This window comes from Callorhinchus milii, unplaced genomic scaffold (genome assembly GCF_018977255.1).
Source record: "Callorhinchus milii isolate IMCB2004 unplaced genomic scaffold, IMCB_Cmil_1.0 Scaffold11, whole genome shotgun sequence".
NCBI classification, from domain to species: domain Eukaryota; kingdom Metazoa; phylum Chordata; class Chondrichthyes; order Chimaeriformes; family Callorhinchidae; genus Callorhinchus; species Callorhinchus milii.
In genome coordinates, this window is record NW_024704752.1 from 18,483,485 (window position 1) to 18,627,663 (window position 144,179).

The window sequence follows — 144,179 nt, forward strand, 5'->3', positions numbered from 1 at the left end:
ATTTTGTGTTTGCTTCACGGAGCAAGCTCAGACCCTAAACTGGAGCCAGAAGTTCCGTGACCCATTGAAAATAAGAATAAAATAGTAACTAGAGATATTTTTAATTGGCAGTGTCCGATTGGCTGGCTGTGTGAACAATTTTAACTCCTGGGTTCACAAAAGCGCTTATTTCTGTCTTAAGCATTCAAATCTATTGAACGCGTAATTGCTTAAAGATTATTTTATGAATGTGCTCTGTGTTAAAAATGTTTTGTAATCATTTTCAGGTGGAGCGATATCAGCTATTGACAGATGAATATTAAGTGACTTGGCTTGGCTTGGCTTCATTTCTTAAATGCTCCAGACTGAATTGGGAAGCCAGATACGAGTGATTGTCAGTTAGCCTGGACACTGGATGCTGGGACCCGTGTACATCATGCATCAGCTTTTCAGTGCGGTGCTGGGACAAAGGGATCTATCTCGTGCGGGAGATCTTTTCTCTCTGGAGGACACTGAAATTGAAGACAGTCTATCGCACGCTCTTGAGCAAATCAAACTGATTTCCTCTTCACCAGTAAGTACCAATCGTACGATCATAGAAGCTTACAGCACAGAAGGAGGCCATTCGGCCCATCATGCCTGTGCAAAAGCTACCAACTAATCCCACTACCCCACTCTTGCCACATAACCTGCATCTTTTCCTTTTCAAGTACCGATCCCATTCCCTTGTGAACTGTGTGCGATGTATCTGAAGGGGCAAATGAGAACACGGCTGTACATGGCTCTGCCAAATAACCATTAAATGTGTGGAGAGGTAATAGCTGACAATATTTAAACTCAAGTCCCTGCTTAGATGATTTACATTAATATAGTGGCCGAAGGGTGATGAGATCTAATTGTAGTATTCTGAAATTGCTAGCTGTTAAGGAGAGTTTGATTATATTTTGTGGCATTAGAAGATTGAAGACCGCACAATTAATTGAATAACCCGTTCTGTTTTGTTCCTTACCAGGATTATCTGACCAATAGCAATGATCAGGCGGTGGTGGAAATCTGCATTACCCGAATTACGACTGCTATTAGAGAGACCAAATCAATTGAGAAGCATGGAAAGGCTTTAGTAGCATTATGGGAATCGTGCTTAGAACATAATCTGAAACCTGTCAGCAAGGATGAAGATACTCCACATGCCAAAATCGCTTCCGATATAATGAGTTGCATCTTTCAGGTAAGTTAAAAACGGAAACAGTGACTATGTGTGCGTGTGTTTGTGTGTGTGCGCGTGTGTGTGTGTGCATGTGTGTGTGTACATGTGTGTGTGTGTGTGTGCATGTGTGTGCGCGTGTATGTGTGTGTTCATATGGTATGTGTGCGCGCGCGTGTGTGTGTGCATGTGTGTGTTTGCATGCGTGTGTGTGTGTGTGTGTGTGTGCGTATGTGCATCCAATTTCTTTTACCTTTTTGTAGGTGTGTGTTCACTGTGCAGTATTGCGGATTGATTTCCAAATGGCACATGGAGTCTGAAGGAGGTGTATTTGGACTGTGACCCATAATGCCAAGAGATTTTCTTTGTTGTGATCACTTCTAAGCTTCATTGGGAGGTTTCCCCAACTTTCTCATAAAGAGTGAATCAACTGGTTATCACTTAGCATTGGTTCCCACTTCACCACCATTTTGCCCACAAAATATACAGTCACTACACTTTACAGTATATTCTGTGAAGTGCTTTGAGATGTTTCGAAGATGTGATGAGACGCTACATCAAATCCAAGGGTTTATTATTATTCTGCGTTGCTCTGCAATGCTGGCCTGTATCAAACAAGCTTTGTGGACAGTATATTTTGTCCTGGAGCTCCTCTGCAGAATAATTTTAAGTTTATTTTTTGCATAAATCCACGTTCTGGATGAATCTTTGAACAAATCTCTGGCACCGTTGCCTGGAGTGGGAAGTCCCTTTGAAAGGGAACCCTCATTGTCAGTTTCCTTACATGAGATAGGGAAGAGCATCCATACAGTACATCTCTGTGGAAATGCAAAGTTATTTAGCACAGAAGTTGGAGAATGGATTGTCAGAGAATATATTAAAAATGGAAATTTCTCAGAATAATAAAGCATCTGCTAGAAAGAAGTACGTCCGACATTAGGATATTAAGAAAACCCCAACAAAGGCCACTCGTGTTAATAGTTTTATGCAAAAGGACCTTTCATCCAAATATGAATATTTTCCTATTACAAACATACAATCTGCTAAATCATATTTCCTGCCTCAGCAAAGCTGACAATCAGCCCCACTTTGCAGAAGAGCTCTGGATAACTGAGTCGCTATGTCAGGCACGAGCACAGAATCAGATAATGCCTCTCGCCTTTGATGTAGGGCCTTATCAATTGGCCCAAAACCTTTCAAAGGGCTTCAAGGATTTCACTGCAAAGTGCAGTGACTGGTGGGGGTGCATTTTGTAGGCAGACAATTTGCGTACAGCAGTGTCCCGCAAACAGCCAGGAAATTAATTAACGGTTTTATCGGGGTGACTGTTGGCCAGGAAACCCCGAGGGAAATTCCCTTCTCTTTTCGAAACGTGCCAAGTAATGTTAGCGCCAACTAAACTTCTAAGCTTGTGCTTTCTAACATGCGCATGACTCACATTTGTCTGAGCCCAAACACTGCTCTAAGATCCCCTCTTGAGGGCACTGCAGCCCGTTTTATACTGTGAGCTGCTGCGTTGAGGCTGGTGGACCAAAAATAAATTAAGCACCAGGTTTCGACCCTCGTTTCATTTCTCCTCTATTATTTCTGTGATTGTAGTTTTTTTTTCAAAAAGATAAATCAGCTCAATGTGCGTAAAACTGAGGCCCTCCTGATTGGTTTGCGTCAGCGCCTCCGCACCTCAGGCGCTGACAGCATCAGCATCCAAGGCTGCACTCTCCACCTCTCAAAGCCATCAGGAACCTCGGGGTTCTGTTCGACCCTGAGCTGTCCTTTCTCCCTCATATCCGCACCACAACCGGCACCGCCTTCCATCACCTCCGGAACATGACCAGACTACGGCACTACCTCACCCCTCACGCTGCTGAAACCCTGGTCCACGCCTTTGTCACCTCAAGGCTGGACTATGGGAACTCTCTCCTCGTCGGCCTTCCCGCCACCTCCCTCCACACTGCAGGTCATTCAGAACTCTGGAGCTCATGTACTGTCCTGCACCAGACACCGCGACCACATCACTCCCACCCTCACCCTCGCCCTCGCCCTCACCCTCGCCCTCACCCTCACCCTCGCCCTCACCCTCGCCCTCGCTCGCCTCCACTGGCTCCCCATCCCCCAGAGGATCAAATTCAAGATCCTCATCCTCACCTACAAGGCCATTCACGGCCTCGCTCCCTCCTACCTCCCTGACCTACTATCCCCCTCCCTACCTGCCAGTACCCTCCGTTCCTCTGGCTCCGGTCTGCTCCACATCCCCCGCCCCAACCGCCCTACCATCGGTGCGGCCTTCAGCCTCTCAGCCCCGAGGCTCTGGAACTCTATCCCCAGTGCCTTCGCCGCCTCCTCCCTTTCCTCCTTCAAGGCCGGTCTCAAGACCTTTCTCTTTGACCGAGCCTTCAGCTCCCCTCTCGACTCTCTACCCCCTCCTCACTCCCTCCCTTCCCTCCCCTCACCCTGACCATTTCCTCCCAATGCTCGGGTCCTGACCCAACTGTACAGCACCTTGGGACGTCCTCCCGACGTGAAAGGCGCTCTATAACTGGAATCTTGTTGTTGTTGTTGTTCTTGCTGCTGGCAGTCAGGAATAGCATTGATCGTTTCTGGCACTTTTGTTATTTATGCATTCATTGATCAAAGAGAAAATCCTGCTGTTCCTCACATCTCTCTCTGGGGGTAACAATCTCTTAAAAATAAAATTTGAAAGAATGATAATATGTCACGCCATCCACCACTGTTTGTGGGGACGCTGCCGTGCGCAATTGGCTGCCGCGTTTCGCCCACAAAATACAGTCAATTCATTTTACAGTATGTTCTGTGAGGCGCTTTCGAGAATATATCAAATGCAAGGATTATTATAGGAGTGTTGGAGTGTTAGCCTAGACTCAGCTCAAAGTCCTGCGGTGGCGTTTGAACCCACAAACTTCTGACTCCAAGGCAAGAGTGCTACCAACTGAGCCAAGCCAACACCACTTTACTTCATTTGTCTATTGCAAATGTCTTCCATAATTGACTTGTTCTAATAGTTGGGAAACCCTACAGCTCCTTATCTACTTCATGGAGACCCAACACTTTCATCGGTTAAATCCACCATGAAGATTTCTACTGTAGTGAGAATTAAAGTGCTCGATTGACTCATTAAGGCTCTCAAAAATATATATAATCTCTTTGCACTCACCTTCTGCCATCAAGCTTCAAATGGTTTGCAAAGTAAATTTATACCATTATATAAGTGGCCAAATTAGTGCTGTAAAGCATTATCACAAAACCACTCGCAGTAAAATTGAATGGAAGTGCCCAGAGATTAGTGTGGTGTTTGGTAATTTAATGAAATATTTAAAGCAAGTCACTGCCTCGAGTTCACTTTTCAACCTGGAATAAATCGCGTTCTGAACAGGGAGTGCATTCCGTGTTGTCTTAATGAATTGCTGTAAAGTTTCGCCCACAAAATGCACAGTCACTGCACTTCACAGTATATTCTGTGAAGAGCCTTGAGATGTCTCGAAGACATGATAAGGCGCTGTATCAAATGCAAAGATTATTATTATTTATTATAAGTATCGGTCTTGTTACTGAAAGAGGCAAATCTCACATTTCTTCCTATTCCTCGTGTGTATTTTTTTAAATAAGACCCTTCATGGCTCATTATTAAATCACGGCTGATATTCTGGGTTAGATTAGGTTTTTAGTTGTGTCAGATCATTTGCATCTGGTTAATGTTATTGCAGTGAACGCTAGAACTGTGGAATTCTTTTTACTTTTATAAGATCAATAAAGGCAGCAAAATTCAATTAACTGCAGGCGGAGGAAAGCATTTTGGGGATCTTTGGTGTGTGTGTGTGTCAGAGGGTCTTATTTTCTTTATTCAGCCACAAAATATCTGGTCCATTCAATTTACAGTGTATCCTGTGAAGCGCTTTGAGACGTCTCAAAGACGTGATAAGATGCTATATCAAACGCAAGGATTATTATTACTAATAATATTATTATCATTAATAAGGAAGGCTTCTAACACAACACCTCTCCTAGTGAATCTGTGCGTGTTTTCTGTTCTACGACGCTACGCGTTTTTTTGTTTGTCTCGGCAGAATTACAATAATCCAACTGTAATGGCTCTTGGCGTTCCAGTAGCGGTGAAGTTCTTGCAGATGGGGAACAAGGAGCTGTGTCACAACATGTCGAGCTACCTGTCGCTGGCTGCCATTGGCAAACCAGACCTCTTGGCAAGACACACGCAGACCATTGTAAACAGCGTGCTTCAGGGTAAGGACAGACAATTTACATTCATTTACATTAATCTCAGCTAAAGAACTTTCTTTTCGACTGCGCCTTTGGTCACCTCCTTCCCCCTCTCCCCGGTTCAGCCCCGGGATCCGTTACTGTAAAGAGCTCTGACACACCATCCGGCGTGGAGGGCGCTATATAAATCCAAGTTGTTGTCGTTGTTGTCGTAATAATAATCCTTGCATTTGATGCAGTGCCTTATCACGTCTTCGAGACGCTTCAAAGCGCTTCACGGGATACAGTGTAACGTGATTCTGACTGTATGAATTGTGGGAAAACTGTAATTGTAAAATTGTTCTGTTCTGGCGATCGTTGGATTAGGAGGAAGGTGTAGGTAGTTGACTCGTGTCTGGGCCATACACACTCTACCCCAGGCCACACACACATGCACACACAAGTGCGCACGCACGCACACGCACACACATCCACATCCACACACATGTGCGTACACAGACGTAGAGTGGGATGTTCCAGGGCTCTGACACACACCCACACACACACCCACACACCCACACCCACACACCCACACACCCACACAACCACACACCCACACACCCACACACCCACACACGCACACACACACACACAAAGAAAAAAAATGAAGTGAAAGGAGAAAACGCTGGTGATGTATCGGTTCAGTCGTCCCCCGAAAGAGTGAGATGTGCGTTCAGGTTCTGACAAAAGAATCGGTCTTGAAATATTAAACTGTGGTCTCTTTTGATTGTGGACGGTTTCGCTGTTCTCTGCTGCCATTTTCTAGGGCTTTTTTGTGGTTGTGGTGTTCCAGCATTCCCGAGTGTGCGTTGGGGTATGACTGGAATGTAACCACTCCTGTGTGTTGTACTGTAATCAATCCCATATCTTAGTTTCTATGTAATCTACACTCTGCTCTTAATTCAACTGTAAAATTCCTCTCATGCGGATCACGTGTCTAGTATTTTACAGCGATAATATTATAACAGCCTCTCGCAGTGTTTAATCAATGTAATTCGAGCTTTACCTTTACTTGTCAGTATTAATTTTACGGAGGCCACAGCAAAAATTCCGGGATAGGAATTAAAGTGGGGCTTAGAGAGCAGAAAGGTCGTCATTTAATCTGTGAGTTTGGACGGTTTCTATAAATCACTCCAGCCTCTCTCCTGCAGTTTCTGACGTCATTTTGAACCTACAGATTAAATTTGAGCCCTGCTTCTCAAAACACCGTCTAAGTTTCCTTCCATCCATTCAGCATTCAAACCATTATGGCATTGTTAGCCTAGTAAAACAACAACAACAACTTGCATTCATGTAGCCCCCTTCATGCCGGGCAGCTTCTCAGAGCTCTGTATCACATACTCTGCATGTTGCAATAGGAAATGCTTTATGGAAACTGCACTGATGAGCATTATTGAATCAGATCTTAATATAAATGGCTATGAGATCTGTCCGCTGCTTATCCACTGTGTCTTCTGTTCTGTAAGGAAACCCAGGCTCTGTATTTAGGAATGATTTAACTTGGATGTGTGTTTGCATCCCATTCATGTTTGGCAGCTGCTTTATGTGAAATAATTTCAAGATCAAATCTTGTACCAAACATGGCCAGCGTTACGGACGTCTTAGTTGAGGATCAGGATATGTTAAAGGAAAGGAAAGTCTCGGGGGAACGTACTTTCTGTTCACATTGCCTTCCCCAAATATACGGAGATCTCTAAAATTCTTACCTGCCAAAGACAATCAAGTCACTTAAAGTTAACTGAAAGGGTCATTGTTCTAATTCTTTCCTTGTGTTTTTTTTACACACGAGTTATTCACATTGTGGGTGAATTGAATTGAGTTCAGCCACAGTTCTGTTGAGTTGGACTTGAGAACTCTTTGCATTTGAGCAAGAGAGCTAACATTAAAAACAAAAGTTGTGTTCAGTTCGAGAAGTTGACGCCGTTGACCATTGCTAACCCTCTATTGAGTGTTCCTGGGCTATATGGCATGGCTAAGACAAGTTGCTCTCCAAGTCTCTCCTGTTCAAAAGCAGAGACCGGCAGATGAATCTGCCTTCTGCTCATGCTGGAGAGCATTGGTTGTCTATGTGTCCTGTTTCTCCCCTGCGTGAGGGACGCTATATAAATGCATGTTGTTGTTGTTGTTGTTTACGTCACCGCACACCTGGTTACAGTTCCTATTCCGGTCACCACATGATGAGTTCAGGAAGCAGCTGATTCTGTTCGAAACCTTTGTGTATCATTGAAACATTTTCAGGTTTATTGATCTGTACCAAAAACACAGGCGTGATGACAATTTTCTTCGTTTTTTTTAATTACAAAATTCAAGAGATTTGCATGATATGGTTGACAATATATTGTTCATAACAGCACTATAATATAAAATTAGACTCTTTAAGATATAAAAATTTAAGGGCGTTTGCAAAGGAACTGAACCGTATAATACAGACACAATGCACAGAGTAAAGAATGTGTTTTACTTGCATCTTAAATGTCTCTATCAACATGATCTTTAGTTTTAGAATGGAGAAGCTAAACCTTCAATTATTTTTGCTAGTTTACCTATTAAATAATCATAATAGTGTTTTATTCTCATTGTACTAAAAAAAAACGCAGAAATTCCGAAGTCAAACTGTAATAGTATTTGGGAATATAAATTGTTTTCAAATATAGATTTCCATTTACAATTTTGTAACTAAAGCCGCATTTGTCTTCGATCCTGAAGAACTGGACGTTAGTACAGATGCTCCAGCAACAAAAGATACGAAGTCCAAAAAGCTTACAGCATTTAATGTATTGCAGATATTGGGGTCATGAAATCCAAGCACAAAATGGACCATCAAAGATGGGTGGTAGTGGGTTTTTACTTTCTCTATTGTTTCTCATCAACATGGATCAACTGAAAGAGTTCAGACACCATTTTGGGCACACTGACCCCAGTATAAAAGTTGTTACCAAGTTTGGTGAAGTTCGATACCGCTACAAATTTGCATCATGACTTTCCCTCCGTGGTTGAATCCGAGTGATTCATCCGCGGAAAGAAAAGTCTTTTTATTAAAAAAAAGTGTAAATAGTAATTTCTCATTGAATAGAATTGGATGTCATGTTACGACTGGATTGTTATGTTACCATGCTGAGACCCATGTTTATTCAGCAATCAGTTAGTAATAACTAAACGCAGCTCCTCCATGTGGCAGGATCTCTGTGACACCCCAACCCACTACATTCCCTCTGGCTTTGCAGAAATCGTAAGTAGCCAGACTCAGTATTGCTTCTTCCTCGAGGACTGTGTCCCATATATTGAAGTCAGTCAACTTCCCTGAAAAGGCTAAGCTCTCGTCGAAGCCACCTCCAACACAACAGCCGTTCTTTTCTTGACCCAGTTGCAAAATCCCTCCGTCTGGGATATTGTAATTTTCGGCCACCCCCAGAGCGAAGCCTGCAAGTTTTCCGTCCACCCAGAGAGTGGCATTTCCATTCTCCGCACTCCATATCCCGCAGATGTGTTTCCATTGACCGGGGAAGACCACATTCTTGGCCACTACCTGGCTCGTCTCATTGCCAACAGACAACACCACTGCGAAGTGATCGAAGAAGAGCTGGATTTGGTATGGGTTTCTCTTCGTTCCGTAGGAGAACACAATGGTCTTTTCCAGCACCTCAGTGACTTTCACCCACACGCAAGCCGTAAATGAGCTCAGGGTCATATCGCTGGGATGAACGCTTGCATATATCTTCTTCGACCGCATGGGAAACACCATGGCCATTTCGCAACCTGAGAAGCAGTAGGAAAGAAATATTGCACGTGTCCAAGTTAGTTTTTATCCACAATTATACGATACCAGTTTTCTTTTGCACACATTTTGCCCGAGGAAGAGATCACGCGATTAAGCTGCAATTCGGACTCGGTGTGCTCTGAAACAATGTACAGTGGGGAGAAAAAAATGTGAGTTAGTGAGTTTTACAGTTTTGTTCAATAACACAGCATTTCGACTACTTTTTCTCCTCGGATGCTGAAGCAAAGTAGAGCATCACTGACTATGACTCTTCATCATAGATGTGCAATGATACCCACAGCTCATATTCCTGGCTCTGAGAGCAGAAGGAAGGAAGAATTCTGAGAGTCAGTCTAAGAACAGCAGAAGGTTAGACCTTGCAGTTTATCAGTACCATAAGAACATAAGAATTTGGCGGGCGAAAGAAGACCAAGGTCCATCTAGTTCGCCTTCCACCATCCTGGCAGTCGCTTGATATTTCAGGCACAGACAAATGTCATGGAACTTGCCCATCCAAGGCCAGCCATGGTTTGTGAGGGCTTTGTCTTTACCTGTCAGTCTCGGTGAATGAATCAGATAGGCAGGTCCACTTTGGGTTTCATTGCATCTTGGCAACCAGCCTCAGTTTAAAAATTCAGCTGATTGAAGCAAACTTTTTCTGCTTTATTTCCAAACTTTAAAAAGTAGTTGTGTGTCGTGCTACACCTTTGTGGACCAAGTTGCATCCTACTTTTGGAAGTGTTGTGATTTTTATTTTGTCAAGCCTGTAGATGCCACAATACTAGCCAGAGTTAATAGATTTTTACGACGGATGTTCTCCCAAAGAACCAGAGCCTTCATACAAGTGGCTTCCCTCCTGCCAACGCAGGTCCCTCCTGACATCAGGAATACTGTAGAAAGTTTTATCTTCTCATTGGTATTCCAGGGCAAATATCACACTTGCCTCTCAATATTCCCAGTTCTGAGTCCTAATTGTAACCCATCAAGCTTAACTTTCTCTCTCTCTCAGCCACCTTCCCCCATTGGATTTCTGCAGTTCGAATTTAATTGTGAATGCGTTTAAAAATTGAAGAGAAGCCACTCCCCAGCTTTTATGTGCAATATGAAGCCCGTCAATCAAAGGATTTAACATCATTCCAACTTTCAGAAATATGAGCATGGTCTTTGGATTTTTGGTGTATTTGAGATGGTTTAATACCTTTGAAGTATTTGCTATTTTTCACCTTGTTCGCCCACAAAATAAACAGTCACTGCACTTGACAGGATATTCTATGAAGTGCTTTGAGACGTCGCGAATGAGGCGTGAGACCAAATGCGAGGATTATTATCATTATTATTATTGTACAATTTGAGCAACTCTGCAGTGAGCACAGTCACCTGTGTTGCCATGCAAACAGAAATGACGTGGTAATTATGGGTATCAGTCGGTAGTAACACTGCAGAGTTAGTAACTTTTCACTATGTTTTTAGTATCTTCGTTTCAGGCAATATATTGAAGCTCTTTTTTGTCATGACACGAGCAAGACACTAGATGGTGTTTTGTACCTTTGAGAAAAAACACTGTTATTTCTTACTAAACAGTTCGAACACCTTCTTTTGTCTACCGCACATAATAGTGGCACATGCGAAGCACATCTGGCTCCGAAAACCTGTCTGCTTAGACATGTTTGTGGAAAGAGAATGTACCTTAGCGAGCGGATTTTGGATAGGCTAAAAAAGAGGAGAATAAATTTTAAATTTTTTTAAAAAATCCTCTTACGCGAAGGCCAAGTGAGTTTACCTGTCGGCAAAGTGTGTCTTTCCACCCGCGCCCGAGAAGCTCTCAGTTCAGCCTTGATTTGCTGCAACTCGAAGGTCAAGGAATTCAGGGTGGTTTCCAAGTAGTGAGAAGATGTCTTTCCTACTTCGATGGGTGGCTGGTGATCCTTTGCGTCCGCCGAAGTCTGCCAAGCCGTCTCGAGTGTGCCGAGTCTGCTCGACACGTCGCGGCTGGCCAAAAGGAGCTGCTGACAGACGCTCTTCACTTCCGATTCATTCTGCACTCTGACCCTGCGCACCTCCTCCAGTTTGTGTGTCAGTTTCTTGTCTAATTGCGACGTGATTCGTATCGTGGCGGAGTCCATGGCGTTGGTGCAAGTGCCTGCAAAGTTAGCTACAAAGTGAAGCATTTCGGAGCGCATGCTTTGTAGTTCTACCTTAAGGACTTCGTCCACCGACTGCATTACCATATTCTCTCGCATCTGGGAATCTTCCAGCATCACAAATAGCTTGTCCCATTTACTCAGCTCTTTCTGGCATCTGCAGGAACCATCTGAAGTGGAGGATTGTGGATTGAAAAGAGCATTCGGTAGATAAGTACAGATGGTTATAGACGTGGCTTATACGATTACAACAGAGCCGGGGGGGGGGGGGGGGTTTCCCCACACAAATGCACTTTTTCCTTTCGAAACGTTAAGCACTTTGAGACATCTCAATGACGTGATAAAGCACTATATCAAATGCAAGGTTTATTATTGTTATTATTATTATAACATGTTTTGATGTGTGCTTCAGCATCAAATAACCCAAATCATACTCATCTACAATAAAAATAAAGTTTTTTTTAAAAGCAAAACACTTTCATGTTGAGTATTCTGAATTACATTTTTCACGTGATGGATCATTTGCTGATTGGTTGCAGAATTAGTTTTAAAATCTCCCACCTAAATGTTACTGCACTGTGCATTTGAAATGAATCCCTTTATAAGTTTAACTTATGTTGTTATCAGTGAACTGATTTTTTTCTTTTTCAAAAGTATTATCTCGGTAAAATTTCACATGACTAGTTATCACATTACTGAGAATTATTTGAGTTTTTTCATAGTCTATATATATGGTAAACATAATAATAATCCTTGCACTTGATAAAGCGCCTTATCACATCCTCAAAACATAATGTTTCAAAGCGATTCACAGGATTTTCCTGTAAAATGTAATGACTGTGTATTTTTGTAGGCAGATGTTACAACAATAATAATAATAATCCTTGTATTTGATAGAGTTCCTTATCAAGTCATCTCAAAGCGCTTCACAGTATATACAATACAAAATTACATTTGTATAGTGCCTTTCACGTCGGGAGAACGTCCCAAGGCTCTGTAAAGTAATATACTGTAAAGTGAATTGACTGTATATTTTGTGGGAGAAACGCGGCAGCCAATTGCGCACAGCAGTGTCCCACAGACAGTCGTGGATTGAATGACCAATTTTTTTTATTATTATTATAAATTAATACATTAACATTTTCTAGAAGTTGGGAGGGAACTTATTAATGTTCTGGTCTTAACCATGTAAGAATTAATACAAATAATAATGGTGACTTGTATTTTAAATGTTATTTACTAATATTTCAGCATTGTTCCTTTCATTCTGTTAAATTGTATTTATTTGTGAATGCCCAGTGCCATTAAATACAATGGGCAGAACTAACTTTTAATGTCTCGGTTAGTCTGAAGAGATCATGCTGAAGAATTTTGCAGAGAAGTTTCCAAAATTGAAACTATGACATTCAGGGCACAAACTTACATACAAGTACTGTGTTTGTCTGATATGCAAACTAGTTTATGTCATCCATCGGATTTTATAATGAGAAAATAAACACACTTATTCTATTGAAATTAATCCATATTCAGTTAACTAACCCCAAAACACACCCAAAATCAACAACTTGAAATCTTACCTGGTAAAACTGAGATTTGGTTTTCTACACCATTTACATACTGGATCTCTCCATAATCTTGTGTCAAAATATACGACAGATTGAGCAGAATCCACAATACTATTGCAAACGCAGCCATTTCTCTGGATCCCTGATGCTTTCAATGCCTTGAGTAGTGCAGCCTTGTGTTAGGTAAGATTTAGCTCCTAGACATAGGTTCAGTGTGAGCTCCAGAGAGGTCTGAACACACAAGCTCTCCAAATCCCTTAATAAACCGAGTGAGCAATGATCCAAGTACTTTGTTGGTGGTAGAACGTACGTGCAGGAGTGAGCTAAAGATCTGCTTTCGTAACAAAGAGGTTGAGTTACACAATCTCTAAATTTAACAGATTCCAGGGCACATGTGGGGTAGGTATTATGAGGAGAGAGTCTAGGATTGGGGTAAGATTTTCGACTGAAAGCCAGATGTAATGATCTCTCTCTGGGGAATTGCATTGGTAGCAATAAGCGATGAGTGTGTAGAAAGCCAAACTGGGGCAGCTCCCACAGGATTATAAAATATGCAAGAGTATTTATCCTTGTATTTCAAGTCTTTTTTTTTCGCAGTTTTCATCTGAAAGTAGTTAGCTGTGTCTAAATGTAATGGTAGCTTTGAAAGGTTTAATGAGGTTTAAACTTGAGCACGTTTCAGATTTATCTCATCTTTTTTGTTTTAACACTTTGTTCTAAATTTGTGAGCCGGTGAAAATAATGAATAATAACAACAATAAATGATAATAATAATCCTTGCATTTGATATAGCCCCGCGGCACATCTTCGAGAGGTCTCAACAGATTATTTGTTCATGTGTTGTGGGTTTCGCCTTAGATTCACCACAAAGCATAGCCCTGGCTATGCATTATCCGTCATGACATTGGAAAATCAGTGTGTTTATCCCTTTGCTGTGAGAGAGAGAGTACTTACTATACCTGGGCGGGATGTGGGGTGGTGGTGTGGGGGGGAGAATATAAGAGAATATAACATTTTGGTGGAGCCAAAATTTTTTGTCAGCTGAAATAAAACACATATTGGATCGGAGAAAGCTGCTCCTGATTTACACCCCTACTTTTTTTTAAAAAAAGTAACATTAAATCGGCTCTCCTGGATCTCGCTGTGATGATAACTCTTTTACAGGATGGACCACTTTCAGCGCGATTGTTTCAACGGTTTTTGCTTATTTAAAATGACTAAATAATACACTTTTTCACCTCTTTGAAACCATGTGAGTTACCTGCACTGCATCCATCAGTGAAGGGGTTAAATAGTGCTGTAACAAGCCTCGCTGTTCAGCTCACTAATAGCTTCCTTATGTTGCGGTTTTCATCCGCGGCGATTTTTTTTTTGAATGGCATTTTGCGATATTTCTATTGCTTTCTGCCCTGCACCATTCAAGCCACTTCTTTACACTAAATGAAGTGCCGCTCACACCAAGGACCACTCACCTAAAGACCTGGATGTGAGCAACTAATGCTCAGTTCGCCCAATACGTGACGTTGAGCTTGGACCTCGAGAACATTAGGGTGGCTGGCACCTCACAGGCTGTCCTGCTGGAGGCAGATGCCTGCCAGATAGCTGATGGGGAAACTCTGAGGCTTGGGGTGACAGCTATTGGCAGGTGCTATCTGGAGTCCGAGTTTGTGAACACGTGTTCGTACATCCAGCACCTGGAATCCACCTTGATTGGCCTGCGGAGAGGTCAGCATCTGCTGCTTAAACTCCGCACCTCCAACTGGTGGAACCATCGCTCAATGGGAAGGGACGTGTGCCTGAGCTGCGGACAGGAAGACGGTGGCAAAGCTCTCACGTATTTTCACACTCTGGGATCCTCCCAAGCCTTGGCTCTCGCCAACCTGCACCTCATACTTTCCGGAATCAGGTAAGCAGGGAGAGAGAACGCATTCCATTCCAGCAGTCTATCTCTGGCATTCCCACATGGAGGTGGGATGCATGGAAATCTCAGCATGGTTTGGAGACTCTTAAGGGTTTCCTCATGTGTCAGACATATTCTGACCCCCAAAAAATGAAATGCTGCTAATTGTCTTGGTTATGATTGCAACAGCCTTCACCTGTGTGTGCGTGTGGGTGTGGGTGTGTGTGTTTGTTTGTTTGTTTTGGTTGTTCGCTCTGGATTCCTTTCAAGCCCAATAAGAAGTGGTTTCCAGTTGGCTATCAAGTCCACGTCCTTTACCTTTGCATCTGTTTTCTTGCTGTGCTCACAGGCAATTCCATGTTGCTACGTGTTCTGCCTTCTGTGTACGAGACGCAGCCTGAACCCATTAACCGCTACATGACGGAACTGGTCAGCCTGATGTCCCAACTGGAAGCGCCTGGGAGGCAACATCTTCTCCGTCTTCTTCAACTGGTCACTAAGCACCACCCTGGGGTAATCTGCAAGTTAAACATTCGTTGATATTTTTGACGGGTTTGCAAGCTTGCCTGAAATAAGCCAGAGATAGCTGAACTGTTGCGGTTGTTTACTACATTGCTGAGCAAATCCAGACTTACTCTCCCCCCAGCCCCAATCCCCACCCCCACCCACCTCCTTGTTTCTTTTGTTGCCTTTTGTGTGTTCAAATCTCAGCAAGAAATGAAAAGTTTCTTTGTCTGCCCGACTCGCTGGTTTGAGGATCTCAAACACTGAGCGTAATCTCTCCGGCACATGGTCAGGTCTCCTCACCACGTCCTTTTGAGTCACTTTTTGTATGAATAAATACACAGTTGAAATGTAAACAATCCGAGTCACGAAAGCGAGGCCAAAAATTGCTCTGCTGTCCAACGAGCATCCGTGCATTACACACTGAGAGATTGCAATTTCCTGGTTGGCTGATGGGTGTAAATTATAATTGTGCCGCGCTGAATTTTCTACTTTCAGGCTTGTCTGCATAACCGTGGCTTTGCTCAGGCTTCGATAATCTCGATGAAATAATGATCCTTGCAACTGATTTAGCGCTTTTCTTGTCGGGAGGATGTCTCAGAGGATTTACACCAACAACAACTTGCATTTATATAGTGACCCTCGCGCAGGGTAGAGTCCCGGAGCGCTGTCTGCAAAAGTGTAGAAACTCACTGTGTGTAAGTGAACATGTTTTCCCTGCTTTTCTGCCCCAGGTTGTAAACATGGTCATTCTGTTCTGTCTGTTCACTCAGAGTTGGAAAGAAAGTCCTGTCTTATGATTTATGATAAGATCGAGCTACTAAGTTGTGTAAATCCAGATGAGATTTCCAATTATGTGGAATGCTGCTTTAATTCACGTGTGACTTATCCACAATTTGCCTGTGTGAATTTTATTCACGTGAAACAATGTGAGTTTTAGCTATAAGCTTTTCTAAGAACGGGTTCCAACGAGATAATATTTTTCCATCCATACTGTACCTTGCCTCGCTACATTTAACCCTAAATATTTGAAGGATTGATTGACGGAACATGTAATCTATCTGTAGGTATTGAAATATAATGTGTTTTCTCATTATAAAATATAATGAATGCCATAAACTAGTTTGCATATCAGACAAGTCCTTGTTCGTTTGTCTGTGGTCCCCAATGATGCAGTTTATATTTTGGCCAGGTTAGTTATTCAGCGAGCTTGCTTTTGCCCATATTCCATCATATGTGTGATTTTAATAACCAAGAAAACTCCTAAATGATATTTAATTCTTTAACGGCACAGATTCATCATTTCACCCGCACTTGGCAAATAAGTGTGAAAGCGAGCATTTTCTACGCACCCAGAGCATACATTTGTCACCACTTACTTATCTCGCTTCCTGCTACTGTTGGCTAAATAGCGTACTTCTGTATAACATCTGCTGTTTAAGTCACACTTCTGGACATTTTTATGCCGCCTGAAACACAAGGAAATATCAATGAACTTTCTGGAAATTTTAATAAAATGCAGGAGCTACGTATAAATTAGAGTTTGTCGCGTGTTCATATTTATAGTTTCTCAGACAGGACCCCACCCCCCTCTTCTTCGCACATATATTAATCCCAACCCCACCCCCCCTCCACCCATAAAGAAAGGCTCGGATGCTTAGACAAGTTGCAGTGCCCCCAATGCGACATTAGTTAACATTGAGGTACAGAACCAAAGCTGTATTTTTTGTTGGGAGATTTATGAATGAATACTGTTGCTGAGATTAAACAGAAGGCTGTGTGTTTGTGGTAATTTGCGCTCTGGTGAAAAAGAAACCCTGAAGGTTCAAGTTCAAGTTTAATCAACTGCAAGGACTGATCGTGCTGTTATCACTTGGTAACAAAAGTAGGTTCAGTCATATATCTATCTCGAGGAATCTGGTGTAAGTGAAAAAATGTGTTTTTGATTAATTCTAATGAATGATTTAATTTGAAAAAGAGTCGTGCTAGAGAACTGGAGTGTTGAATGCAGTAAATAAATATTTGGAGCCTGTATTGTGGTTTTAAACTAGACCTACATAATTTGGTCACTCAATCTACGACTGTTTGTGGGACACTGCTGTGCGCAATTGGCTGCCACCTTTCGCCCACAGAATATACAATCAATTCACTTGACAGTATATTCTGTGAAGCGCTTTGAGACATCTCGAAGACGTGATAAGGCGCTATATCAAACTGCGAGGATTATAAGTAGCATCTAAGAGAAGCACGGATTAAGAAGGCTGGGAGTGATCTCTGAGGAGGATTTGCATTAGTAGCTATGCAAGATGTTCTCTTTAAAAAGTCGTGACCCTTAAAGAGCAGCTCATTTCTCAAATGGCTGGGTAACAGAGGATGCAAAGGGCTCTAAGAAGCCATTTCATCAGCTGGTGTGTTTGGTTGAGCTTCAGCCCCTGGCACCTACAAACACAATCGCTTGTGGATATTCTCAAATCAACAGTTGCTGAGGTTACTCTAACTGAGACTCCAGATGTCCATTCCAATAAAGAGACTATTGTGCAGAGGAGAAAAGTTGAACAAAATGATGATTGAACCAAATGACCTGCTGTTTCTTGGGTCTATGGCAGAAATAACTCTTGCTTGTTTAATCTGGAGGGCGAAAAAAAATGCGGGTCGTGTCAAAAAAAAAGCCTCACTTGGCTTGACAAGTTTAATTTATTTTATCAAGACACAAACCATTTTCAAACTAGCCATGTGCAAGCTATTGGTCAGAGTTTGAAGCAACATAGCTGTTGTTCCATAGGAAAACAGGCCGCACCACATGACGTTAGTCCTTGCAGCACTTTGCACAATGGACATGATGGACAACATAGAGAATTTAAAGGGGCAAATGGTTGTCATATATTTTACTCTCTGTAGCGAGATCTTAACAATTCTGTCCCAGGATTGAACCTAGGAGCCTCTGACTCACTCAAAGACGAGAGTGCTACCAACTGAACAGAGGTGGCACCTGGATTTGTGATCCAGTGAAGTATTAAACACAATAAAAATGGAAAATAAATCGGTTTGGTCGCTAACCTGTAATCTCATTGTAAATGGACAATTGAGGGGAATGGCAAGTGAATGTGGAATATAGGAATAGTGATCCAACTCTTTGCTGGGAGTGAATTCAGTTCCATTTGATTGTCATGAAACCAACCCTAGACTGGACCTTGCAGATGTAATCTTGTTGTTGTTGTTGAAGAGAGTGGTATATAATCGCTGCTTCCTAGTTGTTCCTCTCTGAAATGAACCGGGTAATCAGGAATTACCATATCTGTAAAATGTTGAAATACACCAACAAAGTCGATTCCCCTTTTAGAGGAGCTGATGCCTTTGATGGTTCAAAAATCTATTACGTTTGGCACCACTCAACATCTATTTGACTAGTTAATGCTCGCATTCGCATTTCACTGTCCCTACAAGACATGAGTTGCACCGGGGGATAATGAAAGAAAAAATGTTGATGACGTGTACTTGAAGGTTGCCCGAAGGTCACAAAGTTTGCCTAAAATTGCAGCCTATTTGTGCAATCTTGTTCGGCCAGTTTGAAAACGGTATTGGACACGGACACAATAGTGATCGAGAGCAGTGTTTCGCAAGCTCTGTCTGTTTCAAATGTAAAACCATTTGCCATTTTATTTCACAAAAATTCTTTCATTTCAACGGGACAAGAGCCCAGGTCCATTTTCAAGAAAAAAAACACACACACATCATTTGGATCAGCAGTGTGTTTGATGCCTGTGGAAACCCATCCCTGTGTTCAATAAGAATCTCCAAACCAGACTGAGAGTGCTGCACGTGTCTGCTGACTACACACAGACATGTCCGTGATTGGAATGGAATGCGCACTCTCTCTCTCTCTCTCTCTCTCCCTAGAGGAACACACCCCGGCTTATATAATCCTTTTTTGGGGCTTGCTCACCCCAGAGTGTGCATTGGGGGTAGTGCTGGAATGTAACCGGCTTACGCCGTGTAGCTTGCCATTGAGAGCACCATCTGGCAAGCTTCCTGTCACTTGTCCAGCCAGGACCACCCTTTATGGCTCACAGGGTTGAAAAAAATGACTGCTGAGCTTTTTTTTATGCATATATTTAGTATTCATATACTTGTTACGTAATATATTACGTAATATATATTCATAATATATTTATTACATTTATTCATATATTATATACAGCCAATTTACTTTACAGTGTGTTCTGTGAAGTGCTTTGGGACGTCCTCCAGACGTGAAAAGCGCTATATCAAATGCAAGGATTATTATTTTTATTATTATTATTCTCAGCGGAACAATTTCATACCAAGGGGAAATTTGTTTCTTATTGAGCACGTTGCCGTTGAAACAGAATTCCTTCTGCCCAGTTTGATGGCAACGGCCTAGCATTTGAACTCCAAGGTTAAAAAGGGCCCAATTTGCTTTCTGCTTGCAGACCAGGAAAATAAATGTAGCACTTAAACTACAAGAAGCCATCTCAGTAATCAGTCTTTCAGTCCACATCCAGGGGAGGAATGTGCATTCCTCTAATTATAGAATTATTGTTGCCAGTGCTTGAGAAGCCCCAATAATGCTTTCTGTCTCAGCTGTATTGATAGCTTAGAGCACGATGCTGGCAATTGTTCTCTTGGATTGTGTTCAGCGTAACTCTGGTTACGTTGTGGTCTGACACTAGCCGCTTCTCAGTAGCACCAGGGCAATACAGTGTGGCACCTGTAGCAGATGATAAATGAGACACTATTTGTCTGTTGAGTTTTAATGGACAATGCAATCTCTGTGTGTTATATCGGCTGGTAATTTGTTGCGTCTGTCCAGATGCATCTTGAAAACTCCAATTACTAGGGATAAGAATTCACTCCATAAAGTCCTATTGTCTCGCAGGATGCCAACATCACCAGCAAACTCTAAAATCAATAGGAGTTGCAGCAGATTGCGATTTTTCTTACCTCAATATTTAAAATACCTGGCATGTTCACGTCTTGCTCAGGTCATTTGGTCTTTTGGTTATATTCAAATTAAATTCCTTTATTGTAGAAACANTTTTTTAATGTAATCACCTTAATGTAGTCTTAAATATTACTTGAATAGCTGTTTCCCACTTAACTATTATTATACGTGCAGGCATCTACATATTGTACTGTACTGCCGATGCTGTGCTTACCCTGAATCGTATAAACACAAAAAGTTGACCCCTTGGGTAATCTGATTGGTGGTCTGTGTTCTAAATGTTGATCATGCTAAATGGTATTTACTGAATTTGTTGAAAGATTTTATTGAACTCCTGTCCACAGGATTAATTCTAGCATTTAATAATCCTTGCATTTGAAACAGTGCTTTATCACGTCTTCGAGATGTCTCAAAGCGCTTCACAGGATATACTGTAAAGTGAATTGACTGTATTTGATGGGCGAAGCGCGGCAGCCAATTACACACAGCAGCGTCCCACAAACAGTTTGCTGATTGAATGACCAAATTATTATTTATTATTTTCCCCCTTCAGGCACTAGACAAATCCATCCTGTCTTTGATTAGCCAACTGAGAGAGCCCAGCCAAACTGACTTCATCCGAAATGTATTGGTGGATCTGGTGACCTCCAATCCATGCATTCTGGACAATTCCTTTGAAAACCTGAAGGAAATCGCTCAAGGCTGCCCCACTCTCCTGGGACAAATTGCAAAGATTTTTGGAGCTGTAGGATGTATTAATGAGGTGAGTCATGAGCAGTGCAACAAAATTACACACACGTTATTTTACTCTTGTGGCGTGCACTTCGAATCAGGAGATGTCGTAACTGAAGGTTTGTATACTTTTTTGTTATCGTGCCATGCTTGTGTTGGGAAGGGAAGAATAGAGGTAAGGAGGGGAAATATGTCCACGTTTCATGACCCACAAATGTGAAGGGCCTTGCATGTTGCGGGATGTTAAGACATTTATTGCTGTGAAAGATTGAACTGTCTGGAAAAATAAAGCAAACAAAAACGGTCACCGCTCAAGCTCTAGGCAACAGTTTCCATCTTGGTTTCATCAAGGCTGCCAGACTTTGTTATTGGTGCACTTCCAGCCGGGGTCAGTGACTGTGGTAGGGCAGTGCGCTACATCACTTTCATTCTTCAGCAGGAAAAAGCATCGAGGCGGACTTCTGTCCCTCAGGACACACAACCCAACGTAAATAGGTTTGACGTCTTACTGTGCTCAGTAGGGGCTGCTTCAGGAGGCTACATTGGCCCCTTGGCTCCCCAGGGTGAGGGAGGGTAAAATCAATCAGGGTTCCTGCTTCTTACCCTTCACTATCGCCATCTATTGGTAGTGCAAGGGTACTGCACCTGGTGAGGTGAGATCAGGCTGGGCTGAAGAGTAACATCCATTACATTTGAGTGCCTCACTGTCAAGGCTCACACATGAACAATAGTCACTTGAGTAAGGTATCAGAGCAATGTCCCACCAACAGCCAAGAAGTGAATGACCGACAAAATCTTTAATAGTAATAATAATAATCCTTTCATTTGATATAGCGGTTTATATATAGCGCCTTGAGACATCGCAAAGCTCTTCACAGAATAAGTATATTATAAAGTGAATTGACTGTATATTTTGTGGGCAAAACAGTTTCTGGGGGATTGTTGGCGAGATAACAACACTAGCAGATAACATTTACACAGCGCTTTTCACGTCGGGGACCGTCAGGGATTTGGTGCAGATTTTACATTTTTCAAAAATAACAAATTTTCATCTTTCATGTCAATGTCGCTGAGAAAAACTCCCTTCTCTTTCATGCTAGTGCCCTGGGATATTTCACCCACAAAAATATACAGTCAATTCACTTTACAGTACATTCTGTGAACCTCTTTGAGACGTCCCAAAGACATGATTAGGCGCTATATCAAATGTAAGGTTTTTTTTGCATTTTTTGCATTATTATAACATCCACATCAACAGGTAGACAGACACCTCTAATATTTTTGGGAAAGATACTGAAAGAAAGACCATTGTGTAGAAGATCGGTCCTTGAGGGTGAATGTTTTGATCAAACAGAATCTGAGAAAATATCAATTATCAAGTTAGTTATTGGTTGGGTTTTAAAATGTCACAAAAATTCAGTGCTTTTATTCTAAGTCTTTGTTGTTGATCATTTAAAAAAAAACTAAATCCTGTATCTGTTCAAGATACATGTGTGGAGTTTGAATGCTTTCCACGTTAACATAATGCTAATGGAACTTTTGGCAGTAATTTAGAATAAAGGATTTTTTATATGGTACCAAAGGTTAAAATCATTGGCAGTAGTTTATTTCACATTTCCTGGGAAATTCCCTCAATAAATACACCAACGTTTGCACAAGAAGTATACAACAAGCAAAGTACTTCTTGGAATTTTGTCGATGAAATTACATTGTTGTCAAATGAAACACAACCTCGTGGTTTAGGGTTGTTGGCCTCTCTCCACTGTGTAGTTCTCTACAGTTTGCCTCTGTTCTAAACAAACAAACAGAATTGCACATGTATAGCACCTTTCATGTTGGGAGAACGTCCCAAGACGCTGGAAGATCAGTGTTTTGGACCTGAGCTGAGGGTTGGGATCGGGGAGGGTGGAGGGCAGAGCGGGAAGGAGAGTGGCCGAAGGCACGGTCGCAGAGGATGGTCTTGAGACGGGTCTTGAAGGAGGCGAGGGAGAGGGCGAGGGCGAGGTGGAGGGACTGCGGGTGGGAGAGGTCAGATTTGAACTAGGCAAGGGCAGGTCCGCGAAGATTGAGCTGAGAGGAGAGGTGGTGACGGTTTTGAAGGCAGCAGAGAGGGCGAGGACGACAAGGAGGCAGAGAGAGCCCGGGTTGCAGCTGTTCAGAATGTCATTAGTGACTGACCGGGACTGGTTGTGTGTTGTGGGCAGCGCGGAAACCTGACTGGAGGAGTTCAGAGAGGGAATGGCAGGAGAGGAAAGAGCAAAATTGGAATGCAACAACTTATCTCAGGGCCTTGGAGAGTAAATGGGAGGTTGGAGATGGGGCAATAGCTGGAGAGTAGGGATGGGTCCATGGAAGGTTTTTTTGAGTATGGGGTTGATAACAGCTGCTTTTAGGGGTTGGGAACAGTGCCAGTGGATAAATAGAGGTTGATAATGTCGGTTAAAAGAGGGGCCAGGAGGTGGGGCTGGGAGGAGAGGAGAGTGGTGGGGATGGGCTCGAGGGAGCAGGTGATGGGCTTCAGGAAGTATGGGAAGAGGGGGAGACAGAGTTCTATAGGGAGGGTTGGAGGAAAGGCAGGGCATGAGGGGGAGGTGGCGAGTGGGCAGTAACGACACAGAGCGCTTATCTAAGCAGGAGTGAGATCTCCTTTTTAGGAGATTTGGTCAAATGGTTTTGGCTGGTTCACTTCTCCAGTCTCCTGTTGCACATTGGTATCTAATTTATGGTCCTGTGTCGGAAGTGTCTTTGGCGAAGAGGTTAATGTTTCCAAACATCAACATTCGTCATACGTCTAAGATTCCTGACTGAGCAATGTTCTAATTGGAGCCACAGTGTGTCTCTTCATTGTGTATGTTTTACGACTGGGGGAAATGAAACCCAATCTGTTGGTTGAAGGCAAGGATGAAATGCTTGCTCCTATTGGGGGTGTGTGTGTGTGTGTGGGTGGGGGGGTAAGGGTGGGAGGGAGAGAGGGGAATAGCCGCTAAGGTTTGTCACTCCTATAATAGAAGAAATCTAAGTATTGCTGCCATCATGCGCAACGATTCCTTTTTTTAAAAAGCTTCACATTTATTTGTGTAACCCCATACAGCCATTATATAAATCAGGAATACAGGGGAAAGCCAGTTCAAAAGTCCAAATGACTAAAAGGAAAGGAGTTGAGTTAATCATTTAACTCCAAATGATTTCTGAAAATTGCCTAACAAATACTTAACATACTAGAAATGGAATTATCACAGATGGGAACATTTGATTTTTATTTCGAGTCACATCTTTGGCGCTGTCTTGTGTGCAGATCCCAATCGATCCACATCTCGAAAACGTAGGGCAGAGAAAGATTGGATGGTCGAGTGAATTAGGGACAGTTCCTACCGCACACCCAACATGAACACAAGTCTCAATGAGACTGGAAAGAATTATTTTTTCCACGGGCTAGGAGATGTATAGAATAGAATGCATTCCAGGCATGAACTTACTCCTTAAATAAGGAATCTGTAATAATATCTGGCTAAGAATGAGACTATAGGTTATAAGGATAATTATTGATGAGGAGATTAATTTGCTGTGACGTTCTTATGGCGCCAGTTCTGACAGAACTTTGGAAACTTCATCTGAAAGAATGCAGTCAATTTGGGGTTGAATAATACAGAATGTAATGCTCCATTTATACTGAAGACCCTTCATTTAATTTCCCTTTGGTTAGGGAAGAATATCGGTTTCATTCTCTAAACTAATAATTTATGGTTATCGGGAGATTAAATTGACGAGGCAGATTACACACGCAGTGATCCATTGCAGAGAAACAAAGGCATATTACCTTTTCTCATTTCGCCCCAAAACATACAGTCGCTAGACTTTACAGTATATTCTGTGAAGTGCTTTGAGACGTCTTGAAGACATGATAAGGCGCTAACTCAATTGCAAAGATTAAATGCAAGAATTATTATTATCACTTCTTCAATCTGTATTTTTCTTATGCTTAAAATCAGGACCCTGACATTTGTGGACAATGCTGTTCAACAAAGATCCGGTGAAAGATGTTTTGTCCTAGAGAGACCCCAAGTTATTTATTTTAAGTCTATTTATTTTTGCTCGTGGGTGACTTTTGAGTTTTATTTTAACAGTTGCCAATGCACCTTACTAAAACAAACAGGTTAAATCTTCCCGATAATTACTCTGTACGGGTTTATATTTGTGGAAGTTGCACTCAGATAGGATTTCAAGAAACAAAGGCATCTGTTAACCTAAATGTCTCTTTCCAAATAAGTATGCTTGTTCTGAAATTGTTTTTACAATTTTTTTTTAAACATGTTTCATTCAATTCTTGAACCACATTGAACGTTTTGTTTCCAGGAAACTCATATGAAATATAATTCTCTTTGGATTAATTTGGGCTCTGCATGTTTCCCATAATTTGTGATCTTACCCAATATCTGTCATCATCGTTCCACCCCCCCCCCCACCACCACCACCCCCCACCCCAGCCCCTCTTTCTTAGAAGAGCAAAAGTGGTGTCTAATGCAAAATGTTCCTTGCAAATTAACTGTGCTGTTTAGCAGCGCTTGGGATCTTCCCGACTTCAGTCGAGGTTTGATTCTCCAGTAAGAGCTTTCCATTGTTCCATACTCCTAATGGAAATGTACAACTGGTAACAACAACGACTTGCATTTACACAGCGCCCCTCACGTCCCAGAGCGCTTGACATTGGCGGAGCACAAGGCCGAGCCGGGGTCGGGGGCTGGGGGGTGACCGTAGGCACGGTCAAAAAGGAAGGTCTTCAGGCACAACCTGAAAATGGGGAAAGAAGGGGCAAGCAGAGGAATAGAGGAAGAGTATTCCAGAGTTTCGGGGCACAGTGGCTGAAAGTGCAGCCACCAATAGTGGAAAGGAGGGCACGGAGGACAGTAACAACAGAACAGTGACAGTGTTTATAATAATGTCCGTGGGATGTCTCAAGGTGCTTCACAGGATCTTCTGTGAAGACAGTGCATCTCATGGGTACCTGAATGTGGCAGCCAGTTTGCACACAGGACTGCCCCACAAATAGAAAATGAAATGAATCCCGGATTGTTGGTCAGGATACCAGGAAAAGCTCCCCTCTCTTTTCGAGCACTGTTTTAGGGATCTTTAATGTCCACTTGAATAAGTACAGCCGGGACTTCAGTTTAACATCTTATCTGAAGAGACAGAACCTCTAACAGACGCAGCCCCTCCCCCCAGCACTGTATTAGAATGTAAACCTGGACTGCAAGTTCAAAATCCTGATGTGGGGCTTAAACCCACATCCATCTGCCTCAGGAATGAGAGTGTTACCAATAATTTGACACTTAATAAGTTCCTCTCAATTGATAGCTGCTGTTTCCATGGCAGTACATCATTATCCTGTCTGGCACAGGGGCAAAAAACAGTCTCTTGCCAACAAATGTTGAATAACATTTGGATTGAAATAAATCAAGAGGCTGGTATGTGGATTTCGCAAAAGAATGAGCTGTATGTATAACAGTCCACAATCCTTTTGTCTCTCGTCTTTCAATGGTCTTGTGTGGGGTTGAGTGAGATCAAGCCTCGTGGGTAAACCAAACTGAAAGATCAATGGTGGTATGTACCTGATGCCTTGCCTGAACAAAACATAATTGTTATTGAAGGAAAATGTGATGTTTTGCAACCTCCCCCCATCCCCCCACTCCCCAGCCTTCACAAACTTGTAAATCATCATCCATTAATAAATCTGATGATGGTTTCTGCTGACCTGTGAATCAACTGACCTGCAATGATAGCCAACATGTGGGCTGACTTCCTGTGGCCCTGCACAAGTCTACCCAGCATAGTCTTTCCATGGTAGTTTGCCAATTATACCACAAGGGTCTAATTGCACATGCCTTGCCAGTATTACTCATGTAATTCGTCCCTTCCAAATCAGGATATCGCAACAATCCATGCTGTCAATCCATTCCAGAGCTTTGTGCCAGCACATTTCCAGTCACGGTTTGCCTCAAGTCCAAAAAGCAAAGCCATCGTGACAATTACCATTCGATCTTGAAGTCCAAGTTGGTCAAAAACGCAGTCAAAACAAAGAGTAACCTTCCTCTAAAGATGTTGGGTGTACGAAATTGGAAATTACTGAGAGAGATTCGGAAGAGTTGATGGAAGCTCGTAATCCTGATGATAAAATGCCACTGCAAGCTGTTGGCAGATGTGTTAGCAGTAATTCCTCCTTACTTCCTCTCTAATTTACTGCTGGCTGGTTTTAAGAATTGCCTCGAGTGGCTCAACGTTGGTTAAGAATCCCAGAGAAGCTTTTGGCATCGATGGTCCAGTAATTGAGCTGTGAATCACCGAGGAACGAAAGGACAAAAATATCGAGTATCGTCCCTAAATGGATTTGAACTTTTAGACAAGTGTAGTATGCTGCAGAATGTTCCCTGTGCTCCCAAGGTTGGACGTCCCATCATAAAGATATTCAATGCTTCCTCTCAGTGGGAGAGAAGCGATAAAGTCACTCTGGACTTTTGCATAACTCCAAGACCTCAGTCTCTGAAACATTGAGTCCTCCAGATCTTGATATCACTCAAAGTAGTTTGAACCAACTCTGGGACTCAGAACATCTGTGAAACTCTTCCTTCTTTCTAAGTAGATTTTTTACATTCTTTATTTTAGTGAGATCCTGTTGTTGAAGTGACATCCACACTTTCACTCTTTCACTCAGTAAAAGTATGGAACAGGCTCCCGAGGTAGACAGTGGAAGCAGAAAGTGTGATTCTTTCAAAACGTAAATCAGATTTCTCTTAGGAAATAATATCTTGGAATACAGTATATAGTTTGGGACGTGACATGTGCAATCGACTGCCAGGATGGTGGAAGGTGAACTGGATGGACCTTGGTCTTCTTTTATCGAGTCATTTTTATATTCTTTCACTCCCCTCTTTCTCTTTCTGAAGAAAAAGCACAATCTTTCAGTGATTTACACGTAGATAGGGACGCAGATAAATCATCTGTCTACATTCTAATCGAGACATAAACCTTGGTTCACTTAACGCTTTCCACGCGAGCCAGCCTGTGAACATCTCAAATCAGACGTCCCAGTCTAGTGACAAAATTCTGGTATTGTTTTAGTTTAAAGTGGCTTCTCCATTGCACCTCCCACCGCACTCTATCTTTTCATACTTCCAGCAACAATTCTGAGTAAACAAATCACTATAAATAACTTTTTTTTTCTTCCGACTCCCAGTGTCCCCTATTTCACATGGGAGCAGGGTTTCTGGGGTTCTGTTTGATCTCCATTGGTCAGGGTTCCTGTTTTGTGCCCAGCAGAAGAGTAAAGAGTAAAGTTCAACCTCCCTCCTTCACCTCCATCCTCTCTCCCCTACACCCCCCCGCCCACCTCTTTTCCACCCGCCCCCCCACCCCGCCACAATATGCTAGTAAAGTGAGGCAGTGTTTGCTGTCAAGGCACATTCATTAACTAAACCCAGCATAAGTAATTCTTGTTGACATAGGTCAAATTGGTCATTTCCAGTTAATTTGCGCTATTACATATAATTACCCACTGGATGGTTTAACTGACTGTCACCAGTTCATTCTCATGTGAGAGATGTTGAACACGATTTTAAAACAACAAATATATTCTTTAAACCAGCAGATGTTTGTTTTAAGGAACTAAAAGTTGGATGCACAACATGAAAGCTCTATCCTGGCACAAGAACGTTGAAGAAAAATATCAGATGGGCTGATTCTATTGTAAATCCTATTAGATCACTCTACCGCATGAAGCAAAACTGTGGTCAAGCTCCCTACCAGTTATTGTTTGAACTTTGTAATGTGATTCTATCACCATTTCCGTTCAGTGTGAAAAGAATCTACACAGTTCCTAACAGTGAGGCAATTACACAGCAATATTGGAGCACAAAGCTGCAATAAAAGTGCTGGGAGTCACCAACGTTTTATCACATTCATTAAACCTCACAAGAACAGGTTAGTTCAGTTCAGGACAATCTTTTGTAACAATAGAGTTGATCCAAACTCCTCTTTACGATCACTTTTTAATCGTAGTGGTGAATGCAGATAATACAAGTCCTTTTGCTCAGAGCTTTAGCTTTGAAGGCCCACCCCGCGTGAAAGGCCCTATATAAATGCCAGTTGTTGTTGTTATTGAAAGGAGGGGGCCTTTCCAAGTCCTGGTCCACCAGCCAACCAAGAACATTAAATGCCTTTTATTTTATGTTGTTAAGGAGCCGGTCCCACCCTCCAATAAAATGTTGCGGCACTTTGAGTATACCTTTAGCTTCGCGTTGCCTAGTTCTCCTGTGAGAGAGATTGCAAGCAGGTCAATTGCCTCCAACGGCCACTGTGAACAGTACCTAGACCGAGGAGCTCTATCTTAAATCTCTCTCTGACCAATTATGAGCTGCTGATAGTGGAAAAGAAATTTGTCGTGATTATATCATTAAAATGTAAATAATGTTGTAGCATTATATTCCAGCTTCGCTTTTATTATTTTAGATGCAAATAATTGCCAGATGTTTCTTCATTTCTTGGAAACCCAGGTTTATTAAAACCATTTTTTATGTAGCATCAAAACCACTTAGCGATGATTCCAACTTTGCTTTACAATTCTCTCGTTACATTGGAAACAGATGTTGCCTATAATCTCACGGAGAACTCCCTATTTTTTACGTGATGCGAGACTCCTGTTTAGCTTTAGCTTAGCGTTCTGTCAAATATATTATCGGGTTTAATCTCTTGATTTTGAAGGTTAGAGCAAAAAAAGGAAAAGTTGGTTGAGGGCTGATATCGTGTGGGCACTCTAGGCTTACAGGCATAGAGAATTTTATCACAGAAATGATTTCCCCTATTATAATAATTATAATAATAATAATTCTTGCATTTATATAGCCCTTATCATTGAAATGATTCAAAGCACCTCACAGAGTTTTCCACACTGTGCAGTGACTATATTTGTAGGTGAACTTGTGTGTTGGTAAAGGTACAACAATAGATATTTAGGGCATATTTGGTGTCATACCAAAACCATGGAGTGGACCTAGAGTTCAAATTCCTTCACTCTTTGGCAACTCCCGACCTCTCCGACCTCCTCACTCCCCAGTCCACCACCCAGCACCTCCTCTCGACTGGCACCGTCCTCCTGTTCATCCCTCACACCCTCTGCCCCACCATCAGAGGTCGCGCTTTCAGCCAATATGCCCCAAAACTCTGGAACGCTCTCCCTTAATCCCTCCGCCTTATCCCTCTCTCCCCTCTTTCAAGTCCCGCTTGAAAACTTTCCTCTTCGACCGTGCTTACGGCCACCTCCCCCCTACCCCCAGTCGCAGTCAGGCTCCGCCACTGTTAAACGCTCTGGGATGCTACCTTGTGTGGAGAGCGCTATATAAGTGCAAGTTGTTGTTGTTGTAGAGGTAATAATGCAATTGCTTGATCACTTGTTCTCTCCCAACAAAGTATTTGCCAACGATTTACACAATCATTACACTTTACAGCAGATCCTGTGATTTTTTTTAAATTGCATTGCACACGACATATTTTAATGATGATAATAACCCTCATATTTGACATAGCACCTTTCACAAAGGGCTTCGTGTGACACGCAGTAAAATGCAGCGATTGTATTTTGTATTTTACAGCATGTATTTGAGATTTTCAGTGGGAGGTTAATGGAAGTTTTGAGCACTTGAAGCTGTCTTTTTGAATGTATGCATCATTATTCCACTTGCAAGGATTCTGGCAATTCCCAGCATGATCTAATGAATTACCCTGTACTAGACCAGAATGTGTAGCAGAGCAAATTAGCAGGAAATGTGTAGTTAGCAGGATGAGGATGTTATTTTGTGCAATAAATAACAAATGAAAGGACTTCGGTCGAGAGGTATTTTAAAGTTAATTGCTACACCATGAAGTGGTGAACCCATCCAGAAAACCTAGCCGCTTTGTTCAAACGCCATATTTCAAGCAGGAATTGGGTTGCATAATTTTTGAAGGTTATGTGTCCTTTGTTTGTCTTTCATTTGCATTTCCATATTTACTGAAAACTGTGCTGAGTGGGTAATTGTGTTTTTCCACAGTCCACATGATGTTGCTCAGAAATTAATGCCTGAATTTAAGCTTCAATACGTTTTCACTCTCAACTAGAAAACTACCTAAATTGGCCAATCCCCCCCCCCCCCCCTTGCTGCAAAGGACTGATGCATGTTAAATAATAACAATAATTATAATAATTAATCCTTGCATTTGGTACAGTACCTTTCATGTCAGGAGGATGGTTCAAATCGTTCCACAGGATTGTTTTCCTAAAAAGTGTAGTGACTATATTGTGTAGGGGAAATGCAGCAGCCAATTTGCACGGAGCAATGTCCCACAAACAGCCATGAGGTGAATAACCAATGTTATTAGGGGATTGTTGGCCAGCACTCCAAGAGAAACTCTCTTCTCTTTTTCAAATTGTGCCACCGGATCTTCAACATCCGTTCGAACAGACAGACGGGGCTTCAGTTTAACGTTTGACACGATACACGGCACCTGGAACAATGCAACGTACTTCCCTGAACTAGAGGGGTTCAAATTCCGGACGAGGAACTCGAACCCTAAGCTCTCTGACTCGGAAGCCAGAGTACTACCGACTTAGCCAAGCTGACTGATCACGATATTTGGACATGTAGGGCTCAAAACTTGGACAGAAGTTGTTAATCATTTGTTATGACTAATTTGTTCACAGTTTGAGGTCTTATTTGTTTCTCCGCGTGACTTATTCTTGTACTCTATTAAAGTAAAGAATCATATGACGATGCACTTATTACTGTTTTACCATCCCAAAATGGAATTTGTTCCCTTTGCGATGATTGCGATAAATGTAAATACTTTTTGTATTATGTTTAATTTAATAGGTTGACAAATTGATTCTGAATAATAATTGCCCTCTGGTTTCTTAAGGCCCTCATCAATTGTTTTAACGTACTGTTTAATATTTGTTTAAATGAAATCGGTTTCACTGCTCAAGTGCGGATTGAAAATTTTAAATTGCTGCCCAGCAGTAAGTAGGAACCGGTTGTTAGTCGATTGGTGGATCGCTTTTCCGGGAGTAATAATCTCTTCCATTAAAAGAAAGAAAGAAAAATTAGCAATTGACTGCCACGTTTCGCCCACAAAATTTACAGCCAATTCACTTTACAGTATATCCTGTGAAGCGCTTTGAGAGGTCTTGAAAACGTGATGAAGTCAAATGCAAGGATTATTATTATTTCTCTGCAAAATGCACATTGATTTCCCCCATTACTTTCCACAGAGAGCAATGTTTTCTTTCTAGTCGGACTCTTTTCCTTCCTGTTTAGGTCAGGCCGTGTTGTGCCGTGTTCCGTTTCCCCGATTGAGCGCGAGGAGAAACCACCTGTTTCCCGGCCTCTGCTGTTCCACTGTGCGGGACGTGTGAGAACAGCAGGAGTTGATTTGCCCTCTGACTTATCACTTATCCTTGCCTCAGCTTGTCAACCTGCCCCAGAAAGCTCAGCGGACATCAGCAACTCACCATCCTACCTCTCACTAACACCGTGTGCAGAGGGCACCAATACCACTGAAGTCTTCAAACTTTTAGTGAAACTAAATGCAGGACATTTGTTGGAATCCTTCAAGTAAACTCTTAATAATCCTTGCATTTGGTACAGTATCTTTCACATCAGGACGACAGTATCCTCACACTTGACGCCTTGAGACGCTTCACACTAAATGCCACAAAGCAGCACCCCGAAGCTCTTCACAGTATTTACTGTAAAGTGTAGTGACTGTATATTTGTAGGTGAACACAACAGCTGACTTGATTTTTTTTAAGAGAAAGACTTTGTACTAAATTAAATCTCTTTTGAGAACTCTCTACGTGTGGGTCAGTTTCCTACAGACCATGTATCGTTCAATCACTCGTTGGTTAGCCAATCTTATCTGGGGGAGGGAGTCGTGAGCTACAGTTGACCTCACATTCCAGGGCTGAGGAAGCAAAAAACAGGCAGAGTTCACATGATTCAATGCTTAGTCTCATCTGTGTTTTTTTGTAGGAAAAGGCAAGGAGCTGCCTGTCTTATCTGGTGACTCAGCTGGCAGATGCGGAACATTCGTTTCATCACATCCTACTTTTGGAAATTAAAGGCATCACTGACACATTCGGAAGCATTCTCGGCAACCAGAGCAAAGATGTGTATGACAACAGTAACAGCTATGCGGCAATCGCAAAGTTTCTGGATAAGCATCTTGCAAAAGACATTGCAGCAACTACAAGGTAGGTTGGAAACTTCAAAAGAATCTCTGCCTATACTGTAAAGCTGTAACACATCAGTTACCATTCGGTAGGAGCGAATGTGTATATTTATCTGTTGCTTACTGCCTCTTATGTCCTACTAAACAAACCACCAACAATGCATATCGCCAAATGGTTTTTCCTCCTGCCCCCGCCCGGTCACCTGCAGGGTACTCCAAGGCACCATCCTTGGCCGCCTTCTTTTCCTTATCTACCATCTGTGGCCCAAAGTGCTTCATAATTAAGGTCATAATCAGGCAATTAGTGAGCAAATATGGCAGAGTTCCAAACCTGTGTAGAAGGCAGTAAATCTATGGCTTGAGTGTGGGATGTTCTGGGAATGGTTGGACGATTCATTTTAATGGTGTGAGCAAGGAAACCCATATAAATTCCTCTGATGTGATTGATTCATTACATTACTGAATGCCTTACGTGCTACATTTTTTAAAATACTCTCCAGAATAAAAGAAAAACATATTTTCATATCATAAAAGGCTCAGCATTCGGTTCATGGAAATTATTTCTTCAGTGTAACATGGACATGAATCAGACATGAGGAAAGAGTGCCTAGAAATGCAATGTTGATTATGATTCATGTATGCAACAATTGACTGTGAAGTCAATCAATTAAAGCTTCAATTAAAAAAGTTAAATAAAGTAAAAGTTCTTATTCGGTATCTGCAAGGACAGTGGCCTTTTTACTGGTGGACAGTAGCAGACGCAAATTATGCTGGAAATCCATTTTGAGGCCATTTCAGACCAGCTACCAGGAAGTATTTCTTTACCTGGCAGATAATTAACCATTGGGACAGGAAGGGTTGGTTGAGGCCAGGACATTGGATTCATTTAAAAAAACAGCTTGAAAATCAGATGGGAGCAATGGTACTGTGGGGATTCTGAAAGCATGAGGTGAAATGGGTTTCTTTATTCCAAACCTCTTCTATGTTTGCGTGAGTCCTGTGCTTTGTTTTCATTAGGATCCCTGTAGTATTGACTGTTTACTTTGCTATCCATGCCTCGCAACTTCCTGTGTTTGTTTGGGAGAAAAGCTGGCAAAGTTTCCTGGAAGCATTTTAGATTCAGAATTCATATGGTGCGTACCCTGGTGTTTAAGTGGAAGGAGTAGAGGGTGTCACTTGCAGTGGTTTACCAACAATCATAAATGGTGATTTCATTAAAAATACAAAATCCTTGATCATATACTGAAAATATTTATCTGTGGATAAACACACATATATATTATATATATAGTGCTATATTTTGTAGAACAAACGTGGCAACCAATTTGCACACACCAATGTCCCACAAACAACCATGGCCAATTTTATTTGGGGATTGTTGGCCAGGACACCGGGAGAAACTCATTTTTCTTTCCAAGTGCTGCCATGAGATCCTCAGCATCCACCTGATCAGTCAAACAAGGTGGTATTTAACGGATCACATGAAGGACAGCACCTCTAACAGTGCAGTGCACCAGCCCCCACCCCATGGCTGGATTGTGCTGTCATCCTGGACTATAGGCTCCTAACATGGGGCAACCTTGTGTGTCAGAGGGGAGAGTGCTACCAAGTAAACCAGACTGATGCTCTTTACTATGGAATATTCCAGCCTGACCTTTGAATGTTCAGTTCCATGTACTCTTGACACCTTTCAAGATGTGATGGGAAACATGGTTAGTATTGGATTGTGCAGTACTGGATGCTCATGAATTTCCACAACACTGTAATTGTGCATGAAAACCGTGGAAATCCATTCAAACAATCTGCTTCCAATACATCATGTTAATGATTCCCATCCATCATTTCCAAAGATATGTCTAATTCCAGTGCAGATTAAGTGCAAACATGTCCCGGCAGGAAGGAGATAAAACACAAGCTAATTTCGAAGTCAAATCGTGTCAGTAATAGAGAGATATTCAACAAGGCTTGAAGGGGCAGGGGATAGGGTGGGGCAGTGGGATTGAATGAACAAACAGCCCTCTTCTGTGCTGTAAATTTCTATGATTCTCAGTCACCACTACTTCACTCATTAAGGTTAATTTTTGCATCCTCAGTTTTACTTCACATCTTTGCAGAAACAACAGAGAACCCCCCCCCCCCCCCCCCCCGCACCCACCCCACCAAAAAAAAAACGACACAGTGTAATTTACCACAGCTGCCCTGCTTTCATGTGTTAGTTCTGCCTACAGAATGCCTTTCATTCTTGAACATCACAGCAATGCTGTGGTCTAAAGTTTTCGCTCATGATTTCAATGTAAAATCCTCAAAGCTGATCACAAGAGACATTCACCAGGATCCTCACTCAGCACCAGGAAATTCACAAAGTTCACGTTTCACTTATAAGAATCAGATGTTAGATCTCACTGGGGGTTGGATCAAGTTACAACCTTAAGATGATGGGTGACTGTTCTGTTCCCTGTTGCATCCTATGCAACCTGGCAAAAATGTTCGCTATTCGTGCCGGAGGGCGATACTGACACGGTGGTGTAGTTGGATGTGTAACCTAAAGCAAGATCCTGTTGCCATTTAAGACATACATGATATCTCCATCCTCAAGGCAGGTCAAGTGTATCTGTTTCCTGCTGTCACATGAAGCATTGGAATGGATAAGACTCCTGAGTCCACTTGTTGCTTGTGTACATTTCTTGTGAGTTCTAAGTAGAATAGCCATGGCATCAGACCAATTTCTTATTTGGGTAATTGCCACAAACTCGTATTTTCTGCAGTTAATTAGACATAATGCTAATGGCATTAGCTCGCAATGACTACAATACCAATTAAACCAATTAGTAAGGGGATGACCTGACTAAAAGTTAACCAACCTGCAACATTGCACAATTTATTTGTGCACAAAGCAGGGCCATATTAACGTAATCCTAAAGTGGCAGCCTGACACGATTGCCAGTGGTCTCTCCTTGTGACTTCAAGTCCAACATCATTTGCTGCATCATGTCTTCATGGCTGTTGATGGGACATTGAGTCCTGTTTTCTCCTCCCGAAATACACAATCACTCCCTTTGCTGATAAACGTTGTGAAGCACTTTGAGCTGTCCTCCTGACATGAAAGGCTATATTGATTGCAAGGATTATTTTTATGATTACAATTATTAGTCAGTGATGGGGTTTAAAATATGATACTCTGACAGTCGATCACTTGGTTGGGTATTTGTCATATGTATTCTGCCACAGATTAAACTGTTATGATTTACAAAATGCTCAGAATTCATGTCCTGTGGGGAGCTGGAATTTTGCCTAATTTCTTTCTTCCTTAACTCAAGTAGTTGAGGCCCATTGTAGACCCCATCACTATAGTTGTCTGGACTGAGATCACCTTAACTCAGCATAGACTGTGATTCAAACCTATGGCTATCTAGTCTGTAGCATGGACCTGCACTGGGCAATGCTTTCTCTCGTTAGGTCATTGTAATGGTTAAATTCCATTTTAATTTAGGTTTTAAATGATCAGTTTTCACCTAATCATTGCCTTATGTTTGCTTGACATCCTAGACTTGTCTTGTCAGCTTGAATAGAATCTACCCTCTTTATTCTAAATTACAGTGTTTATTCTCAGTTACTGAAGTAGGGCTACATTGCCCATCCCGTCAATTTTCTCATTCAATAAGGATAAACGTCTTTACCCGACTCGGACTGATTTGCTCACATGCAGCACTGAACCTAATCTGTTTATTCTGTTGTTTCTCCAGGACAGAAAGTGCTGCTAAAACCGAAGCCTCTTCACACTCTTGTAGTTCTGAATCTGTCGCCAATCAATCTTCAGGAGACAATTGCTTCCATTTCAAAAGGCGAGCATCTGAAGGGAGGATTAGCAACGAGATCGCATCCCCCCGACACCACCGATACAGCCTGGAACCGACGTCAAAGGAGGAATGGAAAGAAATTAGATTTAACAGGTGAAAGTCTCATTTTAAACGTAACAGTTGTAAGGCAACTTAGGAACATGAGGAGGCCATTCAGCCTGTTAAGACCTTCCCATCTATTTATTGGATCACAGCCAATGTTTTCACTTCATTTCCCCACTTTTTCTTTAACTCGCATTTCTCTACAAATATCTATCTGTCTCCCTTTTAAACATCTCAATCAGTGCTGCCTCTACACCTTTCTTGGAGGAGTGTATTTCTTGGTAAGTTTTTTGCATTGCATTTCTGTGCATTTTCCATTCAATTCAACAACTTGCTCAACTGCTTATTACAGAACGTCACCGACTCATTTGCCACAAAACTGTTTTGCAATACTATAAATTATCAAAAGACTTGCTGTAATACTGAGGTAATGTAACTTGAAGCAAACATCACATTCCAAAACAAAAAGGTCTGTAAATACAGTGGTTTATTGCCCGTGGCATCTTGTATGAATATATGGCAGCACTGCTTGACATTATTCTTGGCAGGTTCACAGGAGTTAGTTCACATGGTTGCCAGGTACAAAATGCTGCCTGAATGAATACCTGAAATTTGCTTAGAGTTGGAATTGATGCTTCAAAAACTTTGTATTTCGAAATCGTGCTCAATTCTCAGAGCCTTTTAACAGATATTCCGTCCGCTATAATCTACGTTGGCGAAGTCCGTCGTTGCACAAGTTAATAGATTGAGCTTTCACACCCCTGCCTTTGCCCTTTTCAAACTGCAGATCCAAAAGCCTGGCTCTACACTCTGTGTGCACAAGGTCAGAAAACTCAGAAAACGACGAAGGAGAAATTGGAGACATGACCGCGGCTATCTCACTTTCGGATGGAGCGCTCAGTCAACAGAATGTAAAACAACCTTTGGGTCAAGAGCTCAGTGATTGTAAACCTCAAGAGCATCCTGTTTCTGGTTCCCACGTTACGCCAAAGCAGATGCGAAGCTCCTGCGACATCAGCGGTGCTAACTGTGAGAAGAGCCGGGAGGAGAGAATGAAGTGTAACACAAAAGCACAAGATCAACTCCAACTACATTTGAAAGGAAGATTGAATGAAGTGAAGGCATTTTTTGTTGAACTGGTGAAAAGAATTCCGGTCCCTGACCAGTGTGTCATTGAAGGTAACTCGACTAAGACTAAAAGCTATTTGTTTTAATGTTTAGCATTCACCCACAATACACACGTCGTCAACAACAACAACAAATTGCATTTATACAGCGCCTTTCATGTCGGGAGGATTTCCCAGGCACTGTAGAGTCAAGGATCTGCACCTGAGATGGGGGGGTTGGAAGCAAGAGGGTTAGAGGGCAAGTGAGTGTGGGTGGATGACCAAAGCCACGGTCAAAGAGGAAGGTCTTGAGACAGGCCTTGAAGGCGGTGAGGGAGGAGGCAGGGTGGAAGGGCTTCTAGTGCTCAATGTACTTTCTGAATCAGTGACTGGGGTTTGGTGCCAGGTGTGGGGTTAGTTAAGAAGAGAAGAAAAGAACAACAACTTGCATTTATACACTGTCCTTCACCGGGGTAGTGTGTCGGAGTGCTTAGGGAATGAGGACTTAAGAACATAACTTTTAAAACCATTTCTTTTTTAGAGAAAGAAGCATTTGCCAACCTCCCCCCCCCCCCCCCCCCCAAATACTCACTCACTATAGTAAGTTATATCATGAGTTAAGGATTGTGCTCAATGGCTGGTCAAAGCAAATGTGGGATTGCAGCTCTCTGCACGTTGCTGTGAACAACAGTATGCCTGGATATAATCTACGTTTGATAAACTGTAAATGTCTAATAAGTTGGAAGACCCGCGCAAACCACTGACCGCATCAAAATGAGCACCATATGATATTTGGCATTCATTGTAATTGAGTTATTTGCTGTGGCACTGAATCTTGCCAGAAACATTTATTCTTCACCCCAGAGTGATGAGACTTGGGCTCTTTGTATAATTCCTGATCTCACCAAGAGCTCTCTGGGAGGCCGTGAGCAGAGGGGAAAGTGCTTTGCATAAGGAAAGGAAGGCAGGCAGGGGGAAACTGCATGGAAATTTGCTGATAAATATTTCCCGAGAAATCAGTTCCAGAGCCCGGCTGCGAATGAGCTGCTGCTCATACGTGCTGTGTTCACCAGAGAGAATGAACGTAAAACAAGCTTCAGCCCATTTTATTTCACACAATCTTCCGATGAAGGTGTCAAGCTCTTTCCTATTTAAGAAGTTTCCGTCACTCTTCAAGGTAACCCATTGCAGTCATATTTACCTCCGGGTAAAGAAATACTTCCTGGTGTCTGGCAGGAAATTGCCCCTTGCAATTATGAACACGTTGCCCTCTTGTTCTGCTGCCTTGACGTATCTAAAAGTATTGTCCTAGGTTTGTTTTCTCAATCCCATTTGAAATCCACATTATATATTCACAAGGTCCTCTCTGTCTCTTTTTCTGTGCTGTATTACAATCTATTGAGATTGAAGCATCTGTGGATGCCAACATAAAGTGAGATTTAATAGTATTACCGAGGAGCTGGTTACCCAATTTTCTTCATAACTGTCTTTTTTATCTGCTGATAGTTATAGATTCCATTGAAATTTCTTAGCCAACTGCATTCTCTCCCAAAAAACTATCAAGGGACCTTTTGCGGAAAGAAGCCAAGTCTGTGACGAGCATTTATTTCACAATCTCATCTTTTCCTTAGATTGTGCCCTTCTGTGTGTGTCCTGGTGGTACAAATGAGATCCAAACTGACCTGAGTTGAGTCATTTTGGGGTCAATTGCTTCAATTTTCTCCATTTTTAGTTTGTTCCATCGTTTTTCATTTGAGAAGCAGCCCAGGTGCATATGGTGGTGGGATGGTGGGATTGGGGGGGTGGCATCTCTGTCTGACACACAATACATCATTCTTCCTGTCCTACCAAGCTTGTCTGCTGTGTGTGCATATGATGTTCAGTGGGGTAGACTGAAATGCATAGTTGTTTTCCCCAACTATTTGAGGGGGTGAAGGAGAGAGGAAAGGATCTTGTGGCTTCCTGGTATGCTTAGGCCTCCTAAGAATGCTTGAATTTTTAACAGCCAGAGCAAATCTTTGGTTTCAGACAAATCTTAACATTTTGACCTCCAAACCACTTTCCGATCCCCAAACTGCTCTGTGATCTGACTCAGCCCTTCATTCATCCTAAACCCAAGTCGTACAGTGTTTCCTGCTACAAGAAGTCTTAGAGTGAGAAGGCGCCTTGTGAAGATCCCTCAACCACAAAAATTCACCTCTCGGTGAGTCAATGAAGGGGAACGAAGGAATCTTGTTTGCCCACGTATTGAGGTCAATTGTGGTGCCTCATATTGTCACCTCAGTGAGATCAGCTAAGTTTGTGCAGATTTGGAATTGAACCTTTTGGTTTATATAATAATAATAATAATAATAATCCTTGCATTTGATATAGCGCTTTCCACGTCTTCTCGACGTCTCAAAGCGCTTCACAGAATATGCTGTAAAGTGAATTGACTGTATATTTGTGGGCAAAACGCAGCAGCCAATGGCGCACAGCAGCGTCCCACAGACAGTCGGGGATTGAAAATGACCAATTTATTATTGTTTTGTTTTGGAGGGATTATTATTATATTATTATATGACTAAGTCTCACACATAAGGCCTTAGGGAAAGCTTTGTGGAAACAATTATAGGGAGCCTGTGATCAGCATGCAGATTACCCTTTATTTAAAATAGCAATGAATCAGCAACACGAATAGTAATGAATAACAAATTGATGCCAGTTAACCAGCCGGAAGTCCACTGGGGTAAAGAAGTTAAAGCAGATTGTTCCAGTTGAATCCATCTCAAGTTAATGACGAACATTAAATTAATAAGTGTAACATTTTGATGGGAGTGTTGTGACATCATTCATTTCATCTGCAAACTGAGCTAACCTTCTTTAACACATTTGGCATCTCGAAGCCGGTTAAGCTGGATCTATGTGGGCACAAAGGTTGCCTCGGGTTAGTTTAAAATAGTAAACATGAGCTGTTTCATAAATTGTAGTTGGAAAATAGGAACCCACTTTGAATTATAAGGGTATCGCTTTGTTCCACACGATCGAGAAAATGGGAACAATTTCCAATATTTGTTTTCTTTTGCGAAACAAAAGGTTTACGTTTAACACTTAAAAAGCTCAGAGTTGTTAAGTAAAACTTAACTGAAAAGATCCCGATCATTAAAGCTGGATTTGTTGTTGGTGGTGGTGAAAGTTAGTGAGAATTCCTCATTAGCTCCAGAGATAATAATAATAATAATAATCCTTGCATTTGATATAGCGCTTTTCACGTCGGGAGGACATCCCAAAGCGCTTCACAGAATAGACTGTAAAGTGAATTGACTGTATATTTGTGGGCAAACGCGGCAGCCAATTGCGCACAGCAATGTCCCACAAACAGTCGTAGATTGAAAATGACCAATTTATTATTGTTTTTTTTGTTTTGTTTTGGAGGGATTATTATTAGGCTCTGTGTGGAGTTAGGAAACTTGCCCGAGCTTTCGCCCTCTGCCTGGAATTGAACACAGGTCTCTCACTTGCAAAGCGAGTGCTCTAACCACTGAGCTACAGGACTCCACGGGATGGGCATTGTTACCATTTACGAGCGCTGTGAATGTAAAGATCATCATCGCACCGTCACATTTGAGTAGGTTTCCTTACTCCGCACGCCTCTGTTTACCCAGCAGGAAGTAGGAACCCGTTGTTAGTCAATTGGCAGATCACTTCTCTGGGGGTAATAATCCCTCCATAAAATAAATAATAATTTGGTCACTCAATCCACCATTGTTTGTGGGACACTGTTGTGAGTAAGTGGCTGTTGCATTTCACTCACAAAATATACGGTTAATTCACTTTACAGTATATTCTGTGAAGCGTTTTGAGACGCCTCGGAGACATGATAAGACGCTGTATCAAATGTAAGGATTATTATTATTGTCACTAACCCATGTATCTTGAGCTCGTATGAAAATATTTCCTTGTTTGGCTTCTTTCTGCTGTGACAGTTTGAAGAACATACAAATGATTAGCTGCGATGTGATCTGCTCCCTCCACTGATGCTGTATCTCTGTCAGCCAGGTGGTTCCTGATCATTTTAGACAGTGAGGCTCGTGGCAAGATTCCCCAAAGGGAAAATAACTCCCCATTAATAACAACAGAAAGTTGAGCTGAACGCTTCAGGACAGCTGCAAAACCACATCAAATATCACAAATGGGCAGCAATCGCTGTTCTCTCCGACACTGTCGAGGAAAACAGATGAGTTTCCAAAGCTTTTAAATTCAAATGTAGCTTTGTTCTCCTATCAGAGGAATTAGGCTTTATCAGTGACATTCATGATCAGAAGCAAAGCCTGGTGTTGGCTTGCAGCTATCATGATCTTAATGTATTCCAGGATTATAGTTTGCTTTATACTGAGTTCCTGGGCATTCTTCTGAAAATTTCTGTGTAATTCTTGATGCGACTTTGAATGGAGCTGCTCTATTTCCATCGTTCATTTTCAAAACTCCTGCACAGATAGATTTGCTAGTCATTTATTTGATTTTCTTTTCCTTGCATAGAGTTTTGTTCTCCGACCCACAATTACCACTTGCACCTTCCTTGGTTGAAAAGACTTGCTGCCAATGCAGCTCTAAAGCTTTTCCAGGGGTAATAATCCCTTTTTAAAAAGAAACTAACAATAATTTGGTCACTCAATCCAGAACTGTTTGTGTGCGCAATTGGCTGCCGCGTTTCGTCCAGAAAATATACAGTGAATTCACTTTACAGTATATTCTGTGAAGAGTTTTGAGACGTCTCAACGACGTGATAAGGCGCTATATCAAATGCAAGCATTACTATTATTATTATGATCGTGCATTTGCAGGCGAACGTACACAGCAATAACCGTGGAATTGGCAACCCTTGCTGAGCCAAACTGTGGTCACTCAGACCTGGGCTGAAACTGTTCCAAGGTTTATTTTACTTGGGTTTCTTTTCGGATGCCGAGAAAGAGAGACGTTCATTCCACTAGTCTGGGTAAGATTAGTGCAAGATCCAAAGGTGAAAGGGCAATGTCCTAACTTATTGCACCTCCCACTCCCCTAAAAATAATCAAACGAGAGAAACAACCTGGAACTCATCGTGAGGCAACGACAGCTCATTCCTAACAGATATACCTAGGTGGCCTTTGACCCGCAAATCTTACTCGACATGAAATCAGTGATGAATTTCCACTGATGAAACTTGTATTGCAAACACATGCCGATAATGGAGTTTCACATTACAGCTCTGTAAGTATTATGGAAAAGGGGGTCTTCTTTTGGATATTATTTCGAGGAAGGAGGTTGGGTGTGTATTGGCTTCTGCTGATTTAATAGGACAGGGGCCCTCAATTTTGTAGAGGGGAGACATTTTTATTAAAAAAAAATGAAACGTGTTTGTAACTTTGTCCCATCAAACATATACTTGCAATTATTTGCAATTTTGTTTTCGTGAAAAGTTCGAGACAGAGACAGAGCGCTTGGGAACACTGAGAAATTGGCTTGAGGATGGGTGTCAGGTGGTTTTAGTTAGCTACGCAGAGCCAGTTGTAGTGTTTCTATGGCATTGACAATACAGCAAGGTCCCAGGCCTGTCTGAGATGCAGGTTATTTAGTTTCACCTGGAACTCGCTGCCTCTGAGTGCCATACAGCTGTTTGTATGTTAAAACCGCTGGGAAATTATTCTGGTTGTTAACTCGCGTGTGTGGAATAAATGGCGCATCCCATGTATGCATTGTAATCACTGTACTTGGCGCCTGATGTTAATGTTCACATCAATTGCACAGGAATGTGCCATGTGCATTGGCAGACTTGCATTCTGCAGGTCCCTATTGGTGCCTTTTATTTCTTCTCTTACTGTAAAGTTTAAACGAGCAGGCAGCTCCAGAAAAAAGGAAACGTAGGAAAACAGGAGTGGGAGGAGGTCATTCAGCCCATCCATCCAGCCTGTTTCACCAGTTTATTTGACTTTTTAGCAATTTTTTCTAATCCAAATGCAGCGACCTTTCACCAAACTCCATTTGCTATAAGGTCAGTTACAGCTGTAGGGGACGAGAGGAAGTACAGAGCATTTAACCCCAGAGTTAAAAGCACATCATTGTAACACGAACGCCCATTCACCCCTTGTTTCTCAGGACATTTTCATTGCAGAATAATCGCACTTAGTGGTTGTTATCCTTTTGATCTGAATCATAAAGCAAATAAGCAAAATAATTTTTTGTTTTAGGAAAAAATAGGAAAACAATAAATTCTCTGTGTGGAGAAACATTTGGTTCTTGGAAGAAAACACTAGTAATTACGTGTTGATTAACACCACAGTATAATATCTTTTATGCATTACTGAAAGATTGTTTCACTGCATCACAAATTGGGTTTGATTCCCGAGCAGGGCGAAACATTGGGCAAGATTGCCAAATGCCTCTGTTCACCCAGTAATAAGTGGGAACCTGGTTGTTAGTTGATTGGTGGATCACTTTTCGGGGGTAATAATCCCTCCAAAAAGTTTTTTAAAAAAGTCAATCTATAATTGTTTGTGGAACACTGATGTGCGCATTTCACTGCCGCATTTCGCCCACAAAACACAGGCACTACACTACACAGTACATTCTGTGAAGCGCTTTGAGACGTCTCGAAGACATGATAAGGCGCTATATTAAATGCTATGATTATCATTATAATATAAGATTGTTTTATTAGATCACGAATTGCACGTGAATTTGTCCTGATCTGTTTCCATGTGATAATATTGATGCTGTTCAAATTACTGAAGTGACTTATAAATGCAGCGCATTCCATTTGCCCAATGCCTGTTTTAAAAGCTAATCGCGAAGCTTTCAGTTAACTGCCTCTAGTCCTGACGGGTAATTGCGACCATATGGCGGAATAATGTATTAAACGAACTCCAACAGAGATTGTTGGTCACCTCTTCACTTGAGTGACTTTCGCCATGTCAGTCTTGGGAGGGTTTGTTTATAACACGCACATCTGAAAACCATTCGGGAGTTCGGAATTTCACATTTTTTTTACAATTGTCATAAATGTCTGAGTGATGTCATGGTCCTGAACTCGAGATCTCTCTCTCCCCTCCCCTCCCTCTCCCAACCAACCCCTCCGACAGAAATACACTAGAATTGGGCCACAAAGTACAAACAAATTTATAAACCCGCCTGAACAACAAGTAAACAATTAGCTGACTTGGAAACGAACCTGGTCAAGAACCAAGTAACTTTTTTTTAAAAATTTCTTTATCAGTTACTGTTGCCCGCACTCTGTACACCTCCCTCCAAAAATCCTTCTCCATTGCACCCTCTCTTCCTGTTTTAAAAACCCTCGTAAAGCCTCTTCTACCAGGTTTTTCGTTGCTTTCCTTCTATTCTTCCCCACCACCCCCACCCTGCCTAAATCCAGTGTCCAATATGATATATGAATGCAAGTTGTTGTTGCCTCTTGATGATTCACGCCGTCCCTTTAAGACGTATTCCTCCCCAAAGGCTGCTAAGTCAGTGCAAGGTGCAGTAACATTTGCACAAATTGTTTTGTGGAAGACCCAGAAAAGAATTGGCTTCCAAATTGAGCCTAAATAATCTGAGTAGTCTTTCAGACCTTAAGGCAAAATGGCCTTCCAGCCGAAAACAAGGGAGATTTGATGACAAAGTGGAATTTCAGGTCTTGGAAATACTACAAAGGTGTTACCGTACATCAACCATTAAATAGCACAGATTGAAGATGTAGAGAAGGAAACTGTGGAACCAAACAGAAATGAATCTTGATATACAAACGAGGGAGAAAGGCTAGAGGGGTAGGGGAGAGGGAATTAGGAAAGAGGCTCTGTGTAAACACTTGCATGGACTAGTTGGGCCAAATGATCTGTTTCCTTGCTGTAATGTTTGTGTAATTCCAGTTCTATGTAAGAAACACTTATGTGATAAGCTGCTACGCCAATTGCAAATATTATTCTCACAGGTTTAAGTTATATCCTAGAATTCTGTAGTATTTTTATGACAATGCTGCTGTTCATGTCCAGATTCCATTAGTAGATGTGCTGCTACCTTGTTCTTCAGCTGCCCACAGAGAGGATACTATTGCCTGTACAGTAAATCAAGCTTCACCCTCAGCAGTCCACAGCCTCAACTCTGGATCCAGGTCATGTTCCTCTTTCAGCAGGTAAGAGTTCTATTATTATCACTACGTCATATTTTCTGCCCCCTGTCATTTCGGTCTAGGTTCTTGTCCAGCGCTACACTACACACAAACACGCAATTCCCCTAGTTGAAGAGTAAGAAAGAAGAGGTAGTAAATCCAACGTCACAGTTAAGTGATGCCCAAATCAGTTAAATCCAACGTCACAGTTAAGTGATACCCAAATCAGGTAAAGTTTAAGGGAGTCACCAAATTATCTGTGACGGCCTCTGAGGGAATCAACCTCACCTCCACGCCAGGCAAATGGAAATAAATAATCCTCTCAATTGATTTCACGTTGGGCAGACATCTCAAAGCACTTCACATCCATCTATCCATCTCTACCCTACAGTACTTTGTGGCAAATCTTTCCTTGTCTTTTTGCAGAGCCTTTCAACAGTTCCGCTCAGTAGCCAGGACACATCAGTGCAGGTCCTTAAAGCCCTGTGGGAGAGAGCACAGCTGAAGGGAGCTCACAGCTTCGAAGCGGCAATGATCCAGACAACAATCCCCTACAAGAAGGTGAATATGGATCTCTTGGAAAGAAAGATGAAAGCGTCGTGATGTAGTCATAATAATTCTTACATTGGGTAGAGCACCTTTCACGTTGGGAGAATGTGTCACAGCGTTTCAAAGGATGAACTGTAAAGTGCGGTGACTGTGTTTTTTGTGGGGGGTTTTTTTAACTAAATTTAAAACTTGATCATATTTCAAGGAAATGTTTCATTCAACATCTGATTCGAGACCTACCTCTTTGACCTAACTCTTTCAATCACCTTTCCCCGCCCCATCCCCCTCAGCTTCCCTCACCACCACCCCCAGCTCGGATGTCAAACCAGGCCTGTTAAGCGCACTGGGATCTTCTCCCGATGTGAAAAGCGCTAATATAAATGCAACCCCGGATTCTCAACCACAGCCACTCGAGTTTAAATCTCACCATCAACATTCAAACACGGCTCCCTTGCTTTGAATCAGTTTTTATCAGCGCAGTAAATCAATCGATACTCCTGTCATCTCCAGAAGCCAGGCTGGAATCCAACTTCAAAGTAATCGGGTGAAATCATCCTCTCCGGTCCATGTTAAGAGCAGAATCAAAAGGATTAACAGCCACTAAACAAGAACTCACCGAGTTAACCATTACCCCACTAGTTTTCATTCAACTTCAGATTTTAAGCAATTTATTTTGTCCCATTTTTGACCGTTTTTTTCTCATTCCCCAAAACTGTTTTCACTTCCTTTAGTGAAGCCAACAGGCACCAAAATTATTATTCTTTTGGGAAATTTTTTTTATATAATTGCACCGTCCAATTAACATGCATTTATTTTAATTTACTCGGGGAGCACAATCCTGGGAAATTATATCGAAAAACAAATGTCAGGAAGTAACTGCAATTGATGCCATGTGAATTCTGACAGCTTTTATTTCTCCTCTTGTTTTCACAAATTCTTTATTCCCCGAAGTTATTAAAGAAAAATAATAGTTAAATTAAAAAAAACTTGCGTTTGATGTAGCGGCTTTCACGTCTGGAGGATGTCCCAAAGAACTCCATAGGATTTTACGGTCGTGCAGTGACTGTATTTTGTAGAACCCAACAGCCAATTTGTGCACAACAATGCCCCATAAAACAGCTGTAAAGGGTGTGACTGATTTTATCTGGGGGATTAATGGCCAGGTTACCGGGAGAAACTTTCTCCTCTTTTTGAGTATTGCAGTGGGTTCTTTAACATCCACCTGAACAGAAGGGTAGGGCATTGGTTTAACGTCTCATCCAAAGACAGAAACCCCAACACTTACACCCAGCACTGTGTTGGAGTGACAGCTTGGACTATCGGTATTAAAATTCCCAAAGTAGTGTTTCGGCTTGCAACTTTCAGCCTGCTTGGCAAGACTGTAAGACTGTGGAGACTGCAGAATTATAAATTACAGAATGACTTTTTATATTTTTAAAAATTTAGCAACTTATCGCACCAAATAAAGCATGTTTTTTTAAAAAAAACCTATTCAGTTTTAAGCAGATGTAATGTTTCGCTGCGTACTGTGTCTCAAAGGATTCCTATGAGTACATCAGCTATAGAGGACAAGCACGGACAAAGATTAGTGGGAGTTGGGCAATGCTATATATACATATACATATATATATATTTAATTCTCGTTTGCTTCTAACTTGTTCCCAAACACAGATTATTACGGAGTGAAAATAAATTGTATTTTAACGCTTCAAGGCATTTTTGTGTATTGATTAATATTGATTGTGAAACATGCCTTTTGAGAGTCTGAATGTAAGCCTGGATATAGAATATTTCCAGATGGTTCCAGATAATCAGGGCACACTTACAGTGCATTACTTCAGCTGTATCTCCTGGGATGTCTTAGCAGCCAATTCTTTATTTCTCATAAAGTCAAATGCCAACAGGTTTCTCAATGCAGGAAACTAGAACTGGTAGCTCATGAACAAGAGAACAATAGAAACATTGAAGACATTTTACAGTTATTGCACATAAAAAGGTTTTGTGGGGGGAAAATACTGCACTTAAGAATGTAATCATTCGGAATCTACCCCCCATCTGTGTTTTATTTTTCTTTTAAATAGTTTAGTTTAGAGAGGCATTGCCAGAACACTCTCAAGACAATAAGAATCTATAATACTCTCCAAACCATTTAAGTATTTTTCGCGGTGCGAAAGTTCACAGATCCACTGTTGGGAACAAGTGATTCAGAGTGATTGCACCAAAGGCAAAACTGACGTACAAACAATCAACGTAAGGAAGATTTTCGTAACAAATAAGGGATTAAATATTGAGAAAGTTGGAAGGATGCTACAAAGTATTCCACCGGGTTTAACAGTCAAAAGAACTCCAATCCAAAGACAAAATTGTGTTCTGCTGACCGAGTTAAATTTAATCATTCCAATTTCTCCAGTTTTAAAGCTGGTTTTCTGCTGTTATTGCTACATGGATGTCATTGATTGCAAATTTTGAAGCTATTGATTTATTGCTTGTAGAGAGATACACGGTTTGGTTAGAGCAGACTGCCTCTCCTGGGGGAGGAAAAGAAACATCAGTGGGTAAATCAGCTCTCGTCACCTTTGCAGTACATTATACAGCCTCTTCATTCAGTCTGTTCCGTTGTTTTTTTTTTGCATTTCTAAAACGGCAATTGTCCTGAGCAGCGCTATCTTCAATATATTCAATGTTTTTTCTTATTAAGAAATACCTCATATTAGACCCCCCACCTCCCACCCCATTCCTGTGACCTCAACTGTGACGTTGGTATTGATTTTTACTGTGGGAAACATGGGTGGCGTAGATGAACTGATAGTTTGCGTGGAACATGTAAGCTACACGTGTAAGATGTTTTAGTGTATACCAGAATGATAAAAAGAACACTTATCCCAGAGAAACTGCAGTAGGACAGTGTTTTGGAGAAGCAATGTGTGTAGCATTAGATAGCAGAGTGCAGGCTTAAGAATATACAAACATAAGAACTTGTTAGACGAAAGAAGACCAAGGTCTATCCCGTTTGGCAGTGGCTTGACATGTTGTGTCCCAAACTGTTTCCCGAGATATTATTTTCTAGCAGAAATTGATCTAATTTGAAACAAACAAGATTTTCTGCTTTCACTGTCTGTCTCCCTAGGGAGCCTGTTCCATACGTTTACTACTCGCTCACTGAAATAGTATTTCCACATGGTTTGGTTACCTCCAATCTTTTCATCGCTCCTTGTGTTGAAAAAGAGCTATTTCTTGTGTCATTCTCACCCAACTCTGAGCAGCTTTTATTTTTACTCCAGCTTGATTGAGAAAAAAAATTGGGGCTTTGCCTTCAAAAAAGAGAAAAGTGAAATTATGGTCAAAACTCTTTCAGTAGTTACCGTTTTTTTTTGAACCTTTAAAAGTCTCTTCTCTGTTCTGGTATTGGAACAGGATCTGGACAGTCTACGCATACACCTTGAGGAAGTTCGGTTCTTTGACCTGTTTGGCTACAGCGAGGAAACGGGAGTCTGGCAGTGTTTCATGTGCAACAATCCGGAAAAGGCAACGGGTAAGAAAATCTGTAATAATAATAATAATCCTTGCATTTGATATAGCGTCTTTTCACGTCTTCTAGACATCTCAAAGCGCTTCACAGAATCTGCTGTAAAGTGAATTGACTGTAGTTTGTAGGTTAAGGTACTCCAAACAGAATCTAAAACTTCTTGCATCTGTAGCCAATAAAAAGTTAAAGTTGAATAATGGTGTGCGTTAATCCCACTTTGGATCCCAAACTAGGAGCATATAAATTTATTTACAACTGAGATTGTTGACGTAAAGGAGAAAGTGAGAATTTTAGCCCATGGATAAGCATTACTCCGGTTACAAAATGTAAAATAGCTGTTTAAAAAGATTTCCCCGCAAGCTAATTAAATATACGGCTGAGTTCCTTGTCCAAGAGTTCAAGAGTAAGATGAGATGTTTGAGAAGGGCTATCTTTAAACTTGGCCGTCATGACTATTATGCATTGGAAACACTTATGTTTAAATGTGGTATTGCTCAGGACTATTTTTCCATCCTCCGTTTATGAGCAATATTTTTTTCATGGATTTTATCTAAGAATTGATTGCCATCCAGTAGTTCTTGGAATTGGTCACTTTATGATTCCATAATTCCCAGTAAACGCAGCTCAGATCATTTGATGGTTTGACTATTTATGTTGCATTTGATGTTTAGTTTTTCAGTTGGTTGCACTGTGAAGCGCTCTGAGACATTACCTTACATGCCATATACATGCACGTTGTTGTTGCATTAGTTTTTGATATCAGCCTATCTTCCAGGGCTTTTGCCTCTCAGCTTCTCATTGATAGTGATGCTCTTGCCTCATGGTTCCTCTGTTGAGGTTGATTTGCCAGTTAGCCTGATTTTGAATTTCTCCTATAAGAATGTAAGCCCTGGTGTTTATTATAATAATATTCCTTTGCTTGTTTCTTGCCAACACCAACTTGTTGATTACCTTCATTATGCAGTTTGATAATTGGTTGGAAGCAACCACCGAGTGAGAGCAAACATCAATTACCATGTATGAGGACTGCAAGGTTGACTGGTTAATATAGACCGCCAGAAACCATGGGAGGACAGTGATGGCAATGAGACGGGTAGTTAGGAAACTCTGCTCCTATGAAACTCCAGGCAGCCATGAGAAATTACGTAACAAATGACTTGAAAAAGAATCAGAATCATCTGGATTTCATGTCCTGTACTGGATGAAATATCCTCAAAACAACCACTGCTGATACTCTTTTTCATCCATGAGTATATTTGTATCCCTGAAATCCAGATGATTCTGATTTCCTCTCCCCTGGTTGAAGGGTCTTTAATGTGACGAAGATGCATATTGTTAACACCCTTTGTCAAAGAGGATAGGATTATGCCCATTTGTTTAATTACTTGACTGAAACCAGTTTCAACCAGCGCCTTTATTCCCTCCAACATCGATAAAAAGACCTTGCTACATAAATGTTCTGATGTTTTCACTTAAGCGATAGCGAAAAAGCAACTTTTGTGAGCCTTGCCGGTGCCATCTTTCAGAAGAGACACTAAACTAACTGTTCAGGCGGACATTAAAGATCCCGTGCACTATTCGAAAAAGAAGAGAGTCTGTTTGCTTTACAGTAAATCCTGTGATGCTCTTTGAGATGTCCTACCAATGTGAATGGTGCTGTATCAAAATGCACTGATTAGTATTTCATAACAGTCTCACTGGAGCTCTGCTCACTCACCTCCTGCTAAACTCACAGGTAAAATGTTCTGGCTGGACAAGCAGCAGGAAGTTTGCCACAAGCTCTGCAGTTTCAACTCCAACAGTATCCCAACCCAAACTCCGGGATTCCCAAGCCTTGTCTCTTACCAACATAATACTCTCCAGAATTAGATAAACCGGGAGCAAGTTCCACATTTCATTCCAGAAACAAGGAAATTTCCACGTGTACAAGGCACACATCAGTGGGACTCAGCCTGGTTTAAGTTTTGTGATGTGTTTCCGAATGAACACCATCTGACTTAAAAACAAATTAAATATCCGTGTAGTGTTCGTACCGTCAATAATTCTCTCATTTTATTTAATCCCCTGAGAGGTATTTTTAATCATTTTTAATCACACTCCTATACCTCTCTCCCTTCTACACCCCCAGCTCGGGTCCGAAACACTGACTGTCCAACGCCTTGGGACGTCCTCCCAACGTGAAAGGCGCTGTGTAAATGTCATTTGTTGTTGTTGATAAGCACAGGTAAATGCTTGAGGAAAATTAAGCTGAAATTTCTCTGCCCTGTTTGCCTACAAATACAATTGCTACACTTGAAATTCCTTAAAAAAGAATTTGGTCACTTCAATCCACAACTGTTTGTGGGGACGCTGCTGTGTGCAATTGGCTGCCATGTTTCTCCCACAAAATATACAGTCAATTCACTTTACAGTATATTCTGTGAAGCGCTTTGAGACGTCTCGAAAACGTGATAAGGCGCAATATCAAATGCAAGGATTATTATTGTTATATTGTTATAATTACCTGTAGAATGCTTTGAGGCATTCAATGTGATAGTCGCTATGTGAAATGCAAGGATTATTATTTATTAATGTCTGTCTAGCATTATAGTCTTGTAGGAATAACCAAAATGGGCATTTACAAGAGCACACGAGTGGTTCAGATGAACAAGCCTCTGCAGTTCATTACATCTCCTCTTTATACAGGACCGACCCCAACCAATCCTCCGATTCCAACTCTCAGCCTCATTTTTAAGAGTCCACTGTCTGGGTCTCGACCACTTTTATTGGTAACCTGTTCCAGCTGTGGATAATCCTCTGGGTAACACAATACTTCCTGTAGCCTGTCCTCAACTTTGATTTCACAACCTTGAAACCTTTGTCCTCATGTCTTCTTGCGGTGGTTATTCTGGGGGAAAAACTGTGAAAATAACATCCAATTATATACAGCAGTAGGCGTTCGCCCTCTGAAATAAATTACGATCGCTCCTAATTTGATGATCCTTACTTCTAGATGTGTTTAACTGACTTGCCTCCCGGAGGTGAAGAGAATGGGGGTTTCCTCGCTTAGCATTGATTCGTGGCCCCATTTCTAAGTCACAAAGAAGGGTAGCTTTCCATGGCCCATCACCTGAGCTACAACACCACTTCGAGTGCTGCCAGGTCAACGTGTGATTTAGATATTCTGATGTTCACTCATGCCATTGTCACCTTTCCACTCTTTCAAAAAAAGTCTTCTTTGTAATAATAATCCTTTCAATTGCTGTAATAATAATCCCCACATCAGGGAGACAAGCGTGAAGCACCTTGGAACATTCTCCCGACATGAAAGGCACTGTACAAATGTAATTTTGTTGTTGTTGTTGTAAAGCGTAGCGACTGTGTGTTTTGTAAGCAAACGCTCCCTCATGAGAGGAGGAAAAGAGCAGACAGCGGTCATACAATGTGCTAGTAATTCAAAGAGAGCTCCTCTACTCTCCTCGTCAGCCCCCCAGTGAGAACATGGAATAATACTTTAAAACATGGTTGCAGAACTCAGACAACAGTTTGTGATCTCTTCCACAGTAGAGAAGTAATGCTTTCTCTGGCTGATGGCAAAGGAAAAAGCGGATTAGTTCCACTGCTGGAGTCTCTCTTACATGTTTGTCAGATGTTTGGTGGGGGGCTGTTGCCTCACTGGAGGGCCAGGCATTTTGATACAGGATCTGCTGATTACAAGGATCTTAACTTGTCTCGTGGCTCACCTCTCCCTGTATCATGAGCCACTTTTCAAGACTTGACAGCAAAACGGAGACATGCACCGTAAATACACATTCCCCATTCTGTCTTGCTCGCTGGTTTTAAAAAAAATTGTACGATTAAAAAGGAAGGAAATAGTAGGTAGTACAATCTACTGAACCAATATGTCTGATTCAACATGGTGCCACGTTTAAAACACTTGAAGTTAACTCGAAGATTGTACTTGATCTTGAGCTGTCAAGAACCTCCAATCATATTCTGTGCAACCTTCAACCTATTCAACCATTAATCCTTCACCATTCATTGTGGCCCAGTTGTAAACATTTGGTCGCATGTTAAGACTCAGTTTGTACTTTAGTGATGCGGAAGAGAAATGCAACTTCATAGCTTTAGATTTCTGCAGTTCCTTGCTTGTCTTACAAAAGGCTATGTCTTACATAAATTGGAAGTAAATAAGTTGTTTCTTTTGCATCTCATTCATTTCACCTTCTGCCAAAAATCAGCATCGGAGACACTAAGTGAAAACAGACTCGCAACATTTTTTTGTTTATGTTTAAGAAAAAAAGCCTCCCAGTCAAATCTAGAAGATAAAGTATAAAGGTTGCGCAGGGGATTCTTGGAAATTCGCAGAACAAATCTCATGTTGTTGCAAACAAGAGCATTGGAGCCCTGCAGTTTATCAGCCAAGAAAACACAGATATTTTCAAGATGATGGGGGGCTATTGTTTTTGTGTGTGGTTCTGTGCCTTCAACAGTAGAACTGTCATACAAGGTGACCTTCATTTGCCTTGGGTCTTATCGTATGTGCCCCCAAAAAACTATGTGGCTCACAGAAAGTGATGGCAGTGGCGACCCGTTGACCCGGAAGCCAGCGGTCAACTTTCTGCGCACACGTGCAGTGACGTCCCTGTTTGATTGGGATTGTACGGAGCCCAACTGCAGCGTCATAACAGGGTTCTGCTGTGTGCACCTTCCTGTACAGATTAATAATAATAATCCTTGCATTTGATATAGCGCCTTATCGCAGATAAACACGCAACAGGAAGACATTTAAACTTCTAAAAATAGATGCTCCAGACTGTCCCTCTGCAGCTCTGATTCAAAATGTATCCAATTCAAATCCCACTAATTCCCAGAAATGTGAAGACATTTCCTGGCATAGACATTCCTGTTCCAAGCATAACATTTGATCCATTGCTCAACAAATCCATAATGCGTCAATCAGCATTCAACTGATTGCACGGTAGCCGTGACAATTTATTTTCCGAAATGCTTGATAGATTATTCTGCTCAAATATCGAGTGGCATTAGGCTGGATAATTAGAAATTTGGAAGAGGGTCTTTTATTCTGTATAGTGTTTGCAATTTGCTTTCTGAAGGGTTTGGAAGTAGGTTGCAGTGAGATTAGTAATGCGCCTTGTTTTGTAGTCAAGTCGTGCAATATAATGCTTTGACGTTGAAAATATCCTGATACTAGCTGCAGGACGTCTATAGCTGAAGCCCAGATATTTGGTTGGAGAAAAAAAAAACACAACAAAGAAACTTTAGTCTTTTAGATTGGCCCTATGTTGAAGATTACCCATGTGACTAATACATTACTTTGAAGCAATGACTATTTATGATCAAATGTCTTGTTTTTTTGGGTTCCTATTACTTATTTGGTTTCAAAAGTAAGTTCCAGCTCTGTTTCGACGCCTGCCCTTATTTTGCTCACTGTGTATTCCTGATTAGTTTGGCGCGTTTCGGGAACAGGATCTCTCTGTTGTACTGTCGGACAGTGGAAACTGTGCCCAATTGATATTCATTTCTTTTATGGATTCCTGCAGAATGTTTCAATCTCAAAAAATTATTGACCAAAATTTCCTTTGGGACTCAAGTTGTTTAAAAGTTGCAACATCTGTAGAGAAGTAGTTTAGGTTTGGCACATTCTGCATGTTTGGGATGTATAATAATCCTTGCATTTGATATAGCACCTTATCACGTCTTTGAGAAGTCTCAAAGCACTTCACAGAATATCCTGTAAAGTGGAGTGACTGTGTTTTGTGGACGAAACATGGAAGCCTGTTGGCCACAGCAGTGTCCCACAGTCATGGATTGAGCGACCAAATTATTATTATTATTAATATATTATTAAGATACGTTTTGAGTATTAGAGAACAATGAATGTGCTTCACCCCATCAGTGAGTAATATACACCAAGAGATCAAATTGAAACAACAACAATTAACATTAATAAAGTGCCTTTCGCATCGAGAGGACAATTGTCTCCCAGAGTGTGAAATACTTTATTAATGTTTAGTTATGGAACTGGTGTTCAAGATCAGCTTTTTTTTAATAAAATCTAACCAAAATATTATTCAAAAATAAATAATAATAGACAAATTGAATACCAGTTTTATCATTTGACTGTGAATTGCTTTGAGATATCCTCCCAATGAGAAAGACTCATTCCCTCTTTCTATTGTCTATTATCACTCTTTCTGTTTTCTTTAACAGTTGTGAATCAGGATGGTCAGCCGCTCATTGAAGGCAAGCTCAAAGAAAAGCAGGTCAAATGGAAGTTTATAAAACTATGGAGGACCCGTTATTTCACTCTGGCTGGAAATCAACTTTTCTTTCGGAAAGGGAAATCAGTAGGTAGATGTTTAACATTCATAAGATTTTTAAAAAAACATTAATGATACTGTACCACAATAGGCAGGAGATACAAACCAAGGCAGTGAAACAACTGCAGGAACTACCAAAATACTAATTGCACATTGAACATTTGCAGAGAGAGAGGGGGATAGAGAGACGGGAAGGGTGTGGGGGAAGGGGGCTGTTTTTGTACAGTTACACAGCTCTGCCTTTGTCCTTCAGAAAGATGATCCAGATGACTGTCCAATTGAGCTGAGCAAGGTACAGAGTGTGAAAGTCATTGCGAAAAAACGGAGAGACCGTAGTCTGCCTCGAGCCTTCGAAATCTTCACGGACAACAAGACCTATGTCTTCAAGGCGAAGGATGAGAAGAATGCCGAGGAGTGGTTGCAGTGCATTAATGTCGCTGTGGCCCAAGCAAAGGAGAGGGAGAGCAGAGAGGCAACTACATACCTCTGAAGAAACTACTCCACTAACATTCAGGCACTCTAGCTGCCAATAATGCGATCAGAACATTCCTCTCTCTGAAGCTTTTGCTGCTTTATCTCACCGCAGGTCACTATGGTGTCTGAGGAGCAAAGCTGATTCGAGACGGTGGGTCTGTGTGAGGCTGGAATATTAATATTGCTCTTCAGGTAATGAGTGTATTTATAACTTTAACATTTTCATTAAAATAAAATCAGATGGGATAATGCATTGAATAGAAAGCGTTGGCTTCCCACTTCCCTTCCCTAGTTTATTTACCAAAGAAAACAAATTTTTCCAGGGTCAAGTATTTACCCAGTGTCAGGTTACAATGATCTTTGTTCTGATTCTGCTCCCCACTGATATTAATTATCATAGGTTCATGAAGTCTTTTTTTGTTCTCACACATAGCGTTCCTCTTGCAGTGGTTGTTTAATGCATGCAGTGACTGGCAGGGATTGAAGCACAGATGTGGATGTGGTTGTGAAATGGTATTGGCTCCTGTGAGAGATTGTAAACCCACAGGGGATTCCACACACATCTGTAATCCATCCTCTAATAATCAGGTATTTGGGATAATGGGTCCTGTAAAGTTTCCCTTGCATTTATTAACCTTGATTTAGCTTCCCTTTATAATGAGTTCTCTGGACAGCAAAGACACCTTCGGTCATGAAACTGCAGTTGGGTCACGACAAGATTAGGTACAATAGCAGTGGGTGGCTGGTGTTACAGGTGAAAGAAAAATAACCCAATTATCCAAACGCATCCACGGACAGACAACTGGGATAACATTGAGAGATATGTTCCTACATGATGCACGTTTTCACATGTTTCCTATTCTGAGATACCGTCATTTTGAATTCCACTGTAGAAACGTCTGCTTAGTGTGAGGTCTTTTGCAACTTGCCAATCCTGTGTTCGTACCAAATACTGTATGAATCTTACAAATTAACATGTATATACTTGTAAATATGCAGAATTTAAAATTAATGAGTCAAATAATTAAACACAATAGGAAAAACAATGGAAGGCTTTACCTGTGATCTGTTTTGCTTAGCAAAACGGTACTTTTTTTTCTTCGGACACAGGAACAAAACAAATCCATCTGACAATTTTCCCTTTCTCTCTCCATGCTAGGCCTGAGATTAAGCTGTCCTACGAGGCTGAAATATCAACAATTTTTAATAATAATAGTAATAATAAGCCTTTCATTTGATATAGCACCTTATCACGTCTTCGAGACGTCTCAAAGCGCTTCATAGAATATACTGTAAAGTGAATTGACCGTATATTTTGTGGGCGAAACCCGGCAGCCAATTGCACACAGCAGCGTCCCACAAACAGCCGGGGATTGAAGTGACCAATTTATTATTTCTTTTTAAAGGAATTAATCCCCCCCCGGAAAACGATCCGACAATCGCCGAACAACAGGGTTCCTACTTACTGCTAGGTAAACAGAGACGTGTGGAGTAAGGAAACTTGTCCAACATTTCACCCCGCCAGAATCAAGCCCAGGTCTCTCGCTAGCGAGGCGATTGTAGCAATAATGGTACTTATTATTTTATTACTGAAATGAGCGCAATAGTTTTATGAAAGTTGTAATAATAAAACACATGTCTAAATTATGAACTATTTTTAGAAATTCCTCTACCGCTCTCTCCCTAATATTTGTTTCATTTCTTTGGGGTGGGGGGGGGGTTTTACATGAAAAGGCAAGTTCTTCTAAGCACTAAAGTTGCCTTGGCTCATGGTTTAATGTAGAGGAGATGTTTCCTTACTCCACACTGCTAATAATAATCGCTCAAGAAAAAAAAACAATACTAAATTGGTCACTTTCAATCCACGACTGTTTGTGGGGACGCTGCTGTGCGCAATTGGCTGCCGCGTTTCGCCCACAAATATACAATCAATTCCCTTTACAGCATATTCTGTAAGGCGCTTTGAGACATTGAGAAGACGTGAAAAGCGCCATATCAAATGCAAGCATTATTATTGTTATTATACAAAGAACTGTGTTAAAACACAATGGGATGTAAACGGCGGTGATTCATAATGGAGGCTGTTCGTATAACAATCCTTCGCAATTCCTCGCACTCTTAAACGTTTAAGACAAAAACAGTCTGAACAGGTTGAGCCTGAGTGGAATGTCGGGCCAAAAGAGGGGAGTGAGCGAGGCCCATGAGTGAGGTAGCTCTCTAGTGTAACCTGACTCCCTTTGATGAAGTTCCTGACCTCTATGCACTGCTTACCCCTGATGGAGTAGGCTGAGATTGCTGGAAAATTATGAGCACAACCAGGTTTATTGCTGCTTCGCGGGCCTTCAGATTGTAGCCGCGATGCCCTGTTCTACCCAATGAATGATATTTCCAATTGGGAATAATAAGTTCAACCCTTAAACTGAAACATAGGTTTCGAGGTAATTCAAACCATTTGGAACATTTATTTGGGACGGGGAAAAAACTGTTCTTGAAGGTCAAAAATTAACATTCCTTGAAAATAAATCGCAAATATGATAATTGTATATCTGCGGTTTATAGAACACATTCCCAGTTTGACCATAACATTTCTTGGCAATCGGGTTGTTCATTTCTCAAGCTGATACTATATAATGTAAAATGCTGTAACGATACATCAAGGCATTATTCCTTTACATTTCACATTTTATTGATCGACAGCATTTAGGATGTCACACAGCTGTGCAATAATTCAGTATATTGCTTTTTCTTTTATGGGTGCTCATAATACACAAGCGAATGACTTTCGGGATCTTTCTATGAACAAGATAAACACCCAATAGTCCATTTGTAGTGTGATTATTATTTATTTGCATAAAAAGGGAAAATAAAGATTTCTTTCCGATGTTATACTTTGCTGGGCTTTTCTATGTAGAAAGGAATCAGTTTCTTAACTCATAGATGATATGATCTCTATCAATTGCCGATGTGGTGTCATTGAGTCTTACACATGCAGAGAAATGTTTTTATGATGTTTAGTTATAGATTGGACATATATTTATAAAATGTACAGCATAATCTGTGCTTGAGAGCAACATATCATTAATGCACAATTTGTAGAATGATAATAATCCTTCTATTTGATCCTCAGCCTTATCATGTCAATGTTGAAAGCCCTTCACAGAGATTTTCAACAAAGTGTGGTGACTGTGTATTTGTCGATGAACATGGCAATCAATCTGCACACAGCAATGTCCCACAATCAGCCAGGAATTCAATGATTATATAAATGCAAGTTCTTGGTGTTGCTGTTGTTTTTAGGTTTTTACAATGTGTTTCCTTTGTGTAATTTTAAAATCATTTGCTGAATCAACGAGAGGATCTATCGTACTATGGTCAACGACTTCTCCGGGTTTAGCAAACTTGGCAGTGAGTAGCCTTTGTCAGAGGAATAATCACAATTGTAAGGAGGGAATAACAAAAAGAAGCAGATTCTGTCCCTGCCAACAAACACGTCCAACTCAGAGAAATGCCATTCCAGCAATAGCTTGGGAACACAAAGGAAAAGTTGTTAGACCACTCGGGACTAAATTGATTCCTGCCCCCAGCATTGGTCTTGGCAGCAAATTAACTTTGAAATCAGCATTCACGTCCAAATTCAGGCAGCCTTCATGTCCGAAGCTGTGTGAAGGAAAGAGGAAGGAATATGCCCATGTTTGTTTTATTGCAACTTTTTTTTTCCCCTTTTGCAAAAGTTTTGAATTACATCAATATGGCATTGGCATCCAATAGTTTTGCAGAGGCATTCAGTGATTATGCACAGTTTAAGAAGTTGCATTGGATTAATCACCATCTTGTACCCCACAGTATTTTTTTTCGGATTTCTAGGAATCGTCAAACGAAAAAAAAAACTGCTGTCATCTTTCCAAAGAGCCACATTGGGGTGTTCGTGTTTTGTTTTGATCGCTAAACACTATACACACACTTTTTTGACACTAACTTCAAATAAACTAACTCCCCTGCTGCGATGGGGGTTAGTTTTTATCACTATAGATTATTTGGAATGGCACTGCAAAAAACATGAGGACTTGTCCCACAATTGGTGGTCATTCAGCAATATATCAACAGTTTTGAGCATTCCAGTTTATGTGTTAGAAATGTTACTCTAGACCCCTGTGGAGTTTTCTCCACCCAGTGAGGCGCCTGTCTCTGGTATGCAAGTGTCAATTATCATGCTCCATTATATGTAGGTCTGTTAAATCTGTATTCAAAGTGCTACCACCATTTTCGCTGTGCCTATGTTTCAAGGGCAAAAAAAACCTTTTTACTGCATTGGTTGCATGCGGTAAGCAGTAAGATAGATGTAAACGTTTAACGCGGTGATTTATGTTTTTTTTTGTAGTCCAATCTTTCCATGATTGCAAAAAAAATGCGTGAGATGTTTGGGAATCAAAACCTCCTTTATCCAATTGGAGTAAAAAAAAGTTTGGAGTCACAGGGCAGGTTTCGTGCTGACCTACTTAAAAGATGAACACAATCCTCTCTTTGTCAAAACAAGGTTTTTTGGCTAGTTCTTCCTCCCCGCTATCCTCGCTCAGTGTTGGCAGCTTTCTTCTTGTCCACATTTTTTTTTAGAAGAAACAGCTTTATTAAAATGTTCCGGATTTGTTTCTTCGCTCAAATATAATTTGGGAAGGCAATAAGTTGACTTTCAATGTGATCTTTTTGTTAAAAAAGCGTAAGATGTTTTTTTTTCTGTCTTGTATTATTTTTCTCCCCTTCCAGTCTTCTAGGTCTTGAGCCATTGTTACTTGAGAAATTAGGATCCCTATTACCTAATGCGATTCTTGAAGTAGCCACTGGGAGATTCTTGGGAGCAAATTAGATGACTGGAATACATTGACTTGGCTTTCCTTTCCTCTATCTTGAGCGTAGAGCATTTTTCCTAATAGTGAGGCTAAAATGGGGAATTCAGAGAGAAGGGGAGTTAGAGGCACCAATTCTTGTCCCACTATTTTGTACTGAGAGCTCAAAGGAGCTTTGAGATACCCTCCCCGACGTGAAAGGCTTCAAGACATCCTCTCTACGTGATGAGTTGAGGACTTCCTACATAAAGGCACCGAGACTTCTCCAATGCAGTTGCAGGATATATTCCTGAAATCAAGTCGGATTATCCATATTCTGGTGTGCCTTCTGTCCAACCCTTACAAGGGATAAATACATTGAGATGGGATTTAGATAAATAATCTGATTGTAAGAGATGATGGTTCATAATCAAAGGGTGAGCAATTACGCTCACAAAATTTACAGTATATCCTGTGAAGTGCTTTGAGACGTCTTGAAGACGTGATAAGGCGCCATATCAAATGCGAGGATTATTGTTATCATTATTACGTTTCACTTCCAACGGCCACTTTACCGTGAGAAATTCAGCTTATGTCTGCTTATGAAGAATGTTCCTCAACTTTCACTCAAAACAATGTCAGGAAAGGAGCAACCGTGTGTTAGGAAAGCTTGGACGACCCGAAGCTAGTCTTTGGCAGATTTCTCTTCTTAACTGCATTGATGTCAAAGTGTCTGGCTTTACAGAAGAGAATAGATCAGCATTGTTCTGTGGCACTGTGTTCTTGCCCAGTTTCCAGATGGGATTCAGACTGTACTATATTACAGGCACTGTGTTTTGCTTAACAAGGTTATGCTGTTCCTCGTTTCGAAAAGGAAATGTATACAATATAATGTTGTCTCGCATCCAAGTTACAATAGCTTTCTATTAAAATGCTTTTACTTCAGTCTGCAAGGTCAAACATTGTAATTTAGCTCATTTAAACCACATGTGCCACAGCACAATTTGCATTAATGTCATACAATAATTTGGGGTGGAGCTATTTTGAAAGATAAAAGCACTAGTTTTTAAATACACATCGGCTTCTCAGATGCCCCTTAAATATTTCTGGGGAAAAAACCATCAGAAACATTTTAGACGGGGAAATCTTGCCATATAGGGTGATTAACTTTTATTGGGATCTCGTATAACCCATTTCACAGCCAACACATTTCAGCACAAGCGGTTTAGGTTTCAGCTTCGGGTTGTATTCTATAGGATAATTTGTAGATGGCAGTGCCCAATTTCAGAGCAGCTTTTCATTGTGTGCAGGAATTTCTACTCCCATTGTTTCTTCTCCATGGGATTCTGTACAAATGTAGCTGCCATTTAAAATACCCTGACCACTGCCTGACAGTCTCCATCTCTCTCTCTCTCTCTCTCTCTCACTATGCCTTGGGTTACTTTCTTCCCCAGCTGCGGTAAAAACAAAATTATTGTGAGATTACTCTCAGATTTCTGATAGCAGTGGTTGTGATGACGACATAGCCTGATATTAGCGAATTCTCCTTAAAGATGGCAATTCTGGAAGAAATGAGCTGAATTGATGGTTAGATCAATCATTGAGGTGAGAGAGATTATTCCAATTTGGGTGCTGGTCATCACCATCGGTTCGCAGCTCATCTGAGATCTATCCAGCCAGTCCTAGTGATTTTTTTTAATATGGCCAGTTTAGTGTCTGACACAAGCAAAAACCCATCACCATGCTTAAGAGTATCCAAACCAGACTTAGTCTTCCATGTAACAAAAAGGCAAAATACCGCAGATGCTGGAAAGCTGAAATAAAAACATAAATTTCAGTTCTGACGAAAGGTCAGCTACCTGAAAAGTTAACTCACTTTCCGCTCTCCATAGATGCTGCCTGCCTTCCTGAGTGTTCCCAGGCACTTCTGTTTTTATTTCAGTTTTCGTGCAGACCATCTACACATGGTGATTGCTGTGTCTGGAATGGAATGCGCATTCCCTCCCCGGAGAGACACACGCTGCTTACCTAATTACGGATGGTATTCGAAGCACGGTGACAAGAGGCAAGGCTTAGGGCCCCCCCCCCCCCCCCCCGGAGTGTGCATTTGGGGTATAGCTGGCGTCTTTGGGATTGGATGAACAGCATGCGTTCCTCCAGGGCGAGAGTGCACATTCCACTCTAAACTACAGGGACATGTCCACATGTAAGTGGCGAACACATGTGGAACTCCGAGTCTGGTTTGGATACCCTTAAGTACGATCATGAATTTCTTTGCGTGTCAGACATGTGCATGTGTTTTTCACTGCCCCCGCCCCCCCCGCCCACAATTACCACGTTCTTTATTAAGAATCTGTTATTGATATAAGACTATTTATTGCTTTAGTTCCTATAATCAGGATAAACACTCAATGCTATATGATATGCTCTTTATAAATCCACTGTCAACTTGTGAGCACTTTGAGACATCCTCCCAAAGTGAAATGGCAGATTATTATTTATTATTGTATTTTTGCAGGAACTGCAGTGTTTTCAGCGCCACAATAATTCATGGATTTTTTTTTTTTTGTCTTGCAAAAGTTTAGAAAGTTGCTGGGCAGTTGGCATGCCTAGTTAGACTTGCTGTTTAAAGACCATGTCCCATGAGGGTGGTCCCGCTAACCTTAAGGTGAGACCAAAAACTGCATCTATTATTGTAAAGAATTACTGGAATGTTGCTGAAGCCTCGCTCTCCATGTGAGTTGAAAAGCTGGATTGAGTACTTAGTAAAGTTACATTTTGTAGTTTTTAATAGACTAAAAATGCATGAGATCTTGGATGATAACACACATCCCCCGCAGATTTTAAAACCTGCAACAACTGTTCAGTTTTACAGGGTAATAATTCTGCGTTTTGAGCAGTTTTTCATTTGGGTTCAGTTCCCAGTTCCCTCCCCCAGGAGGTTCTGACTCAGTTGCAGTCACAAACCTTTTCAGCGACTTTTATAAAATGTTTGACTTACGTAGGTAGGGTTTTTATTGAGTGTTAATGTACCGCAGGCAATTCAATGTGCTGAGCTGGAGAAGTTACACAACGGCATCCAACACGCAATCTATATTCTATTTATTTTTAAGGATTAACATTAAGTATGGATTCTGTTACAGGAGTGCATACTGAGCGCTCGCTTGATTGAGTAATGGATAAAGAGACGGCTAATGCTGCAAAACTCTATGCTGTACAGACCGAGAGATTGCAGGTTCGAATGTCTGTAACTGAGTTGGTTCATCTCAACCAGGACAGGAGCAAGGATGCTACAACAACAACAACAACTTGCATTTATATAGCATTCTGCACATTGGGTGGCGTACCAGAGCACTAGTTCCAATTCAACTTAACAACCTAAGTCGAGAGAGGAAAATTAACCGCTCTTGTTAACTGTTTTTTTTCCTGTCAGCCGTGTGGGTGTCTGACACATATGGAAACCCATCACCATGCTTACGTGTATCTAACATCTACAACACACCTACCCACATTACAAAAGGGTTTCACTGGTTGGGAAGTGTGTGAGTGTCTTGTAGGTGTGGAGTGGTGTTTGTGTGGGGTCTGTGCATCTGTGATGAGTATATGCATTTGTATAGGTTGTGTCTGTGTGTGGAAGGCGCTCTATAAACGTAATTTTGTTGTGTGTGTGTGTGTGTGAGTCAATATACCTTTCGAGAGGAACGGAAAGGGGAGATAAATGGAGAAAAACTGGTGTAGAGTAACAAAAAAATGGCCCCTTATCCAGGACACAGTAAAATAGAACAGTACTGCACTCGTCTGAAAACCCAGAGTCTCTCCAGAAGCCTCAGATATCAACAAACCTGACTGTTCAGAGAAGTGACTTGTGTGTGCGCTGAACATGCCTTCATCCACTCGGCTATCCAGGAGGTTTAGAATTGAGACTGTTTCTAACCTAGTTGCTACCGATCATCAAAGATTATTCCAGACAAGTGGCTTAAAGCGAAGGTTTAGAAAAAGATATTTGCTGCTGCAGTTCAGGTAAAGGGACCTTTCAAAGTAACCTTTTTGAAAATTATCCTCCTTCAAGCTGCTTCGAAGCTATTCGCACTTCCACGGACGCTGTCATGTTGGACTTAGAAAAGCACAAGCAGCACACAGTACACGACCTCTCCTTTCAGCTCTAGGCACCTGTCACTCAACAGTCTGGGGAGAGACGCAAAGGCCAACGAGTCAGTGCACAAACCACACATTCCTGAAATCGACCTTCACTGTGAAAATAAGAGTGACTTCAGTTCATATCAGATGGGGCTTGGAAGAAAGGCTTCAAACCTCTCCCCCTCCCTCCCTCCCTCCTTCCCTTTCAAAAGATCCCATGTTGTGAGGTTCCTGCCTGTACATCGGAAAAAACTAATTAAGGGATAACTGTGGGGCACGGCGGCTATAAACCCAACCAAACAAACAAAGGAAAATCTATAAATCGACCGCAGGACACACGCACGCATGCAATCCTTTCATATTTGTACACTTCCTTCATGTGCCCCAGGATGCAGTGACCAAAACGTTGGCTTCAATTCAATTAATCCGATCACGTTACAAATGGACCCTTTGTGATTTGTATAATCTGGGGAAAGGCCAGGCATGTTTGCTGGGCAGAAAAATCACACACGGATATTGCGACTGTTTTAAATGTGGCTAATTCACACAAGAACATAAGAATTTGTTGGGCAAAAGAAGACCAAGGTCCATCTAGTTCGCCTTCCACTATCCTGGTAGTCGCTTGTCAGGCCATGTCCCAAACTATACCCTGTCTCCCCAGGTATTAGTTTCTATCTCATTTGTTCATGAAACAAGCAACATGTTCTGCTTCCACCATGTCCCTACGGAGCCTGTTCCATCAGTTTACTGCTCATACGCTACAGGAAAGATCCACGTTGTCACGACCGATTGTAACACACACGACCGGTCTAATTCATGGTGTATTTTTTAACTGGACTCCTTAGAATTCCTATTGGGAGCGATGGAACTCTGGTTCCTAAAGGAGACCTTATTTGGGCGACGCTTTCAAACAAGCTCACCCCCTCCCACCCTCTCTGACTTCCTGGCTCCCGATCTCTCCCCTTTCACCTCGCAAATATCTCCCTGCGTCATGTCCCCCACCCAACCAGCTCCAACCCCCTTGGCACTGGGCAAGCCTTCAGCCAGTCTGCCCCCGCTCTCTGGAACTCCAACCCAGAGTTCCTCTGACTCACCCCACCCCCCCCCGCCCCACCCCCCTCTCAGCCGTGTAAAGCACTTTGAGATGTCCTTCTGACTTAAATGATGCCGTATTAATTGCTGTTGAAGTGGATTCCTTATTAAGAAATCACGCATATTCATCCCCCAGTGCAGATATGGCAGGGCAGGAGGAAAGAGATACCACATAAGATAAATCTAGCCACAAGGCAGCCTTGGGCACAACAGTTGCTTAAAAAAAATTCAGCGATAAAAACTGTTCAACAAATACCCACAATGTACGCAGCACAAGTCAAGACAAGTCATTTTCTGCTGTGCGTAATCGGCTGCCGCGTTTCGCCCACAAATATTCAGTCAATTCACTTTACAGTGTGTTCTGTGAAGCGCTTTGAGACGTCTCGAAGACGTGATAAGGCTCTGTGTCAAACGCAAGGATTATTATTATTATTATTGTTACTTTACAGCCACGCTGTTTTTTTCACGGACACAAAAGGGAATGATCGCATGTCAGCAGCATTAGAGAGTGAAGATTGAAAGTAATTGAATAGTAAAAACTTATTGTATTACAGGGTCTGTGTAAAGAGGCTGGTTTGAATTTTAAGATTGTAACTGAGTGCACCACACAGCTGGGGAGGGAATTCCACAGATTAATGACTGAGCCAAAGGGGTTTATTGATGTTTGGTCATTTTGATCTCCTGAAAGCAGAGTAGAGAAAATTACTGGTGTCAGACACAATTTCTGCAGCAGATTCCCACCTTGTCAAAGCTGTGTAAGTGAAATACTTGTGATGGGGAGTGGGGTCAAAAAGCGGGTGGGCGGTGAGGGGTAATCTGTGCAGATTCTGTGGGAAAACTATCATGTAGTTCTCGCTTTACTCCAAAGTAGCCACAGACTTAGTGGGAGAGGCCGGTGTAAACCTACTGTTTAATGTATGGTCTTCTGTTCTGAGACCACATAACATCACAGCATAGATATTACTGCAACCAACAATACTCCCTGCATTTGATACACCACCTTATCACATCGTCGAGACGTCTCAAAGCGCTTCACAGAATATACTGTCAAGTGGAGTGACTGTATATTTTGCGGGCGAAACGGGGCATCCAATTGTGCACAGCAGCGTCTCTCACAAACAGTCTTGGATTGAGTAACCAAATTATTATTATTTTTTCCCCAACGGATTATTATCCCGGGAAAAGCGATCCGCCAATCGACTAACAATCAGGTTCCTATTTACTGCTGAGTAAACAGAGGCGCGTGTCCAACGTTTCGCCCTGCCCGGGAATCAAACCCAGATTCTCTCGCTCTAACCACTGAGCTACAAACCCAAGTCCTCCCACTCACTCGTAAACTACACGCAGCGTCTTGCATGGTGATGCTGACACCTGCTGGACTCTAAAAACACAAACCGAGAGAAAGGTTCATTGTAGTCAGGGAGCAATTGGCAGTTTGGTCGGTATTGGAGCGTCTGTAAGCTCCAGTGGGCTCACCTGAACATTACCTTTCAGGTTCTGCTGTCTGTGCACAATGGCCTTTGCTTTGTAGGTTAATTGTGTGGTTTGTTTCGGTCTTTGCTGTTTTTTAAAATAATTCAAGCCCTCGATCAGCCCTTAGCCCTTGGGAGGACGTCTCAAAGCACTTCACGTGATTTGCTGTGAAGGGTAGTGACTCTGTATTGGGTGGCATTCAGTATACCGTAGTTGTACTTCACACAATTTATTCCACTTGCTGGGGGAGTGACACACACTGTTGCTTGATCCGCACAACAGTACCTGAAATCACCTTCATTCTGTTCCTTATTTATTAATGTTACAGGTGATGCTTTGCAATATTTTGCCAATATCCTGCCAGGCCACGGGAACCAATTACCTGCAATATTCTCACTGAATATAACAGAATATAAAAAAGAGTTAACATTGAATGTTGATCCTTCGGTATTCGTATTTCTCTCATGTTATCAGTTACTTCCCCAGAGTAGACCATGGCTTTTGACAACAGCGATGCCCACAAAAATTGGGTCACTTCAACCGTGCCTACGCTCACCTCCCCACTCCCCTCTGCTCGGCGTCATGCTCCACCGCTGTCAAGCGCTCTGGGACACTACCCTGGATGAGGGGCGCTGTGTAAATGCAAGTTGTTGTTGTTGTAACTAAGCACAGGTGGGATTAATTGGATCTGGGTGGCTCTCGTTCGCACTGGGCAGTTGCTTTACCAACATCCATATATCAATAACATGGATCTTCCCTAAAACAGCTTCCCTGCCATTGGATTACAAGGTGATATTGGAGAAGGGGAGGTAGAGTAAGGTGATGGTATGAAAATGTGGTCTGTCAGTCATTTGAGCCTCACAATTGTATTCCTGCCAGTGTTATGTTACATGGATTTTAATGATATTGAATCTGCTAACATTACTTCTTTTGATGCTTCACGCTAATTAAAATACTAGTAGTCCAGGAGATAACCTCGGACTGCAAAGGACAGCAGGTGGTGAGTTAATTAACGTCCCACAGGATGTCAAACATAGGCATAGAGCCTTGTATTGAAACTGTCTTATTTGGGTTCACGAATACTTCTATATTAAGTGCTCTGGGACGTGAAAGCAGCGATATAAATGTAAATTTGCAGTGTCTTGCAACAAAGCATTTGACTATATAAACTGGTACAAATTAAAATCTAATCAGCAAAAACCTGAATGGTTTCAACCAATGCAGTCTTCAGAAGAAGCCATAATCTCTTGTTTCTCAGTTGCGTTTGAAACAGATTCCTAACGGTAGATTGTCAGTTTCAGAACAGGATACACTCGAGAGATGAAAGAACTGAAGAATGAAGCAATGAACCCAGACTGCTTTTATATAAAGCTCGCAATGTATTTCCTTTCAAAACTATTGGCACAATGGTATGATAGTGCAATGATTGCCACCAGTCAGTGCTAAGAATTATTATCGGACATCCTTTGGATGACATGACACCGGTGTCCTGTTTACCTGGTTGAGTGGACGTTAAAGATCTCATGGCACCATTCGAAAAGAGAAGGGAGTTTCTCCGAGTGTCCTACCCAAAACTCCACAAATATAAAATTTCACGTGAGGCTAGTTAGAAGGTTTATGCTGATCCAGTAATAATAATAATAATAATCCCAACCCTTCACAGAATATACTGTAAAATGAATTGACTGTATAATTTGTGGGTGAAACGCGACTCAATCCACGACTGTTTGTGGGACGCTGCTGTGCACAATTGTTTCGCCCACAAAATATGCAGTCAATTCACTTTACAGTCTATGCTGTGAAGCGCTTTGAGATGTCTCGAAGACGTGATAATAATAATAATAATAATAATCCTTGCATTTGATATAGCGCTTTTCACGTCGGGAGGACGTCCCAAAGCGCTTCAAAGAATACACTGTAAAGTGAATTGATTGTATATTTGTGGGCGAACGCGGCAGCCAATTGCGCACAGCAATGTCCCACAAACAGCCGTAGATTGAAAATGACCAATTTATTATTGTTTTTGGTTTTGGAGGGATTATTATTAGGCTCTGTGTGGAGTAAGGAAACTTGCCCAACGTTTTGCCCTCTGCCTGGAATTGAACTCAGGTCTCTCACTTGCAAAGCGAGTGCTCTAACCACTGAGCTACAGGACTCCACGACTGAGCTACAGGACTCCACATAAGATACTACATCAAATGCAAGGATTATTATTATGCCATTAGGCTCAATGTTAACTATTTCCTAATATACAAGTCTTTTTTTTGATCAGTGTTAATAGCTTCCGCTCTTTTCCAAAGATCCCAGCTTTCTGGATTTCCATCCGTTTCAGTTTGTAGGAGCTAATCTTTCGCAGAATAATCTTATTAGGAAAATTGCGCCTCATATGAAGCGAAGCCCTTTGTAACCAGTGAAATCTACTGTGGCAGAGAGAGCCATGGTCGGTTCGGTTGTGATAAATCATTTTTAAAGTCCGCTATTGTTAAAGAGGTTATTTCCTGGGCAACCGTGAGCCCTGTAAAGACCTTCAATTCCTTGGCTTTCGATTTCCTCGGGGTCATTTTTGTGCAGAGAGCGTTAAAGGGCAGCACCATTCTGCTCCTGACACCTTTTGTTACTCCAGTCAAACAGACTTCATGTCAAAATGAGGAGAGTGAAAGCGTAGTAACACTTACCAGGGCAAGAGATCTGTGAAACTGCACAAGGCAAAGGTTACCCTCGTTTCTCTCGTCTCCTATTATGCTTTTTTTTGATTACAAAAAAGTGCGAAGGAGTACAGTCACCAAAACATTTCAATACTATTATGCAACTGAGAATTTAGAGAGCTTTATGGAAACCTTCTTCTAAAACGTGCACGGATCGAGATGTGGAGTGAAATTCTATGTTGTTTCATTCTAATAGCTATCGTAAGATGTTATCATAAGACCCACAACTGTTTGTGGGACGCTGCTGTGCGCAATTGGCTGCTTCGTTTCACCCAAAAATTATTCAGTCAATTCACTTTACAGTATATTCTGTGAAGTGTTGGGATTATTATTATTACTACTGGATCAGCATAAACCTTCTAACGAGCCTCACGTGAAATCCCTCCATTTTGCATCTTGAAATTCAATATCCAAAAGCAGAAGCTTTTACTCTGATTTAAAACTGGTCCGTGTTACTGTGGAGCTTTTTTTATAATGCATTTTTCTATCACAGCTCACGTGAAAGTTTACGACTAATCAGGGTGAGGCTTTGTTCCTTGTAGTGCAGCGATGTGTCTGTCAGGGCCAGAAATCATGCAAAAAGGTCACTGCGTTTTCTACTGTTCTGTGAGGGTGTGACATTTCTCTACTTGTTCTCTGTTTCCCTGGTCTGTAGAGGCCACACACTCTCTCGCAGGCTTCTCTAAGCCAATCCGACAGGACCTGAGGACTCTGCAGCTATCTACCCAATAAAAATAATAATAATAATAAAGAGACATCTCAAAGCGCTTCACACAATGTACTGTGTAGTATAGTGCCTGTGTGTTTTGTGGGTGAAACGCGGCAGCCAATTGCGCACAGCGGTGTCCCACAAACAGTCGTGGAATGAATGAACAAATTATTATTATTATTTTATTTATTTATTTTTTGAATGGATCCCCAATCAAGGAATCGAGCAGCTCCATAGAGGAGGAACTCTGTGAAATTCAGATCAAGTCTATACTCTCACTGTTTCTCGACACAGTATGTTGGTGCCACAATGTACCTCACCTCGCACCAGCAATAACCTGTGACGTCCTCGTAAGTAAATAGTCCTCGCATTTGAGGATCACTTACTTACTTACGAGGACTTCACAGGTTATCGCTGGTGCAAGGTGAGGTACATTGTGGCAACCAGTCTTCGTGATCATCAGATGGTGCAGTGTTGGGACTGGAGAAAGACCCACACTGCTCACCAAGAGCATTCAGTGCAGGCGGGCAATAAACACAGTGAATATGATGCTGGGCTGCATTACCAAATAAGCACAATTCAGATCAGACCTTATTTTGAGATTGAAAAAGTGTGAGAAGGGGGGAAAGCACAGCTCTGCCTCTGTGTTTTATAAAGGCCTGTCTTCAGTGCAAACGTAAACCCTGAAGGTGTTAGATGTATAAGGATTGAACCATTTAATTGGGTGAATTCCCTTTTCAGGATAGCGATATTCTTAATGCCTTGCAAAATAGTTTTTTAGTACATTTGATATGTCTGTGAACTACTAATCGTGGTAAGATGCACTTTTTGAAGACAGTGTATGTTGAGTAGGCGGGCCGGTTATATACAGTATCTATATTTAGGATTATTTTCACAGTTTCTCTTTTGAACTGGTAATTATGAGCAGCATCTGTGACTACAGTTTACTCTGTTACCCTGGGTGGAGTAATGACTGCTTTACCTGCACTATTTAGATCTGTCTCCAGAGCTTAGTCTACAGGCAACACAAATCGCAATCAGATTACTTTGAACCCAGGCTTCGTACTTATCTGCTTTGCACAGGCAGTGGCTGAATGACACTCAAGTCCTGAAACTAGTGGACACTGAAACAGCAGTCAAAAAAAATATACCAAAATGCCAAAATGAAGTGTTTTCCTTTGTTTATTGAGCATTCTTGGATGTAATGTCTCTAGGTAGTAATGAATAATAACATTTGTCTGCCTGCACTGAACACTTCCTAATGAGTAGGATTTGGCTATTAAGTCATAAGGGACAGATAGTTTAGTGCCTGAAATACATCAAAGTGCCATTTAGTTGTTTCTTTCAGCTCTGAAGTTGTACTAAATATTTCTAGTAATGCTTTTCAAAAGTAAAGTTGCCCAATTCTCGATTTATTTACAACTATTTAACTAACTCTGAGCAACAATGTCATTGGAAGCTTAAACATCAGTTCGGGAAAAGGCAGCCAAGATTACTTTCAATGTTAAGACAATTCAAACATTGATTAGAAACATTTTCGATTGAGGTAAAAGTGCTTGTCTCTTGGGATAGTCTATAAGGAGTTGTATAATGAATTGTTTGAAACAGGAAGCTACAGTGACATTTCAAGTTGGGCACTTTGAGATGATTTTATACATGTTCTTGGTAAGTAATATTCATATGGGATAATAATCCCTCAGAATAACTTGGTCACTCATTCCATGACTATTTGTGGAACATTGCGGTGCGCAATTGGCTGCTGCGTTTTGCCCACAAAGTATACAGTCAATCCATTTTACAATATATTCTGTGAAGCGCTTTGAGACATCTCAATGAGGTGATAAGTTTATCCAGCTAAGATCACCCTACCCGTTAGGGTTTTGGCTTGCGGGGTTATGTGTTAACAGAAAATACGTGTTGAAGAATCTTTTTGGGGAAGTTGGATGGATCAGCTGGATATTCTAGAAGCACATTGATGGATCTACACATTGGTCAGACACCCAACAACCAAAAATAGATCCTCTGGTTAATATTAGGACAGGTGGACCAATGATCTACTCGCTTAAATTTCTATGTTGCTATAACCCGATGGTGCCTTCAATATTAATGTGGCGATAAAAATTGATTACGTTGGTGCAAGTAAAATGCAATCAATTTTTAGAATAGAATGATATTGGACCGCAACAGATTCTGACAAATACAGAGTTCTGTTCAAACTCCCTGGTTCTCTTTCAGGCACTAATTTAATAATACTGCATCTTCTTTGAGTTCGACATAGATATAGATAGGACCCTTCTGTTGCAATTATTTCCTTGAGGTTTTGTCACCTTTCCACTGTACAAGGAACTGTTTGAAACAGGAAGTTACAGTGACACTTCAAGTTGGGCACTTTGAGACATTTTTATACATGTTCTTGGTAAGTAATATTCAATTTATTTCCAATACTAATGGCATTGAATTAGGGTCAAATTGTTTAAGCAAGAAGTAAATGTTCCTACTGTACCTGTGAGCCTAAACCTTTCATTATTTTTCTTAACTATCCTAATATTGGGAGCTAATTTGAAACTGAGATGACAGAGGAAACTAAACAACAACAACAACAACAAGATTCCATTTATAGAGCGCCTTTCACGTCAGGAGGACGTCCCAAGGCGCTGTAAACCGTGGTTACTAGTGTGGATCTGATGCGCTGCATTGAAGTAATTCACAAATATTGATCGCTGTGTCTAGAATTCAACTGAATTCAACTCCCTTTCAGGAACGGAACTCGGTCAATTTCTGTAACCCGATATATCGTAAACCCAAGAGAGAATCTTTCCTTCCCACCGCCCCGCTCCCCATCTCCCCCCTTCCCCACTGTAAGTCACACAGCAAAGTAACCCCATAGAACTCATTTGGATAAGCAGGTCAATTGATCAACTCCTGCCTAAAATTAGTAATATATACTTAAACTATGGAACGAAGCATTCCGCCAGGAAATCTATCCTATGTGCCCCGTACACAAACCGAGCATAATTATATACAGTATATAATCGTACCACAGTATATAGTATACCATTGTATGTGGGTACATGGGTGTATTTGCATGTGTGTTCGCAGTAGGGCTCGCGGTATACGTAGATATGTTAGATGGAAACAATCAGCTTGATAGCGATTAATACAATCTTAAGGTTGGTTCAGATGAAGGAAGCCTTGCAGCCCATCCTTGCATACGTTGCCCATATCCCAGCACAGCATCAAGCTGAGCTGTTTTGGAGATTGATGTTGTTCACGAAAGTTGATTTGTCGGTATCGAAAGAGAAGCGTTTCCTCTGTAAGCCGGTGTGAGTCTGCCTCTCTCTGTCTTTACTTAAGTCATTGCAAAAACAATGTGTAATGTTTGGTTTGGTTTAAATGTGGCTAATCTGACGGCAAAGCCAGCGTTTTCTTTCCTGAAGTGTTTTTTAAAAATATTTATTTCCGTGGTAACAAATTAATTCCACAGCCCTGGTAGAACATTCTGTCTGAACCGTTTATATGAACACACTGTCCTTCAGCTCAGATGTCCCTGATTTTCATGCTGTTCCTGAGTAGTTTTTCATTTGTTTGGCTATGTAGATCTCGGAGTTACTACCGTGAGGTTAGAAAAACAAAAGCCCAGAGTTTTGTTTTAAATCCTAGGTTCATTCTAAGCGCCGCACCTTCGAAATACACAGTCACTACACTTTCCAGCGAAATCCTGTGAAGCTCTAGGAGCTGTCCTCTCACCGTGATAGGGTTAAGGACTATTTAAACCAACGAGATAAATCTGGCCTTTATTTTTGGCTTATTTGTCCAGTTCCCGCAATGAACAGACACGAAGAGGCAATTCAGACGGCTTACCTCCACCAAGGAAAATTGTGGTTAAATGAAAAGAACACATCGTAACAAACTGGTGGTTTGAATTGTTGTATAAAGTATTTTCTGCGTTGTTAGGAATAAGAACAGATCCCAGTCAACAGCCGGGTCAACCAAACCACACTCCTACTCGGTCACAATGGTCATTCACTGAAAGTGTCCATTCAATACTAAACTGTTATCAACAAATATAATCCACCAGTAGGATAATAATAATGATAATATAATAATAATCCTTGCATTTGATACAACACCTTTTCATGTCTTCGAGGCGCCTCAAAGCGCTTCACAGAATAGACTGCAAAGTGAATTGACTGTGCATTTTGTGGGCGAAACGCGGCAGCCAATTGCGCACAGAAGCGTCAAAAATACAAGGATTATTATGATGGTATTATTGTGCTTTCAATAGCTCCGTTCGAGAAATAATGTTTCTTTTCCAGAAAACGTCATGTCTGAGCTCTCAGCTATCACATGGAAGTGGTTAGAGTTGTGTGACTCCGTCTCTTCCTCAGGCCCTGTGAGAATCAACAAGAGCACGGATGCAGATGCGGAGCAACCACAGCAGGAAAGCAATGTCCTTTGCACTCCTCTATGTCACAGGTAATTGGGACCTAAATGTAGTCAGTGCCTGTCACGACTGAGTAAAACAGTCGAACGCCAACTACCCTCCAATGCTACATTTATGCTGCACCTTTGGTGGCAGTGATTCACTTACCAAATAATAATAATAATAATTTTCCCATTTGATACGGCGCCTTATCACGTCTTCGAGACGTCTCAAAGCGCTTCACGGAATATACCGTAAAGTGAATTGACTGGATATTTTGTGGGCAAAACATGGCAGGCAATTGCGCACAGCAGCGTCCCACAAGCAGTCGTGGGTTGAGTGACCAAATTATCATTGTTATTAATTATTTATTTGTTTATTCGTTTATGTGTTTGTTTGTTTGTTTATTTATTTATTGCTTATTGAATGTTTGCAACCCAATCAATCCATTTCTAAACATGATCTTTCACAGTGTGTTACAATCTGTCCTTAACCATCTAACCCTCCTGTCGATCTAATTTTCGCAGAGTGATGATTAATTCAAATGCTGACTTAAACAATGACTTGGGCTGGACTCCTCTCCACCGCGCTGCCTACTGCGGGCACATTCCACTGGTCAAGCATCTCCTTCACATGCGCGAAGCTATCAATAGCCGGGATATGTTTAGCTACACCGCAATGCACAGAGCTGCTTGTAACGGGCACACTGACACAGTGGAGCACCTCTTACAGCGTGGAGCTCTGCTTGAGGCCCAAAGCCGCTGCGGATTAAGCCCACTCCACTGCACCGCGGCCAATGGACATGTCAGCACGACCCAGCTCCTGTTAAAGTACGGAGCCTCTGTCAACGTTAAAGACAACAACAAGTGGACCCCCTTACACTGGGCCTGTGTCAATGACCATGTGGACATCGCCAAACTGCTGCTAATAAATGGATCTACCCTGGATGAGAGAACGGACTGTGGGATGGACGCACTGCAGTTAGCAGTGGAGGCTAAGAGTCTGAAGGCCATCAATTACTTACTAAAGAAAGGAGCGGATGTAGGCGCCAGGGATGAAAATGAACAGACTGCTCTGCACAAAGCTGCAGCAAACGGAAGCAAAGAGGTAAGAAGAAACAACTGCAAAATCTGAACCGTCTGGATACAGAGTGAATGTGCGTCATGTGGCTCTGCCCATTTATCGAGTCCCGATTGCAACTCGGAAATTTTATTAAGCGCAATGCATGGTAAAAGCTATTAAAATGGCTGATCACACGCACACACACACACACACGCACACACACGCGCGCTCTCCGTGTTGATTAGTCGTTAAAGCTACTAACTTGATTGAAATTGAACTAAGCAAAATTGGAAAGTTGCACATTGGAGTTTAACTTTTTGTGCCGCTAAGGATTTTTTTTTTTCACCTGGGTTTCAGACGGGTGCGATGGGGATATAAAAAGAGGGGAGTTTCTCCTGGTGTCCAAATGAGCTGCCTGCCTGCCAATGCAGGAAATAAATACATTTTATGAGGATCATTTGCAAGATAAGCGGGAAAGCTCAGCGAATAATTCCAAAGAGTCGGCTGCAGCCACTTTAAATGACACTCCCAACACATGATAGAATTATCCGTCGGAATTTCAATAAGGGAGGAATTTTACATCACGAATTCTTAGAACAACAAAAATACTGAACTGCACATTTCCGAAATCCAGGCTAAAAAATTCAAGCTGAGGTTTATGTGCGTGTAAGATATTCTTCCGCCTGCAGGTGACGCTATAGTACAAAATCAATGATACATTGATTGAAATTTACATAGGTTGATAATGGTCCAATAATAATAATAATAATAATAATAATACTGTAAAGTGAATTGACCGTATATTTGTGGGTCGAAACGCGGCAGCCGATTGCGCACAGCGGCGTCCCACAAACAGTCGTGGAATGAAGTGACCAAATTCTTTTTCTTGAGAGATTATTATCAGGCGTATGGAGTAAAGAAACTCGCACAAGGTTTCGCCCTGCCGGGAATCAAACCCAGGCCTCTCGAGTGCTCTAGCCACCGAGCTGCAGGACTCCACAGGACTATAGAATAATATAGGTGTATATAGGTGTATACACTGATACAGGACTACACAAATAAGGGCACCAGTTGTATCCAGAATGTCATCTAAAACTGCTCTTGTCGGCTCATTTAAATTATTCGCTAAAACTAACTACGTGTGTCACTTATTGTCCCTTCTTGGAGTCCTGTAGCTCAGTGGTTAGAGCACTCGCTTTGCAAGCGAGAGACCTGAGTTCAATTCCAGGCAGAGGGCGAAACCTTGGGCAAGTTTCCTTACTCCACACAGAGCCTAATAATAATATTCCCTCCAAAACCAACAACAATAATAAATTGGTCATTTTCAATCTACGACTGTTTGTGGGACATTGCTGTGCGCAATTGGCTGCCGCGTTCACCCACAAATATACAGTCAATTCACTTTACAGTGTGTTCTGTGAAGCACTTTGGGACGTCCTCCCGACGTATTATTATTATTATTATTATTATTATTATTCTGATCTTGATTATTTTTCTAAACTGTTTTATAAACTGGTTACAAATAGAGTCACTGCCCCTGACAGTTTGGTCAGCCGGGTGTCTGACACATGCGGAAACGTGCTTTATGAGTAGCCAAACCAGACTGAGAGTCCCATGTTTGGCACCCTCCTTGTGTTTGGGATGGATGCACACTCTGTCACTGGAGGCTTGAACCCTTATCTAATTCCAGGGAGTATTAGGCATAGGTTGGCAAGAGCCACGACTTGGAGACCCCAGAGTGTGTGTTGGGGGTAACTGCTAGCGTTTAACCAGCTAAATCAGCAAAGCTTGCCATTGAGAGCACTGTCTGGCAAGCTTCCCGCTGCTTGTTCAGCCACGACCATCCTATCCTTAAAGGCTTTGGCTGTCAGGGTTAACAGAACAAGTCTGTCCCTCCAGGTCCTGCTGATGAACCAGGCTGGGCTGTGCTGTCATCAGCAGTGCCCTGGAATACTGTAGACCTGCAACTGGACTAGAGACCATCACATAGGGTTGACTCGAGGGGTGAATCCACTGCCGAAACATTCCTTGAATCCAGCTCAGCTCTGAGGAGACCCCACCTCTCCCCTCCCACCTCTACCCAAGGAAGATAGCAAACATTTACTGAACAAAGAGCCATAGCGACGTTGAGGCTGATCTCTCTCCACACTTTTGACTTTGAGTGAGTGGTGCATGTGTACAATGTATGTGAGTGGTGGGGGGCATATTTGCCTCAGTTACACGTTGACACTGACGGTAACATTGACTGAGCCCAGTAACTGGGACGAACGTTCTTCTTTCCATTTCCATTCTTTGCTTTGGGACGTCTAGAAGACGTGAAAAGCACTATATCAAATGCAAGGATTATTATTATTATTATTATTATTCGACAAATCAATGTCTCCTGTTTTGCTGCCTAGACTTCACAGCGTCACCCAATTATCAGATGGCTTTTGGCTGTCTGCTCCCTGAACTGGGAGCTGGTACAGCAAAACGTAACAGTGGACAAGTTGCTGTCAGACCCATCGCTCTTTAGCACTTTGCATTTAATTGCCTTGCGGACGAGCTGTTAAACGGAGGTCCCGGCATCTACCGTTGAGGTGGACACGAAAGATCCCATTTCCACGACTTGGAAAAAGAAGGGAAGGGATTGGCCTACAATCCCTCAGGTAGAATTGCCTGTTCACTTCACGGGGGACATCGCTGTGTGCAAAGTGCCTGCCAAATTCGCCTGCGTAACACAGTCACTACACTTGACAGAAAATCCTGTGAAGCATATTATTGATAGATCCCATAACGTAAAAGGCCCACCAGCAACAAATGACATTTGTACAGCGCCTTTCAAGTCAGGAGGACGTTCCCAATCGCTGGACAGTCAGAGATCTGCACCCGAGCTGGTGGATGGGATCAGGAAAGGGGTGGAGGACGAGGAGGGGAGGAGTTGGAGGGTGACACAAATGCAAGGATTATTATAATTATTTTTTGCCAGTGGTAACTGAAGGAACTAACGTTCCTGCATCACTCAGGCATTTTTTTTTTTGCCCGTTCCCACCGTTTATTACGGTTTAAGCAGAAAACGTTCCATGGGTAAGTTTATACAGCAAAACAATGGTACGTTCCCTAATCACCACTTCCTTCTGGGATCCACCAAGAACCAGCTGTAAAATTTAATAATAATATATAATAATCCTTGCATTCGATACAGCGCCTTATCACGTCTTCGAAACGTCTCAAAGCGCTTCACAGAACATACTGCAAAGTGTAGTGACTGTGCGTTTTATGTATATTTGCACTTGGGGAAAACCGAGCGTATCTCAGGGCAGCATCTGGGCTGAGCGACAACAACTTGCATTTGCAGAGCACCCTTCACACAGAGTAGCATCCCGGAGCGCTTCACAGTGGCGGAGTGTGGAGCAGAAGGAATCACAAAGGTTCCGACTGACGGCAGCCTTACTGACCAGTAGTTGTGTTAAGACGTGTCCCAGAACGTTGCAGCCTGTTGGTGATGTGTGAAGGGAAAGCTGAGCTCTAATATGCACCGTCTGCTGAATGAGTTTCTACAAACTATACAAGTGAATGTTCCCCATCTGTTGCCATGTGTGCTGTGTCTGCTATAATTATACTGTGCCTTCTGTGTAAATTTGACTGAATTCCTCAAGTACTGAGTCCTTTGTACTTTGTTCTCCTTTGTTTCTCACGTCCAGCTGTATTAATACTCGCCACCTCTGACCCCACCGTGCTATCTATAGCCTAGCAACGTGGATTTCAGATTTACAAGCATTTTGGAAATAATCTGGGCATTGCTTGATTACACCAGAATTCCTTGCTGAGTGATATTTGATGTGGTGAAGGTCACTGTCTCTGTGAAGGCAACTGCTTAAAAAAAACAGCAATCTCTGTACAGATGGTAGCATTATTGGCATTGGATTCCCATTAATGTCCAAGTCAAAGACCTGACTTGGATATTAGCTGTGGAGTACTGTAGCTCAGTGGTTAGAGCACTCGTCTCACAAGCGAGAGGACCCGGGTTCGATTCCCGGGCGGAGTGAAACACCGGGCAAGTTTCCTTACTCCACACAGAGCCTAATAATAATCCCTCCAAAACAAAAAACAATAATAAATTGGTCATTTTCAATCTACGACTGTTTGTGGGACATTGCTGTGTGCAATGTCTGCCGCGTTCGCCCACAAATATACAGTCAATTCACTTTACAGTATATTCTGTGAAGCGCTTTGGGACGTCCTCCCGACGTGAAAAGCGCTATATCAATTGCAAGGATTATTATTATTATTATTATTACCCCTCTGTTCACCGAGCAGTAAGTAGGAACCTGGTTGTTAGTCGATTGGTGGATCGCTTTTCGGGGGTAATAATCCCTTAAAAAAAACACGATAATAATTTGGTCACTCAATCTATGACTGTTTGTGGGGACACTGCTGTGCGTAATTGGCTGCCGCCCACAAAATATGCAGTGAATTCACTTTACAGTATATTTTGTGAAGCACTTTAAGACGTCTCGAAGACATGATAAGGCGCGATATCAAACACAAAGATTATTATTATTAAAGCATATTATAGCTGATTAAAGTTCACCAAAAATGACTTGTCCTACTTTGGGGGGGGAACGGAATTAATCACACAATTGAATGGACATGAAATTATTTTAATGGAATTTAAAATATATCTGGGGGTGAAATTACTGTAGTGGTGTTCCATGATGAGTCTGAACACAAACTGAGTTATTAAATGCTGCTAATTACACATTAAACACCCCAAAGATTTAAAATCGATAAATGTGCAGATTGCAGTAAGTAATTCACATTCATTGTCAAGTGAATGAGGGGATTATTCCTTCGCCTACTCTAATTCATTCCCCAAGTACAGCTCAGCAAAGCATCGTCTGTGAAGAAACTAAACATCTCATCTATTTTGCCTTTTACAAAGCAGATGTATACAATAACAAACAAAGGCTCAAATGTGGCCCCAGCAATTCACAGCACCTCCAGAGCAGATGGAGAACAGTTTTTATGAGACTCTCAATTGCAACCACAGAACACAACAGGATTTTATGAAGCTAAAGATCATTCAGATTTCTCTGCAGATTTATGAGCAGTGTCAGGTTATCATATCAGAAACGTGCTTGAAGCTTTGTAGACGCACTCTGTTGTTTCCAAACTTGGTGAAGGTGATTTAGCCCCTCTCTCTCTCTCTCTTTCTCTCTCTCTTTACTGTCAATTACTCTTCTGGATGTTGGCTCGTTATGTCCAAAGTTGATGAACTCAAAATAAAGGGACACCAAATAGCAAGGTTTGAGTCATTTGGTTTTTGGTTTAAATTGACATTGATCAGTGGTCTATCTCTCGTTCGTTGGTCCAATATATAAATGACTGTTTGGATGCAAGAGCCGGACTCCTTTCAGCAGGTCAAATGACAGCAGGAGAACTTATTTCCCTCGAGTTTTCAAGAACAGCTGCAGTCATTATTCTCCGCTGAGATCGGACACTGAAGACGTACATTTACTGGGTACAAAGAGGCAAAGTACTGCACACTCTGCACTTCTGCACAGTGCCATCATTTTACTGTTCCCTCAAGACTCAAGATACGTGAGAGGATGTGTGCAATTCTGCATTCTTCTTGCTCGTTTGAATAAGTACTGTTGGTATCGTGCCTTTAGCTATTAAGTCAACTAGACTGACATCTAAAAATGAATAACACACTGACTGACTGTAATCACCTTAAACTGACTGAAAATGATTTGAAATCTGTGGAACGCAAATTTAAAAATCCTTGGAACTGTATGAGAGCTAGGATCAGAGAGAGCTCCGCACAGACAGTCATTCTGCCCATCTTGCCTCATCAGTAGGTTTACTATTCCAAGATCACATAATAATAATAATCCTTGCATTTGATATAGTGCTTTTCACGTCGGGAGGACATCCCAAAGCGCTTCACAGAATATACTGCCAAGTTAATTCACGGTATATTTTGTGGGCGAAACGTGGCAGCCAATTGCGCACAGCAGTCCCGCAAACAGTCATGGATTAAGTGATCAAATAATTATTATGTTTTTCTCACATCACCAAGAGGGTGAAACAAACCTGTCTCACAAGCCCTACTAGTTGCCTGGACGGGTGGCTGATGTCAGGATACTGAACTCAATAAAGCATGGCTTGCTGCTGTGAGGAGAAGACAGTGGGGTGGGTATTCTGGAGGGATGAGATCTGATGGGCCAAAGGGTCTTCTTCATCCAAACTCATCTTAGGATCTAGTAGCTAAACAATTAACAATCCAACTCTGGATGAATTCTGCTTCACAATGAGAGGAAAAGCTGATACCCAAGGATCAAAAAGCAAGGTCACAGTGAAAGCCAGTTATCCTTATGATCACGTTTCAGACACCTCGTGCCAAAAGCCCTAAGAGTTGGAATGATTCTGAGATCCATTGATTTTATCCAATTAAATGCCATTTCCCTGGTCTTTTACCTGGTGCTCTTTGTCTACCCCTGTTGCCTACAAATGCATAGTCACCGTGAAGCACTTTGAGACAACAACAACTACAAATTACATTTGTATCACACCTTTCACATCGGGAGGCCATCCCAAGGCTCTGGACAGGCAGGCCGGAGACTGCTGAGCGGAGGGAGCAGACAGGTTGATGCGGGTCACAGAGATAGGAAGAGGAGCAAGACTTGCTGATGTTAAAACTTTGATGTAGAGTTGTGAAAATAATGATCTTGCCCAAAAATATGTGCTGCAAGTTTTTTTTATAAAAAACGCAAACACAATTTCCCTTCGAAAATCAATGTCTGAAATGATTTATTTCTCCGTATTAATTAATTAATGAATTAAAGCACACCATAAAAGTGCTATATCCAACGTATTCTCAACTGTAACCTTTAAATACCAAAACAACAGAGCCTTTTGTTGGGAATGTGTATTATGTGTTAACCTTTTTGGCTGGTTTGCCACGAGAGCCTAATGAAACTGGATCAATGGAATCGTTCAGGAGAGAAATGGATTGCACCTAAAGCAGTTTAAAAAACATTAACAACTGTAGGTGGGGGGAACGCTGCCAAGTGGAATTAATCACAAAAAAAAATGTCAATTTAAGAACACTGGTTGCAGTGGCACCAACAAAGCTGGGCCAAATGGCTGTTACGTTTCGCCTACAGAGAGTCTGTTTTCTGTGCAGCAAGTGGGTGTGAGAAAGCAAGGCTTGCGGTGTGGCTATTCACACGCTCTCTCCTGACCCGTCTGTTGTCAGAAACATCTGGCAGTCTTGTGCGTGCCTAGTCAACATTTTTTTTTCTTTTCTCGCTGTGCTTATCTTCCCCCCAGATCATGCAGCTGCTGCTAGAACGAAATGCGACAGTGGAGGCTTTTGACAAGAACCGGCTCACGCCCCTGCACCTCGCCGCAGATAGTGGAGCGGCTAGCGCAGTTCATTTACTGTTGCAGTTTGGTGCATCTACTGACAGCAGAGACCACCTACACATGACCCCACTGCAGAGAGCTGCTCTCCGAGGACAGGCGGAAGCCGCCGAGCTTCTACTCCAACATGATGCTGATATCCACGCCAAGGACTGGCTGGATCGAACCTCTCTACATCTGGCTGCACAGAAGGGCCATTGTCAAGTCGTGCAAATGCTCATCAGCAGTGGTGCAGATCTGTTAGCCAAAACTAAGTGGAACGAAACGGCTGCCGATCTCGCCAGAGATAGAAATCTAGAGAAGGTATTAGATGTGCTGAGAGAGCACAGTGTTTGATGGGGAGCATGAACACAGCAGCATGATGTGGCAAATTCATGCTTTAGTTAGACAGAGAAATCTATCTTAGTATGATTTTGAAAAATAAATAAATGAATAAATAATAATTGTGGTCACTCAATCCATGACTGTTTGTGGGATGCCGATATGCGCAATTGGTCACCGCGTTTCGCCCACAAAATATACAGGCAATTCACTTTACGCGTTGAGACGTCTCGAAAATGTGATACGGCGCTATATCAAATGCAAGGATTATTATTATTATTGACCAAATTATCTCATGTCTCAGTTCTTCTGTAGAAGTATTAATCGTTTAGATAAAGTTGCAAGTATAATATGTGATCAACCACGTCTCAGATAGATAGATAGATAGATGGATAGATGGATAGATGGATAGATGGATAGATGGATAGATAGATGGATGGATGAATGGTCCTTGCGTCTGATACTACGCCTTTGATGTCAGGAGGATGTCTCAAAGCACAGCACAGGATTTACCTTTAAGACTATGCCACAGGTCAAGGGAAAAAATGTATGAAGCCATCTAATTGTTGGCAACCACATGCAGAACGTGGGTTAATTGGGATCTATAGAATTTGAGACGGAAAGAACACATGTCTCAGCTTTTTCAGCAGTGCTGTAAATCACCTGCACTTCCTTTCAACATTCCTATAAACTGTCCAGCAGACAAATGACTCATTTTAGCAATGATGGGAATGAATTCCTTATGACTTAGGTCATGTGGAAAGAAGATAAGCTATGAGGCGTTCTAAGATTCAGCAATCATGATTTAAATTACATGTTAGAAACAGTACATGTTTTAAAGTGTGGGATGAAGGGAAGGCTATGTACATGAAAGATTTAAGGGGTAGGTCAGAAGTTTGAAGATACAATACTAAAATATAGTCCTAGTTTAGCTAACATTGAGTTAACGGATCTTAGATGGGGCAAGCACTATGAAAGGTACTTTTATGTCTAGTCACGCCCTGTTAAAAATATGCATATGTGGATGTAAAGTGATAGTAGAACTGGGCGCTGCAATGATATTCTCATGGTCAAGTGGCTCACTTATTTATTAAAATCACTTATTAAGACTGGCCACTTTGACAAAACGCCAGGGCACTGATGATTTGTGGAAAGATTCCCACGGCAATATTCCGAGCTGGACTACAAAGCTCCCAGGTTCAGTGCTCTGGTCTGTACAGAGAAACACTCGTCTCCGGAACATGGCCAGACTACGGCACTACCCCACCCCTCACGCGGCTGAAACTCTGGTCCACGCCTTTATCGTCTCAAGGCCGGACTATGGGAACTCTCTCCTCGTCGGCCTTCCCGGCCCTCCCTCCACACTGCAGGTCATCCAGAACTCTGCAGCTCGTGTACTGTCCCACACCAGACACCGCGACCACATCACTCCCACCCTCGCCCTCACCCTCGCCCTCACCCTCACTCCCACCCTCGCCCTCGCCCTCGCTCCCACCCTCGCCCTCGCTCCCACCCTCCCCTCGCCCTCACCCTCGCTCCCACCCTCCCCCTCGCCCTCACTCCCACCCTCCCCCTCACCCTCACTCCCACCCTCCCCCTCGCCCTCGCTCCCACCCTCCCCCTCGCCCTCACTCCCACCCTCGCTCTCCCCCTCGCTCGCCTCCACTGGCTCCCCATCCCCCAGAGGGTCCAATGCAAGATCCTCACCCTCGCCTACAAGGCCATTCGCCCACAACGCCTTCCAGTCGACCCACTTTACAGTACATTCCGTGAAGCGCTTTGAGACGCCCCAAAGGCACGGGCGGGCGCGCGCCGAACGCAAGGATTATTATCGTCGTTGTGACTAATATTATGATTATGATTATCAGTTGAAATAGCGCTGCCACCGCGTCTGCGCGGGACCGTCCCCCAAGCGCTCGGCGGGAATGCGCTACGAAGCGTAGTGACTGTGTATCTGGCGGGGGGGGCGGGAGCGTGGGGGGGTGGGTGTGGTGGGAGGGGTGTGGTGGGGGGGAGGGGTGTGGTGGGGGGGGGGTGTGGTGTGGTGGTGGGGGGGGGGGTGTGGTGTGGTGGGGGGAGAGAAAGAGAGAGAGAGAGAGAGAGATGGAGAGAGGGAATGAGACAAAAAAGGACAAATGATTCGGATTCCAGGAAGTCGGGGCCATGTGGCAACAAAGCGCACGCGCGTCACAAAGGAGTGGCCGCTGGTGACGTCATTCGCGCGGGAGGGCGGGGCGGGGCAGGGAGGGGCGGGGCCTGAGGCGGTGGGGGGGGGAGGGGGGGGAGAAGGGGTGGAGCGAACGCTCTGCCCGCAACGTCATCGAAATAGGATCCGGACCCGTCGTCGCACCCCCCCCTCCTCCCCCACCACCACCACTGGCCCCGCCCCCTACCCGCCGCGGACTGACACCACCGTCACCCACCCCACCCCGACAAATGCGGTGATGCGGTCGCGATTCGGTCACGTTGTCCTGGAAATTACGTCACGCGAAAATTCCGGCCCCGCCCCCCGGGCCGCCGGCACTTTTTCTTACCTTTCTGCTTTAAAACCAAACCAAACCGAGGAGAAAGAAATATATACACACACACACGCGCGCGCGCGCACCTTCGGAGCGGCCTTTCATTTGGGAAAAAAAAACAACTACTTTGAATAGAGTGGGGGAGGGGATTCTGTTGAGGCGGCGGAACAGTACCGCCGGATAGGACAGTGACGGCGGCGGTGCTGAGGCGGGGAGGGAGTGAGTGAGTGAGTGAGTGAGTGGGTGGGGGGGGGAGGTGCGGAGTGCGCGTGCGCCGTGTCCCGCCCGCCTTTTAGCCGTTGGCAGTCCAGTCGGAGTGTGAGGGGAAGAGAGCGAGAGAGACAAAATGGCGGCGACGACGACGACAACGACGGGAAGCGGGTCGGCGGCGGCACCACCACCACCACCACCGACGACGACGACCACCACTGCGGTGCCACCGGCGGCGGCGGCGGCGTCAGCGGCGGCGTCGGCGGGTAACGAGGGGATCCTGATCGGCGACCGAGTCTACTCCGAGGTCTTCCTGACCATCGACAACTCGCTGCTGCCCGAGGAGAAGCTGTCGCTGACCCCGTCCATGCAGGACGGCCTGGACCTGGAGGTGGAGACCGACCTGCGCATCCTGGGCTGCGAGCTGATCCAGTCGGCCGGCATCTTGCTGCGCTTGCCTCAGGTGCGTTGTCCGGTCGCGGTGGTGGTGGGTGTCGGTGTCGGGAGAGAGGGAGAGGGAGAGAGGGGTGGGGGGGGGAGAGCGGGATTTGATGGTGGAGGAAAAAGGGAGGGGGGAGATACCAGGGTCCGGGATAAAGAAGAAGAAGAAGAAGGGGGGAAAAAAAGCTTAAACATTCCGTGTTTTGTGGTTTATTTTTTTCCCCTAAAAAAAAATATTTTTTATTTCCGCGTTTTTCTCTCTTGTTCCCTCTCTCTCTCTCTCCCCCCTTCTCTCTCTCCTCTCTCTCTCCCTCCCTCGCAGGTGGCCATGGCTACGGCGCAGGTCCTCTTCCAGCGCTTCTTCTTCTCCAAGTCCTTCGTCAAGCACAGTTTCGAGGTGAGTCGCGGGGGGTCGGGTGGAGTGAGTTGAGTGGAGTCGAGTCGTTTGGCGCCATGTTGTCTCGGGCCCGGTTGGTTGGACAGGGCCTGTGTGGCTTAGGCCTGGGGTGGGGGAGGGGAGGGAGAGAGAGAGAGCTGGAGGAGGGAGGGAGGGTGGGGTTTGGTATTCTCCCCCCCTGTGTGGGTGGGGTGTACTTTTTTTATTCATATATGTGTACAAATTGCTGTCTGCAAAGGCGGCTTTTAGGCTGCGGCAAATGGGGAAGCCATCGAGCATGAGGCACGGCTTGTGTTTGAGGTTGAAACTGCTTCTCTTTTCTCTCTTCCACCCACACACACACAGAGTATCCCCCCCCCCCGGACTAGTTCCACGACTCATCCCCTCCTGTTGTGTGCAACTGCTTGGAAGTATTGCCACTTTTTCTGGTTATTTAATGTTCTTCGCCCCCCACGCTTACCCAATCGATCCACTTTTGCGGTTGTACCCCCGTTGAAGCACTTTTTGGACGTCTCGCCGACGTGATAAGGCGCTGCAGCTCAAAGTGCAAGGGTGACTTGTATTAGATTGTGGTGATTGAGAATTTGGGGTCCTAATGCGACAGCAGCTTTCTGGAGCAGTTATCAAATCTCTTATCAACGATGCACATGTGTTGAAAGCTGGTATCAGGTTGGCCGTGCATCTTATCTTGTTCAGTGCAGTCGTGGCCTGCTGAATATTTGAACTCTGGTCTGAACCTGCTGAAGTGGTGGGGAAGTGTCTCTATTTGAGGGTACCGTGTGGGTTTGGTGGGGACCATTTCTCTCCCAAATGGGCCAATAGTCTACAGAATCTTTTTAAGTAGGTAGCCTAGCAAATATGTAAAATTGACTGTAATTGTGTTGGTATTCAAGTTAAATAAGTTTGTGGACAATTACAGTATTTTTCCAATGATTTTCAGATTGTTGCTATGGCTGGTATCAATCTTGCATCGAAGATCGAAGAAGCGCCACGCCGTGTGAGAGACGTGATAAATGTGTTTCACCATTTACGCCAGCTGCGAGGCAAAAGGTAAGCTGGTGTCCCTAACTTCAGTTTGCATTAATGTGCAAAGTAATCACTAATTTTGGTTTTAAACATGACTGCAAGAGTCTATTTTTCTTTCAAGGTGACAACTGTAAATATCGGTCAGTCGAATAGTTGTGTACTGACTCCGTGGATAAATGTACCTCGTGGGATGATCCTGAATTGTACAGATCAAGGATGGTTACGGGATCAATCTTGTTCAATTCTCTCACGCTAGCCAATTCAGCTGCCAGGCTAATGAATATGTATTCCTTGGCTAGGGAGGTCAGAAAATTGTCAGGCTTACCTTTTATTGCGCTTCAGCGACTCCTGTTAGAAGTTGCACGTGGGTGAGACAGGATTCAGTTTTGCTATGCGCCTTAACTAAATAGCCCAATGGCACTCACTAAGTAATGAACTACTGTGAAGTTTCCCTTTCCGCATCTTGACAGTTCCTTCCTGAAGAAAATTAAATTGAGACAGTGAACTCTTTCCAGTAGATCTGATCAAAGGCATAATTTTAACTTCTATTGTGAAATTTGAAAATGAATGGGGTCCGAATTAATTTTATTTTAAAAATAAGTGCCAATAAAACTGACTAGCTCAAATAATGAAGTCACAGAGGTAGTGAAAGCACTTTTCAAAATCGGTTCCTGAGAAGACAAATAATTAAAATGGCCATTCCTATTCTGGAATTCTTTTAATTCTGTGAATCAAACTAAGCATGGATTACAGGTTTCTTATCAATTAGCAGATGGCCTTGTAAGTTTTTTTTTCTTAAACACTTAAGTTGGGTATTTTGATGCAGCTTTGCTTACATTGGCTTCTTGGACCCCTTCCATGCTACGATTAGGTCTAAGTAAGCTCACAAACTGCTGACCAGAGTCGGTCCGGAATCTGAAAGCAGGCCAAGCAATAGAAAGAAGACAGCTATAGAAGGAAGTGCTGTCACCCTGGAGCACACTGATACATACACGACTTCTGACGTACACCATTATGATGCAATTTCCCTTCTCCAAAGGAACATTAAGCTTAAGTGAGCCTATGTGACTAAACGTCAGTCACACTATGGCCGTGTGAAAGCTGCCAATCTGGATAAAGATGAGTGACAAACTTAAAACAGACTATTGGGAGGCTAGTCTGAATATGTGCCGAAACCCAGCAATTAACCCTCCTAAAAAAATTTACACCTTTAAAGTTTGAAAAAAATAATGTGGAATACAAAAATGAGATTTGCTACTTTTATTCTTCAGAATGTTGATCATTCTGTTTATAAAAATATATAACTATTAACTAGAAATGAAGCACGTAAAATTTTATTTTTAAAAAAAAATCTAAATTGGAATTCCATTTTACTTAGTCTGTTGGAATTATATGAGCTGGTGCCTTGCGTCATATCTTAAATGCTTAAAAATACATTCTTGCATTTGTTTAATATATAGAATGTGATTTAATTCAGATTCATTTTCAGTGCCTCCCTGATATGTTGGGTATTTAACTTGACAAAGCTATACATGCATTTGTGGCAAAAAAATTGCAATCCAAAATTATAAAACTTTGAAGAACCACAAATTGTTGTTTTTTAAAAAAAACATTGAAGTGGTCTGGATTAGAGAAATTTATTTACAAATGAAAATTTGGCAGTTGCTGCAATGTAATTTTTACTGTTGTGCATAAAGTTAAAATACAATATTGACTTTGATTCTTTTTTCCCTTGCAACCAACCAAACAGCGACCAACTACATTTACCAAAGACTGGGTGATGTGGTACGTAAAGATGAAGCTGTCGACATGGCAACAGTGAGAATAAGAAGTGCCGTTTGATCCCGATGGAGAACCAGTGCTCTTTGAACGGGTCACTGGAATCGGGGGCTCTCGAAGGTTGGGCACAGTACTATTCAAACGTAGGAACTCCTGTACTTGGTTCTCAGCTTTTTGTCTTTGCTGTCCAGATGGCATCATCACATTTTTGCCTTGGTTTTAATTTACTTGTGGTCTGTGTATAAAGGAAAGGGAGGTCATTGTACAAAGGAAAGCTTCTTCAAACTATTTGAAGTTGACTGTACATATTCATTCTTTAATTTAAAATGGCATTGAAAGATTATGATACAATAGTTTTATTGTGTCTGAGTATTAGAAACTTAGTTACTTGTATAATTTGCAGGTAAGATTTTTTTTGTGCGTGTTAACATTGAGCTTTTAATAAAAATAAGTCCAGCACAGTGGCATTTTGTGTGGTAGTGCTGGTTTACCCCCATGGATGAATCTTCCATGTCAGGGGGCATTCCAAGGCACAGATGGCATTATAGAGCATTAGGATACTCTATTTTTGGGTCACATTGTCAAGTAATGGCTTATCATTCCCTTTGTGAGTGATTTGTAGATAGATTTCTAGTATGGTTCTACCTAATGAGAATCAGACTGAAATTAGCGTACCTGTTGCATAGGACCTTCAACTAAAATTGGGAGAATAATCCAATCTCTGGATTGCCTACTTTTTGGGCTGTCTTCAGAAGTAATTTTGCAGCAGTGTAGTGCTTGGTGTTCCTGATCACAAAACCAGAAGCATTTTCAACCCTGTGCTTGCGCTACTGTATACCGTCTTATATATTGATATTAGGGGGTGTGGGGGGGGGGCTTTGACTAGTGATAGAAGTACTGTTGAAATCTATACTTCACTATTCTTGAAAGGAAAGTGGAGTTGATCATTACAAAAAAGATTTTTGATTCTAGTTTAATACTCTTAATATTGGCACCAAAGTTGATGTAAGTGCACAATGTTTTTTCTCACTGGACAAAGAAGTGTGTTGTGTGCAACACAGAAAAATTATGAAAAATTTTAATTATTTTCAGTGGGATCCATGGACATGTTCTCTCAAACCATTTCATATGTTGTATCACAAATACACATGATTTTTCCATTTCATATTCTATGCGTTATCAAGCATTGATATTTGACTATCCTTATTTGTGATGGTTTTTGGTATAAATATAATTTCACGTATCTAAATGAAATGAAGTTACCAAGTTTAGCTTCTTTTGAGGATGGTAAACTTCTGGTGTAATCAAGAATAGTTGAAGAACCATTTGATTACCACAAGCAATGCTTTGGAATTTGGAGTATTCATACCAAAATGTAATGGCTTCACATGTCACTATTTGGGGGATTGAGCTGAGCTGCAAAAAGTTGGTGGCAGTTTGATAAAACCAGTCTACAAAAATGGGAAATGAACAGTCATTTGTTCTATTAGCTTTTGAGTAACTCAGATAGTACAAATTGCAGTTTAGGAAGGTTCTGATTAGTGATTTATTGACAGTTAGTGGATGATTTCTAAATAACAGCAAAGTCTCTTCTGGAACTTGTTAATAGAATACAAAATTATATTTGTGTAACACCTTTCATGTCAGGAGGACGTCCCAAGGCGCTGGACATTCAGGGATTTGGACTAGTCATTTGCAGATTCTGTATTTAATGAATGTGTCTGTCTTGTCAGATTTTATTTGGGATGATATCTACAGAGTAGAAAGATTCAGAAACTTACGTTTAAGGTCTATCACAACAAATTCTGGAGGCAGTGCTCGAAACAATTTGACCAAAAGCAGTATGTGTATCAGCACTCAGTTATTTTTTCAGTGGTGCTTCTTTAATTCGTACTACCCTATTGCTTTTCAGAGTACTTGTGCTTGACAGTAACTTTGCTAATTAATTGAAATTATGTAATGTTCCTTAATATGTGGTTTCAACATTTAGTTTTGAAACTTGTTGCCATTAGATATAGCAAGCCTGATTACTTAATATTATATTACTGCTCCGGTAATGTTGGAGTTGAGGCTTATTTCTTCTGATTGCAACTAAAAGTTCTGGAAGTAGCTAAAATCCAGAACTCACAGTAATTACACTTTACAGTAAATCCTGTGCAGCACTTTGAGATGTCCTTCTAACGTGGGAGGTGTGCAATATAAATGCAATGATTATATGGACAAGCAAATTGGAGGCTTGAATCACAATCACCAGATTAGCTAGTCTACATAATCTGCATAATTAGTTTTAGGATATTAGGGTGCATCTGTTAGCCTCAGTGTTCCTGTGCTGGGTAGTGTTTAGGTGTTCATGCTCCTGATCTTTCAGTTTTGGGTGTGGGATATTAGGTAAACACTAGATCATGCTCTGGTATGATGCTCTGTGATGTTGTATTTTGAAGAGGGAAGGAAAACATACTGTATGTAACGAAAGCTAGGGCAGGGATTGGGTATAAAAGATATTTATTAGAGGCACATGACATCAGGGTTTTGTACCAATACTGCTTGGGTAAGTTTCCTTGCACGTGCTTTTCTATAGCTAGTTAGTTGGGTTTCATCTTGTACAACTGGATCGAACATTGTCCACTTAACGTTACTCAATTCACTTTGTCTTGTAAATTGTGATACAGGATTGTATTCATGCTTTTCTGTATAGTTTTGGAGTTGCAATATAGCAGATTCTCTTGTTTGTTAAACAAAGGCTAGTTTGAAAAGGGAAGAGATTTTAGATACAATCTTTACAATTTTGAAATTCAAATGCTAATTTGTGCATAATACCTGTGGCTCATTTTTAACCAGATATGGGAATTTTAAAGTATTTAGTATAGTAAATCGCACATTATATTGTATTCCGATTTTGTTTTTTTTTGAAACTTGGTGTTTGTCATATGTAGCATAAGAGGCAACGACTAAATCAAGTGTTAAAATGAGGTGTAATTTGGCATTTACAAAATTGACTTTGTTCTTTGGAAATTTTGTGTTCAGGTGCTTAGTTTTTTTTGACCATCTGTAGTGATATCCTTTTTCTGATAACCAGTATTAGCTGTTTAACAGACCGACCGGGCTAATAAAGTGCATTTTACTGTATGATGTAGCTCAATGAAATGGACAGCACAAGACCAAGGCTTTGGATGCAGTTACAGGAGTTTCTTTCCATGGTTGTTGGTTGGTTGAAAGGGAAAATTCTAGAGAGAAGTTGAAATGGCTAACTCGAGTTTCAAAATGTTTGCATTTTAGACATGCAAAATGGTCTTTGATTTTTTTCTTGAATTCAGGACTCCAGCATCGCTGGTACTTGATCAAAACTACATTAACACCAAAAACCAGGTCATCAAAGCTGAGAGGCGAGTGCTGAAGGAATTGGGGTTTTGTGTTCATGTAAAGCATCCACACAAGGTAGGTCTCCCACTTATTTGAATCCTTATGAACTCCAGGTTAAGTATACTTCAGTGTATAAATAAAACATTTAATCATATTTGCACATTACTTTTGCTTTTGAACTGGGAATATTTGAGTTGTCTTTAAAATAAGGTTCTTTCCCCCACCAGATCATATTTATGTATCTCCAAGTGCTTGAGTGTGAACGCAATCCAACTCTGGTCCAAACAGCCTGGTAAGTTGCTTTTACTTTGACTTGTAGCCAAGGAAACTGTATCAGAAATAAAAAGTAAAGAAAACTGAGGTTGAAACTTTTGCCTTTATCACTATAGAATATAATTGGATCTCATCTTGAAATATAAATACTGTACTCCTTTTTAAACTTAACATAATTGTTCCTTTAATTCCTTCCTGGTTTTGATATTTCTGGATACTGTTTCCATGGCCTATTTCTTTTCTACCATAAAGAAGAGCTCGATCTAACTTTGATCTTTTTTTCTACTCTTTAATTAAAGGGTAGTCCCTGATGGTAAGTCATAGAACTCAGAAAGAACTCTTCCCTCTGAACTCTGCTCCTCAACTTCATGACTTCTGGATGGCCTCTGATTTGGCTGCCCCTTCATTCAGTCCAGTGCAAGCTCTCACCCGAGACAGCTATTCACTGAAGTGGTCACAAAACATCTGGCAACATCACCTACCGTAGTTCTGGCGGGGTTTTGAAGGATTTGTATTTGCTTCTGCACATGGATGTTCAACATGCATACATTCAGTAATTTATCTAGTTGACTTAAGGTTTTGAATGTGCACATTGTTTTTTAAGCATGTTGAAAGAAAGGGTTTCTTTAGCTTGTGCATAGCACAGTATTAGCATCAGTTGCTGTGTTTCTAAGTATCTGCTAAAGTTTGCGGACTGTCCTTGTTTGATATCCCCAGCCATAGTTTCCTGTAGGGATTGTTGGAAAGGGATCAGCAGTGGGAAGCACTGACTTTGTGGTCTCTGCTTTCTCAAACATAATAATAATAATCCTTGCATTTGATATAGCGCTTTTCACGTCGGGAGGACATCCCAAAGCGCTTCACAGAACACACTGTAAAGTGAATTGACTGTATATTTGTGGGCGAACGCGGCAGCCAATTGCGCACAGCAATGTCCCACAAACAGCTGTAGATTGAAAATGACCAATTTATTATTGTTTTGCTTTTGGAGGGATTATTATTAGGCTCTGTGTGGAGTAAGGAAACTTGCCCAAGGTTTCGCCCTCTGCCTGGAATTGAACTCAGGTCTCTCACTTGCAAAGCGAGTGCTCTAACCACTGAGCTACAGGACTCCACATGGTTGCTGAGTCCATTTGTAATGCTGCTACTGATGCTTCAGCTGAAGTCTAATTTGACAAAACAGGGGAGTTGAATCTGCGATACTGCTGGTCTATTTTAGACTGAACTCGAACATAACGATTGTTTGATAAATGATATTTGTATCACAAAATGACAGATAGTTGATGCTGAATGCAAGAATGCTCCCAAATATGAAATACAGGAGGCTACTGGCAAGTGCTTAATTTATGTAGGATACATAAATACATTACGCCCCACTGAGACAGTGTACGTAAAGTGTAAGCAACGTTTGGCATATATAGGACCAAGTGTAAATAAAATACCTCATACTCAAGGCATGCAGCAAATTACCTGCAATCTGCTTACATTGGTAAAATACTATTAGTTAAGATGCTGTCTGGGATTGAAGATTGCACTTTGAATGAATACCCATTGATTTAGCAGCTCTACCCATCATCTTTTGAGTGCCCAATGTCATCACTAGTGCTTATTACATGGAGCTGAAATTAGACTTCCCAGCTCATTTGCAACCAGAATTAAAAAGATGTAGGTTAAGATAAATTGAAACTGCCATTAGTTTATTGGATGGGTGAGCTAATACAACCTGTAGTACTGTAAATGATTTCATCTGAACTTGTTTTTCTGCAGCAGCTTTGTTGGGGGGATTTAACCATAATGCTCATGATGGTTGTTCAAAAGAGCTGCAGAGTTGGAGGCATTTTTAGTTTTATCCCAGTTGTCATCTAGTGCAAGAGCACCTTTAACAAAAAAAATTCCTCTACTTGCGCCTGAATTTATTTTCACTTTGGATAAGTTTCCATGGGCATATTTTTCACACAGATAGTCGTCATGTTCTTGTGTACGCTTGGACAATTCTGTTGTATCCTGCCAGCATCCAAATGCACATCTCTTCTGGAGAGTGACCAAGAAATGGGGCCAATTTATTTTCTTCACCCAGGCTTTAAGGCACCATAAAGATTGTAGCACTGGCTTGCTGCTGCTCAGCTGAGAAACTTGCAGAGACGAGAAGCCAAGTGCGTTCTGTATGGCTTAATGCCGCGCCATGCTTGAATTCACCAAGCCATTAAGAGAAGATTTCAGAAAGTTAACGTGTCGCATATTCTGGCTTCATAGTAGGTCTAGAAAATGATGCGTATGAAAGTAGTGTCTGCACATCACCATGGTGTACTGTAATCTGGCTCCTTTGGGGTAGAGCAGAGTATAATATCATTGATGTTATTCACGTGTCCCATTGGGTGGTACAGTTACTTATTTTGAATAAGACATTTAGTTTCAAGATCTGTAGCTTGCTCAAGTTCCAGAAACAGGACTGTTCCAGAACCTAAATTTCCTGTTTGGCATTTTTCCCCCATGGAGTTTATGGGGGGGTGGGGGGGACAAGTTTATTTTTTAATTAGGTAAATGGTTTGGATTATTGAAGTTATTGCTTTTAAGGATTTACATTGATTTTGAAACTTGCACCAGTACGGTTAAGATTGTGCTTCCTTCCACGTTTCAAATTCCTTTAATTCGTGTAATTTGGAGCCGATGAAGGTGTCGGAGGGCATTTATTTGAATTAAGAGCAAAGTCACTCGAGTCTCCTTGCCTGTTTTGCATACTTAATCATGTGACTTATAACTCATTGCTCTCTCTGATGTCTTTCAGGAATTATATGAATGACTGTCTCCGAACCAATGTATTTGTCCGGTTTAATCCAGAAACTATAGCTTGTGCTTGCATCTATCTTGCCGCTAGAGCTCTACAGGTGAGTGGAGAAAAGCCAGTTGCGGCAGATTATGCTTAATTTAGGTTATCAGCACCTGGGTGTTGCTTCTGTTAAAAGCGCTCAGTTAGGGTGTGGCCGGTAGAAAATTCTTTGGTCTAGTATTTTGTGCCAGACTAAATGCCAAACGGATGAATTGTAAGTTTCCTTATCAATCTCATCTAAGTAGGATCTGGTGGGCTAATCATCATTGACGCTGGTCATCTTGTGCTGTATTGTGTTAATGGGCAGTTGAGACATATGAAACATTGCTATGTCAACGGTTTTCAAAATGTGATTGATTTTTCCTTCTGTTCCCTCAGATATTATTGCCAAATCGCCCTCATTGGTTTCTGCTTTTTGGTGTAACTGAAGAAGAGATCCAGGATATCTGCACCACAACATTAAAACTTTATACACGGAAGAAGGTGATTCAGCTAACTTATAAATATTCTCCAACTTGATTAACTAAATCTTAATGAGTATTTAATTGTAATGCTGGATCTATGGTCTGCATGATATGAGCTATTTTGAAAACTTACCAGCAAATGTGTTTCCGCAGCCTAATTATGAGTATTTGGAGAAGGAAGTGGAGAAGCGAAAAGTTTCCTTGCAGGAAGCCAAGTTAAAAGCCAAAGGGCTGAATCTTGATGGCACGCCTGCTCTCTCTACACTGGGAGGCTTCTCTCCTGGTTCTAAACCAGGTAAGTTGTGTCTTCATGGAAATTGTGTGTTATTTCTAAATAATAAGGGCTCCTCAATGGTGGCATCCCATATATAATATGGATTTTTTTTTCTTCCAGCTTCACCTCGGGAAGCAAAGATTGAGGAGAAGACACCTGCTATGCAGGGCCTTAAAGCTATTAAAAAAGAGTCAGAAGACCGGCAGTTGAACTCCAAAAGTCCTTACAATGGGTTAGTAAATGTGCTTCCATATGTTCAGGCTGTTTTGTTAATTTTGTTAAGGGTTATTGTTAGGGTGGAACTTTTATTCACAGTTTGCTTCAAACCTTACTGAATATTTATGTAATCTTGCATTTGTGTTGCTTCACAGTGAATCCGTATTGACTAGGATCCTGTTCAGTCAGGTCAAGTCGTCTGCTGATTTTATGCATTGGTTCACATGCATAATGATCACCTGGGCAAGATCCTGGATAACGGGTATAATCTCTTTTGGAAAAGGGCTGTGTAATTACTTAAGTCTTTGTTTCAAAATTTACAGGCTCAGAAAAGAAAACCGGAGCCAAAACAGTAGGAGCGTCAGCCACTCAAGGTCACGGACACGATCAAGGTCACATTCCCCGAGAAGGCAGTAAGTGTGACAAACACGTGACAGATTGACCCGTGTACCTTTTCAGGCAGATCGGGTTTCTGTACCGAGCTTCAACTACTTCAGATTAACTTTTAGGCTCTATTTACCGGGTTATGGTCTTAATTTAAAAACTTTGGTTCATGCTTTTTTTAAAATGCTATACAATGACTTGCTGAACACGAGTATGCAAACTACTACAGAAGTCTCTTTGGTGGGAGTGTCTTGCTTGTATTGCAGGACTGATCCCTTTTTCAGTCTCTGTCTCTACCAGTCGTGTGAGCCAATATGTTCCCTCTTGCCTTTTCTCTCTCCTCCTCCCCCCCCCCACCCACTCCATTGATGTGTGAATGCCTGTTCTGTTGTTGCATCTTTTTGAAGTATTAGCAGTATGCTGCTAACATTTTAAAGTCTCAGTAAAATTGAGAACAAATCATTGATGAAAATCAATCTGAAGTTTTTTTTCCCTCTCCTAGCTATAATAGAAGAAGCAGGTCTGGGACATACAGCTCTCGGTCAAGAAGCAGGTCCCATAGTCGCAGTATCTCCCCACGTCGGCATCATATCCACACATCACCCCACATCAAAGCAAAACTGCAGCGTAATGAAGAGAACAAGAGCTCTGCTAGGCATGGTCACAAAAGGAAGAAATCTCAGAGTAGATCGCATTCCCGCAGTAGATCGAGGGAACACTGTGATCCTATAAAGAAACGCAGACATGCCAAAGAGCACCACAGGGATAGAAATGAGCGATCAAGATCTTATGAAAGGTCCCATAAAGGTAAACACCACAGCAGCAGTCACTCAGGACATGGTAGGCATCGTCGATGAACACTGGAGACTTGAATTGATAGCTAAATGTAAAATTACGTTCTGTTCAATGTGTCATGTATGTATGGGCTGTATGTAAATGACGTTTTTCATAAGACGTTTGTTTAAAGACAAGTTCTTTAGTTTATATGTAAGGATCATTAATGAAAATTTGCACACTTTCAGAAATATAGAAACTTTATTTGACAGTGTACAGTTAACCATGGACAGATTTATGTATGCAGAGTTTTTTGTGTTCTACAGAAAGTGAAAGGAGATGGCTGTAGAATTGTACCTTATTTTTATACAAAGAATATGGAAACTGGTATATTTAAGTATAAGTTGGTCCTTTTGTTTAAACTGGTGATTACTTCGTTGGACTGGTTTTTAGTCTGCATGTGGTCATACATTTTTACACAAAAATAAAGGTTTGAAAAAGAAGTTGATGTATCCATAGTCTTTCGTAATTTTATAATGTTCAATATTCAGTGTTAGTTGTTTGGATCAGATTTAGTTGCTGCTTCTTGATATGGGTGCGGAAAGCCTAAAAGTTGCTTCCAGCATTGAGCTGAAAATTGACATCAAGTGATTCTCTGCTCCTGGGTTGCACCTTGAAGCCAGTGTATAATTTATTCAAGAGAGAGGTGCTTGATTGCAAGGATGGTATCTGTGCTGCAGTTCAACACGGGTTGGTGCATTATCAGTTATCACAAGACTAGGCTTTGGGCACCATCGAGTGCTAAATGGAGACTTCAGTACAACAGTTGATGATGTTTTCTCATCCCAGTTCATAGTTCTAAATTAGCAGCTCTAGTCACAATCTCCCAGTGCTTTGCTGGTTGAAACCGTCCTCAATAGAGAAAGGAACACTTAATCTTGTCCTTGGAAAATGATTCATCCAGCTGAAAATGCAACCAACCTTTGGCAGGGAGAACTCAGCAGATGTGCTTGATCATAGAGTTGGAGGATTATAAGGGATGGGAGCAGACTGAAATAGCCACATTTTCTACTGGATCCAATCATTCTGTGAAGTGTCGGCCTCACGCAAATTTTAAGAGAAAAGGGAATGCCCTTTGATATTTTGTTTTTGTTGCATTATTGTTTGTAGGTTTCAGTAAGAATGTGGACATTTTGTATTTTGACAGCTGTGTAGACAAGCAACTAACCAGAATAGAACACATAAATATAGCCATGGTTTTCACTTGACAGTGATAGATGGAAAAATTGTATTAAGATACCAATAAGTTATGGTGGTCTTATGATCCATAACTGATTTGATCTGCACATCTGTTCATTAAGCCAAGACTCCCAGGACTAAGAAATGAAAAGTTTTCTAAATTTGAAATTGAGCACTTCCTGATTCTTTGCATTAGAGGCCACATGCAGAGTGAAGACTCCTACTACTGTGCTCCAACAGGGAATCTGAACACCCTACGCATCCCCCGCCCACACACACACACACCCCTCTGAGAATAAGACAAGTAGCAACCTGAAAATGGCACACCTTCCATATTGGTGTGATGGATGTTTTCCATTTCCCCTACCTGATAACCTAATGTCTTGAGGGAGATAACTGATTTAGTGCAATTAAGAGTAATTTATGAGTAGATATCTCTGCTGTGCATTTGGAGATGCTAGCAGTTAGATTCAGAAAGCTCAAACTTATTTATAGCAACAAGAGTGAGCAAAATTCTAATGTGCAGTATGTATTGGTTTGGGCTGGATTCCAGTTGTAGAGGTGAGCAGTATTGTTTGCATTTACAAATGAATGTGTTCTGGCAACAATTGCTATTGTGTATAAGAAGGTAGTGCTTAAAATAACCTTTTTGTGGATTGTTACCAAACGGGTGTTTTTGCCCGGTGGATTTTGCTTCCTCTTTATTTTCATTCCATCAAAAGGATAAATACATGAAACGGGTAATGGAAATTTGTTCTGCAACCTGGTTGTAAATTGAGTTTTTATGTAATCATTCATGAACTTACAGTGTCCAATTCTATGTGCATTTATAAAGAATTAAAATGATTTTTCAGACTTAACAGGGTGGAGTGATTGCAAAGAAACCCTGGGGTATGAAAGTCACTGACTACCAAAGATGGTGACTATTGATTAAATGCATAGAAACGGTTCAAAGAGCACAACTCCACACTCAGCAGAATCCTATTCTCTCCCTCTCCCCTCCCAATTTAATAACTACACTTCTCTCCTGCTGTTGGCCCCTCAGTCTTCCCAAGCAAGGTGAAAAAACATTGTCCATTCAGATTACTCTTCACCCATGAACATTTTTCTTTTTTTAAGATCTTTTGTTGGCTTAAATACCTGTAGACACTGCTCTTATCAGTAAATCTTGCTGAGTGGTTTGACAAGTTTATATTGCAAAAGTTGCTCAATCAAAATCAAGCGTTATTATGAATATTGAAGTAGAGGTATTTAATAGAATAAAATACACCCAAACAATAGTTGCATGAGTATAGCCGATGCCGGTCTACGATTGTGTTGAACAAGTTTAGTGCACATACCAGGGATAACTAAAAGTTATTGGGTATGCAGGTATTTACAGCCTCACAGACTGGCAAATATATGGAATGGCCTGCAGAAGTCACAATGCTGGAGGTCGATTGTATCAGCTAATCCAAAAGCAAATTGGATAGCAATTGAATAAATTGAGTGTATTTTTCTTACTTTGGGTCCAGCCAGATGGATTTCATTCCTCTTTTTGATTCTGTACTATGTTTTATGAGCTACTGCTCTGCATTGACTCGGATTCCCAACCATGATGTTTAACGCTAACCAAACGACAGCCACAGAATGGAGTATCTCACCACGTCACACTCTATTGCTTCGCTTGAGTTTTTCCATTTTAAAAGACCAAGCACCACTATGCAGGATAATATCCTACGTTTCCTGCGGTGAAAGTATGTAGAGAATTATTTGTGGTGATGTAATATTATGGGAAGCACTTGAACATTCTGTCATTTGATACAAACAGAAATAGAAACCTGTTATTTTCCACTCTTACATAAGGAACAAAGGCTGCACAATTTTCTTAGCTTATGTCAAAGTGACTAAAGTGCGGTGACTAATGTAGCATCAGCAAATTGTGTAGTCTTCCAAAAAATAAACCTAACCAATTAATGTTCTGAATATGGATGAATGTAGAATATTGGCTTGTACACCAGAGAGAGACATTCACTTCATCAAAATATGATGAGATCCTTTTTACCTCAGTCTTATTGTTTTCCCTGTCCAGTTCTCCTCCCCTCTCTGTCTTTTCCTTAAGGTATTTGACTTTTTTTTAAATTGAATGAGTGGATGTGAGTGAGTCCTCCATTCTGCCACCTTGGCTGGCATTTTTCACTGGTGAAATTGGGCAGTGAGCAATGGCGAGCTCTTCAAATGATAGCATCTTGGCCTGATGTCCATGCACAGCGCCAGCATCAGTGGGGTTGGTGCAGTTACGAGGGGGATAGATCCCTGACTTATTGTTTAGAATATTTCAGATGTGTTTGCTTATTTCCGTTAGAGATGTGAGGGACCATACATACGCCAGCGGTGGCCATCCAAATCTACTTGATTGAATATATCTTGATTCAAGGGCATCGCTGCTCAGAGGCTGCTGGAGATGAGGCAGTGATTTTGCTTGGACTGATTTGAATGTTCGGCCCCACAGGCTATACGTTAGCCACCATTGCCATACGCAATTAAAACACGTTTTAGCCGAGTTGTAGCACAACGTGACTTCAGACACCCATCTCTTACATGAAACGTACAAGACTGAGTAACAAACTGAGAAACAAACTTGTACAATGTCCCAGTACACAATCGTTAAGTGTGTATATTGCAATACGTTACGAGAATACTATAAAGAAAATGCTCTGATAAAAGTTTTTGAAGTATGTTTCAGTAGTAGAGCACAATAGAGGGTTGGATGACTTTTTTTAAACCGCTTGCGTTAAAATTCTCATCCATGCTAGGTTATTGTAATATGCTTTTATCTTAAAAATGTGCTGTCTTGATTAGTGTCTATAATCTACATTGTCGTTGCTGTTTGTGTGTTATTTACTATCACACAAACAGCTGTTGTAACTTAATTTTCTGGGAAAAGGTCACTTTCCATATCTCCAGTGTTGAGTGAATATTGTCCACACTTCAATTTGACTGCTTAGTATTTATTTTAACACAATTGCAAAAGCCTTGAATTTACTATTTCTGCCATTCCACAATACACCCATTCTTGGCTCGTATACATAATAATAATCCGTGCATTTGATATCGCACCGTTGAGACATCTCAAAATGCTTCACAGAATATACTGTGAAGTGCAGTGACTACATTTTGTGGAAGAAACATGGCAGACAATTGCGAACAACAACATGCTACAAACAGTCGTGGATTGGGTAACCAAATGATTGGGGTTTTTTTTTGAAGCAATGCTCCCCCGAGTTATCAGATCAACTTGTGCACGACTAGAATAATTGTATCACACAGCACCTCAGGTCGATGTCTAAAAATACACCATCCACGAAACTGATCTAAGATTTCCTTTCCAGCTGCTTTCTAGTTAGGGTTGTGCAACCTTTAATCAAAACATTGAACTTTCTGCTTGTGCTCTTGTGAATTTTATAGCTGTCGGTGATTACAGCTGGCAGAGTATGCATACGATGGCATATATCCCTCTTAGAAGAGTATGCAGAGCAGGCATTGTTTTTTTTAAAAAGTACTAGCTGTAAGAGTAGTAAATCCATTCAAACCATTGTTACTTCTATTTAAACCTGGATTGAAATCCTTGCAACACATTTTTTATTACTGTAGATGGCAGTCCAATACATATTAATGCAGAACTAAGATATTGTTTCAAAACTAATACTGTGTTTACTGTATATTCATCAGGAATACTTTGTACAAATTGTAAAACTTTTTTCCTAAACTTTGGGAGCACCTGTACACAAAAATATTCATTGTTGAGTATAAGATGCGTTAGTACTGTGTAGGGTAGGATTGTAGTACTTATCAAAACAATTTGGGATTGAATTTACAGTATTTAACCTCATTCCTTAATAAGATATCTGAATAATGGATATATGGAAATCTATCCAGTAACTAGAAAAATCTTACTAACCTGTGTGGACCACTTATCGGAGAGGAGCTGCTGGAATTATAATGCGATTCCTTATAAAGGGATTCTTTCCCATTAAGGAATGCTGCAAATTATACTATGTAATTGTTCCTTGATGTTCTGCTGAATTTCCTGGTTTTAACTGATATTTGTTGGGATTTAACTGATGTTTGTTGATGTAAACTGAAACAGAGCGGCAGGAGACAGGGACATGGTTGAGGCGAGTATTGTACACAGCTTCTATATTTTGTAAACCTCTCGGAAGAACCGATTATTTTCGAATCAGTTTTATTTAGAGTAAATTTAAGCTGTTAGCTAAGCAATGGTTTCATGCCCTTATTCAATTGGTAGAATGCAACACGATAGAGTTTTTTAAAATTCCACGTTTGATGTTATTTTAGTGCAGTTCTGAGTTCATGTGCTGTGGCCTAAAGTCTGAGGCATTTCACAACGAGTCCCTTGTGTGAATTACCCCTATATGTTTGTCGAATCATGGTTCACTTTCGATCAATAGGCTGTTAAATGCTGCCAAATTTCAGGTAGAAAACGCCTAAGCATTCCATTATCTATAATGTTTGCAACTTGTTTCTGATAGTAAGTTCTAAGAAGGTCAAGAAACTGTAAATATTAACAAGATTGGCTAATTTAAAGGAAATAACCATTAAGATGACCAAGATGGTGCTACAGTAGTCTTCAAAAACATTGAGTTTACAACGATCATCATCCTTGCCTTTCTTTCTCTTTGATACAAAGCTATAGCTTTCTATAGCTCCTCCCTTTCTATTCCGAATGCTTTCATTCCAGTTCTGATTCATTCTGATGTCGGTTGTTTTTTCTGTTGGGCTCTAAATTGAATCGTCTTGAACACACCCATTAAACACCTTCTAGTCCTTGAACATTAGTGCACACGATCAAAACCTTTACTTGCATGAAAAGACCTCAAATCCTGTTTGTTCACCAGGACTTTGCTCTTCCCTTATTTCTGATTGCACAACTATAACCACTTTACGGTGTTCACGGTCTCCTCATTCCCACCATGCGATTCAATGGTAACTCTGTGACTCTCAGACAATCCATTCCAAATTGTGCCAACTTGAATTTCAGCCATAGGCAAACTGGTTGTGAAATGGTGTGCAAATATTGATCAGGCTTCTTCCAATGGTTTTCTCGTTCTGTCAAAAATCCTCCATTTCCAACCGCCTGCCTTTAATTGCGTGACTCAGCCTTAACCTCGTGTGATCTTCATCTCCCGCTGCAAGATTGATTCTTTCTATCACTTCCCCTCGATTGGTTCCACCACGATCGCTTTCATCATGTTGAAAGTTATTCCATTCGATAAAGGCAGGAGTCTGCCACAGTAATCATTCCCCTGCTGCTGCCAGTTATTCATCGGTAATGCTTTTTTTTCCCCCCCAATTGGTATCTGAGAAATAACCATTTATTCATGACATATTGGCTCCTCTCCAACATTTATTCATTGTCGTTTATTTCAGTGCCACTAAACCCATATTTAACACTTGAAACATGTACAAAATGATAATTGGGTTTTTCTCTGCCGTGTTTTATATCCTGCCATGCAACTTCATACTGCGTGCTGGGAAAATGAGCAATTGACCTCCAAAAGCCTCTGCCAATACTGTAGCGCTATGTAAAGTAAGTTTGTGTACAGACAAGTGTGAAAGGAGGACAGACCTGATCAAATCAAAGTGGGTTGTTTACAGTGGCTCATGGCCATGTGTCCTGTTTGGTTCGGCTTAAAGCTGGTGAGAGGGAGAGCGGGAAGAACTTGCTTTCCAAAAACGTTAGAGGATGACATTGTGGTGTTTGGTCCTCCCTCTGCTGGCTCCCACTCTGTCCCTGCTGTGGGGTGGGGTGCCTGGGAATGTACAGCCAGGAGTCTTGAGGAGGAGATTCTAAGGGGCAGAAGGTCGTACCTGGGTATTAGGTCCATTGTTCAGGTTCTGCAGACAGACAGACATCTGAGCTGTAGCACGTTCATTCACCGACTGCTGCTAAATTGCTTCATGAGGCCGTGATGATCAAAGCAAGTGGCTTACAAAGCACAATGAAGGGTCTTGTAGGTGAATATACAGCACCTGGGCTCAACACGTAACTTTGGTTATCTCTGGCTGTGGCATTTGAACACAATGCCTGACTTCAAGGCTGATTTTTGAAAGTATTGAAGTATCACCCGAAGCCATGACTCATCTTCCCATTGCTTCCCCCGTATTTATACTTCTATTGAGAGCGGGTACAATCACCCATAGAAGGCAACTTCCTCCTCCGCTAAGAACTCATTTCACTGCCATAAACACACACTTGTTGGTGAAGCTTTGAGGTACGAGAAAGCCAGAGTGGAGGGCACAGAATACCTGTGGTTTGTTGTGTGGTATGTGGCCTTCCTACTAAATGTTTGCACACAAGAAGCAAGGAACCAACAACCGAGTAAAATCTTGAGAAGTTCTCCCATTGAGCCCATACTTTTTTTTCCCCCCCGTGACCTTTCACTTGATAGGTTACGAGTGGGGGGGAGGAGAAAAAGAGTACAGAAAGCAAGCAAATAGAGATTATTATTAATCAGAGGCCAATGGATACACACGACTGTGAAGGAGTACCTTGTAAGTGTACTGAGGGATGGAAGCAAAATCTTCAAGAATCAATCTTTTTGTTTGTTTATAACTTGGGAAGTTATTTATTGGCAACTGCTCTAGGAGAAAGGATACGACCAAGAAGCTTACTCACCGAAAAATTGTGTTTTATTTTACATAAAAATTCGATATGAAATCTTGGTGAAATTCATTTATTGATCAGTATAAATAGAGTCTGGCACTGAACTGTGAAACACTGATCAAAAGGGGAAACCGGGAGAATCAGAAGCGAATGAAAATAAAAAAAAAGGAGCAGCAAAGTTGACCTTAAAGAAGTACAAACACTAAATACGAATGCTTTGTGTCAAAGCACTGTCAAAACTATGTTTTTAATGTATACTGCACATGATTTAGCACATATCAAAACAGATATGGTGTGTGTGTGTGTATGTACTGCAGATCCAGAGAGAGAAGGATGCAGGGTGGAAGCAGGAATAATGCGGCATATGATAAAAGATGGTAATGGTAGCTGTGCCCTTGGCCTCCAGTATTCTCTTGTTTTAAGCCAGGAAGAGAGAAGTCTATCCGATTATCAAACACTTTAGATGACTTCCATGTCTGTTTTGCGATAGTTAGCTGTCATTCAGTGAGCAGTGTTGCAGAGCGCATTCAGTAGGGGGTGTCCTATGTAAAATCTCATTCTCAATCAGTAATCCATGATTGTTATTGTTAACCAATCTGAGGGTGGTGCATGAGCTCCCCACATGAGCTCACTTGCACACTCCCCAGTTTTACCAGTTTCCATTGCAGCTCAGTTCCCTTTAAGCATTCTGCTTTAGTACTCAAGCTAGCTCTTGGTATATTTTGCTGAAAACACGGCTATTTATTTGCCGTACTGTTCAGAGGAGCTGACGAGGAAAACACAAACATAACTGTCAGGTTAATCTGGTAAAAGGCTCTTGTTTTGAGAAAATGGCTGTTTCGCCCACAAAATATGCAGTTAATTCACTTTACAGTGTATCCTGTGAAGCGCTTTGAGATGTCTCAAAGACGTGATCAGGCGCTGTATCAAATGCAAGGATTATTATTACTTATTATCTTTGTGTCCTTGTTGTAGAGAAACTACTTGGAAATGTGTATTAGTAATTCAGCACTCAAAGAGTTAATAAATGTTTACTTCAATTCGATTCAAAAAAAAGGAACCTGATTCCTACAGGTTGAACTGACATTCCTATTTTCGGTAAATAAAAGATTACAAGCAGTAAAACAAGTTTGGGCTAAAGGGGGGAACTGTACGTAACGAGAGAACACACCCAGTTCACTGTATGCAAATCAGGAGCAGCATGTTGGGCAATTAGATTTGTTGGGCAATCAGATTTGTGTGACATACACGTGCATACACACGCACACTGTGCTTGATCTGAGAGTATTCTGCGTATTACAGTGTAATATTTGCAAAGCAACTCAAATAATGAGAGATGATTCCAGTGAACCTTTTTTTTGCCCATTGAATATTTTATTTGTTGGTGAGGGGGACAGACAGCTTCCTTTTTAAGGTTGTCGCCTCTTGTCGTCTTCCGCTGGCCGAGATGATGGGTAGGCCTTTTGCTCCCCACCAATCCCACAATGAACCTGTTGCAGCAGTCGCAAGATTAGTTTACCTCCCCGCCATTTTCCTCTTGTACCCTGTGAGAAGCTCTTGGCATCTTCCGGTTCCAGTTGAGTCAACAACAACAACTTGTGTTTATATAGTAAGGGGTAGCGTCCTGAAGCAGTTGACAGTGGCGGAGTCTGTCCCTGAGGGAGTGGGGAGATGACCATAAGTACGATCAAACAGGAAGGTCTTTAGGCAGGATTTGAAGGTGGGGACGGTGAAGGCAAGGCGGAGGGATTGAGGGAGAGAGTTCCAGAGTTTCGGGGCAGAGTGCTGAAGGCACGGCCACTGATAGCGGTGCGGAGGGGACGAGGGACAATCAGGAGGCCGGAGCTGGCCGAGCGGAGGCAGCGTGTGGCGAAGTGCCAGGCCATGAAGGGATTTGAGTCCCTGTATTCTGTGTCACACACTGTTATACTGATGTTCCGATGCAAATGAGAGATTGTTGATAGTGAGCGATAAATTGTCCATTGTACAGTCGCAACATGTTTTCATTGATTGTGTTGCAGCACTTAATAATAATGATAATAATAATCCTTGCCTCTGAAGCAAGGGTCAATAACTGAAACATCTCAAAGAGCTTTACATCTAATTGCTGTCAAGCGCACCAACTGAATTTGTAGGTAAATCTGTTCTCAGCAAGGTCCCGCCAAACAGTCATGACGTAAATGACCCATTTTATTTGGAGAATTCCTGGTCAGGACACCAGAAGAAACTCCCTTCTATTTTTCAAATCGTATCGTGGGATCTTTTAAGTTACAGCCGAACAATCGCAGACTGGACCTTGGTTTAACATCCGACCTAAAATAATCAATGGATGTCGATCCCGTCTCTCAACATTGAGTAATAAAAATAACATTTGCATTTGATATAATGCCTTCTAAGCGGGGTCTCCTTGCAGCTGAACTGGCTCCCAAGGTGACATGCCTGGCAATTGAATGTCGGATTCGAGCCAGTCCGGTTCCTGAGCCAGGAGGGGCTGCAGTATTCCAGGACACCGCTGACGACAGCCCAGCCTGGCTCAGCCGACCAGTCACTGGGGGCAAGGAGTCCTCCCACACAGCTCCTGTTAACCCTGTGAGCCAAAGCCCTAACGGGTAGGGTGGTCCTAGCTGGACAAGCAGGGAGAAAGCTTGCCAGGCAGCAATATCGATGGCCAATGCGGTTTTAGCTGGTTAGACTCCAGCAGTTTCCCGGCTGACCAAAAAAAAACTTTCAAGTCTGGAGTATGTCTCAAAGAGCAGGATTCACGGCAAAGCATAGTGATTATGTAGTTCGTGGGCAAACGCGGCAGCCGAACTACGCACAGCAATGTACCACAAACAGCAATGAAGTAAGTGGACGATCAGTTTTATCTGAGGGATTGTTACCCGCTACTATGGGAGAAACTTCCTTTCACCCCAGCCATATCTTTCAAGACACCACAGCCCCACCGTGCCCTTTCCTCTGCTGACATTTATTACGGATCACTTGCAAATAAACACTTCTCTTTATGTCTGGGAGCAGCCCAATAAACAGTCAATAAACATTCTCACTAGAACCTCATCAAATGCAGAGGAAAGCAGAGGCACTTTCATGATACCAGGATGTGCTTTGATATGAGTTAGTTAATTGCATCTGCAGAATAGCCGAGTTGTCACAGCTACTTGTGATAAAAACTTTGCTGGAGTCATGATTTCTGGAACGGTCAGCTGTTCTTTATGTCTTAAGAGCCTCATTGATAACTTAATGAGTCCAATTCAAAGCCCAACACAAACCAGCATTGGTTCGTAGAATACAGTGATATTATCTTGGCGTATAATGAACGGTTTAGCTGGTATATGTCGATACGCAGAGCTGTATCACTTTGGCTGTGAGCCATTTCCCTGCTTTTGTCACCAGAACAAAATAAGACATAATTGTCAGGAAAGGTCAGGTGTTTGATTTGTTTGGGGGGGGGGGGTTTGGCCAATTATCTCCTCCGGCCAATTATCTTAACAGGAGAGAATTTCCACTTGGCAATTATTTAATCGTGAGAATTAGCAGCTTAATCCATCATAAACACATACACACAAACATACCCTCCAACAAGTGTCTCTGGATAGCAATTAGGAATGAGAACGCTGTCTAATTTTCTACCCCCCCCCCCCCCAATCCATTGATCTTATTTGTAGCAACAACAACAACTTGCATTTACACAGCGCTGCTCCCACAGGGAGGGGTCCCAGAGCGCTTGACAGTGGTGGAGCATGATTCTGAGCCGGGGGGAGAGGGAGGTGACTGTAGGCACAGTCGAAGAGGAAGGTCTTCGGGTGTGACCTGTAGATGGGGAAGGAAAGGGCAAGGGGGAGATTGCCATTTGTACCAGCAGCCTTCTAATCCAATTTTTTTAAATTAAAGTTTGTGGCAGTGCAGTTAAAGGGTTAATAAATAACCTGCCTGTTACTGCGATTGCTGTTTTCATCGTTCGGTTTATTTCTGTTCTAATAACAGTCCTGCTCTGGACGTTAGCAATGTAGATCAGTGCATTACCTGTAATTATACAGAATTAGGATCTTAATATGTCACAGATTAGGATTTAATTCACTTCTCTGAATGATTGGCAGGGTGTTATATGTCGTGATGATTGCAACTGAAAGTGTCATTTTAATTGAAACTGGGACAGAGACGCCCGATTTATGAAATTACGAATTCATTTTGCTGACCAATTTAAAAAGCAAAGCTTTCTTACTCTACAAACCCTGATAATTGATTTATAAAATGCATTAGTTTGTTTCTGCATCCGAAGTGGTGCAATGAAATTTCAGTTTCAGTTGTGAAACCATTGAATTTTAGCTCTGATTACATTCCACACAAAATTACTCATAATTGCTGACTCCCAGATAGGTTTTTTTTATGCTCTTTCACTCAGTACAATAGGACGGTGCACATGAAATCAACCCTATACAATTTCATTTCAATCATCTCAAGAACTTATTTATTGTGGTTTATCATGACAGAACACATTGTACAGAATGTTTTCTTCAAAGAACATACAGTTAACTTGGATTTCACTGAACAAATGTCAAACTCTCCTTCCACACTGTGAGGATTAGGGCTCAATTGTATTGACAGCAAAACCAAAAAAAGCAAAAGGCTTTCTGGAGGGAGAGGGAGAGGGGGGGGAACGGGAAACATGAGTGTAATGAAGAGGCAACACTACCAACAACTTGCATTTATTTAGTGCCCTTCATGGAGAATGTCTCGGAGAGCTGTACAACGGTGGGGACAGATAATGAGCAGGGGGCTGGTAGGGGAGCGGTGGGGAGACGTGGGAGTTGAACTTGGGCAGGTTTTAAGGTAGGACATGAAGAGGGGGGAGCGAGACGGAAGGGTTGTGGGAGTTCTAGAGGATAGAAAGCAAGTTGAGTAAGCTTAGACAGGAATCTGGTGTGGGACAGACAGAATTATTCTGTGTGGAGAACATATGCGCAGGGCATAACCGGAGCTAAAAGAGCTTCGGGTCGCGCCAGAAGACCTTCCTCTTCAACTGTGCCTATGGTCACCTCCCCCCGGCTCGGCGTCGAGCTCCCCCACTGTCGAGCGCTCTGGGACGCTGCCCTGCGTGAGGAGCGCTGTGTTGTCGTTTTTGTTGTAAAATTCAACGGGTCTTCAAACAATCCTGGCATGTACTAAAGGGAATGTTTCACTGGATCTTTGAATGCATGTAATTATTACTCATACCCTCAGACTAAAGCCAATCTATAAGCCTTCAATCACCCCGCTGGCTGACTGGGGTAGAGTTCCAGCCACATGGGCTACTTTGCCTCCTACATGGAAAACAAGGAGAAAGATAATAGCAGTAAACGTGGCGATGCTGCAGAATGGTTGGCATTCCTTGCCACTTTCCATAGCCTCGGCTCTTGTCTTAGGCAGAGCTTCCTAATCAAATAATGAGGATATAGAGGTTAATAACGGGGCACAGGCTCCCTGTCAGGTTCCCTTTGGGTTTAGACGAGAGGAGAAAAAAAGGGAAGCGAAGCAGCTGAGAATAATTAAACTGGCAACAAAGAATTGCTCCTTCACCATTGGCAGAGATGAGATATAAACTCAGCTCAGTGGATCAATCAGCAATGAAAAACAGAGAAGCCAGCAGCTATCGTCAATCCCAGTGCCCCATGACTGCAGTTGACCACAGAACAATCTTAACAATCAGCCTTCTTTGCCCTGTGGTCGAGAGCACATTCCATTCTAACTGCACCCTAACTGAGAGACAATCTGTTTCCCCTGTCAGTGACTCAGAATTCTCCATTTTAATTAGGGAATAAAGTGTCCTGTTCTGCAGAAAGAGTGAGCACATGTCCTAACAGACTCGGTTGCGTCTCCAGATATATCAAATGAACCGCATCCAGCCAGCTCTAATACATTAAGGATAATATGAAGAATTATGAAGGATTATGTTAGACCTCGGTTTCAAATCAAAACACTTCAACATCGATCCAGTCCTCAAATAAACACTCATTCCCTATGCTCTGATATACCACAGAGGAGGTGAGCAATCGGGCAAGTTATCCCACTGCTTGTCCAGCTAGGACCACACTTACTCATTGGGTCTCGTCTAACAGGGTTCACAGGAGCTGAGTGAGAAGAATCCCTCCTCCAGTGACTGATAATAATAATAATTCTTACATTTAATATAGCTCCTTATCACGTCTTTGCGACGTCTCAAAGCGCTTCACAGGATATACAGTACTGTAAAGTGAATTGACTGTATATTTCGTTATTATTATATAATTGACTGATATGCTATTCTGACTCCTGTTGAGCTAAGCTGGCTGGCTGGACTGTCATCAACTGTGTTGTGGAGTACTGCAGTACCCGCCTGGCTCAGAATGTGGACTACCGAGACAGCCATCAGTCGAGGGTGGGCTCGATTTTGTCACCAAATGTGACCCCACTTACCTCCATCCCGAAAATCTAATGTTCCTAGATTAGAACTTCAAAGAGAAGATCAGGGTATAAGAAAAAGTTCCTCACTACGTGTATCAGCTTCTCCTTTCTTAGCTTCTCATTGACAGAATCCACAATCTCATCAGATACAAAGCCACCATTGAGTTATTGGCAAAAGATGTTAAGCGGAATGCAAAGATTTCTTCCTTTGGAGTCCTGTAGCTCAGTGGTTTGAGCACTCGCTTTGCAAGCGAGAGACCTGAGTTCAATTCCAGGCAGAGGGCGAAACCTCGGGCAAGTTTCCTTACTCCACACAGAGCCTAATAATAATCCCTCAAAAAAAAACAAAGCAATAATAAATTGGTCATTGTCAATCCACGACTGTTTGTGGGACATTGCTGTGCGCAATTGGCTGCCGCGTTCGCCCACAAATATAGTCAATTCACTTTACAGTGTGTTCTGTGAAGCGCTTTGGGCCGTCCTCCCGACGTGAAAAGCGCTATATCAAATGCAAGGATTATTATTATTATTATTTCCTCTGAGAGACTATTTGAATAGCATACAAGGCATTGTTAAGGCAGCTTCTCTCCCTGATATGAGGTAACACTATGGAGGATCTTGCAAGCAATGGATTGTCTTTTTGTCTTCTGCCGTGACTGTTACACCCCTTGAATGATGGATTCTTGCTTTATTACGTGTCATTCTCCCACAAAATATACAGTCAATTCAGTTTACACTATATTCTGTGAAGTGTTTTGAGACGTCTCAACGACGTGATAAGGCATTATATCAAATGCAAGGATTATTATGTGTTAACAGCTCTGACGAAGGGTCGTGGACCCAAAACGTTGACTCACTTTCCTTTCTCCATAGATGCTGCCTGACCTGCTAAGTGTTCCCAGCCACTTCTGTTTTTATTTCAGATTTATATTATTGAATCTTTGGAGAATCTGTTTTGATATTTTGCTGCACATTGGGGTAAGCTTGTGACCTTTTAGCTTAGAACTGCCCATTTCATTATTACCAATTCCTTGACTGAAACTGCCTTCAAAATTGGTTTCACTTCAGTATTAGCTGCCTTCGTCACTTTCCTTCCTTCATTGCGAACAGAAATCAAGTTTGACACATTCCCAAAGGTCAAGCAGATCATTTCCTATTGTTTATCCGGTTCACTTTGTCTGGTTGGATTATGTATTTAATATTAATATCCTTTGGCACACCTTCACTTGACAAGGGGCCATGGATTGCACAAAAGCGATGACTTAAGTCTTAGTTCTTTGACTTTAATTGTGGCAAATTATAACGAAATTAACACCTAAATAGTATTAAATCTCTTTGCGCCAGCAATGTCCCATAAACAATGAGTAAAATCTTTCACTGTTGGATGACAGCCGGTGGGGGGGGTGATAGGCATTCACCACATCACATAGAGATTATGATGAGACCTGAACTGAAAGAGCAAGGAAAGGCAGCTGCCACAAGTAGGGATTGGTGTGTCCCAGGACATGACAGCAGGCCAACAAGTAGTTGCCTCAAGGTATGATAGCCGGCTGGATAACAGTCACATCTTAGATCCAAGCCTTTGTGCCTTGAACTAAGAAGGCAATAAGCTGCTAAGTTACCAAAGTAACAGACATTTCCACATCTAAATGCAATAATTTGTGTTAGTATCTCTTCCCCTCTCCGCCGACAATGAGCTGGTTGGGAAAGCATGGCTGCTTCTGAATGGAGCGCAGTGCTGCAAATGTAATAAGCGAGAGTGACATTATTAAACCGGAATGATGTGGACAGGCGTAAAATGGGATTTAAAAGGTTAACTCTATTCAAGGCTAAATCACACCTTAAATTTCCAGTGACTTCTTAGTCATTGAACCTCTGTTCTTTTACCATCAAATCACTGAACCTCTGTTCTTTTACCATAGAAATTACAAGAAACAAACAGAGGACAGCTCCCACATTTGGCATTAATTTTCGTAAATAATTCCTGGACAGACTTAATGACACTGAACTACTACATCAGTGTTTTGCGTCACCTTAAGCAACAGGAACGCTTCACAACAATCCAATGTATTATGGAGTATTAACGGTAAAGTTACATTTTTAATATTTTGCTCTTAACGAGACAAATCGAGCCACGTCAGTTGAAGATATTTTAGGTATACATCAATTGCAGGTGTGGTTTTTTTCAATGTAAAAAAAGAACTAGCACATATTTTGGTAATCTTAGGCAATCTTCGTGTTGTCCTTTTAAGTGAGATTGAACACATTCACCATACACCACAATATCCATGTTACCTTCCAGCCCATTCACAGCTATTAACTATTGTAATCACTTCAAAGCTATTTTGGGGCAACATTGATGTGTGCAAATTGACTTCCACGTTCACACACAAATACATCGTCACCACAATTTACAGAAAGCGCTGTAAAGCACTTTGAAACGTTTCGAGCTGATAAGATGCTATTTCAATTGCGAGGATTATTATTATTATTAATATTATTGTTGCACAAGGCAAAGAATATACTGTAAAGTGAATTGACTGTATATTTTGTGGGCGAAACGCGGCAGCCAATTGCGCACAGCAGCGTCCCACAAACAGTCGCGGATTGTGTAAACAAATTATTATTATCTTTTTTTAAGGGATTATTACCCCCGGAAAAGAGATCCACCAATCGACTAACAACAGGGATCCTACAGTCTGGTGATACCATTGAGCTAGAAGGGAACTACTGTATATGGTAAACGCGAGCAATGCTTTGCATATATGTATATGTGTGTGTGGTAGAGAATCTGTCTAGTAATTGATGAGCATTTCCTGATGCCTTTCATGTGAAACAGTGTTATATTTGAATGTACTTACACTTGCAAAATGCTCATACTGCGAGTGAGTGCTATTTTACAGCCCTGCACCAGTTTCATTCAAAGTAGCAAATATTTATTAGCCTAACGTTGAACAGGATACTCATTGGAAATTTCATGGGATTATTTGCCATTGTTCCCTCACTCTGTCACACATCTGCTGCTCGTGTTGAAGATAGCAACAGAGCCACATGCTACTATTGACTTCTCACATTCCCATTGCTTTCATTTGGAAGAAAAACATGTTTGCGCAATGGGTTTCATGTTTGGAGATGATTTTTTTCTTTACAACGCCCCTGAAATGGAACGAGACAACAGAGGGTAAAAATCCCCTGTGAGCATTACATACACAGACAAAGACTATGATGGGAAATCACATCCGCAGCTGACTTCAAAGGTTACTCCCCAGAACTGTGGGCAAATTGCCTACCGACAAAACACACAGTCACTCCACTTTACAGGATATCCTGTAAAGGCGCTTTGAGACGTCCTCCCGATGTGAAGGGTGCTGTACCAAATGGAAGGATTATTATTGTTATTATTAGGATTGGTTTGGAAAAAGAAGGCTCTTTGTCCAGTCTGATTTCAACCTTACAGAACTGGCATCACGCCATCTTCTAAGTATTCATACCTGTTTTTTAAATGAGCCCAACATCCTGGCATCAATCACCAGCCTGGTAACCCTGTTCTAGTTATTCATTACCTTCTGGGTAAAGAAATACTTCCTGGTTTCTGTCCTGGAAATTGCCCTTTGCAACTTTAAACCTGTGTCCTCTTGTTCTACCGACTCTGTGCAACCAGCATGTTGTTCTGGGTTTAACCTTTTCCGTCCCATTTCACATTTTAATATACCTCTAGAAGGTCCCCTCTGAGAGATCTCCTTTTATTAGACTGAAGATCCCCAGCTTGTGTAATCCCTGCTCATAGCTCATCCCTCTAACACTGGGGATCATCCTCATTGCTCTCCCTGGCCCTGACTCTAGAGGTTGGGCTGTTATGTTGTGGTAACCAGTTCTCTAGGTACAGCCTAACCAGAGCGCTGTATAGCTTGTGTGTGAGGTCTCGGGATCTGAACTCAACTGATTTGGCAATGTAGCCAGCGTCCTATTTGCCTTGTTTATTGCAGCCTCGGGGTGTTTTGACATGGGGAGCAGTGTGTCATCTAGATTTCTCTCAACGTCTGCCAGACCCTCACAGAACAGCGGCCCATAACCTTCATGCTGTAATGACACGTCCTGTTGGCAGTCTATCGCCATCCTTTGGCAACGATCCCCAAACCGAACATTCAGAACAAATGGAGGCTCCGGCTGCCTAAAGTAGGCCTCAAGCTTAGCAGTCGGCTCTTTCAGGAACAGACTGATTTGCATCGACGCAGCCCGAATGTGCCAGGTGCAAACTGTACTGAGCTCACACGTATAAACGTGCCAGGTGCAAATTGTACTGTGTTCACTCCCCCGAGGTTCAATCATGGGAGGAGACGGGAACTTTGAACAGGAGAATTTTTAATATTGTGAAAGAACCGGTTGCACCGTCGCTTCATTAACGTTCAAACATATTTTTGCCGTGATGTACAATATAAATCTTTACATCGAATATAATGTAAAGCTACGTTAATCCAGTATGTTCCGTGAAGCGCTTTGAGACGTCTCAACAACGTGATAAAGCGCTGTATCAAATGCAAGGATTATTATTATTAATAATAGAAGCACAGCTACAGCTTCGGACTACACCTCATTGTTCTGCCCACAAATAACTGGAACGTTTCAGACGTTTTGTGACAATTCAAAAAGGTGCGGTCTCAACCTCTCTACCTCTCTAAGGCTCCTGATTAGTTACAAATGCCCTGTACCCAGGTAGCACACACCTCTATTTTCCTTGACTGTTTTACTTAGAGTGTCCAACAGAGGAAGCTGCTACATTGCAGAATACACATTGCAAACTTCCACAATAATGATTACGGTCTGTCACACGTAAAGGTGAATTTCAGAGTGTTTTTACTGCGGTTGGGGAGCACTGGGGGAGCCTGGCTGGGACCGGTCATTTATTAGTCCAGTGAAGCACAGAGGAAACCAAAGGTCAGGCGGAACAAGAAGGGAAAACAAAGAAGGACTCAACATGATCCGTCCTAAAGGGACCGACAAGCTCTTCTGAATCTCACTGAGCTCATTGATCCTGACTGCTGACTGGTGTAAAAGGCCACTGGAATAGTTAAACTGCAGTTTTCTTGGGTGATTAATGTACAAATTTGTGAACTGGTGAACACACCACCAGCTTTAGAGACTGTTCTCTGCCGCAAACGTGCACATCAACACACACACACGCCCATACACTCGGTTGAAGAAGTGGATTGTATTATTTCCAGGCCATGGTTTACCCTTCACATTAGTTATTTCCAAAGACAAAGTGTAATTAATCTACAGAACGCTATGCTGTATTTCATCCGGTAGGAAGTGTGTCATATACACAGGTGCGTCATACATTTCAATCTGCCTCTTTCTTACTCATGGATAAGTCACTTAATATTACAAGCTGACCTGCTGGTTTCTAGCCAGTCCTATGCTACATTCTACCTGAACCCTAACCCTGTTCTCAACTGACTCGAGCAGTAACTTGCACATCCTTCACAACTGCTCTGCTGGCTGGGCTCTGAGAAGATAGAATTCGCACATAAAGATTTACATAGAATATTATTTTCATATGTTATTCAAATTGCTTTGGGGTGGGGGGGTGGGTGGGGAATGAAGACTTTGCCTAATTACAATGTGAGAAATTGCACACCGTTCTGTGCTCGATCAGATATGTGGGGAACGTGAAGCACTTTTATCATTTTCACATTGATACCTACCCTTTCACAGTTTCATTCACAGACCAGGTCAAGTGACTTTACAAAGTCAGGTGTAATGCATGTGAAACTTCCTTTTAACCCCTATTTTCCTATTTATTTTCTGGCACACCTTCTGCAAAGGAATGTGACAAGATTTACAGGATATAGCTAACACGGAGAGCGTGTCAATAAGTGAACCCTGGAGCTCCTTCCTGTGAACAACTAAACAAAAAGGTTACTGCTGAATTGCCGTGCACACCATAAAATACTAATGATAATAATAATAATATTGCCATGCCCACCATATGGTAGGAAATCAGAAACTCTGAGTTAAAGGTTGTGACCTAACCTTTGGATTGTAATCACGCTCTCATCATTTTCATCTAAATCCATCAGTTAGATTACATCCCTTTAAGTCACTCACAGTTGTCTATTGTCTACATTTAATTAGTATTTAACCTAGAATCTGGATAAGGCAGTGAGTGACCTACCCTTGCTCTGTGAAAAGGCTTCTTTTAATAATAAAGAGGATGACAGAAGTTTATTTGAATCTAGGAGATATTAAAACAGTGAAAGACAACAGGCTTGTTCATCCCCAAATCAACAGGATCGTTTGGTGCAATCCATATTCCATCTCTTCTATGAATATCCAGCGTGTAAACGTTAAGTAGAGCCACCCTCATTTGTACCATTTTATTGTTCTAATTGTTTCACTCACAAAATATACAGTCAATTCACTTTACAGTATATTCTGTGAAGCGCTTTGAGACGTCTCGAAGACGTGATAAGGCGCTATGTCAAAACCAAGGATTATTATTATTATATTTTTATTTGGAACGGTTGGTTTAGACTGGAATCCAATCCACCAAATGTAAGAGGACTGTTATTTACTGAAGTATCCCTTTGCAACTCTTGATCACGGACCAGGGGTTCAATGTTCAGGTCATGAGGACTTGATAAAACAGTGTTTGGATCAGACTTAAGCAATATAAAGTTCCTTCATTCCCACTGAAGGGTGTAGCCAGCTTCATATCTACCAAACAACTCTCCCCAAAGACTGCTCTCAGAACCCATTCCCTCCGAGCCTGCAGGGCACAGCCAAGCTTGTATTGTTCCCCAGGTCGTAAAATATCCTTTTCACTAAAGGAAACTGACAGCTCGTCAAACTGTGGAAACACCAGCATGAAAATCTCTTCCAATTCAAGATTTTCCCCCAAATTCTGCATAATCTGAAATATTAACTAGAAACAATACCTTAGAGATGGAGAGAGGGTTCAGAAAGATTCATCAGATGATACCAACAATAACAACTTGCATTTATATTGTGCCCTTCATGCGGGGTAACGTCCCAGAGCGATTAAACCAGATATGAGACAATATAGGAGTGAAGAGAGCTCAGCTAAATGGGAGCTTTTTTTTCACTGAATCAGAAGTGACTGACAATGGATATGGTGCTTAGGAATCTGAAAGGCAGATAAATAGGGAAAAGCTATTTCCTTTATTCGGGGAAATGGTTACGGAGGAGACAAGACTCAGGATTGTTAGAAGAATCAGTGAATAGGTTTGAAGGAATTTTTTCACTCAGAGGGTTGTTGTGTCATAACCACAAGTGGCTATTGAGGCTGGAATAACAGAATCACCGGATATGGGGAAAGAGTTGGAAAGTGATAAAGATTGATTTATACAAAAGGTTATCAAGGCACAGGTATGGTGAGCCAAGTGGCCGGCTTTAGTGCTGAACATGTCTACACTAAGGTTGAGACCCATGAGAAATTTGGGGCCTCAGATTTAAAAAAAAATATATTGTTAAACCCCCGTTGTGTGATCTCTATGTAGAGGAAAATAATAATAATAATCCTTGCATTCGATATAGCGCCTTATCACACCGTTCAGACGTCTCAAAGCGCTTCACGGGACATACTGTAAAGTGAATTGACTGTATTTCGTGGGCAGAATGCGGTAGCCGATTCCACACAGTAGTGTCCGAAAAACAATCGAGGATTGAAGTGATTATTACCCCTGGAAAAGCGATCCACCAATCGACTAATAACCAGATTCCGACTTACTGTTCGGTAAACAGGGGCGTGAGGAGTAAGGAAACTTGCCCAACGTTTCACCCTGCCGGGAATCGAACCCAAGTCCTCTCGCTTCCAAGGTAAGTGCTCTGACCAGTACAGGAGGTTCAGCGCGGGTGAGTGTGCTTTCGTGTGATGTTCCGAGGACAGGTGAGGTGTTGCGCTCACTGGTTTTGTTTCAGTTCGAAAAAACACTTTGACAAAGGTTGGGTGGAGTTGCTTTATCGCAGCAGCAAACAGACCACAGCGAGAAAAACTGCTATTATTTTACCCACTTCTCGTGTGAACGGTTACACCCAACCAGGTTGTGTGAACATTTTTTTTTAGTGGGGCGGGTGGGAAGCAAAGCAAACGACTTGCAGAAATTCCTGCAAGCCACATTTCTGCAGCTCTCCACTCCCTCCTTCACTCACTCACTCACTCACTCAATCACTCCCTCACTCACATACTCACTCGATCACTCGCTCGCTCACTCACTCAATCACTCAATCACTCCCTCACTCACATACTCGATCACTCGCTCGCTCGCTCTCTCAGTCAATCACTCCGTCACTCTCTCACTCGCTCCCTCGAACAGACTGACTTAACATTCCTGCCAAGAAGACTATGTTCCAGCAGCACTCTTTCCCCCCAATAACTCCCGACCCCCCACATGCAGGTGTCAGCCAATGCCAAGGTTATCGGGTAGCTCCGGCGACGTGCTGTCCCAGCAGTGGGAAGTGGATGTTGGAAGCTACAGGTGAGGGAGGGAGTGTTTGCACAGACCAACACGTTGCACTTGGCTGCTGGGTTCAGGCCGGTGATTCGCTGCGCATTCTGAGCAGATCGTAGCCGGCAGCCACAGTCCTGCTTAAAAGGCTCTTGGTTTTATGATTTTAAGTGCGGCAATTAGTGATCAGCAGCGTGGGAGTGATCAACTGTAAATCACGACCAGCTCGACTGTCTAATGGTCTGATTATCCACGAGCACTGCTTCAAAGAAAAGACGGGTTTCAAACAGAATTGGGTAATCCCAAGCCAGGGCATCGAGCTTTTCGATCATTAGCGTGGGTGGAAATCAATATCGCAGGTGTCTTTATTGGTGGAGTCCTGTGGCTCAGTGGTTAGAGCACAAGCCTCGCAAGCGAGAGGACCTGGGTTCGAATCCCGGGCGGGGAGAAACATTGGGCAAGTTTCCTTACTCCACACACACGCCTCTGTTTACCAGCAGTAAATAGGAATCGCTTGGCGTATCGATTGGCGGATGGCTTTTCCAGGGGTGATATTTCCTTCAAAACTACAAATAAATTTTAAAAAATAATAATAATTTGTTCACTCAATTCACGACTGTTTGTGGGACACGATTTGGCTGCCATGTTTCCCCCACATAACATACCGTCACTACACTTTACAGTATATTCTGATGTGATAAGGTAAGATGTGATAAGGGGCTATATCAAGTGCCAGGATTATTATTAATATTATCACTGGTGAGGCTACATTTAGAATGTTGTGTGCAACTTTGAGGACCTGGGTTTGAATCCCGGGCGGGGAGAAACTTTGGGCTATATATATATATATAGCTCTGCCTTCAAAGGAACATTGAAGAAGTATTATTTCAGCAGCAATAAACCAATTGCTTCTGAGTCGGATGGTTGTGGGTTCAAGCCCCAGTTTGGGACTTTGAGCACATAGTTTAAGCTGATTCTCCAGTGCATTGCTGGGGATATACTGCAATGTTAGAAGTGCCATCCTTTGTGAGACTTTAAACCTGGCTCTTGTTGAGTTGGACGTTAAATGTTAAACATCAAAAGACACCATTTGAAAAGAGAAAGAATTTTCTCCCAGTGCCCTGGCCAACAATTTCCTAATAAAATAAACATCTTGGCTGTTTGTGGGTCGTTGCTGTGTACAAATCGACTGCCGCGTTCACCCACAAAAACATAGTCATACACTCTACAGTACATCATCTGAGGTGCTTTGTGATGTCCTCCTGACATGAAAGGGGCTTTTATCAAACGTAAGGATTTATTGCACAAATATCAGGGTCATAGACTTCTGTGTTTGTGCAACAAGTCTAAACTTTTCATGTCATCCGAGTGTGATTGAGTATTAAACCCTCACTGTAGTCTGATCAACACCTTAGTAATTGTACGTAAACAGCTCTGACCTTTGAGTTAAGTCAGTAATCCATTTCTCACCCGTTCAGCAATGTTTTGTAACACTGTCTATTTTTCCTCTACAGTTTCTCTGTTTCTTGTCCTGGTCTTTGCACTAATTCTATTTTGTTTAGTTCTATTTCTACATCCCTCCCTTGCTCATTCCTGCCTTATATCATGAAACGAGGGGTGGGTGGAACAGTTCATAAAAGTGTATGCCACAAAGCTACTCCCTCTGAAGTAAGGAAGTCACAGCTGCCTTTGCTGCACATGAGAGAAAGAAAGGCCAAAGTTTACCTATAGGATGGATGTGGTTGTATTTCTGCATGGTCATTACAGCACAAATAGATTCCAGAAATGGTATGTCTGACAATTGCCGAGGTTGCATACCGAGCCTTATTTGATGTGCCTGTGTTTATACGATGGGGCTTCAACATTTCCACCCTTTCTGGTAACCGTGTCACATTGTGTCAGGCACACTCACAAATAAATGGTTTCACCTGTTCCTCTGGTTTGAATGATTCAAGGAATCATTCTCTTCAACCGTGCCTTCAGCTCCCCTCTCGACTCTCTACCCCCTCCTCGCTCCCTCCCTCCCCTCATCCTGACCATTTCCCCCCAATGCTCGGGTCCCGACCCAACTGACCAGCGCCTTGGGACGTCCTCCCGATGTGAAAGGCGCTCTATAAATGCAATCTTGTTGTTGTTGTTGAATGTAACAAACAGAAGTGCTCAAGAGCAGGTTAGACCCACGAGAACACACCATGACACGCATGTCAGGGATCGCAACCCTTGACACGATCATGGGACGTGTTTTGTTGTGTCCAACAAACTAACAATTTCTTCTGCTGCGTTCATACTGAAGGGACAATTGATTTACTCTTCCCATTCCACATTGCAACGCATATCCATACAGTGTTGACCCTGATTTTACACTGCCCTGAGTTATGGTAATTCACCATGAATGATGTTGAACCATCACAGCATAAATATGCGTGAGCCCTGCCCATTTTTTTTCAGCTTCACGATGTTTGTTCAATAGTACATTCAATATATATATATATAGCTAGTAATATAAGCCATTCCAGCTCACTGTACACTTGCCATAAAAAGCATGGCAAAAAGAAACCAATCCATCTTTACGTTTCTATAATCAACAATCAGAGTAATAATAATAATAATCCTTGCATTTGATACGGCGCCTGATCACATCTTCGAGACGTCTCAAAGCGCTTCACAGGATACACTGTAAAGTGAATTGTCTGTATATGTTGTGGTCGAAACGGGGCAGTCGATTGCGCACGGCAGCGTCCCCACAAACAGTCATGCTTTGAGTGAGCATGGTTTTTCTTGAAGGGATAAAAAATGGCAAGAATAATTCCATTTGCAAAGCGATCAGCGTCACCTGACTCCAGGTCAGGTTGACAGGTTGAAAGGAATCGGAACCAGGTTGTGTGACCTTTTTTTTTAGGGGGGGGGTTGGGGTGGGGAGCAAAGCAAACGACTTGTCGAAATTCCTGCAAGGCACCTTTCTGCAGCTCTCCACTCCCTCCCTTCCTCCATCCCTCCCTCCCTCGCTCACTCGCTCAGTCACTCCTTCAGGGTGACTTTGATTTGTGGCTAAGGTTCTAGAGGTTATAGAACCAGAAAGTTGTAAACTGTAGATAATTCGACAGGTGGTGGTAAGAGTATAGAGTTGATTGCATAAGATGAAACAGAAGGTTTAACAATCTGTAATCAAATCATATGACATATAACAACACAATAACAGTACAACACTTCTATGTGAGCAAAACATTTATCACACAGCATGCACTCAGGGGCTGCTCAGCACTCCAGACAAACAACACACCTCAAAATACACAGCGGAGATCAATCAGCCTGGAAATCCCTCAGGGACAACTGATTCTGGTAATACATACACTGAACAGAGACCAGCGTCCGGTAAACCCTCGGACACAACCGGTCATAAACAACAACAGTAGTACCGACGATACAGGGACGTCACCACGCATCCGGGCGCTGTTTCGTACTCCAGACTAAACAGTAGAGGGATCACACCTTGACACACACTGGAGAGATCACAGAACTATCACAGAGAATCACAGAGAGCTCCTGGAAACCCAACAGAAACTATCAGCTCTCAGCCCAACACCTCACTCATACTGTCTAACCTGGCTTCTGTGTTTCAAACACTACTACTGTTATTACGTCTCTGCCTCACAGACAGAACCGAAAACATATTACCCACTACTCCAACTCTTTTACTTTTCATGGTCACTTTCTAGAGGTACATTCCCTCCCCCCTGTACCCTATACATACATAGATACAGTAGAATCAATATTGATCCCACTGGGAAGTGTGCTGACCCTCTGCACAACTCCCAATTATTTCAAAGTTACATCTTTCTTTTATGTGTTTCTAGCGCCACCTCCCCCTGGTCACACAGATAGACCCCACCCTTCGCAGGCCGCTAGCCATCTTCGAGCAGGCCCTTTTCGCATGGGAAAACATCTGATAAGGAGAAAGATATGGACAACTTCCGGGCAGCCTCCCACAGCCGGCTTGCTTCTCAGCCTTGGGATCGGCAGGTGTCTGAGGCTGCAGCCATTTCTTTCTGTGGTCCATTGTTCTTACATCTACACTCAAGGACCCGATCGCTCATTATCTCAGAGGAGTAAACATCTTCCCAGGAAACTATGAAATGTAATCAGAAGCCGACCTCAACCCGTCCAGCAAAGCTGCTTTTTAACCCCTGCTAAGCTAGTCATTCAATCAAATAAACCTTAGGAAAGAATTATGGGAAGGTTACATTCTACATATAAAGATTTAATTAAAAAGCCTTAAAGAACATTAAAAATCACAAAAATATAGGAGAGAGTGGGAAAGCAAAGCAAACGACTTGCAGGAATTCCTGCAAGGCACCTTTCTGCAGCTGTCCACTCACTCACTTGCTCACTCACTCCCTCGCTCGCTCCCTCGCTCGCTCCCTCCCTCGCTCGCTCCCTCCCTCGCTCGCTCGCTCCCTCATTCGCTCTCTCACTCACTCGCTCTCTCTCACTCCCTTAGGGTGACTTTGACTTGCCGCTAAGGTTCTAGAGGTTATAGAACCAGAAAGTGAAAATGGAACGATTAGTTTCAACCCTTTCGCTGGCCACAACTCTGCATTTCAACACTGAATCACTGCGTCAGGGTATCCAGGGATCCAGGGGCAAGTGCAGGTAATTGGGGTTGAAATACAGATCACTTCATGAATGGCGGAACAGGATAATCATGGTGGTAAGGTTTGGGTATGGTGGGGTCTCCCATCTGTGTGGTTGAAATCTGAATGGAGAATGAGCGAAAGTTAATATATTGCACCCCATGATATTTTAGCTCTCACAGTTTAAGACGAGGAACAGATGGTCTCACAGGTATGTGGTGGTGGGAGGGAGATGGTGTCTGGGTGTGCATTGGTGTTAGCTTGAAGGCAACGCGAGAGTGGCAGAAGTCTCGCTATGTGACCAAGACTTATGGCACCACATACATCTTCCTCACACTCACAAACCTGACCAGCTATGACCTCGCAACAGCTGGGTTCAGAACCCGAGGTGGTTTGCTAGCGACTTCTAGTTTTCAGAACTATTTTTAGCCCAAACGAAGCCGTTTCCTGCAGATAGGCACGTTAATCAGAAGTGAATTCTCTTACTGAGTGTGTGGTTTCTTTTCAGTCTTGGAATCTGGACACGTTGTGCTAAAACTACTAACTGTCAATGTCCTGTGGTGGATTAAGACCCCGAAACTCTGGAACCCTCTCCCTCAATCCCTCCGCTTTGCCTCCTCCCTCCATCCGCACATTCAATTCCTGCTTAAAGTCCTTCGTTTTTGATCGGTCACCCCCCCCCACCCCCTCCCTCTCCCCCTGGCTCAGGGTCAGACTCCGCCACTGTCGAGTACTCCGGGGCGCTACCCCGTGTGAAGGGCGCTGTACAAATCCAAGTTGTTGTTGTTGTTGAATATGGAATTCGCGGTCAGATGCCTGACCTGAAGTTTATAATAAAAATTGGTTTTGGAAGTAACAGGGCAGAGTGCAAATGCTTGAGGAATTTCGACAAGATTTTCACTATTACAGTTCAGTTGCAAATGTTTCAATACCCTGAGTGGAACTTGTAATCGCTCCAGAGCTAAACTCAGGTGGGAAATGAATCTTGTTTTTATTGCCCTCCTTAAAAAAAAAAGACTTTTTTTGGATGTTCTGCTCTTCACTACTCAAAAACATCATAAATTAGTGTTTGTGGGAAGTGAACGGTGAAAACAGTCGCATTTTCACAAAGGAGCTAGGATTAATCTCTTTGAGGTACAAATATATTTACTTAATGGAATTTAAATCCTTTTGGGTTCAAAACATGTTTTTTTACAAATAGTTGAAGCTTTTGGTAACCTTGTAATTTAAGATCCGCACTTTTGAGGCTATTGTCTTTTGAGGCCATCGTAACTCTTCTTAGCTACGGAGTCAGTTATCATATATCATGATCTGACAGAGAAATATTCACTATCTTTGATGTAACAGCTGTCTGATTTCACAGTGTATTTCCTATCATTCTACAGATAGAAACTGTTAAGAAACGTACCTCAAATGCCTGGATTTATATTTTTTTCGGTGGAGCGAGGAGGACATTCAGTAAATCAGAAATATCTCTCGTGGCGAAGAGAGGCAAGTGAGAAGGAGAGAGACTGAAGGAAGGTCTACAACAACAACATCCACAACAAAGTTACATTTGTATTGCGTCTTTCACGTCGGGAGGATGTCCCAAGGCCCTGGACGGTCAGTGTATCGGACCCGAGCTGGGGGTCGGGATTGGGGAGGGTGCAGGGCAGGGGGGGAAGCCCAGAAATGCATCAGTCACCGCAGGGCTGGTTTTAAACATATTTTTCTTAATTATTAATCTGGGTTCGATTCCCGGCGGGGCCCAATGTTAGGAAATTTCCTTACTCCACACGCCTGTTTACCGAGCAGTACGTAGGAACCCAGTTGTTAGTCGATTGGCAGATCGCTTTCCTGGAGGTAATAATCCCTTCAAAATAAATAAATCAAAATAATAATAATAATTTGGTCACTCAGTCCATGACTGTCTGTGGGACGCTGCTGTTTGCGATTGGCTGCCACGTTTCGGCCACAAAATATACAGTCAATTCACTTTACAGTACATCCCGTGAAGCGCTTTGAGACGTCTCGAAGACATGATAAGGTGCTGTATCAAATGCAAGAATTATTATATTATTTATTATTATAAGAGAGGACCTGACGAGAGGGGCTGCTCAGGTCCAGGGTAGTCAATGAGGTGGCACCGCATAGGCCCAGTCTATGTAGGACTTAGTAAAGAGAACTTTTTTTTAGGCAGCGAATAAAGGCTGAATGGTTAAAAGTGTACAGCTCCTTTCTGTGTCAATGTGCTTGACGAGAAGTTTGGGACAATCCACTGTGGGAATATCAGCCACTACCGGAGCGATTGCAAATCAACCCAAGCGGAAACTGACAAATCTCACCAAACATGAATGATTATAGATTGAATTCTGTGTTCAGTCTCGCGATTTATTTGCAAGACTGCAGTTCTGTACTGCTAGGGATGATGGGTTATGTATGTATGTATATATATATATATTTTAGCTTAAGTTGTGAATTATTCTCTTATTTGCTGATTGCATTGCTGGGTTGTCAGGACTGAAGGAGATCTTACTGCTGTAAAGCAAATCAATGTTATATCATGTGCATTCATATCTGGAGACCCATACCTTTAACATATCAAACACACAGTACAACCACATACATGGCACGCCACACAAAACAGAAACCATGCACGATTGCATTTTCTTCACTATTTGTAAAAATGAGAAAAAAAAACTTTTGCACTTGTGAAAAAACACGACTTGGGTGAGCGAACAGTAAACTTACGGAACAGGCTCCCTCGGGAGACAGACGGTGGAAACAGAAAATGTCATTTGTCTGAAGAATAAATGATAGATTTCTGTGAGAAAATAATATCTGGAGAGAGATACAGTGTATAGTTTGGGACACGACATGTCAAGTGACTGCCAGGATGGTGGAAGGCGAACTAGATGGACTTTTGTCTTCTTTCGTCCAGCAAATTCTTATGTTCTTATAAGCCTGTCACTGGGTAAAGGATCTGCTTTACATATGGCATCTGCTGCATATACTGCTTTTTCTCCCACTTTGGATTGAGTGAACAAACTTACATTCAGATTGTATCTACCATCCATCCCCTCGGTTAGCTTCCACACATCGCTTTCATAGTGAAGCTATCAGATCTAAACCAATTTCTTTGATATGATTGTACAGATGAAACGTGATTCACAGCCAAGGACCTTGACCAGATTCCAGTCAGTCATGCTCGAGGTGCAACGCTGACTGCTTTATAAAAGCAACTTGAGCCAACGTGGAATAAGATGCAGTTTTGACCTCGTCCACCGTGAACTGGTCAAGTTCGGGTGAGGTTCTGACATTTAGGCTCTGTGCCCACTTCACACGGGGGCTGAGTGGAACCAGTCCACCGTGTCTTCTCAATGTAAAATGAGAACAAGATGAGGCCATATAATCAAACAAAAACAATAACAACTTGCATTCACACAGTGGCCCTCACACAGGGCAGCGTCACAGAGAAGGGGGGGAGGTGATCGTAGGCCCGGTCGAAGAGGAAGGTCTTCAGGCATGACCTGAAGGTGGGGCAACGAGGAGGGATAGAGGGAGAGTGTTCCAGAGTTTCGGGGTATAGTGGCTGAAAGTGCAGCCACATCACAAATCATCCTGGTCAATCATCTCTGGCTGTTACAGTACTTTGGCGGGAAGGGGGTGGGGGTGGGGTGGTCCTTAATTAGTAATAATAGTAATTATTTTGTTCCAAAAACAGAAGTGGCTGGGAGCACTCAGCAGGTCAGGCGGCATCTATGGAGAAAGGAAAGTGAGTCAACGTTTCGGTTCCTCGACCCTTCATCAGAACAAAATTATTTTGTTCCCTCTGATAAGCATCACCTCACATTGGTGTCAACCTGATGTGAGGAACCCAGCTGAGGAGAGGAACTCCTGGACAAGTTTGATCAAGTATTTAATCTAATCCTGTCATGTCACAACATCTAAAAGTGCTTCATAGCTGATTTTTTTTTATATAGGCGAACACACCAGCCATTTTGCACACAGCAATGAACCACCAAACAGCTATGGAATCAACAATTAATTTATCTGCAGGAATATTGGCCAGAACCTCCAGAGAAACTCCCTTCTCTTTTCAAATAACATCGCATGGGCTGTAAAGTCCACCTGAACAGGCAGACCAAATGCACCTGAAACCAGGGAACATAATAGTGACACCGCAATCTTGATTGAGTAAGTCTCATCAAGCATTTGGTATACAAGAAGACTCTACGTGCAGATCAGTCTTTGACACCGAAATACATGTTGCACGTCAGTCAGGAATCATTTACTGTTTTCACTTGATGCATTTCACTTGCTGCCCCAGCGCCAGCTATTGAGAACCAGGCGTGAGGAACTGCAGGTTAGGTCACGCAAGGTCACGGACCACACAATCACACTCTGAAATGAAACCAAATTCAGAGCCAAATGAAACCGCCGGCTGAGGTTTGAAGAACCAGCAGAACTTTGATAGAGGAAATTCAAAATCAGTTCTCATCTCGGAATGAAACAGAACTCTGAGGAATTAATCTCTCTCTCTCTCTCTCTCTCTGTCAGAGACGTTGCTGACTCGGTGATACCGAGTAATTGAAAATAGAAAATACAAATGCCTGAAACAGTTCCCATCATCACCGCACTAAGTAAGAGAAATAAGGAAGAATCGGGTATCTGAGCAGCAAACCCATTGAACCCCTTTGTCTGAGCACATTTTCCAGCTTGCGATGCACCTTTGTCGTAGAATCATAGAATATTACAGCACAGAAGCAGCCCACTCGACCCATTTTGCCTGTGCCGGCTCTTGGGAAAGAGCTACCTGACTAGATCCCCCTCCCCCCCGCTCTCTCTTTCTTCGCAACCTTGCATTTCTTTCCTTTTATGTAAGTACCTATCCAATTCCCTTTTGAAAGTTATTATCGAATCTGCTTCCACCCCCTTTTCAGGCCGTGAGTTCCAGACCGTTGATTATCAATCTGGAAAGCAGCCGTGTTCAGCCAGCACTTTGTATGGTTGGAAGACAGATCTATAACTGACGAAAAGTACACAAGAGGCAGCCTCCGTCAAATTCCATTAAACATAAGAGTTTCTGCGATAAGACAGAATGACTGTTGCATTTCTACCAAGGTTGGGTTAAGTTGGAAGCATGCAAACAGTGCAGGGAAGGAGGAGGGGGAATAAGGCCACAGAACAGCTGAGTCAACTTCCCGTGTGACATCCTGGAACTTCTTTTCCAGAGCAGAGCAGATGGCAATCAACTGCTAACCCAATCTTGTCAACCAGCCAAAACCACAGGAACCCAATCTCTCTTCTGCCTCACGATCTGCATGTCATCCATTGCACAACATGCAACTCACGCTTCTCCAATCCACCCTACGAACAAAATAATACAAAAGTATCTCACCAGCCCATGCAAATATTCCTCCAACACGCCCCCCCCCCGACTCACCCACCCCCATCCGCCATCTATTAATCTGTATTAATGTTTCATTATTAATTACTCATCAAAAACTATTTTAATTTTGGAAAGTGTCAGCAGATCAAAAAAGCTATGAGATTACACCAGGTCATGGTGGCCGATTTATGGCACTTATTCCATCTTGTCATTTATTGGTGACGTGGTCTTGGTTCACTTACGATTCACGAATGGCCAGAAGCAACGCGATATTCTCCCGTCAGAGAGAGGCTACTCAACTCCAGAAAATCCTGGACCTCATTTGATTTATGGGCCAAGGATTGCTTTTGATTAACTATTGTAAATTCCCACCCCCAATAAAAGATCAGTCTCTGGAACTTACAATGTTCTTCATTCAATCTGCTCTCCAGAAACCGTAAGATCCATAGATAGCAACGGAAACTAAATGCAAAATTGTCACTGAAATGTTAACAGACACTCATAATCTAATTGCACTAATGAGTTACAAAGCATCTGTTTATCAGGGTTTGAGGACTCGGTCTATGGACAATCATGGTTCTTGGATTCACATGAGTAAATCTGTTTTCTAATCTACACTTACAATAAGCATATTCCTCCTTCTTTATTATCGCCTAAATCAGCCGGTCTAATAGCTGAGCAAATAAGGTTGAAATAATTGATCAGATTAAATGAACCTCTTGTGTTGAAGAGTAGAGTAGTAATGCTAATAACCAGCAATAATCACTGGTTGGGGAAGCTTCGAAAAGAAGACAGTACTTCCAGTTGATCTGACACCATAATATCCACCTTATTCACAGACAAGGCTATGTCGTTGAGAGATACAGATACCTTGAGAATCCATTGTTGAGTATCTCACTCTATTTCTATAGGGAAGGAGGGAATTGTTTCAGAGATTTTTAACATTTATAAGAATTTTAGTACAGGGAAAGGCCAAAAAAATATTGTTTCTCAACTCCAACAACCTGACATCTCATTATATCCTTCAATTCTTTGTTCTTTCCAAATACTCATCTTGAACTATGTAAACCATCTGCTCTAATGTCCTTCCCTGGTAACTTATTACACAAGTTTGTTTCCTTTCATGTAAAACATGTCTGTTCAAGTCTGTTACATTTAGCTTTCTAATCTTTCGTTTGAGTTCCCCATTGTTTGAAAGCTTCACTATAATGAACAATTGGCCTGAGTCACCCGTCAATCCTCTTTATAATCTTAAAAAGTTCATAGTCTCTCGTTTTTTGGAGATAATTAACCTTCTTTAAACTTTCCTCGTAACTTAGATGTCTAAGACCAGATATCATATTGTCTGCCCACATCGATGCCCACATCTCAAGGGCAATAATAACAGACATTCAATACCCCATAAACCTACTAAGAAATACTGTATATTTTACCCCAGTATTCAAGGTACAGTTTGACCAACACCTCATACAGCAAAATCGCCTCTAACCCTCAGCTAATGTTACCCATTACCATGACTGCATTTGTCTTATTTTTATTGCTGCAAAGCAATGAATCTACAGTTTCAAAGACTATTTATTTACAATGATCCCTGGAAATGTGTTGCTAATCAGCATTCTGTCTGACTTTTCCATGAAACATTGTACTTCTTTTGGTTTTGTTTGTTTATATGGCTCCCATGTACAGTAACTTATTTTACATTTACCATAGGAAAACTCTTAGCAATGCTCATTTTCCAGAAAGATGAGATCAAGATGGGAAAGGCTTCATCTAAACCTCTCTTGCGACCTTATGAATCATATCTTAGCATCTTAGTCACTTAGCATCTTAACTTCCAAAATGATCTAAATTCTTTTGGATCCAATTGCATATTTCTTCATTACTGTATTTGCTTATGCTCCTATTTTGATATCACCCCAAACCTGAACATTTTGCTGAAGTGTAACTTTGTCCGTGTCAGTTATATATTAGGATTTGCAAGGTCCCAAGGCCAATTATATTGGTACGCTCCTTGTATCCCCTTTCTAGACTCAAAAGCTTTTGTCGAGTCATTTTCCACAGCTTGACCGCAGTATAGAATGAAATAAGGTACTGGACTGGGCCATATTCAGAGCAGGATAAAACGAAGGGATACAGAACAAATGAAATCAGCTGATATTTCTGATATATATATATATATATAGCATTGGTTAGACCTCGTCTAGAGTAGTGTGTAGTTCTAGTCAATCTAATCATAGGCAGCATATTTATTTCCCGAGTGGGTTCAGGGCTGAACAACCCAAAATAAATTTCGGAATCTACGTTTCAGAAAGAAGGAGGTGTTGAGGTAACCTAATTGAATTTTCTAACATGACGAAGATGATAAGACAGTAAATCCAGATAAACTGCTTAATCTGATGAAGGGCCCAAACAGTATAGTGATGCGGTAAAGAGTTTGGACGTTAGGAGATAATACACATTTCGCCTACAAAATATAATCCGCTTTACAGTATATTCTGTGAAGCGCATTGAGATGTCTCAAAGATGTGATAAGGCGCTTTATCAAATGCAAGGATTATTATTATTAATATACGATGGGAAGTAAGGGAAGCTTATAAACAAACAACTTGAAGAATAAGTAAGCAGGGAAGGTCACTGAAATGAAAAGGATTTGCGAAGCAACAATAGTATAAGAAAGAAGGTAGGTTGAGATCATTCAAAGAGGGGCAACAACAACTTAATTTATATCGCCCTTCACCCAGGGAACATCTCGGGACTAGTTGTTTGCGCCTAATAATCAAATAATTAGTAAATGATCTTATTGTTAACGATAGGACATCGATCCTACGATATTGGGTCAGACAGAATGTGCTGATTTGAGAACAGCAGCAGAACAATTTTTATTTTTTTGAAACCTAGATTGGATTTTTTTTAAAAACAAGAAAAACAAACAATAGAGATAAACTGATTACGTGCGAGCCTAGACACTAGGGCTGCCAGAAATCAGATGCCTCTCTCCAGGCAGGAAATTAAAAAAGTTTTTAAAAATTAATAAGAGGAATAAGTTTCTCCAAGGCTCCAGTTATTTGGCTTTCACTTGAGCATTCAATCAGCAAAACAAGGCACTGAAGTCATTCTGTCTCTGTGAGCAAGAGTCCTGTATCAACTGAATTAGCCTGTTGTTCTAAACTGAGCTTTTGGGGATGATAATTCATCTCAGTGGTTCACCCTCTGTAACAATGATATATTTGCTGGAACGCACAAGTGTTGGTGCTATTTTCATGACCCAAATCAGCCTCTCGTGAGTTACGCGTCACATCTATCGAATTTTAATGAATCAAAGCTTCATACTCTGTATCCCTGTGTATTTATTTAATGTCTTTCTAATAAATAAACACCCTGAACTAAGTCTCTTAATGGCAAAGGCTTACAGTAAACAATCGCTGCATGTGAAAATGGAAGGAATATTTGTTCACAAGATCAGTTTGGGTGAAGACGTCCCTTTGACCCATTTTATCTCAGCCATCTACAATGCCAACCCTACCATCATTCCATTACAGCATTGAGCTGTTTGCTAACTAAAGTCCAGTTTCCTGGACATAGTCATCTCCCTGATAACCTATTGCAGTTTTTTCAAGACATAATTGCAAATATATTCAAAGCATCTTGGAAAGAGATGCTCTTCCACGTTAATACCCCAAAAATGTTTCATTGAGGTCTTTACCGACGTCATTTATAGTCTTTATAAAATATTTGGCATGGTTTTAATGCAGATCCTCTATCATTAAATAACTCTGATGGCACAATTTCCTGGTGTTGTCATTGGCTTGAACGCAAGTTATTGAACATCTGTCCATCAGCTTAACAAAATGAGCATAGAATTAAAAAACAGACACATTTAGTGGCATTATTATAAGGTGCTTCAATGGTTCTCATTTATTAACCCAACACAATGTTATTCTTGGTAATATAAATTTGGATGGATTTCAGTTCTATTAGTGTTTCACTAAACCACATTTGTGACTCATACCCTTTGTGCTGCTCACTCACACTCACTTGACGTTTGCACTGTTCCTTGAATGCAGTTGAATGTTTCACATAAATGAAAACAAGGCGATATCTAGCATGCCTGAGATTCCACCATGAGGCATGAGTAGCTTACAGAACTAGAGAGGATATACCCATAAACATATATACATGTAATAATCTTCAAGAAGAGCTTAGACTTCATAAATATTTCTGAGTCGTGATTTCCTCCTGGTTAGATTTTCACAACCCGTATTGTCTCAGAATACGTGTTGTATCGTACTTTATCTTACCAGTCAATTCACTTTACAGTATATCTTGTGAAACGCTTTGAGGCGTCTCGAAGACGCAATAAGGCGCTGTATCAAATGCAAGGATTATTATTATCTACATGTCATAAATGGTCTTATTGCCTGGGTTTGTGCTTCAACCACACAAAAGGTCATTGCGCCTCCAGGTCAATCTAACTGACTGCTTAGATTCTAATAAATTGGCAATATCGTGTCTCAACTCTATGAACTCTGGACTCCACAGCAGGCAACACAGCCAGGCCTGGAACCTTTGGCACTCAAATCAGCAAGCCTCGGTCATGATGGTTAACTAGAGGTTAACAGAATGCACGAAGGACGTTTTCTTAGTAAAGCTTATCTGATTATTTCAAAGAACAAATAACAAACACTTTGGTTTTGACATTCCAGTGATCCTCTTAGCAAAGCTAGTGTGTGGAATCCACATACCACGGTTCCTGTGGGCTAAGATAACTTAGTTGTATCCTTTAGTTGTTATTAAATGAAACCAATACTTTCATCACAATTTGAAAACAATGTGGATTTTTTTTATATCAAAAGAATAGCTAAAAAGGGGACATTTGCTTTCAGTTCACTCAAAAGATTATGGATGAAAATGGTTTAAACTCTCCTTGTCATAAACTGTCTTTGTTGACGGCATCTAAAGTGAGAATTTAGATTTTTATCTATATAATTATCATCGCTAATAATTATTTTTCACCTTATTCTATTTTTTCATCTAATTTGCTACCACAGATGTTCTGAGGCAATCAGAATTATGAACTTAGATAATTCGATTACTGTACTTCTCAAACAGAAAACCTTTCCTGTTTTGTCGGACTCATTAAGTGTGAACCTTTTTTTTGTGTGAAACTGTGCAACAGTTAAAGTTTTTCATTCTTTACAGGCAAATCCACGGTTTTGTTTATTTATATTATCTAATACAGGATTATTATTATTAATAATACCATAGATAAAATGGTGTGTTTACAAAAGATATGTACACAGTATAAACAGTCCACCCAAACTAAGCTCAGACCTAAAGCCAGTCGTGAATTTCGTGCAGGTCTATTTCTTTCTAAAAGCAGCTGCAATCAGCAGTTTGGCTTCATTTACAGTCGACAATCTGCCTTTGGGTGGATGTGGCATGGAAATGGCTGGTAAACTTCTGCAGCCAGAGAAACTATTCAGAGCGCTGTTTGAGGGACTGGGGTTGGCTGAAAGCCCTTTTGAGCCACTAACTTTAGTCGTGCTGGAAGAGAGAACACGGTGGGATGTATGGCCCTGGCTGCCTACAGAAAAAGGGGAAGAGTTGAGGCTTGGTTGACCATCTGAGTGCTGAGAAAGTGGAAGTACTCCATTTAACTTCTTCAGTTCCAGTAACTGTTCCCGGGCTTGTCCCAGAGCCTCGGTGAGCTCGAAGCGTTCCTCACATTCCCTACGTACAGTTTCCTGGAGAAACGTCATCTGTATGTGGGGAAACAGATCGGAGACATGAGTTTATTCACAGAAAACATTGTAGACACTTTCTTGAAGAAATATCTATTAGAATGCTGTCCACTGTAAAGCAATTGTATGTGGGGAAATACAGTAGAGTGCCATTCCCTGCACTGTACTTGAAGCTACGTTTAATACTATGTCAAAGTACAGGTCTGCAACCGAAGTGAAATTCAATACCATAGGTAAGTGTAGGGTTTAAAATATTAATCTTGTGTGATTGTTTAGTCCATTAATTGTACTGTGTGTGTGTGTGTTGCTAAATATATTGATGTTGGTTGTTAGTGTAAACTCACACTGACCAGGGGAATAATAGGACAAAATCCACTGCACGGAATGATGTGTCCCATCACTCAATGACACTGCTTGTCACAGCTCCATTGCAGAGACTGTGCTTGACATGAAACCTGTTGAAGGACCATCAATTTTCAGTGGGTTACGGCGGGGAAATCGACGTCCCCAGCTGCCTGTTTGGATGGATGTTAGAGATCCCACGGCACTATTCAAAAGGAGGAGGGAGTTTCGCCTGGTATTTTGGCCCAGATAAATAATTGGTCATTCGCTTAACGTGTGCTCTTTGAATGACAATTACTTGGATTAATTACGCCTTTGAACATCTGAAGTACTAATGATCCAACAGCATTTTAGATGAATTAATAAGTTTGCAGGCCATCGGCAGATAGGCTGCCGCATCTGCCAGCAAGACACACAGACCCATCACTTAACAGTAAAATCCTATGAACCGCTTTGAGACGCCCTCCTGACGTGAAAGGCGCTACATTGAACCTAAGGACTATTAGAATTATGATGATTATTTGCATACATACTTCTGCCTGGGCCTGACTCAGTTCTCGTGTTAGCTGCTGCAGTTCCTGTTGAGTGTCTCTCAGCTCTGACGATTTCTGTTGTACCTCTTTCCTCAGGTCCTGAGTTATAGAATCCATTTTGTCCTGTTCTTGCCTTAGCCGGGTCTCCAGGTCTGACACCAGCTTTCCCAGGCTACAGATCTGATCTTCTTTCGAACGGTCCCTCTCCATCAGTCGGGACTGTGCATCCTTAAGCTCCTTCTCCAAGCTGTTTAGCTCCAGTTGCAATCCCTTGGTGGCAGCGTCAATTAAGCCAGGAACCTAACAATAAAGTACACAAACACTTCACTCACTTGGATGCCAAATTCCCCCAATATTTGGTCACTTTTAGCCTAAGATGTGTGCTCTTAGAATGACAATTACTTAGGAGTAATTACAGCTTTCAAAATCTGAATTACTCGTGATCCAAAAAAGCATTTCAGATGAATGTGGATGGTTATTACTGCTGGGAGAACACAGTGATCACAACAGTGGTATTACAATTTTATCTCATAATTCTGTACATAAAAATGAAATGCCTTCACATTGATACACGATCCAGACCCGGCTCCTTATACACAGAAACATCTCTCATGCAAAGCAATATACGGTATCTCAACCATTCTTAGAAATAGAGACTGTTACCAAAGTTAGACTTGGTCTGAAAACCCAACCAAAGAACAGTCCAATGTCACAGGAAAGATACTCACAGTTTAAGCATTTAACCTTTTGGTGCCCTGACCCTAATCTACCGTTACAGTCTGTACAAAACGCAATTTGGCAATCTGATAGCAGATTCTAATCATTATCATTTATATCTTAGAACTGTGATGGACCAATGGCCAAATATTACATTTCAAGAGTCTTTATAATGTATTCAGTTAAAGGAAGAAAGCTTTGTTTTAAACAAAACCATAGAAATTCATAGCACATTCGGCCTACTGAGTATGTGCCAGCTCTTAGAGCAAGATGTTTGTTTAATCCCACTGCCCCACCCTATCACCAAACAACAACAACTTACATTTATATAGCGCCCTTCACATGGGGAAGTGTCCCATACTCATACCCATACCCGGTCAAGCCTCTATCCTTCATATACCTGTCTACTTCCCTTTGAAACCCATAAGGTATTCTGCCTCTATCACCCTTACTTGACAGGGCATTCCATGTCCCAACAGTGCAAATAAAAAGTTTCACTCTATTCTGCTGGTGCAAGTTCCTATAACGTTAGTGTGCTATTATTGTGTGATAGTTTTCAACATTGTTTTGTATAGTTTATCTTACTCTGAATTTCAACTTTCTTTTAAATAAGAGTTTTACTACAATGAAATTGAATGTCCCGACAACGAACTCAGTAATAATGCGACATGATGTTTATGGGTTTGATGTTAACATGTATGACGCAACTCCCTATATTTAATGCAAAATACTTCTGAAGGTTATACCTACTTTACAGGATGTCAGTTAAGAAACTCACTGGATATTTGTCCCCATGCAGACATCCACATTGATTTATGGCAGTGGGTTTACTTCAAATGCACTTACACTATTGTTTGGTATTTAGAAATCATAAGTACAGTATTGATTGGCTTTTTATCAGCCAGGACCATATTGAGAATAAGATTGAATTAAAGTTAGGTTTATTTCATGCACTCAAAGGCAGTTACTTAAATGATTTCTTCAGTTACAAATCAGAGAGACACGAATGTTAAAGACAAAACTGGTAAAAAATGGAAAATGCAATTTACCAGTTTGATGATTCTTTTTGGAAAATACCCGATATGGATAATGCAACTAGGAACATCGAGAGCCGTGTAACTTGACTGAATGCTGCACATTGTATATTTGCGTCTTCGAGTCGTCTCAAAGCGCTTCTCAGAATATACTGTAAAATGAATTGACTGTATGTTTTGTGGGCGAAACGCGGCAGCCAATTGCTGAATTGCAGTGGTCTGTTATTTACTATACATATGAATAACATGGTTGATAGCATTTTAGTTGTCATTTATGATCACGCTGAAAATGCAGACCTTTGCCTGCAGTTCCTTGTTCTCTTTCTTGTATTTACTGACAAGTTCCTGGTGCTTTTGTCTGTCAATGTCCAGGTCCAGCCTGGCTTCTTCCTTCATCCGTAGCACTAGTTCCTGCTGCTCTTTGCAGTGACGTTCACGCTCTTTGGTGAGTTCTTCCTCAACCTGAGAAACGGCAAAAAGCAATGCTTACACCTGAGCCCAATGCCAATGTAGCCTCCGCATTAAACGCAACCAGCCACTGTCCTTGTACAACGGAGTTCCGATTTATTCAACACAATGTGTTAGTTCAACTCAGCACATGCATCAGTTAAATACAATTAATAACTGAATTCAATCAAGAAAATTAGCATCACAAATTTTCTATAATAATAATCCTTGCATTTGATATAGCGCCTAATCACGTCTTTGAGACGTCTCGAAGATGTGATAAGGCGCTGTATCAAATGCAAGGATTATGATAATAGTAGTATCTAGTCGTGACACATTAGAGATTCTATTTTCCAAAAACAAATCTTGGTTGGAAAGATTGTTATTCGGTAAATCTTTCTCCGTACATCCGCTAGCTGATGCAATCTAAGCCATTTTGTGGAGAGTCTGTATTAATTAGTTGCTAGGTAACTGCTCCGTAGCTTTTAGCTCAGGTTCTGTATGACTGGAAGCAGTTTAGTGCAGAATTAATAATAGAAGCAGCTCTTTAAAGCACTCTCTCCTGATTGCCATTGCGAGCAATAATGTAATCACTACAGCAGCTCAATCATGGCACAAAGCAAATGTTAGAAAATAAAAGAGATAATCAAAAAATGTTTTCAGTGAAGAGTAAAAAAAAACTGACGTATAATCTCCCACCCACCCAGCGGCAATCACCGTGACGGCAAGAGACTATTATGCTGTTCAGTAACAGTGTGCACTTGTCGTTAAAGGTCAATGCAAATGGCAATTGAAGTTGTGAATGAGTTGAAATGCATCTTATTGTCACGTTTTATCTCGGTATCTAAGACAGAGCTGAGAAACAGCTGCCCCTGAACACTTCACACACACACACACACACACACACACACACGTGGTTTTTAAATGATAGCTCAATAAATTAAATTCCAATCCATGGTGTCAATCTGAAAAAGACTGTGAAGATCACATAGGTTTCTTTCACATTTGTTGGCTTGCTGTTAGCTCCTATCGTTTCGTCCACAAAAACACACAGTCACTAAACTTCACGGTATATTCTGTGAAGCACTTTGAGACGTCTAGAAGACGTGATAAGGCGCTATATCAAACGCAAGGATTATTATTATTATTATCAGCACAGCAACACACAGAGTTTTCACTTCAATCCCCCCAAAATAAGAATTTTAGAGAGGTTTATTTGTTTTTTAAAAAGAAAGTCTCCCAACCATAATTTCCCAGGTCAGATCCACTTATTAACTCTTACACATTCTACTTGTGCAGGCAGGGCGTATTCCTATTGAAGTGTGTCGAACCAAACTATTAGCATCACGCTGTATATTCACCGAAGCTACGAGATAGAAAGCCTCTTGCCTTTTCTCTCCAGTTATCTTCACCCCCTAACTTCTGTCTAAAGTTTTCCCGTAGTTGCTCAATCCTGTTCTGATGAGAAATCACCATCAGCTCCCTGTAAGCAAAGAGTTACAGTCAAAATGTAAGAGTGGATAGTAATTGGCAAATATTCAAAACAGGCCTTCCCAAAATATCTAACCCGTCAATAATGAACTATTGTTGGAAAGAATGAGTTAGGTATGAATAACAACAAAATGAACACACAAGGGAGAGGGAAATAGATAGGAAAGAGAGGAATGGGTATAAAAATAATATAAAAATACAGGAAATAACAGTATTTGTATTCTGGTGGCAGAAAGGGAACACTTCCTAAGCCTGGCCTCATAAACACTTTACATCTTTTGAGCCAAGCATTGTAAGTCTGAGACAAGTGAATAACAGTCCAAAGAAACATTGGATCGATGGAGAAGTAAATAACTGACGGAAGCTAGAGAGGGAGTTACGTGAAGGAGGAATAGGAAATATTCATCGTCTTCTGGAGCTCAATGGCTATCAATCATTCAATAGACTGGCAAAAAGTCTTTTGCCTCCTGGAGTAATAAACAGAGATATTTCAAATGGTACCCATTTGCCATGGTTATGAGCAAAATGAACAATGGTATCAAAATGTGGTATCAAATGTTCAGGCCATAAGTAATAGAAAAAGGTAGACTTCCCTTTCTAGTCTGGTGAGACAGTCGTTAACATAGATTTCTATTTCTAAAGGTTTAGTTTTGAGGAATTTACTGAGCATAGAATATTTTTTAAAAATCTAACAGTTAATGATCTTGGACACAGCAT

The 144,179-nt window shown here is 41.7% G+C and overlaps 5 protein-coding genes across 6 annotated transcripts in view; 3 read left to right on the forward strand and 2 right to left on the reverse strand.

Annotated features, from left to right (window-relative positions):
- The first annotated feature begins 330 nt into the window (after positions 1–330).
- On the forward strand, positions 331–58,498 carry veph1 (ventricular zone expressed PH domain-containing 1). Its single transcript, XM_007888740.2, has 13 exons — positions 331–553; positions 992–1,207; positions 5,266–5,440; positions 15,168–15,331; positions 20,839–21,048; positions 33,071–33,291; positions 37,013–37,219; positions 37,956–38,347; positions 46,278–46,417; positions 46,820–46,954; positions 50,357–50,474; positions 56,682–56,818; positions 57,045–58,498. Exons 1-13 carry the CDS (start codon positions 395–397, stop codon positions 57,279–57,281), a joined length of 2,511 nt encoding a protein of 836 aa, XP_007886931.1. The 5' UTR covers positions 331–394; the 3' UTR covers positions 57,282–58,498.
- Positions 7,668–13,487, reverse strand: LOC103175608 (pentraxin-related protein PTX3). The gene is made up of 3 exons (XM_007888728.2): positions 12,931–13,487; positions 10,993–11,523; positions 7,668–9,211 (listed from the first exon to the last, which is right to left on the reverse strand). Exons 1-3 carry the CDS (start codon positions 13,046–13,048, stop codon positions 8,598–8,600), a joined length of 1,263 nt encoding a protein of 420 aa, XP_007886919.1. The 5' UTR covers positions 13,049–13,487; the 3' UTR covers positions 7,668–8,597.
- An 18,027-nt stretch (positions 58,499–76,525) lies between the features above and the next one.
- Positions 76,526–85,534, forward strand: ankrd67 (ankyrin repeat domain 67). Its single transcript, XM_007889871.2, has 3 exons — positions 76,526–76,677; positions 77,152–77,731; positions 85,004–85,534. The coding sequence occupies exons 1-3, from the start codon at positions 76,526–76,528 to the stop codon at positions 85,430–85,432; spliced, it is 1,161 nt and encodes a 386-aa protein (XP_007888062.1). The 3' UTR covers positions 85,433–85,534.
- A 2,666-nt stretch (positions 85,535–88,200) lies between these two features.
- ccnl1a (cyclin L1a) lies at positions 88,201–100,864 on the forward strand. 2 transcript variants are annotated; one of them, XM_042339068.1, is made up of 11 exons: positions 88,201–88,609; positions 88,910–88,984; positions 89,925–90,034; positions 95,104–95,224; positions 95,377–95,441; positions 98,208–98,307; positions 98,628–98,732; positions 98,867–99,008; positions 99,108–99,219; positions 99,527–99,616; positions 100,090–100,864. In XM_042339068.1, the coding sequence occupies exons 1-11, from the start codon at positions 88,283–88,285 to the stop codon at positions 100,442–100,444; spliced, it is 1,602 nt and encodes a 533-aa protein (XP_042195002.1). In that variant the 5' UTR covers positions 88,201–88,282; the 3' UTR covers positions 100,445–100,864. The 2 variants fall into 2 exon arrangements, with proteins under 2 accessions (XP_042195002.1, XP_007886943.2); XM_007888752.2 differs by lacking the exon at positions 88,910–88,984 and having other exon boundaries at positions 88,454–88,609.
- A 36,664-nt stretch (positions 100,865–137,528) lies between these two features.
- lekr1 (leucine, glutamate and lysine rich 1) overlaps positions 137,529–144,179 on the reverse strand; it is a 66,692-nt gene continuing 60,041 nt past the window's right edge. The window contains exons 10-13 of the mRNA XM_042339314.1: positions 143,361–143,454; positions 141,822–141,986; positions 139,774–140,073; positions 137,529–138,916 (exon numbers count right to left, since the gene is read on the reverse strand). Of these exons, the coding sequence (XP_042195248.1) occupies positions 138,518–138,916; positions 139,774–140,073; positions 141,822–141,986; positions 143,361–143,454 (958 nt within the window). The 3' untranslated portion in view covers positions 137,529–138,517. The remainder of the gene's footprint in view (positions 138,917–139,773; positions 140,074–141,821; positions 141,987–143,360; positions 143,455–144,179) is intronic.

What these genes read in the sequence shown, in the direction of transcription:
- ccnl1a (XM_042339068.1), top strand. Translation starts at nt 88,283, where the DNA reads ATGGCGGCGACGACGACGACAACGACGGGAAGCGGGTCGGCGGCGGCA. An exon ending in TCTTGCTGCGCTTGCCTCAG is followed by an intron (nt 88,610 to 88,909) that starts GTGCGTTGTCCG and finishes CCTCCCTCGCAG; the next exon opens with GTGGCCATGGCTACGGCGCA. An exon ending in ACTCTGGTCCAAACAGCCTG is followed by an intron (nt 95,442 to 98,207) that starts GTAAGTTGCTTT and finishes GATGTCTTTCAG; the next exon opens with GAATTATATGAATGACTGTC.
- LOC103175608 (XM_007888728.2), bottom strand. Translation starts at nt 13,048, where the DNA reads ATGGCTGCGTTTGCAATAGTATTGTGGATTCTGCTCAATCTGTCGTAT. An exon ending in CCAAATCTCAGTTTTACCAG is followed by an intron (nt 11,524 to 12,930) that starts GTAAGATTTCAA and finishes CCTCCACTTCAG; the next exon opens with ATGGTTCCTGCAGATGCCAG. An exon ending in AAGACACACTTTGCCGACAG is followed by an intron (nt 9,212 to 10,992) that starts GTAAACTCACTT and finishes ACTGCTTCTCAG; the next exon opens with GTTGCGAAATGGCCATGGTG.
- veph1 (XM_007888740.2), top strand. Translation starts at nt 395, where the DNA reads ATGCTGGGACCCGTGTACATCATGCATCAGCTTTTCAGTGCGGTGCTG. An exon ending in GACATTGCAGCAACTACAAG is followed by an intron (nt 33,292 to 37,012) that starts GTAGGTTGGAAA and finishes TTGTTTCTCCAG; the next exon opens with GACAGAAAGTGCTGCTAAAA. An exon ending in TCATGTTCCTCTTTCAGCAG is followed by an intron (nt 46,418 to 46,819) that starts GTAAGAGTTCTA and finishes GTCTTTTTGCAG; the next exon opens with AGCCTTTCAACAGTTCCGCT.
- ankrd67 (XM_007889871.2), top strand. Translation starts at nt 76,526, where the DNA reads ATGTCTGAGCTCTCAGCTATCACATGGAAGTGGTTAGAGTTGTGTGAC. An exon ending in TGCACTCCTCTATGTCACAG is followed by an intron (nt 76,678 to 77,151) that starts GTAATTGGGACC and finishes TAATTTTCGCAG; the next exon opens with AGTGATGATTAATTCAAATG. An exon ending in CAGCAAACGGAAGCAAAGAG is followed by an intron (nt 77,732 to 85,003) that starts GTAAGAAGAAAC and finishes TCTTCCCCCCAG; the next exon opens with ATCATGCAGCTGCTGCTAGA.